This window comes from Corapipo altera, unplaced genomic scaffold (assembly GCF_003945725.1).
Source record: "Corapipo altera isolate COAL_440 unplaced genomic scaffold, ASM394572v1 2, whole genome shotgun sequence".
Lineage (NCBI taxonomy): Eukaryota > Metazoa > Chordata > Aves > Passeriformes > Pipridae > Corapipo > Corapipo altera.
Genome location: NW_020884890.1, coordinates 5913844 through 6040446, shown reverse-complemented (window position 1 = coordinate 6040446; position 126603 = coordinate 5913844). Strand labels below are relative to the sequence as shown.

The window sequence follows — 126603 nt, the reverse complement described above, 5'->3', positions numbered from 1 at the left end:
CCCTTTCCCTTTCCCTTTCCCTTTCCCTTTCCCTTTCCCTTTCCCCTCAGCTGCCATGTTTGTCTTTATGACACGGGCCCAGACATATATATGTCATGTAAAAAAGAAAAATTACCATTGCAATGTCTGTGCTTTTACCACTACAGCATCTTTGACATCAAAGTCCTGTTCAAAATACTAGTACAGAAAAGCAACGGGGTTTTCTAAGTGCAGAATTATTTTGATTGTTTAAAAATAGGCTTCTATCTTTAGAAAGAATATTGAATTTTCTCTTTTATAGCTTAATGATTCGTTGTTATGACAGACTTAATCAATCTGATGAGTCCATGTTCACTGTTCTGGCAAATATGATCAGCCCTGGAGTGTTTTCTTACTCCCCAAAGGCACATTGTTTCTGTGTTTATTTCATTCTGATGTTTTATCTGGAAACCATATTTCTTTTTCTTGAAGAAAAGTGTACCGAGACATGCATTGAAAGCCATGTGTTTAATTTACTGAATATGAAATGATCTTTTTATTTAGGAAGTGAAAGGAGAAGGTTATAGAACAAAAAGGCTAGCTAGGTAATGGGTGAAGAAGTTACACAGAGAAAAGGGAAAAGATTGATCTCATAAAATTCACAGGGCACATTTAAAGACAGTTTGTAGTAATAAGAAGGACTGTTAGAGATTCTAAGACAAGCCCAATGTCTCACTTCTAAAAATGATCTACACAATGTGCATTTGTTTGAGTTCTAGTTTCCATAACTCATTTCTTGCTTCTGAATCTTTCATTTTGTGTTCTTTAATGTCACTTGTCTGCCAGATTATTCTAGGACCTTTGAAGTGCAGAAAGATGGTTTATTTTCAGGCTTTACTCCCATGCAGAGTTCCAGCATGCACTGCAAGTCTTTGGGGGAGGGATTTGTCTCCTAAAATTATGGAGATTTTACTGAGTACTATGAAATAATGAATTATAAAGAAAACAGAGATATTCTAGGCTAAAAAAATAAAAAGTAATATTTGTGTATCTTATATGTGACGTAGAGTCTTCTAAAGAGGATCATTATTTAACAAGCACTGCTTTTTTTTTTTAAATGTCAGTACCTGATTCTGTGAAGACAGAAATATGTGCATGGAGCAGCAGAACTGACCATTTCCACTCCTCAGGGAGTGCAGGTCAGAGCCTGTGGTGTGGAGTGGTGTGTACCTTTCCTACTGCAGGAAAGGCAAGGAAAACTTTATGCTGTGCAGTAATAACTCCTTCTTCAAACCAATGGCATTAGTACGTTGCTAAACCCTGCTGATTCCTTGGACGTTGTGCAGAAGGGCCCTTCTTAATCAGATCAGTTGCAGGAATGACCTGGCACACCCAGATTATTGACATAAGGTGTCCCATGTAACACATGAATACTTAGTGTGTCAGGGTGATTTAGACTGGAATCCCTATTTAGATGGTGTTAACACCACACATTTCATAACAGTCCAATGCCAGGCAGGAAATAATGACTTGCTCTCTAAAGGATAATTTGTAATAAGCAATGTTGTCCTTACAACTCCTATGATGTGAGGTTCATCTCTGAATCTTCAGTTTAAATGACACACCCAAGGTCAGCCATTATCTCTCTCTATTCTTACTACCATAGTCTGATAGGAATGGTTTTATTATCCATGCATAGAGCATTCATGTCCATGACAGCTCTTTAATGCCAGATAAGACTTTTGGTACTCTCTTTCTTTTGCAGTACAAGTGGTTGTTACCCTTAGCAGAAGGCTCTTAATAAGTGAATTAACAATAGTTAAGGTTAAAATAAAATTGTCATATATTTTAAGTGACGTCAATTATTTTCCATTTATAAGAAATTTCCATTATCTAAGAAATCTTAGATCTTACCAAACTACAGCAGTTCTTAAATTCTGATAATCATGCAGCTAAAATGTCATCCTTTTGACATTCTACTCAGTAGAAATCCTAATAGAGTACTAAGATAGACTACTATCCCTTCTACTCACTCAGGGGAGACTTACAATGATAGTATGACTTTCAACCAATGGAAAAATGAAAAATAAAAATTTATTTTAATTGCATCTGATGGAAAGGTATTGTTGGACAGGTGTCTTCCTCTATTATTCCCATGGTTTTTAGTTTGATTACACTTGGATGCTAATAAATATTTAGTTCCATTTCTAGTTTGGGGCTGTTTTCTGTGAAATCTCTCAAAATCAGCAGTGGCTTTTTCTGTCTCCCTGATGATTCTGAAGTTCTGTCAGTCAAAACCCTACACAAAATTCACAGCTTCCTCTGGTTTCAGCTGAATCTCACTGCCTGTGCCTCAGATAACCAAGTAGCAAATTTCCCTGGGTGTCACAGCAGTACTAAAATTTATCCATGTCAGTATTATACAACTTCCTTATAGTCTCTGTGACTTACTCACTTTGCATTTCAATAGTTAAAGACAAGGCTTCATGTCCTTCGAGTCGCAGTGTTCAGAGACATGACAGATATAACTAAGCTCTTTAAGTGGCTCTCTAATTTCAGGGTAGGTTGCATGACATTGACAGTGTAATTTAAAACTACAACTCTGAGCTTTTTCATCTTTTTCTTTTCCTAGCACACATTTCCATAACCTACTTGTATCATATAAAAGGGAAGAAAAAAGTAATTTCCTATGGCTTTTTTTTTTGACTGAAGATGTACCTCACCAATTGCATCAACCTCCCTTCTGCCCCACACAATAATGTAAATAGGTAGATTTGTCAACACGTGTAATGTGGAGTTTTTTGTACTTTCCTGTGATGTGTCTGATGGCTGGAGTCAGAGACAGCATTTCTGTCTCGATGAAATGGGTCTAATCCAGTACAGGTAGATACAGGCCTGGTTTTGGCCTAGTCATTTCACATCCAAGGGCTTAGTTTCCCCATCAGTAAGATAATGTACTGGTCTCCTTTTAATGTGATACCAGATTTATAGAGGTGAAGTGCTGCTAAAGAACATTTTATTATGAAGTCCTGCATCCTTGGAGCTTAGATTAAGGGGAAGGCATTTGCCTCATGCTCATTTGTTCTTTCTGAAATATCTGCTTTGTATATATTTTTAAAAGATGGTACGGAGTTTGAGGTTCAAGGAAATGCTTCCTGCACTTGAGAGCAGCTGCCTCACTTTGTTGACCCTTTACAGCCTCAAGCTATCTCAGCTACAGCAGAGCTTCTGGCATGACTCATCCTGGAATTGCAGCTTCCAAGAATATGCATCAGGGGAGCAGAATTGGAAGGTAAGTAGGTTTTTCTACTTCTGATTCCATTTCTGGCTGAGATTGAATATCCCATGTGTCGTAGATTCTGTATCTCTTCAGCTGAAGACTCTTCTGAAAAGTTTCTTGGCACCCAGAAAACCAGGGTTTTCAGCTGGTCTCCAGCTGAGAGGTGCCCAGTGGGTGGGTACCAGTTGGGCTTGAAAATTCAGGCACTGGGTGCCCTACATGCCTTGCTTTAGCTGTGGGGCTTATAAAGCTGGAGGTACAGCCTTCTAGTTTAGTCCTAAAACTGCCATTTTTCATCTGTGGTCAGAACCCAAAGGTCAAATTTTCTGCTATGGAAAAGCTCCTTTTTAGTAAACAAAAAATAGAGCAAATTCTTTTTAAAGTATTCTTACTTTTCTTAATACAAATGTGGATGAAGGAAAACATCTAAAAATATATCAGATGAAATCTACATGGTTGGAAGAATCTGAAGCTTTGTTATTAGTGAATGATTGCTGTGAGGAGTCCTACTCTTTCATCTTAAATTTTTAAAGATAGCCAATGTCCACAGATGCAATTTGTTTAAACTATACTTGTAGCATAGACATGATGAAAAAATCATTATTACAAAAGCAAATTATTTGATAGTAAATTGAAATTAGGAAGAAATGGGATTTCTCCTCCTTCAAATAACCTGATTTTAATGTTAATGAAACCTTGACAAAAAAAAAAAAAAAGAAAAAAATCTCCAGGAAGGGTAAAAACTGAGAAAAACTATCAAGTTTTACAGAAAAGAACTGCTTTAAAGTGGCTAAAAGAGCCTAAGGCATTGCACAAGCACTGATGAGATTGCTGTTTCCAAGAAGTTTTATTCTGGTCACACACAGACATAGCTTTTCTGAGGAAGGCACATAAGAACTGACAAAGTAGTCACATGTTGTAGACAGTCTGCATAAGACACACATGGTTTAGTGTGTTAAAATTAGAGGGGTTGGCTGATGCTTCCAAGAGGTGACTTGCCTGAAGACAGCGTGTCTTTGTTTTCACGGCAGTCTAACCGAGAGATGCAGCTTATCGGTCTTCTCCCATGTTTCTCTCCCGTGTGGCCTTTAGTGGAGCCCAGTTATGTAGCTTTTTCAGACATGTGTCCCTGTGCTGTATGAAATACCCTACACATGTTGACTGCCAGGGAGTCTGAGAAGCAGACACCTTTCACAAGCAGGTTGACCTTCACCTGGCTGAACAGTGTTATCTCAGATTTTGTTCAGAGTCTCCAGTTGTGCAAATTGTTGTTGATGTTAGGTGTGCCAGGATGTTTGTGTTCATCAATGATTCCCTTCAGGTATTTCAGCTTGCATTGTCTTGTATGTGCAATGAAAATCCCAGAATCATAGAGTATGTTGAGTTGGAAGGGGCTCACAAGGATCATAAAGTCCAACTCCTGGCCCTGCACAGGACCATCCCCCAGAGTCACACCACGTGCCCAAGAGTATCATCCAAACACTTCTTGAACTCTGTTAGGCTTGGTGCTGTGACCAATAATCCTTTCTTCTTACTGTAAGGGTTTAGGTCAATAATTTCTTCAAAATTCTCCTGATATCTATTTCTTCTTTGAGGGAGAGGACAGACACATGTTAATGTAACAAAGAATCCACACAGTGTCAGCAGCCTGGAGAGCAGAATGGGACCTTGGCTCTTTGTCTTTGCTCTGATGCTTTCTCAGGCTGCACACAGTATCCACATTTCTTTGCCTTTAAAAATATCTCTGATTGGTGTCCAAGAAACCCATACACTTCTTTGGAGAGATAAACTATCAAATATATCACACTTCAGCTGATTCTTACTCGAGAAGTAAGTAAGGGGTGTGTGTACAAGAATATTTCCAAAGACATTTTTAATTACTATTGTCCTCTGCAGACCCTAATTCCTTACTCTGTGCAGTAGCTGGCATTCCCCACCATCAGCCAACTATAATAAATTCCTTCACACACACAAACTTCATTGTTCTTGAAGTCTTGTTTTTCTTGCTCTTAAACACACTTCAGTCATGACTGATGTGGTTTAGTTCATATGACACAGCCCTCTGAGCACTGTTGACCACAAACTGAGGGAACATTGATTGCCAAGTATTAGGCTCCATGTATTTTCCAAATTCTTCCCATTGTTTACTGATGATGCAAAGGAAGCATTCTGTCTCAGTTCTGTAACCACTGCAGAACAGCAATAAAGACTACAGGTAGAAGAGCAAATGGTATGAGGTACAGAAACTGTGTGAGCCTCAGCTGGACAAGAAGAGTAAGAAATATGGCTATAGTTGGCCAGGATTTGTTTTTTAATGCCAGTGGTACAGCAAACTGTGCATACCTGGGGAGAAACCAAGAATGACACAGTCCTCCATCCTCTTGTTTTGGCACATGCAATTAGAGGGCAGGATACAGATCACAGAAATTAGATATTGTTCATATTAGAATTTCATGTGGAAATAAAAGTCATAAAAATAACATATATAAATAGGATTGAACACCATATGAATAGGTAAAATCAAGGACTCACCCATGAGTGTAAATATTGAAAACAGAACTAAGCAAAAGACTGATATACTCTGAGAGATTTCTCCACTGAGAAATATAACTGCATCTGCCAGCACTTCAGATTTTCTTCTTCCATCACTTTAAAAGTATAATGATGTTGTTATTACAAAAGAGAAATGCTCAGCATGCCTTCTTGTGGCTTCAGTTGAATATTTGCAATAAGGAAAAACCATACCTGTGTTCACATTGGATTCCGTCTCACATCCATCGAAGTCAGTAGAAATGTACAGTTGTTCAGGTATCTAGTATCTTAAATTTATTCTCTATATTATTTTCTTTAATGATGTTTATCTTTTTGTTGACTATCTTCTTCCACTCAGGAAACACTACAAGTCCTCTTGACTAATCACAGCATTAAAAAAATCAACTGTAAGAAACAGTTTCAAAGGAGCAGCTGATCAAATGCTCTTTAAATGATTTCCAAAGTTAATTTATACCTTTTGTCTAGTCCTGTCTCTAGACAATTTGTGTACAAGATGTAGGACTGCTCGAGGAAGACAGGGTCTGAAAGAGAATTGTACTGAAAAGCTACAAAGGCTGAAAACCTAACCTATAAGATCATGGTAAGAGATAACGGAAGATTGAAACAGAAAATTGTCCCACAGATGTTCAACAATGTCTACTGCAAGGTACTTCCACTAAAGCACTGGGTGATATCTCTGCCAGATGAAGGATGCTGGCCTAGCTGGATTTTGGGCATAGTTCTAGCAGACAGTATCAGTCTGGTGTGTCCCACCAGGACTCCTTTCATGGCCACAAAAATAGGCATTTGCTAAACAACTTCTCAGTAGTGGAGAAGAGACATTAGTATTTGCTTTTTACATCAGTCTTGATCTGCCTGTAACTTTTTCAGTTTTCAAAATGATATAAAAAATAAGCAAACTCCAGAAGAAACACTATTAGTTGTAGTTTTACTACATACAATATTTTATTATAATTGTTATCTATGAAGTTTTGATGCATTGTGAAATGATTTCATGAAGTGCCAACCTCCCACACAGGGACAAAATCTGTGAATGATTCTGTATTAGGTGTTTATATATATATATAGATATGTGTATGTATATATATATGTGTGTGTGTGTGAATAAGGATATGCAAATATATGTAGATATTCATGTGTTAAAAGCAGTTACAATTTTCAGTTTCAGCTCTGTGTGGGAAGCAGTTTCCTTCCATGGAGAGGAGCAGACACACATCTTGACCAGAGAGGAGAACTATATGACTAGTACTTGGCAGGAAATGCCAGGAGTCCACACTGCTACCTGCTCAGTGCCTGGAAGCACTCGGGTGCTTCAGAGGACAACGTGGGCTTAGCAGCCTGCAGAGCCCATCTGCCCTGAGAGGACAAAGTTGGGATGCTGCTAAGGAAGTCTGTAGGTTATCCTGCACAGGACAGCAGGAAAGCACAGTGACTCATACACTCTGCAGCTGCTTGGGTTTGCCCAGTCTGTAGCCAAGGAATGGGGAAAGAGAGCTGAGAGTACTGGGAGTGAGGTGATAGGAAAGGATGATGAATTTGGGATTGGATGCAGCACAGAGGATGTGTGAGGGGGGCTGTGAAGTCACACGCTGGGCCGCACTGTACATTTCCTACTGTTCACAGAAAGCTCCACTGACTGGCTTCCCACAGAACTTGCTTTTCATGTGTGCCACTACTGATGCACTGCAGTGTGTTCTACCACTCATGTGGCTAAGTAGAACTCACCCCCACATGTCAATCCATGTCAACAAATCACCAAGGCATCAGTAGTCATGCTCCAGCACACCAAACCCTCCCCAGAATCCATGGTAAATCCAGACCTCTTGTGCTTGAGTCTTGAAAAGCAGCATATTCAAGCTAAAATTGCTTCTGATAAGGCAATGACCTTGGAGACAACCTAATCTAAAAAAAAAGAAAACAAAGAAAACAAAAATTGAGCAAGAAAACAGGCTTAGGGAAAAGTTCGTTGTGTGTCCAGGAACAGTATGACATCCAGGGCACTTCTGAAGTTTTATAATATGTATCTGGCTGTTGAAGTACAGCAGATGGAAAGGGTTCTGTGGACTACAAAGTGAAATTTGGGCTGCTATTCCCAAATTAGGTTGAAGGAGAATTTCCTACAGACCAGGCAGCCCAAAATGTTAGAGGGATTTCTTGCCAAATTTCCCTCTTCCCACTCATTCTATACCTTACCATTTCTCTCCCAGCAATCAGCAGATGAGGAAGCAAGATCCATGATGCATTATTTTCTCTCAAAGGCCTGGAGAAATCATTCTTTCCTCTGTTCAGGGTTAACAAACCAACACTGTGTTTTCCTGTTCCACTGTGGACTAAAATAATGCCAGCATCACGATTGATGATGCTTTGCCTACAGTCCCCTGTTTCAACATAATCTGAAAGGATACAACCATTTTTTGTTACCATAAACTGAAAGAGAAAACAAATGCACTGGTGTGATGGGGGAAATTCTGGGATCATGTTAAAGCAGAGATGGAAAAGCAAAAAAGGAGCTAAGAATTGAAACCTCTATTATGGTATAAAATAAATAAGTTTTCAATTTTCTTCCAATGACCAGACATGAAAGGGATACAGCCCTGTAGGTCAGGGCCATTCTCTTAGTGAGGGATAAACGCTCACCTTCACATGCTGCCAGTTCACGGGTTCAGAACATTTCAGGCTGAAGGAGGTGCATGAGGTGCTGCTGATGGACATTCTGAGGGGCTTCCTTGGTCAGCTGGGGTTTTCTGAACTGCAGGAATCCCTGCCAGATCAGCACTCCAGAACTTGCTGCAATAGAGAAAAATCTAGAATAAAAGGTCAGTTAGATGTTACAGTGACCTTGCCATTCATAAATGGAAGGAAAGACTCTAGAAACAGAGACTTGTCCAGCACGTGCAGCAGTTTAGCCCAGTGTAGCAGGGAGGATGCTGAAACTGAAACCAGTACACCACTGAAAGCTCAACAAGAACAATATTTATTACAAAAAAGTAGCCAATAAAATGAAAACCCAAGAGAGAAGAGGGAGGAGGAAAATAAGCCCTCAGTACGACTCCCCCACTCAGGTGTTGCTTACAAAGTTATCTTACTGACCCCAGAATGCCTGGAATTACCCATAGCAGAAGCTGCATCCTCGGAATGTCAGCAGGCTCCCAAGATGGTGGGTGTCCCCACAAAAGGCAATGTTGTCCTTTTATGTGAAGTTTGAGTTCCACTCCCAGCACGAGCTCTCTGCTTTTTATACAATTAACTGGAGATGTCTACCTCGACAGGCGTGGCCAGCACCGCCCAGCTAGAGGCCTTCAGTCCCTCCCTCTGTTTTGCAAGTGGCATCTCTTCTGTGTATGTGTGGGTACTCTGGAATTTCCCCGTGCCTGCGTTCTACACCTCGGGGGCTCTTTCCTAAATGAGTCTGGGGGCTTACTTCATCCTCCTCTTCCTCTTCACTTTCACCTTCAAATGCCCTTGGAGGGCCGTCAACCAATAGTGAGGTACCAATTAATTTCAGTTTATACAAGATGCTTGCTTCAAGGATGAAGTTCTCGTTTATCAGTGCTTGTTTTTTTATAACTTGTCAGGAAAAGAAGTGGCTGGGCCAAACACAGATCAAAGTATCAGCATCTAATTAAGCATGGATACACCCAGGCTTGGTGCAGTTCAGGTGGGGAAGCCTAGTCCTGCCTCCCCTCCCCTCTGTAACACAGTACACTACCAGTCATCTCATTCTCCACCCTCATTTCAATAATATGGTGAAATGCAAATACTTATTCTTTTCTTGAATTCTTGTGCTGTTCTGCTTTCTGCCTTCCTGCAAAGGACCAGAATAGCTGCATGAATCCTGCACTGAGTATTCAATTTTTTCTCCTCGTGAAGGGTTTGTGGAACCCAGCAGGCCTCTGTGCTACGGCCAGTATTAGCCACACTTCACTACAAATGGTTTTACAGGAAGGACCATCTGGTGGTCAGCTGCCCAAATGCGTATTTGTTGCCTCCTGCACCTGTTCAGTGTGTTGTTCAGCCTCTCCCTGACAGGTGCTCTCCCATCAGAGTTCTTCCTGAGCAAGGGGACGAGAGGATGCAGCACATCTCCCATAACAGCAGCAGGTACAAACAGCTCTTTGAGATTTCTGTTCTTAAGGAGGAATAAATCCCAGCTTATCTTCAAAACTGAAATGACGCAAAGGACCAGAAGGATAATACCTGGCTCAGAGATCAAACTCGCAGTATTACAAGCAACTGCATCAGTACTCAGGTGAGCCTGCAATGTACCTGCCAGTCAGACCTGTACTAGTTTAGGATGCGATTTCACTGTGCAAACTAAACCATCCACTTGCATTAAAAACTTATTTTGGGACTGCTCTGACAGACTGGAATGTCCTGACTGGACAGACTGGACCACAGCCATGTGCTCTGAAAGTAAAGTAACCTTTACCAAGAAGACCCTGAAATGAGTTTGGGTTTATATGTAAAACTTTCAGGAAGACTGGTGCTACTTCTTAGAGGCATCTCTTACTCCCTCTACATCCTTGACTTCCCAAAAGAGCTACATTTTAATAGAATAATAAACTTGAATTTGAGAATCAAATGCAACTGGAGAAGTTCTAGTTCATGGAACTTGACTGTTATTAAGATCTTCAAATACAAAACCCCCAGCTTATCAGAAGATTACCTTCAGAGAAAGAAAGGAGAGGGAGAAACACCTGCAATTTTTGATTAATTTTGTGAACTATCCTGTTAATTACTACTCCAGCGGAACTAAGGGTACGTATCAAAAAACGGCTTTAAGGATGGCAAAAATTAAAAGTAGAATTAAATAATATGCTACTTAATAATAAAAGAGCTGTAGCTGTCCTTATCAGGCCAAAAAAATGACACACCAAAAGCAGGGAGAATGAAGCAATATGCCCACCAGACCAAAGAGCTATATGTCATTATACTGCAGTCCTGTCTCAAGAAAATCATCTGGGAAAAAAAATATGTCTGAAGATCGTACATACTTGCAAGTGAAAGCCCTGGGGTAAAAAAAATAGGCTAAAAGCAGGATATTCCCTAAGCTAAGCAATATTTGCTCATCTCTCTTCTAAGAGATGATGAAATTTTCCCCAGCTTTCATATGGCAACTGGAAACACACTATCCTTTGTTCTTTAACCTCTCACGAGGAAGTCACACACACTAAAGGTTTGCTGAGCAAACATATGATCCTTTTTCCTAGTCTGCCAGTTTTATTTTGATATTGGCTCCCTCTCAGCAGCACATCAGAACAGGACTGCTTAATTGTCAGGTTGATGCACTTCATCTTTTCCTTATCAGGGAAAAAGAACCCCAAAATTTGTAGGTTTGAGATATTTCCTGTCACCCAGATGTAAATGCATTCAGTGTTACCCTCCTGGCTATACCATGCTTTAGGCATTTGTTTAGGAGGTGGATAGGCAGAAGGAATTTAAAGTCTTAGCTTCAGCCTTCTTCCTCTTATTTTAAGGCAAGCAAACTCCCTTTTACAAGGTGTCGAAGAGCCGGCCCTGGACACTCCCTTCTCTGCAAGCAGTGCTCAGGATGGGCACAGGCAGCAAAAGCGCTGGAGGTCCTGTTGCCTCACTGCAACCCTCCTCCCTCTGAGAAGGAAGACAGTAATTCACACCTCGCCTAGGACAGCTATTCAGGCAGCCTTTAAAGCCAATGGAGAGGATGCACTTAACCCCCCTCCATTCACCATCTGTAAGGACAAATTCATCTCCCCTACTAAGACAAACTACTTTTTAGAAGCATCTCACTCCATTGCAACTAATTACGAAGAAAACACAGATGGTTACATAAGTCACTTAAGTTTGAAACAGTTGATTACAACAGAGTTCCAGCCCTAAGCAATAGTTCAATATCTGGCTTCTAGAACTAACCTGACCACTACTTCACATCATAGCTCACCTGATTTTGTCAGTCTAACATTTGAGAATTAGAACTGTGTTTTGATTGGCAGGTATATCAACTTTAATATAAATTAATGTGTTAAGTAAGAACTTTAAAGAGCTTCTTTAAATACTCTCATCCTAAAAATGGCAACATTAAAATACGTTATTTTTTTACAGGTCCAAGACTATAGCTGACTGAGAGACTTAATGCTGGGAAAATGCATGTCAAAGACCCTGCTGCTGTAAGCTTTAGGTGACACTTCTGATGTTGAGGGGGAAAAAAAATCCATTCTCACAGAAAAAAAATGCAGAGCGATACTAAATATTTCTGAAGAAAATACATATGTTCAAAGTAATTCATCAGCTTGGTTTCCAAAGGATGGGAGGCCAATTTCTGCACTCCCCCAGCACTTTAGAAGTCAGTAACTCCAACCTGTTCTGAAAAGGTGTCAAGGAGAGTAGAGTTCTCAAGGTAATAAAGTTCTTGCAAGCTCTGTGGAAATCAGTGGTTGGGAAAGAGGTCCAAGTAATTCCTCTCAGAGGGAAAAGACGGGCAGAAAGATGCCCTTCTCTTTCCCAGCAGAGATAATGTCAATCAACTGTGGAATATGGAGAAAGATGTTTGATCTGCAGGAGATGTAAGACATTGAGAGGGAAGAGCACTTCGTTAGTTCCACTCCTTACAGCATTCATTTTAAATAGAGCTCTTTTCTCAGGATCGGCCATTTTGTAACTATGATTCAATTTCCACTGTGCCACCCTTTCTGCAACAAAAGTGCTCGGGAAGATTAAACGTGACTACCTCCCCGACCACCAGTTACTGAGATTAAGAGGGAGCACAGCCATACCCACATTAGAACGTAGCCAACACAAAACACCAGCTAAGATAAGTTATTTCATATTGCATATTACAAAAGCATGAAAGCAACCACAAATGTGTATGGTTTTAATGACCATTGGCACATAGAAACACAAATCATTTCCTTATGCTTTGATATGCTTGATGCCATGTTACTGAGTGATGAACAATTACAAACCCATGGAATGCCCAAAATGAACTGCTCTTATAAATGAATGTGCTCTTTTCCTGACATTTCAGAACAGCATGGTGTGCTGCTTTTTCAATAACAATACCAAAGTAAGGGCCATAAAAAGGCAAGTAATGTAACTGTAAAATGTAACTGTCACTACAGGTCGCTCGAATTTGTGATCATTTATTGCAGTCAACTGGAAAAGCAGTAAAGTTTTATAACAGCATTCTACAGTCCCTTATAGACATCTGCTACCATCAAGGGTAAACAGATCTTGCATTTTAACTTAGTAAAATCAGCACTGAAATATAAACTTACCAAACAAGGCAATATATAGCAAGTATTTTCTTTAACTGTTTGGTGCAACTTCATGCATTTTGTAATAAAGTAATTACAGAGCAATTTCTTCAAACAATAAAGGCTTCATAATTTTAATAATGTACAAAATGTATCTATGCAAAGTAGCAGCAACAAGTTTAAAAGAAAATTCAGTGCAGAAACACAACATACAGGTTTTAAGTAAAGAAAACCAAATGGAACAGCAAGCATCCTCCAGTACTGCAAGAATTTGCTTACACAGGCAGAACAATTTTCCTTTGTCTCCCAGAAAGTTAACAGAGAATGGATACAACTCCTGCTGCTTTTCACTGTTTATACTAACAAAAAGAACTATAAAAATAGATTCAATCCGTATTTATGATAAAAACATACCTGTGGCTAATCTAACAGCTAATGCCACAAGCCATTGCCTCACCCTAATGCTGTATCTCAGTGAATTTCTAATAGTAATCATCTGGGAAGAGCACTGAAAAAGTGCTGAAGCGCTGCTTTCCTAACTGCAGGCACTGCAAGAAAACAAAACAGAAATGATAACTTACACCCTATGATAACATTGTATCACTTGTTACATTCAAACCATGACTGGTTTTGACAGGTACCACAAGTGATTTTGCAGCACCACAAAATTTTGAGTTTAATTATTACTGGAGCCCAGGGCTCCTCTTTTTGTGGTCTGGTTGCCAGATCACACAAAAGGGCCCTTAACATTCACTCTTTGGCTCTTACATGTTATTTTGCCCAAATGTTCAGTTTCTTATCTCTTATTGACATATTCTGCAAGCAAAGACTGAAGTGATATTCTCTATTTCCCCAGCTCCAATTCTTTGACAGCTATTTACAATATGGGTTAACAAGAGCCTTTTTACTTTAGGAAAAACTCCTTCAATGAAAGGGCTATCAAGCACTGGAACAGGCTGCCCAGGGAAGTGCTCAAGTCATCCCTGGAGGTATTTCAAAGATGTGTAGATGGGGCACTCAGGAACACAGTTTAGTGGGGTTTTTTTTCCAACATAAATGATTCTCTGATTCTGTAAAAGAAAGCAAAATAGCTGCCTTTATGAGGCACTCTATCTTGTTGGTACAGACACTGCTCTCAGAATTATCTTCCAAATCCAGGTGTTCCATGGATGGTGGCAGTGAGTACCCAGTACCTTTACTTGCATGAAGGAAGACAAGCAGGGGCCTGGACAGCACTCAGATCAGCCCTTACTCATAAAGCTGAGAGAGACTAAAGATAACCAACTGAAACATAAAGAAAAGGACAGAAAAGTAAGACCAGTTCCTTGTATGCTCAATCAAAAAGATGTAATTGTACATCCAGGGAGGAGTGACGCTGGTCTATGCTGAAGGAAGCAACTGATTTGAAAATTAGGAATGCCAAGAAGTAGAAGTACGTAAACATTCATGGAATGTGTGCTGGAAAGGGTAAAACCTGGTATGAGAAGATAATGAAGTCATGCAACAATCCATGGAGAAGAAGATTCAGAATTCAAAAATAAAATCACTGCAGTAGTGTTACTGCCTATTTGCAAATTAAGATGTTAAGCCTCTTAATAATGATGCAGAAAAGGCAGAAGCTTCCAATTAAAATTTCTACTTCCCAGCTGAAAAGGTGTATTGTGTGAGGAACTCTTTTCCAACCCAAGATCAACCGAAAAGGCAAAGCATTACTAGAAATAACTAAGTTAATAAACAGCATATATTTAGTTTAAAGATAGCTGACCCAGGATATCTTTACGTAACTGGAAATGCCAATAGATTTTGGGAAGATCTAACTCTCACACTACAGAAGGGAAACTAGAATGAATTAGATATAAATACAGACCAATTTTCCAGTATCCAAACTATGCTGCAGAATTTAAAGGTTCAAAATGTAATTACCACCAATCAACATACTTAATGAGAAACAGCTTTAGTACTTTTGCAGGACGTCATCACAGTGAGACAAACATCCGAACTCATACTTAGGGTGATCCTATGTCCATAACGTACACACCAGGTACACAAACTGGCAAAGTTCAACAAGAAGCTCCCCCACTGGCTGCCAGTCAAGTGAGTTTTAGGGAGGCTGCAGAGATTTGCGATAGGACCAACATGCTTTGATGCTCTAATAAAACCATGCAAACACAAAGCTGGGCAAAGCCCACACAGAGCCAGAGTAATGCAAAACCCACACCATTCTCTGCATCTGTGACTAGAGAAGATCCATTTGTTTAGGCTATCAAAAAGTACTTGCACAGAAATAGAGCACATGTTCACACATTTCAATAATGACAGCTTATTCTGATTGAGTACCCATACAAGCGGTAGATCTGCACTCTACTACAACATTTATAACTAGGCAAATTCTTGAATGAAGAACTGAGCTCAGTCTGACTGAAAGATATTTAGTGTGATGCTAGATAACTTAGTTTTAAGACCTGCAATATTAGATCATCTAATGGAATTAGGCCCCTTTGACCATAAGGTGTCAGAAAGTCATGTTATATTTTCCCCAAGCAGCCTGTTTGCAAATGGGCATCTCCACTTACAAAGGAAAAGATAATGCAAATAGCATGGAAGTAGCCAGGTTATAAAGAACAGTGTTCTAGAACTGCATATAGAGCACCCCTGTACTACTTGCCATCATGAGCTGACACCGGGAATTAAGCCTCCATTTCGACTGTGCTGGTTACAGTCCTCAGTCTGAGACAAGACCATCCCCTCTCAACACACAGGAAAAAACGCCCAATGCATTGTAACAGGGACAGAGGGGATGGTTCTTGAGTAAAGGGGCTATTACCAGTGAACCACTGTGTGCAACCAATGACCTACTGATCTCCTCAGAGATGGCTCTGTTTTGATGAATGGTTCATGAGATGCAAAGCTCTTTCAACACTTTTACAACACTACATAAATGTTTACATTTATACAGAAGTCCAAGCCCTTCTAAACCCAAGTAAGATCCTGAATACCAATTTCACATCACTATACCTGCATTTATACTTGCACAGTGTAAATATCATTAAAGATCACACAGACATTGAGAAGTAACAGCTCCATAATCTGAGTTGCAGCATAGTGTTTATTTACATTATATCACTCAGAAAATTCCACCACAAGCATGACAGAATCAAGAAGCTTCACAACAAATCCAGCTGAGATTTTTTTCTGTACATCATATTTTTCAACAACAAGAAATATTTTATTAGCAATAAGGACACATTTAAATATTAAAAATCTATACAACGTCCTTTTCTCTCCCAGTCTCCAAAACGTGTAGGTTCAGGGCCTCTAGGTCCACCCCTCTCTTTTGTAGTAGGATTGATTCCATCAGGGAATTCTACAATAACAAGGAAAGTTCATTAAAATTCCTATAATGTTGACAAATACAAAGATGTCACCAATTATGACGTTTGCCTCTTACTTTCATTTTCAAATACAAAATCAATTCTCTTTCATTTTTAAAGGCAACCTTGAGTTAAGCATTTCCCAGTCCTACAAAAGTAATTTCATTTTTTTTGACTACAGTCAGCAATATGTATGATCATATTCAGTTATGGAAATAAAAAAGCAACTCAATGTCCAGAGGCATTAAAGCAACACAATTTCTCATGAATTCACGATCAGAACTCGTATCATTCAGGCATACTGTACATAGGTTCAGTACATCTAAAACCTCAGGTCACCTTCTGTTTGTTTAGGTCTCTAATTTTAAGCATTTGTTTTAAATTTCACTTGAATTTTAGTCAAGATTCTATTATTCTTGTATTTAAACTTGTCTTTCCTGGATGCTGGTATGTTTTTCAAGAAATGGCATTTTGATATCCATCAACATCAGGCTAGAAATTGAACCTTTTTTACCTTCTAAAACTTAACTTAAGCTCACTAAGTCACTGTGATGTCCTCTCAGGAGAGGGAGACTCTTTGTAAGTGGGGTACAAAGGGACTTTCATCTCTCTCTGGTAAGCAACATGCTAAGTTTACACATGACCAGTGCTTCTTCATAGAATGGGTTGGAAAGGGACATTTAAGATCACCTAGTTCCAACTCCCCTGCCATGGACAGGGATGCCACCCACTAGGTCATGTTGCTCAGGGCCTTATCCAGCCTGGTGTTGAACGCTTCCAAGTATAGCTCACGCACAACTTCTCTGGGCAACCTGCTGTGCTTCACCACTCTCTGAGTAAAGAATTTCTTCCTAACATGTAATCTAAACTTGCCCTCTTTCAGTTTAAAATCCCTTATCCTGTCACTATCTGCTTGTATGAAGAGTTCCTCTCCCTCTGTGTTATAAGCCCCCTTCAGGTACTGGAAGGCCACAATGAGGTCTCCCCAAAAGCCTTCTCTTCTCCATGCTGAACAACCCCAACTCTCTCAGCCTGCCTTCACAGAAGAAGTGCTCCAGCCCTCTCATCATCTTTGTGTCCCTCCTCTGGACCCACACAATCAGCTCCATGTCCTTCTTATGCTGAGGACCTCAGAGCTGTATGCAGCACTCCAGGTGGGGTCTCACAAGGCCAAAGCAGAGGGGGAGAACCACCTCCTTTGACCTGCTGGCCGTGCTGTTTCTGATGCAGCCCAGGATGTGGGCTGCCCATTCCAGCTTTTCATCCATCAGAACCCCCCATCCTGCTACAAAAGAAAAGTACTCTGCTAGCTTACGCCACTTTCTCAAACACCACAGAGCTTTCTGCTCACACGACTCAGTGCTCCCTTACTCAGGGCTGTCTCTTAAGAATATTTAACTCAGGCCACCAATCCACGAAGTACTTGTTGGCACAGCACCATCCCAGGCTGAGTGTTTTCTCATCCTGCACTAGACTGCAGGGCTCCATGAAGCTCACTGTACCCCACATGTCCCTTGCCATGCTGATTTTCCAGAGCCTCCCACATATATGAGTAGCTTGGGACTCCCTCAGTCATACCCCTAACTCAGCCCCAGTGGACAACGCAAGTAATGAGAAGCAGGGTGGAAAATCAGAAAAGACAACAGAAATCCCGAAGAGCAGAGAAAAAGAACAGTGATGGAGGGAGACTCATGGAACTAGAGGCTACACAGGATGACATACTGGGACACCTGTTTAAAAACTGATGCACATCAGGATAGGAAATGTCAGTATTGGAGCACCTCTAGCAGTACAAGGAGCACAAATGCATGTAAATTTATTTTGTAGATGTCATCATCCCAATACTCAAGTACTACTGATGTGCTGACAGTGGATACAGATGCTCAAAAGATTTCTCCATGAGAGCTACACAGCAGTAGGAATTCAAACAGGCAGCTTAAACTCTTAGTTTTTTCCTAATAACACAATAGGCAATTTGCAAACTATTGCCAGTGTTACATGTAAAAAATACACAGGTACAATTCAATTTAAAGGTAAAAGAGACCTTGAGTCTTGCTCTAAACCTAGAACACCTAAGCAAAAAGCAAAAGATACTGATTACACCTTTGTTTTAAATGAAGCAGTGATGGCTTTTATTTTCTGGGGAAAAAAAGACAAGAATTAAATAGCTGCTTACATAGTAACTCCACCTCTGAGTCAGTTCTCAAGTGAGTCACAATCTGAAACTGAGTGCAACCCTTTTGGAGATGATTCCATACTACAATAATGATGATACTATAATACAATAATATAACTGCAAACTTGCAGAGAAATTTATGAAACAAGAAGCACAAGTAGCTTTTCACCATGATGCAGCTTCCCCAAGTGCTGTGGAGGCCTCAGGAATCTGGGAAATACACCCTCGAATCTGAGATCTCTTTTTAGTACATCTGCACAAAAACTGCCCCTATTCTGTGCCATTTTACCCTGCATGGAGAAAGGGTAATTCTGTGGCAGAGTATCTGAGCATTTTGGATATGAAATTAAAGATCTGAAGGTGGAAAAATAAGAACAGTTTCTTAAACGAATGTCAGACATGATTCATCTTTATGCTGCTACCGTTCAACTCTGCTGGCCTTATGGAAACAAACAAGGGGCACATCCTCAGGGACTGAACTGTGGATGGCACTGGCTCACTCAGATATTGAATATGGAGTCCCAGACAGACGCGACAGCTACACTGCTTTTTAATTTTCTGGAAGCGTGTGGCAATGTGCTCGTGAAACAGTGTCACATTCAGCTCTGGAAAATGATGTTATTTATCCAAGCAGACTACATCCCAAGAATTGAAGCAATTACCAGCTCTGTACAGAAGGGCCCTTTAATGCGTTTGAAGCATTTACCGAAGGAATGTCTACAGCAGAAGGAAATTCTGCTTCCAACAGGCACTCTGCTGCCTTCCTTTTGGAGATTATGAATCAGTCTGTATTTCTTTTCCCCAGGATGTCAGTGCTTTCAGACCTGGCTTTCTGTTTACATATAAAGGCACAATATGCTGTCAATATAGAAGAATGAGAAGATATTTCATCAACCTGTTCATGTCTAATTCAAGAAGATTTATGTTGGGCAGAAGAAACTTGTGTTTAATCTGTTGCAAATAGTTGCAAGTTATTTTTTGCATTGTTATCTTTTTAAGTTCTTGCATAAGAAATATTTTTTTAAAAAAATAAAAATAGTGAAAAACAAATCCCCCACGGAGTACTGTGTCCAGCTCTGGGGCCTTCAACACAAGGAAGATGTGGACCTGTTGGAACCAGTCCAGAAAAGGCCACTAAGATGATCACAGGGCTGGAACACCTCTCCTGTGCAGACAGGCTGAGAGAGCTGGAGTTGTTCAGCCTGGGGAAGAGGCAGCTTTGGGGAGACTTTAATGCAGCCTTTCAGTACCTACAGGGGTCCTATAAAAAACAGCTGGAGAGTGACTTTTTACAAGGACAGGTAGTGAGAGGACAAGGGGGAATGGCTTTAAAATGAGAGAGGGCAGGTTTAGATATTATGTAGAATTTTTTTACTGTGAGGCTGGTGAGGCACTGGAACAGGTTGTGCAGAGAGGCTGGGGATGCTCCATCTCTGGAAGCATTCAAGGCCAGGTTGACTGGGGCTCTGAGCAATCTGGTCTAGCGAAAGGTGTCCCTGCCCATGACAAGGGCTTGGAACTTGACGATCTTTAAGGTCCCTTCCAACCCAAACCATTCTGTGATTCTTTAGTCATTTTGTCATCTGGATACTGGTACATTAAAAATCTTGTTCTAGAGACCTCAAAATAGATAAACATGGGTTATCACTACTGCTGAAGAGTAGCAGAACATCACACTACAGTGAATTAGATAAAGCATGACCAGCGCTTTTGATCAAGGGAAGATGACTAATTAAAAAGAAGGGAGAAAGAGATTCTGTTGTTCTTCCATCTGACAAAAAAGTGCATGCTCCTAGTGAGCTCAGCAGTGGTGCATCTGTGCCTCAATCTTGTCAGGTTCTCTACAGGCAGCCCCACTGAGGTCACTGGAATGCAACACAAATAGCACTTTGTTAGGTCTTCCCAGACCCCACCGAGCAGCTTAGTAAACTCAGTATCTGTTGTTGCTTTTCAAAACACTGTCTGCAAGACTAACAGAAAGTTGGGCCACGAAATGCAGCATGAATAAGAAATATTTTGTGGACTAAGAAATAGAATAGGCTTTTTGAATAATAAAAAGTAGCCGGTGCCCTCGAGAGTTTACTGCCACTATTTACAGCTGTACTATGACAGACCAATACCAACCACATTTCTCAGAATCATGTGATGGTTTTTGGTGGAAGGCACCTTTTGCAGGCACTTGGCCCCAACCCTGCTTAAGGCAGGTCTATTAGGTCAGGGCAGCCAGGCAAATTTGAATATCTCCAAGAGGAGAGGAATCACAGGTTCCCTGGGTGACTTGTTACAATGTTTGACCACCTTTGCTCCGAAGACTTTTTCTCTCATACTCCATTTCCTGCAACTCGTTACTCTCTCCCATTGTTCTGTTTTTTTGCAGAACCGTTAAGGTTAGAAAGTGTTTCTGAGGAGTGCTGAATTCCAGTCATCTTCTTCAACTGACATCAGTACAGCATCTCACAGTCTTGCCTTTAAAACAGCTTTCAATTTTGTAAAACATGACTGTGGTAGTCTGGTCTAGGCCTTCCTTGGTGACCAGTTTGTAACCAAGGAAGTGCCCAGATTTACCCAGTATTCCCTACAATTTTTAGGTAAGCCAGGCTATAAGAAGAAAGGAGGAGAGGCCTTCGCCCCTCTTTCCTTCTGGTGGCTTCAGAGGTGTGGGTTTCCCTGCTGTTGAGTCTGTTGTGTTGGGGAGTGAGGCCTGGTAAGGCCTTGCCAACCTTGGGAGGCAGGGGTTGCCGGTGGTCGTTCCAGTGCGACTCTCTGTTGTCCCAAGGAGAGTAGTAAGATAGTCTTTTGCTAATTCTTTTAGTTGCTAGATCTTGGGCTATTGATTGTGTATATTTTATTTTGGTTTTGTTCCTTTTTTTCCTTCCCTCTCCCCCTTCCCTTTCCCTTCTGAAATTGTATATATATTTCAATTGTCTATAACTGTACTATAAGTGTAAATATATTTATATATATAGCTTTAGCTGTCTCTCTCTCATTACAGTTCTCTTGTTTTTTTTTTTTCTTTTCCCTTGGTTCAGGAGGCGGAGAGAGTTTTTGTGGTGAGGTTTAGAGACCTGGCAGGGAGCCAGCTTCAAACCATATCAATGACTTACTTTCCAGGGGTTCCCTCTCTATACTGGATTCTTCCGGTTCATCAAATCGGCCTACTGGTAACTTCGGTTTCTTAAGTGGCTGCTTAGCAGGTTCAGACCTTCCTTCTGGCTTAGAGCTGGAGCTGCTCCACAAGTTGTAAAGAAGTGATGGCTCTATCAAGCAAATGGAACATGTATCATAAATGTGACAGTTTAACACCAAGTAACTCTATGACTGTTCAAAGCACCTCTGAAAAAACCCTACTTCAGAAACTAGGGAGTGGAGGACAGGAAAACAAACCCTAAAATTTATTTAACATTCAACTCATGAAGACCTAAGAAATCAGCAGAGATAATTATTTTTGGTCCTAGAAACATATGTAGGCAAAACTGTGTTAGTTGCATAACTTAGTTCACATAAACAGTGTATTTTAAACTGCTTGAACTTACCTTCGCTGTTACCTTCTTGTATTTTAGACTCTAAATAGTAATTATGCTACCACAGACCAGTACATTCTGCTTTCTGGGAAAAGTCTTAACCTCCCCCAAGAAACCTGCTGATTTCCACGTCTTGGCTCATTTCCAGCAGCTTTTTAGTCAGAAAAGGCTTCTGCTTTCTCAAAGGCAAGTAAAATAAACGTCGTTCCCTTAGTAACAGGTTTTCCAGAATGTCGGCAGAGGATAGTTGGGCTTCCCTTAGGATGGTAAAATAATTCAGCTGGTAGTCAAAAGCAGGACAAACTTTGAGCACATTAAAGTTCAATTATATAACTGCATGCAAATGCTGTAATTAGAAGCATTAACTTTTTTCCCTTAAGTCCTACTCACATTTTGGTTAAAAAGCCAAGTGTCCACAGTGACCATAAGCTATCCTCTAAAAATATTTTGGTTATGGACAGGTACCTAAAGCAACTCTGACTTAAGAAGGAACATTCAAACAGAAATCCTCCCTGTACCAGCTGGGTGCAAAGTACCTGAAAGAAATATTATTCCATCTTGCTGAGGAGATTTAATCAGGAAACCTTCTCAAGTAGCATGAATTTGACTCACCTAAATATACACCAACCAACAACCCACCTGTATTCCCAGAATCAGCATATTCATTCACTCATTTTAAAATACCACGGTTTTAACATTAGACCCTAGAGCCACATAAACTGTATTATGTCCACCAACTGCTGCCAATGCCCCAAAGGAGTATTTTTTTTTTTTTTAGTTTAAGAATGACATAACAAACTATCAACAGTAAAGTATCTAATCTGTTGCAAACACTGGATCTTTCTACTCCTGTCATTCTTCAGCAAGCTGAAAAAGCAGCTTGCTAGAAAATTAAATTATAGCTGGTATTCTAGTCCAAATTCAAACAAAAGTCAGATTAAGATACGGATATGAAATCAATTATCTCAATCACCAGACAAGAGGCAAAATCAATTTTCCTATTTGCAATACTTGATATTCTTGACCAAAATACACTCTTCTTGACAGAGAAGCAACAAAAGTTCAACATTAAATACCTCTGAAAAAGATGGGATGAACTATCATCAGTTGATACCACATTCTTTGATCTTTGATTCCCTCATCTCTTACAGGCTGTCACAAAGCCCTCCCATTTATTAAGTATATATACGAGTTACACAATGATATAGCTGAATTTGAAAATTCCAAGTCTTTAAAGCTGCTGCACTGCCAGCGTCTTTTGAAGTGGTCTACAGACCATGATTTATCATAACAAAGCCATCCATGCAGTGGAAGCTGGGCACACATCAGGATGCTCAGGACATTAGAGCATCAGTCAAATCTTGCCATGAACCCAACAGACCACAAATACCTAACAACGTTTTTTCCCCAGTTCTTCCATTAACATATAGTGTAGTGATTTGTTTCAGAAGTATTGTATCAACAGCATCACAGAACCTCAGCTTTTGCTACAGAGGGAAGCAGCCCGACCAGCAGCTCCACAAACAGCCCAAGCTGAGGCCTGTGGGACAGGCTCTGTTATCCAGGCTGCCTTATTTCTCTACAAACAAACCACATGAACCTCCTCAGGTGAAGGGCACGAACCAGTAACTTCCAAGGCCACAGTAAGTTCCCTCCAGCTATTCTACAAACATTAACCCACTGTTTAACATTTCACTACCGTTAAAAAGTTCGGAGCAACGACAGGGCAAGAAAACCTGCGTAATAACAGATATACCCGATAGCAGGCTTGCGATACAGGGGAGAATATTAATTAATTAATATCCGGGGGGTGAGGTAGGAAGACAGCAGACGAGCTGTGGGGAAATGGAAGGAGCGGGGAAAGCTGTGGGACCTCACAGAGACCCTCTGAGACCTCCCGGGCTGACGAGGCGGGGGTGTCACAGCCCCCCCCCCGCCGCCATCTTGGGCGCCCTCCAGCCCCCCCAGCGCCGGCAGCTCCGGGCGGTGCCCGTCCTCTCCCCCTCACGCGCCTCTCCCTGCGGGAGGAAGGGCTGAGGGAGCCGAGGAGCCCCTTCGCGGCACGGCCGGGCCCCTCCCGCCCTCCGCCCGCCTCTTACTCGCTGCGCTGGGCGCTCCGCGCAGCAGCCGCAGAGCCATGGCCGGGCCGGGAGCGGGGCGGGCCGGGGAGGCAGCGCGGGCGCGCAGGCGCCGAAGGCGGCGGCTCCAGGCGGGAAGTGCGGCTCCCGTGAGGGCGGAGGGTCCGGGCAGCGGAGCCACACCGGCCTCACCACCCACCCCGCTCCCGGGCTTCGATAAACGGAGGCGAACGGCGCCTGGGAAGGCACGACCCCGAAGGCAGCAGCTCCGGACTCATGAAGGTGCTCGGGAAATCAGCTGTAACTCCTCTCTCTCCGCCCTCCCCCGCAAACCTTTGGCATCCTCTCTCTCCTCTGCAGTGAAAGAGTTTTAGCGCTGAAAGGACCCATTTCCCCTGTTCCCTCCCAACCCCCATGTGTAGTACAGTCCTGCTAGTTTTGGTTTTGTTTCGTTTTAATAATAAAAACACCTTGCTGAAAAAGGCAGCCTAAGACGTGAAGGAACTTTGGCTGATTCCATAGTGACATATGGACTCAGTGTTCGTCCTTACAAATTAAAGGCCGTATAACTTCAAGGTTACAAAAATTATTTAAATATTAAATGCTTTATTAACTCAAATAATAAACTTTATCTCCCTCTGTCCAGTATACCAGCTGATGCATTTTCTGCACTCAAACAGGCATTATTCACTCTTCCAGCAAGAAAGTAGCAAGAAATTGAGCCACCAACCCCTGCTGGACCAGAGGACTTTGGATGGCACCTTTTCAGTTTTCCAGTTTAACCAGGGAAGGTGCTTTTAACACTGTATTTCAGTATAACCCTAACCCTGGGACAAGTAACACCCGTGCTCATGGAGTGGAGCTCCAGTTAATTAGCCACATTTAATGATATGAATAGGCAACAATGAATATTGCTTTTTGTCACTGTTCAAACTTCTCCAGGTAACCTTGTTCTTCCATAAAACAGAATTTGAACCCCTCTGTCCACAGGTACTAAACTGCAGAAAATAACCTGGAGATCTGAGTCTAAAATAGTATTTTGTGTTCACATCTGAAGAGTTTAAGAAAGTAAATCTCCTTGGTAATGTAAAAACAGCAATGCTCCCTTGAGTTTATTGCACTACATCTGGCAATGACTATACACTGGAAGTGATTAAATATAACTGACTGCTTTATGAGTGACATTTTCTCAATCAGCTTTTTATAACATGATTAATTAGACTTTAGAGACTGAAAATAATGAGAAATCCTTTCCTTTATTCTAACAGCAAGATGCTGGGCCTCTAGATGAGAGAGAATAAAGATGAATGCAGAAAAAAATGCTCTTCTGCCCAAAAGGAACAAGAAAAAAACCCCAAAAGATCTCTTTGAAGTTCAAGAACTTATAATTTAGGTGTTCAATACGGAAAAAACTCATACCAGGCTGTCTGCAGATACCAAGTAAAAGTAAGCTCTGCTCCTAAACAGCTTAACACAATCCATGGAAAATCATACACACATCCATCGTATGCACATGCATACATGTGCAATTTCAAATGGTAAGGATGAAATAGCAATGAAAGATTAATGAGTTACTGTTTATCCACCCAAAAATAAGTTGAGGTCTTCAAAACATTTTTTTTCTTAGTCTTCATATATTGTATTGCTGTAAAAACGCAAAATTCACTTTTAACACCTGAATTATGCATTTCTAGATCCTGTGGTTGAGGAGGTAATAAATCTGAACATTGGAAAAAACAAATGTAGCATATGCCACAGGAATATTCTACTTTGTGATTGAGTTCAATGTTGTTGTGTTTTTTTTGTTCCTCTGTTTACTGATCATTTATCTCTTGCACTGCAGTTTGCCTCTCAAGGACGACACAAACAATGCTGTATTTTGTTTTGCTTTTCTAAAAAGTGGGAAGTAAAAGATGTATAGGTAGCACAAGCCCTGCAGCAGGTCAGTTCAGATGAGCCAAATGTAATGGCCATGGTGCTATCTGGAATCCACCACAACCAGCACTGCCCCAGGCAGCAAGTGTTCTGATACTGCCTATATGCCCACTCTTCCTCTCAGACCCCATCAAGAAGCTTGATTATCTGAACACCACACCTGGTCAGGGCTGGGCAAATAAAACTGGCTTGGAATCAAGGGGTTTTGTGGTTACAGAGTAAGTTTTCTGTGAATGTGAAATCTCTTGGGTATGCTGTAAAGCCTGGTGATTTCCTTTATAACATAAGCTCTTTTTCCAAAGTAGTAGCAATTGCTAGATCTACAGGGCCAGAAAGATTAATTTTGATGGAAGATTCAAACACAAACAAAGGAAGTAATTTATATATACTACATGCAAACTGAAGTTCAGACACTATCTAATTTTATGTAGTGACCTCCTAATAATATCACAGAGAGCTCTGTGAAATAACAGTAGCAGCCTACTGCCTTCATGGAACAAGAGACTGGCAGTTTTCTAAAGCGATGTCAACCTCAATTCTTACCTCTCATTCTGTAAGCAGAATAATTCTTCAAGGAGCTGTAGGATACCTGCATAAAGGTGAGGTCACTATCACTACGGGAAGATGAAGCCCTGATTCAAAGAGAAGAGTGATGAGATGGAGCACTTTATAGCTGCTACTGCATCAGATGACACAATTAGGTATATATGAGTCTGTATTTCTGTCAAGGAAAGGGAAGGCAGAAATATGCAGGAGTAGGGGGAACATGCCACACAACACATGCACAGTTGTCCAGAACATCCAAGACTGCATGTGTTGCTCAGAGACCAAGTGTACCAAACAGTCTGTAAGTGCAAATATGAACTTCATATGCTTCGAGGACGTGCTGGGCTGCCAGACCACATATGGACTGCACTGGGCAATACAAGTGAGGGGAGAAAAAATGAATTTAATGTTCTCTTAATTTGCCCTGTTCCTTGATAAACTTATATGCGAATATCATATGATTTCCTGCACCCTCTGTTCTCCTCAAAGAACAAACCTAATTCAAGCTTCCTTAAGTGGATGGGATCTACTATTAAAGAAAAAAAAAAGACTATTTCTGCCAGGATATTTCTGCTTTGCTGATCACAAAAGCATGCTTTATATTTTCAGATTTCCAGTGACAGAAAGGAAAATAGACATTTTTCAACACTGACAGAACCATCTAAATACTTGTGTACTAAGAGCAGTTTAACCTCCTCATTGTAAATCAAGGAATATTTTGTAGCTTTAGCGCCCTTAAATGGATACTCAAAGTTTAGCCACTAGCCAACTACTATAATACTCTTAAATAAAAGACAGTTGAGATACCAGAACATAATTTAAACATTTAGAACTAGTAGTACCATTATAATACAAAATTATTAATAAAAATAGACATTTTTATAGTGAGAATGTATTTAAGACATCTTTGTGTCAGAAGGAGTTGCCTAACACAACTCTAATAAAATACTCTTTACAGCGTGTACATTGCTGAACTGTAGATACTCATTTGAGCATCCTGTATGCTACAGGCAAAAAACCCCCCCATATATTACAAAGACTATTATACAACAAACCATATCAAATGCAAAATCACTTCATTATAAACTATTATTGCTATATTCATTTCAAAAGTACAAAATTATTAATTATATACAAAAAAGCCTCCCCAGAATTTTGGTAATTAGCATAACATTTCAGTTTCTTTAATTGCTTCCATTAGAGTAATTTGTTCATTTTATTAACACCAGATGCAATAACACAATGCTAAAAATAAACATGCATTTTACAACAAATTTATGTTTTTCAAAAAATGTTCATTACAATTAGTGTACAATTAGTGAATGCACATGTAACTCTTTTCCCCCAACCTGTAGTGAATTATTGTCTGAAACAGAGAAAAGAGAAGGAAGGAGAAACCAAACAATGCTATTCAGCACCAGTAGAAAGTCAATAGACCTTTAACATTCCTGTATATCAAAAAACATTTTATCTGTGTCACCAAACAGGTAAAGTTTACAATATTGTCCCATTTGACGATGTACTGATTTATATTTACAATACTTTGTAGTCAATAAAATGTTTTGACAATATTTAAAAATTGCTTAAATTCATAAAAGTATTGCAGAAACTTATAATGTTTACTTATTTTAATTACATACAAGGAAGTCCATGTAAAATTGTCCATGTTCATCTGAAGAACTGACAGAGCAGGGAGCCATTTTAATAGTTTGCAAAACACCAATTATTTGAAGGCAGCTATCGCTGAACATTCAAAAATCCTCAGTTGCCATTTGCTTCTGAAAACGAAAGTTCCAGTAATAAAATTTGTGTATGTAAACTAACATGTTTCTGAGATCAGTAGAAAATGTATTCCCACAGGCATAATATATTTAACAATGAAGATAATGATTTTGTAGAAAACTGTTAAGCTGTAGCGAGACTCGCAGTATTGTCATTTTCAAATATCCAGTATTTTAGCAGCTCATTGTGTTTCCAGTTAAACTTCCTACAGTGCTAAAATACGACAACTGAACACGTAAGACCTTATTAGAATTTTAAAATCCAATTTATTTTTGGCATCTAAAGCCTCTGGTAAAATGTAGCCAAGTAACATTGACTTCTGTAGTCTGAGAGCCAATAACAAACCAACCAAAGTACACACTGTGCTTTAATCTCCAAATAATTAGGTACCCAAAATTAAGAAAAAGTAATAGAAAAGTAAAAAGAACAAAATAAAAAAATATTGCACAGCCACATTACCTAGAAAGTAAAGTTGATGTTAAAAAGCCCTAAGTGTGGATGATATAAATTATCTTCCATATAAAAAGTATAAATATCTCTTAAAATACAGCTTAGGCTATACTTTAACACCACACATTATTTGAATTCATCTGTTAATGAGGTAATAACCAAGTCTCTTACAATGCTCTTCTTACTGAAAATATTTTAGGGCAGCAACAAGAAAGAATTTTTCTAAAAATATTTCTGAATCAAGAACAGCAATGTGTGCAGCTCTCCCTATGAGAGAATCTGCTGTATTGGGTAATGCATTAATTACATTATAACGAATCAAATTACATTCCTTATTTTGAAGAACTGGCAGAAGCAGGTTCTGGATCATTTCAGCATAAATTGGTCCTGCAGAGGAAAAAAAAAGTTGTACTGTGTGAATCACCGGAAGCACTAACAATTCTTTGACCTTGAACTCAAAAAGAACACATTCCATAGTAAGAGAGGTAATGAAATGTGCTATGCTGTGGAATTGGAATTATTGGAAAAACAATTTTAAGCTATGCATTTCAGTATTTGTACATTTACAGTGAGAAAGTGTAATAAATACCGATGAGCACAATGTAAAAGTTATTTATTTGCCAATATATAATGTTAGAATACAATTGTGCTAGGATGTCTCAACAGTAAATATAACTGCTGACCCTCACTGAAAATGGGAAAACTACCTTTTCTTTTCGTATTACTACTAAGCCTCAAGTAACTACAGGCCAGGGCTTGACACTACAACTTAATATCCTCAAAAATCAAAGCTTTTTTTCCTCCCTGTTCCTGGAGGGAGGCTGTGTCCATCTCACCTAACTTTAAGCAAAGTCTGTAAGCTAGAAATTTATTCAGTCTGATCTCCTTCTGCATGTACTAGAACAGGACAGATCCAGAAAGCAATTCAGCTCCGACATGGATTTTCTTTCTCCATTACTACAAAGTAAGTCCAGAGTGTCTAAACACAGAATAGAGGTGCCTCAGTTAACCACCCAAAATTAAATGGGATGAGACTGATAACTGTGAGGTTTTAACCTGAGTGGTTTGTTTCTTTTGCAGGATATTTATTACCTGATTGTTTATCTTTTAAAGCTGTTTTACACATCTCAATGCGAGCGGAGTGATAAGGAACATAACGATCCTGCAGAGATCCTACTAACACAATGTTTTTGAAGTAATGAAGACCTACAAGAAAAGACAAAAACATTTCTATTACAGTTAATCCCTTGACAATTATGACAGAATAATTAAGCATTTTACAACAAAATTTGGTACAATTTCATTACAAGATCTTGCCAAAAAAGGCAGAAAAATCTATTACAATAGGTAGAGCTACAAAATAACAAGATGTTGGGTACCAGCCTTTCCTCTGTACATATTTAATACACGTGGGCATGACCCAATTGTAATGTTTCCCATCTAAATCAAGTATGGTTCAAACACCCATCTTGCTTCTTAGGAATACAGTGGTTGGTTTCTGGGTGATAGAAGGGAGTTAAGCCTTCACATGGCTTAAAGAAACCTAATGATGGGATAGTGCCTTGCCTTCATTGATGTTTCAGTCAACAGCTGCATCAGAATTCATGCCTAGCAACTACACATACACAATACAGCCCACATAGTGCAGGTGCCTCTATTAGGCACTGTCTCACTGTAAGGTTTAACCAGCTCGAGCACAGGTGCAGGGTCAACCCAACACAACCCCCCCCGATACAATGAAACCTTTATAACTAAACTCAGACTTCCTACTTCTTGGACAAACATGCTAATAGTAAGATGATGCAAAGGTAGGAACCCCCAGTAATGACACAGTTACAGTCCTTAAGACATTTAATTGTTATGTTTTCTCTAAAAAGGTTCAGCAGATTTCGGGTGCTGCCCATCTGCTTTAGGCCAAATACAATGGAGCACTTTAGGAAAATAGGTTGCCTTAGCCTTAGAACAGCCCCTTCTGAATATCATAGCCACCTACAGTTAAATACAAAGGTTGTTTCCTAGTTTTCAATATTTTTTAACACTCCATGTGATGAAGACTACATCTCCAAATCAAGTGAGTTACAGAAACAATGCTAAAGAACTTTAGTATGTCAAAGAGTAGATGTATCTTCCTAGATTTCACAGAAAATGGGGAAAAAAGTAATTTGTAAGTATATAAAAACATAGACAAGATGTATCCAAACTAGATCCTGGTTCCAGTTCTCTTCAAACAGGAAAAAAACAACGCTGCCGCAAAAGATCAGCCAAATCACTGGAGTTTTTTATTTGACATCTGATGAAAAATAACTGCAGCAATTCTTATACGAAGATGCAGATGCCAGTTCCAAAACTTTGCACTGAGCTGAAAAGAATGAATTCGGAATAAATAGACCAAGGATAGGAACTGTCTGCAGGCTAATCTGCAATAGTTTTGCAAATTCCTTGGGAGGCTACTTATCTTGTATTGAGGTTTTTTTTTTATATGCGCTTTATCTAGTGAAATATCCATTAGCATTCATGTAAAATGTACAAGGAAGACTCAATGACCTTTCAAGGTCCCTTCCAGCCCAAACTATTCTGTGACTCGAAGTGAACTGCCTAGATCTTTCAATAAATCCGAAGAAGGAAGAGATATCCTGGGGAATGTCTAGAGGAACATCAGTCTATGTCTATCAACGTTTAAATATACTCTCTTTATCCTCACATGCGATGTAACACATGCAAAAAAACCCCCAACAAAACACAGATAAGAAAGGCAGATACAGAAACAGGTAATCCTAAATGTATGTATATTTACTTGACTCATCACACGGTGACTCACAGACAGATAGACAGATATAAAAAACCCCTTATCTGTCTCTCAGTATAGTGACTGCACTCAGAACTTTTGCTCATTAGCCAGGAAGAAAATTTTCAAACTAATAGTCCACACCTCTGCAACAAAAATGGTTTACTGTTTATTTAACTTGAAGAATATAGGATTAAAGCCAAAGTAACTCTTAAATAAACTGAAACAGGAGCTTGTTGGAAACAATTTTTTTTTTTTTTTAGGTTTCCTATTCACATTTATACAAAGTGGCCATTAAAAGATAGGAAGTATTAACAAAGCTTACCTGCTTTTTTACTAAGTTTATATAAGAATGTCTGTCGTGGATCCGAATGGTCTCGACATGTTAACTGCAACAAAGAACCAGACTTCTTCCATTTCTGCATAAACCACAGTCCTGCATTGTTAGGTACAACATGAGTACAGATCCACAATAAAACATGAAAACTATTAAACATGAGTACAATTTGTAAAATCCATAATTTAGGCTCTCAGATGTAAATTCTACTTTTCATAAGCATTCTCAAGCCCAGAAACCATTTAATTTTTTTCATTATTCTTTCCTGTTTATTTATATAATGAAACATGAAGGCCTTTATTTCCACTAATGTACATGCCTGCCTATAAAGATGAACTACACTTGCAAAAAGTGAAAATCCTTACTAATGTTAGCCATAAGGCAATATACACATTCTATTTCAATAATCTTAGAATATTAGAACATTTTAATGTTAAAATACGTAGCACTAAACAACAGCCATTACTTCTCAGATTTCTAAACTGAACTCATTACATATAGCTTGAAAAAAGGAAGCAGAATTTTCTCTGAGGAATACAATAATATAGTATTTTCTATGGTGCTGTATTCTCTATTAGTCAATGACCCAGGTGGCTAACTGGCTTTTCAGAAAATCTACCTCTCTCTCCATGCAAAAGCAAAGCAGGCAACCAAGCCCTTACTGCCTCAAGAATGCCTTTATGCATTGATTCAACTCTCAGAGAAACAGTTATCTTTTAAATAGAAATTTCATGGAATAGAATCATAGAATTGTTAGGTTGTAAGGGACTTCAAAGATCAGCTAGCCATGGGCAGGGAAGCCACTTACTAGACCAGGTAGGCTGCTCAGGGCCCCATCCAACCTGGCCCCGAACACTGAACATCCATGACTTCTCTGGGCAACCTTTTCCAGTAAATTTATTGGTAGTTATTAATGTATACATGCAGTATAGTTATTTAGAGTTCAGTAACCATTACTTATTATTATCTCGGTGTTTTCCACAATCTTAAAAAGAGCCTAAAATGTAAAGGAAGGCTACTACATGACTATTACATTACATTTTGGACATCCTTCAACTACAAAAGAGATAAAATTCTCCAGAAATCTTTATTTTTTCAGTGAATATATTCTGGATTATACTTTGATAGCTTTAACCTGAGCTGACTGAAAGTCAGTTGCCAGTGACTATATAAACGAGCAAACGGCCCCACCTTTGTATCCTAGAAAACAACAATTTTTAAAAGCAAAGTAATGCTAACACTTCTGGGTGATTTGGGTGAGATTCAGTTATAGACTAGAGTACTTCAGAGACACTGTCCACAGACACACTAGGATTCAATGCTCAGTAGCTGCCCATAGGGAATTATACTGTAGATGTCTTAATCCTGAAGTGAACCTCTCTGGTAGTTAGGGGTAGAAACCATTTCAACCAAACTAAAAAAGCTCTCGTTCTCCCTCCTTCTATAAACTCAAACAGTAACTCCAGGTAGCCACCAATGCCTGTCCACTTCTCTTAAGCTCAACACAAGTTAATTTTTTCCTCCTCATTTTTACTTGTAACAAAATAATAACCAATAAATAAACAGGCACTAAACCAAGCAACGCTTTCTAGAGTGTTTTTAAAGAGTTTAACGAGCATGTTTCTATTCAGTGAAAAAGGTGTTACTTGTTTTGGGGCTGGGCTCTCCGAGGTAGATGTTTTCATACAAAAATTTCATGCTACCCGAAAGCATTTTATAACATTTATTTCAAAAGTCATCAGTTTCTACAAGTTCTAGAACTATATTTAATCTTTAGAAAAAGAGATATTCATAAGGTACAAACACATCTGCAGAAACACACTGCAGGTTGTAAGGCATTTTTCAGAGAGAAAAGACACTAGTAATTCAAAATCACTTCTATGTATCTTACCTACTTGTTTGGCAAATTAAATATATTAAAATTCAGTTCATAATAAATCAAGCTCAACAGATTAAAGCTGGAGTTTATTTATGGTGTAAAAGAAAACCTGAACCAAACATACTGGAAAATGCTTAGGTCAACCATCTCTTGCATGGTTGACACATTCTTCTGTTGATACTTTCTTTCTTCTTATGACAGTGAAACGTGCACTTTATCACAGTAATGCAGAAATGGGCACTTCACACAAAATTGCTAAATGTATTTCAAAGACATATTTTCCCCTAAAGTTATACTACTGAAAATAATACTTCACCTGTATTAACAAGAGCACTGCTGTTGTAGAGGGTACCAAGATGTGGTCCAGACAGAGACAGGAAGGTATGAAGTTTGTTGAGGTAATACTTAAATCGAGGTCTTGTAAGCACTGAACGGATTATTAAATTACCCAGTGAGTGTCCAATAAAGCTGTTTAAAAATAAAAAACAGTGTAACACAGATATTTATGGCAATCTTTTTTTTTCTTTTAGACTGAGAAAAAGAAAACTGGTGTCATGAAATGCTGAAAGAGCATAGGAAAAAAATAATGAAAATCTGCCATTCGGAACCTGTATTTTAGGTCACAAGAAAGCACAGCTTGTCCATATCGCTCAAGCTGCACAAACCCATAACAAACATGTTCTGAGCTCCTCCAGAATTACTTTATACAGCATTTTTGAAAACCTAGCAGAAGCAAACTATCCTTCCACCAGCATTTCCCACCCAAACCCAAGATTATTTCTGGGTTCATTTCTCTTAGCACCAAGTATTCAGAAAATATTTTATGAGCTGGGCATGACTGAACAAACCACTCCTTTGGCATGTAATGGCATTCAGTATGATAAATGTAGGAGCATTACTGAAACAATCTAGTGGAGACAGATTCCAGAAGTACTCCTATAAGGGAGAACCCCATTATTTAATTGAACCTCATTATTTAAAAGTAGAAGCAACATCTTAGATCTTCTCAGCAGCTGGACCAAAAGAAGTGATTATCAGCTTGAGTGAGCAATTGAAGAATATGGATATTTTGCCAGGAGAATATTACTTTTGGTTGTTTCCCTGGTTAAGCAATGTAAGGGAAAGATAGAATGGGACTCTTTAGCTTCATGTATCTAAGAATAAATATTACTTAATCTGAGGTGCCTACTATCATATCCACAAGTCTATATAAAGCATTTCTTCAAAAGGGACACTACAAATAAAGCAATTCTAGTTATCATGCTTACAGATCTCTGCTGAGATAAGGACCACACCACACTAGGCAGAGACTTAAAGAGTATATGCTAGAGACCAGACTCACAAAATCAGAAGGAAAATGTGCCTTCCTGTGTCACAGATGTAATCTCGGGACATGTAGAAAACAGAAAACCATCCATATAGTAGAACTGGATCACATATGTGCCACAACATTATACCTGTAAGATCATCCTTCCTGTTTGCTCTGTATCATTACATTAATCAACAAAAATAGCTAAAACAAAGCTTCCTGTAATATCTGTAAAAAATACAGTGCTAAAAGACTACTTGACTGTTTGAATGCTTCCCAAGCAAGAATCACTGACTTGGAAAATTCCAATTTAAAGGTAAATGAAAAATTTCAAACATTTGGTTATAGAATGGCAGAACCACCCCTGAACTCCTAAACTCTGAAATAATTACGCATTTCAATGACAGAACAGACTTTTTGTTCATCACCAATACACAGCTTAACCATATGAGTATATTCTTCCCATTTGCTTTTACTACTAGATTTTCAAAATTGTTTCAATATGAGAAATTCTTAGCCTCAGCTTGCTATGTTTGCCTAATTCTGAAATGAAAGATTATGTATTCTCTGTGGTGTCAGCACAACAGCAGTGCATTTGCAAAACAAAACACTGAGCTGTTTTCTTGAATACTAAAATTTAAAACTTTTCTCAGAGTACATCATAAAGTCCACACAAGAGCAACAAACCCACAGATTTAAAAACAAATGCCACAGAAATTGAGTTTATCCTGAAGATGATCTGCATGACATAACTGCTCCTAAATAAAAGAGAGTGTTTTCTAAAGAAGATCTGAACATTAGCAGAGATGTTCTCTTGACAGTTCTATAACAGTTCAGACAGTATTTACTGAAGGTCATAAAGGGATAAGAAACTCTTATATTGTATCATAACAAATGGCAATTTCTGGGAAAAAAAGCAGCAATCCATCAATCAATCCTATCATCCTCAAGAATATGGGCATCCCTAAACCAAAACTTCAGAAACATGAAAGATCCACTTGTGGAAAAAAGAGTGCTCACAATTAGCTAATGTGAACGTACCTCAAAGATTAAACATCTGTACTTAATTTGAATTAAGACTTTAAATAACAAAGGTTACAGTAATATGTTGTGCTCAAATTCAGATGTTTAGGTGAACATGTAATACATTGATATTGTTTTCTAATAAAGAAAGGTTTAAGAATTTGCTCAAATCAAAAAGGAAAGGAAAAGGAAAACCCTTCAAAAAGCACCTTGAAAGTGTAGGACAAAAATGTAATCCATCCTACTCATGGGATGCTCTGCAAAAGCAATGCATTTCTGAACACCAGGTGGCAATATTACCATCTTCTGAATATATGATACCATTAACACACTGAAGTTTACAGAATTACAGGTTTTATATGGTAGACACAAGTCTACCAATTCAGATCATTCTAGAAAATTAGACACAGCAAAACCTCATTATTCTGTGCTAACAAACAAAAATCCTGTCCAACTATAAAAATTCATGGAAGAAAGAAAAATCAATCAAAACCCATAATCAATAATGTGCTGAAATAATGAACAGATATTTTAATATATACCTAGCATTAAAAAATTGCCTTCTTTTTTAGCGAACCAATGTTACTCAGGAAAGAGGATGGTAAGCTGAATAATCCACCCAAGGTCAAAGTCCAATACAGGTCATCAGAAATTCATGTAAGACCTGATAGGAGCAAAATGGTTTCTGAAACTACATTGTAAGACCATGTGGTTTATTTTCTAGCTATGTGATTTTCTGGGAGGGCTTCTGTCCTCACAGACACTCAAAACTTGAATGGTCTAAGTGAGCAATCTGACACGCTTCGAAGTTGCATTAACTTTGAAGGTGGCATTGGTATGAGCAGGTAACTGGTCCCAGTGACCTCCAGACGTCCCCTCAACCTAAAGATTCCTGTGATTCTTTACCAAACAGTTCTTTTATAAGACAAATTGTAGTTGGCATGAATCAAGCTTCCAGTTCATACTTGCTATATGATTGTAGTGAGCACAAAGATTTTATTCAGAGAGGAACACGTGTTAGATAGTGAAGTGCTGCAATAACTGGTATTAGTTCTGGCCGTACCAAAAGTGTTTATTGAAGCTGACATTAGAATATGTCTCTGTGTTAAAATGGTACAGGGAGTGTGTTCTCTTTTCCCAGTACAAGAATGTAGCACAGGAAATGGGATTTTGCCATTACTTGATGGCACAAGACTTCGCATCTACCTGACAGTGCAGAATCTCAGAATGTCCCTAGACTTGTCTTGACTTGAGCTGATTTCATTTTATCTGACAACAATCATCTGGCAGTGAAGTAACAAGTCAGGTCTACAGCTGCTTTAGTTTCACTACAGTTTCTATTAATAACAAGTAGTTATTCTGTGCAGCTTGAACTGTATCACCAGAATAAAGTGTAGTGTGGCAGAGTGCAGACACAGGTACCATATGGCAGAGGTCCCCAACGGTCTATTAATGGTCACTGCAGAAGCACAATCTTTGTAACTCAGGAGAGAAAGCCAGTGTTAGGGGTAACAGAGAATGGGAATAAAAAAAGAGTAAATGAGAAACAAAAGAAAAAGCATATGGGCAAACTGGAAATACAGAAGCATGAAAACAAATCCATCCAGACCCAAGGCCAAGGAAGCCGAAACTCCCACTGTGAACATCATTCTCCTTACACCGAAGCTCCAGGATGCTGACATCCCACTATTTAAGCAAGACAGAATCCACCAATCTTAGGATGTCAGCTTTTTTTGCCATACAAAATCATCACAGATCTGGAAACTGATGTCTGATTTGACTGCGCTACTGAGCAGCACTCATAGGGAGAACACTTCCTTTAGGAGACCGAGATTTTATGAGGAGAAACCAGCATCATTCAGGAGAGCATGTGTAACTACCACAAAGTCTGCTTTCTGCAGTGGCATAACCAGAATGAGAGAGGAAAGCATCGGCTACTTGAACAGAGGATTTCTTAATGGTACTTTTCTGGGCTTTCTAGGTCATCCCTTCAAGGAACTGCATAGAAGCACAAGTCTTTCTGCCAACACTCTCATGTAGCTACCAGGGAAGAGCTGCAGGATTTCCTGACAGATTTAACTTTCTCATAAGAAAAGCTAAACTTGAGAAATGAAAACTGCTTTAGCCGGGCCCAAGACAAGTATATACCTTGAAAAGGAAACTAAAATAAAAATTCATAATTTCATTTTCTTTCAAGTGACAAGTAACAAATAAAAGTGAAAAAAATATTTACAACCTGAAAGTCTTACGAGAGAAGTAAACCAAAAGCAAACAAGGGTTCAGTTCTCAGGTATGAACAAGGAGAAGGTAACTGGGTGGGTTTGCTCACTACAGCCTTCAGACCACGCCACGGGAGAGAAGGCACTGGTGTGTGCTGGTGGCTTACAGAACTATCCTGTACCAAGGGTGCTAGTGTGTAGTCTGTGTAACACAAGTATGATCAGAGTGCTTTGTTAAGTTTTAGATAACAGTTTAGACAAAGTTAACCATGTCAAATCTTGCCTATTTTAAGGCAGAAACATTTGTTTAAACAGTGAGATTATGTTCAAGTACGTCAGATGTTTTCTCCAGCTGAGTAAGGCCTACCAAACACATCTTGTAGCAAATGCATGTGACTAGCAAGTCAAAATACCTTCCAGATGCGTTATTTGAGGGTGTCTAAACAAATGGACGAAGTCAGGCTTGAATTAGCTCCTTTCATCTATCGATGAACTAATTCCAGCAACACAGCTGAGTTAAAAAGGTAGTCTGCCCAAATATGCACCCTATTTTGAGTAAATAAATGGACATTCCCTGGAAGTAAATGAAAAAGAAAATAGGAGTGCATAGACTGTGGTGAGTCTTCTAATAAGATGTAAAACATGCTCTTTAGCAGATGAAATAATCAGAAAACATAAAAAATGATGAAATATATTTTCGTGCAGCTGCCCTTAAATGTCACAAGACGAAATTACTCTGTAAGAATGACAAGAAAAACAGTCTGCTATGTCATACTTGGTGAAGAGATTATAAAATCAGAAGGAAGCTGGCATAATGCTATTACAGTTTCCTTCAACTTTCTCAAAATATTATCTGTTTCTCTGCAAAACCCTATCATGCAGGATCTGTGGAAACACAGGACAGCAATTCCTTAAATGTAATGCTTAACTCTGACCTAAAACTACCAACAGGACTAGGTGAGCTTACAACATTGTTCAGTCTTCTTTCAGCTCAGAATTCCCTCTCTCTCCACTGTCCTCCTTTTCCCCTACTCCTCCCCCATCCCAATTTTTTTTTCCCCAACTCTCTTATGGCCTGCTCCTGAGCATCACAGTTCAGAACAACCCAGGGCTCTAGTTTTAAGTTTATTTCTATAAATAGTATAGAACAGATATTACCTGATTTTTGAAAGAGTTAGATTATAAATTTGTATATACTGTATAATTTCATCTAAAAGACGATCTGTCATGGAATCAAAATCAGCAAAGGTATCATTCTGTAAAATAAAAGAAATAAAAAATAATAACTGTATTTTCTAATGCAGCAATATACATTCTGCATTCAGTCTGAATTCTTATACCCCAGTGTTTTAATCAACAGCACACAAATAAAAACATCCATATTAACTCTGAATACAAACTCTACAGCTAGTTATAACTTTTTCAAGTCGTCTTCTTTTAACATGATAGTGATACACATTTTACTGTAAGACTATCCAAACAAATCTTAACATTAACTCACAGCCAGCCTGACTTCTAAGCCTTCCTCTACACGTAAGATTATCTGTAGTGAGACAGAAGACCAAGCTGTGTATTCAGAACTAAATCACACTGCCCATGAAATAGAAGTGAGACAATTATGGTAACAGCAGAAAGAGTCTACATTAGCACTGTTTATTCAAAATGAAAAAATAAACAAAGTCCTTATAGCCTTAACCCCCATTCATAGCTGATTCTCCACAATGATTAGCAGTAAGAAATTAAAAGATATAGGCAAAGGCTGCCTAAAACTTTTCAACAGAGTTCCAAAGGATCTGTACTAAAATCTTTTGTGTTCAACATATTGGTAAATGATCTGGGAAAGGGAAGAAGGAGGTGAGATGTCAGTTTGTAAACAAAACCAAATATCTAGAATAATCAAATCCAGAACCAACCAGAATTTCAGAAGAATCTTATTGTACTGGATACCTGGGTGATAAAATGGTGAGGAATACAAACCAATGTTACACAGGGAAAACCAGCCCTAACTGTATGTGCAAACAATAATCTGTGTTGCATATAATCAGCTACATTAGGAAAGCAAGGAAAGAAATATCAGTATAGCATTTTGTCAGTCCATAGTGCACAACCATCTTAAATGCCCTTTCTAGTTCTGATCATCCAATTTTAAATGACAAGACCTTTCAAGCAGGCAGGGAAGGATATCATGGATAAACAGAAACCGTTTCACATCTGATCCTAAGAAATACTGAATGGGCTAAGTCCCTTCAGTTGCCTCCTGAGTGAGAAATTATACTTGTTTATAAAATACTTGATTACTGAAGCAGAGAATGAGGAATGATTATTGAGTATTTTTTCCAAAACAAGTTGTAGGGGAAATTATTTCAATTTCCTTTTTTGCAACTGAATTACTAATGTATGTGAACCACAGAATTAATCTCAACTGTATGCTGTGGAAACTGGAAGTAAAAACATTCAAAAAGAGTCAGCTAACATTAAGGAGAAAAGTCTGTCAGTAGTTACTAGGCTCAATGGTCTCAGTGGAGCTCACAAATCAGAAAGTCTCACAACTGCTGACTGACAAAACCTATAGGGCTAGTGAAGAGAAAGCATGGCTTGGCACATGTCACAAAGCATCCCAGGAGCTGCCGCCAGAAAAATGTTACTGCACTGATTGAACCTTTTGTTTGAGCCATTGAAGAGACTTTGTTCTAATTCATTCCTGAAGTACATCTAATACAATATAACACACACACACACAAACAAAAAGTAAAAACTGGTCTTCTGTGATTTGTCAAGTTTACTTCACCTGAAAATAATAAAATTCCCAAAAAGTTAACACAAGAGGCAGTTTGATATTGGTTCAGTGTTATGATGTGGATCTCGCACTTCACTGACAAAAGAACAAGACAGGTACTTTTTTATTTATCAGATCCTCTGAAATAACACATCTCCCTGCTTACTACACCAGTTTTCACTATCTTTACCATTAATACTGAGTACATTTTACCCACAATCCAAATAGTTTACACTGAGAACTCAAGAAACACAGTACACACAACAAAACAGCAGCAACCCTTAAATATTTACGTTCAATAACATACCAGGTTTTGTAATTACTCTGAGGTAAGCCACAGATCAAATCATGGATTCCATGAATACAATCAAAATACATAAAATGTGGTACACTGTAACACAATAGTGCCATGTCTGAAGGTGTATGCTGTTTATCGCTTTACAAAAATTCTTTTTTAGTAGGCAAATACCTGATTCCTTTCAGACATAAGAAAATCGATTCTTCCTCCAGGCAGGCCTAGCTCAATGTAAGTCTTCACTAATCTCAGATCTGCACTGTTACCTTAAAAGAAAAAACAATCAAAAGTTAGATCCTCCAAAGTTAACTTGCAATAAAAGCACCCAGAATACTGGAACGAATCTATGGTACAAATTTATATTTAAACACAGCTAATTATATTCTCAGCCCTAATTAAAAGTCATTAAGACTTCACAGGATAAACCGCAATGTCAAATTAAGTGACTAAATGGTCTATAAAAATGCCATTCAATGCAAACACTCTTAAAAAAGCAAGGATGTAGGAAGTCATGTTTGATTTTGTCTTAGCATCCAACAGATATGTAGCACTGTGAACATTCTTGGAAATTTAATTAATTTTGATAAAAGCCAATTAAAGGACCCAAAGCTAGCCTAAAGAATTCAATGAAGGAGCATTTTCATAGAATAAAAAGGCAGACTGGACTGTCAGCAGATAAAGATACTTTTAGACTGGTACCCAAGACAATAAATGATAGTTTAACTAGCATCCTGAAGATTTTTCTACATCAATAATCATGGATGCTTTTGAAGAAAGAGTACCTTTTCTGCATTAAATAGAAAACAAGTTTTTTATTTAAATATGTCACTTATTGTTATCATTTACCTTGGCTGAATGCCCAGTGTCCACCGAGACCCTGCCCAACTCCCCCCCCTCCAGAGGGAAAAGGAGGAAGGAAGAGGGGGAAAGAAAAGAACTTGCAAAACCAAGACTGCTGAGAAGGCAGTTTTATATTTATACAGAGAAGAGAAAGAGAACTATTAGCACTATGCACACAGGGAAGACTGACAATAAAGACTACTTCCCCACAAAAGGTGTTTTCCTCCTCCAAAAAACAGCTGTCTATACCGCGCAACTGTCCCGGAAGAGAAGGAAGGAGTTGGTTCCTTCTCGTCTCTTTATGTCTGTGCTGATGTAACATGGTATGGAATTCCTTATTGGTGAAATATATATTAGGTGACCTATCCTAATTCTGTTTCCCTCCCAGGAGGGTTACAAACCCACTACACTTATAGGAAATTCTATGAACTCACCATTTCAAAGGAAAATTCCAACTATATGGACTTTTTTAAGGCTTCAAAGATTTTTTTTTTTCAACAACAGGCTTTTTGGTCAAATTAACTTTTGTTCCAATTCTAGGCTCACAACAGCCCTTGAATATCTATGCTAGTAAGAAGGAATACTTCTGAGTCCTTTTTTAAAAGTGCTTAGCAAAGGCTGCATTCTGCCCAAAGGAGAAAAACTATGCTGCTATTTTATTCTTTTAAACTTAGGAATTTGAAAAATGAAAAAGGTGCCTCTGCAGTGTCAGTCCAGTCCAATACTCTATTCTACTGCCCTCTTGTGTTTCATTACATTGTTAATTTAAGCATCATCTCAAAAACTCATAAATACATTGATGGCAGAAATACCTTAACTAGAGGGGATACTATTTCTTAACATGCATGTACACTTTGAACTAAAAGCAGGTGAATATATTCAAGCTATTTGAACTTTCCAACCCTTTCAATTAGCAAGAGATTTTCTCATTTCTACCTCAATAGAGTCTCTGTCCTTGGAAATATTCAAAAACCCAACTGGGCTGGGTCCTGGGCAACCTGTTGTAGGTGACCCTGCTTTGAGCAGGCAGTTGGACTAGACAACCTACAGAGATCCCTTTCAGCATCAACCACTCTGTGATTCAGTGACCTAATCTTTCAAAACCCTATAGACACTTGACTGCATTTTACTATTGTACTATTCTATTTCCTAACAAGATATGCTTATTTCATTTTCCTTGACAACTGACAATTCTAAACAAAACAGTTTTGTCAGTAACTCCACTCTACTACCACAACATGGATAAACGCCTTTATGACATAAAAGATGCACTTAATGTGAACTACGGCATAAAATAGTTTTATATGCACGGAAGTTTTATTAAAGACAAATGTTGCAGAGAATTCTTAATTTAAAAGATTTTATGGAACACACTGTCAAATATAGCAGTTCAATGTCAGATTCCCATTTCCCTCCAGTGAACCTATTTCAGAAGGGTTCAGTTCAGAGTTTGAATGACACAAGCTAAACCTCACTGGTAATATGAACTACTATCTCATTCAGTATCACATTTCCCAGCATACCATCTAGGCCATGGACACAGACTATAAGATGTATTCCTTCTTCTGAACAATCATCCTCTTCCATGCTGAAATAAGGTACCGAGGAAGCCAGTTTGAAAACATCACTATACATAAATCCAGGAAGTTTAAGTTGCCTCAATTCTTCTTTGGCCTGTAGGAAACTGGAACAAAACCATATTTACGATAAAATAACTTTTACTATTGCTAGACAAATGTGGGGTCTTCTATGAAACTGTCTTCTACTGCCTTTTTGCTATGTATTCTATGTAATTGATACAATGGAAAATGTATTTATCAAATTACTACCTTCAGAAAACAAGCTATTTCCTCAAAACATTTTTTATTGCAGATTCCGGCAGCCCCTTTTCCTCTGCAACAGAAATTGTATCTCAAGCTCTACTCTCTTCTCTCCTTTGAACATCTCTGCAAACTCTGAAGTATTTCTGAAACCACTGAAGACTCAGGATTAGTTCTGGTCGTGACCAAGCAACAGTTTTGTTTACATGCAGTAACAAAATTACAGGAATTATAATCAATCAGAAGTCAAGGTAAAGATTTCCACTGGCTTTTGATAATTCTTGCCAAACCTATTTCCTAGGTAAACAGAGATCTGGAGTCAGTTCTGTAATCACTGACCATAAGGTCCCTCTGGTAGGCTGAATAGCTGATACTTGCTTCAGAAGCAGCCAGATCCAGATTTCTGATCTTTTACATATTATATGAAGGAAAAAACTAGAAGGTTTTTAACAGCTGAGCTCCCCATGTGCTGGGAGCTCCTTGTGTTCCTCCCTTTCTTCCCTTTCTCTTCGTATTTTGTGTATGACCTTCCTACCTAATTAATTGTGTATCGGTTTCCTGCAGCCCTTCAAGCTTTATGCTTTCCTATGCTTCTTTCCCTCCTTAATCCTTCTGTTCTGCACCATCCCTCACAGTGTCACGCTGTATCCTATCCTCTTTTGGCTGCTGTTTCTCTCCCATTCTGCTTTCTGTCCTCTGTTTTCCCAGCTTTATCTTTAGCTCATTCCTCATTAATTGGCAGGCACAGGCCTTAATGAAATCAGCCTAAACAGAAACCACTGCTGGTAGCTGGTCTTAACACTCTGCAGCAGAAGTTGCCTGAGTTCATAAGGCACATTTTCTGAACTGAATACACCAAGGCTGGTTCTCTATAGAGCAGATCATGCCTTCTGGATTCACAGTTATCTCATGCTCCAGAAGACACTGCTTTTTCCAAGGCCAAGTCCTTGATTTTATTCTGAATTCACTCTGATTGTTACGGAACAACCTGAGTAGTCTCTGCTTTTCATCTCTCCCAGTCCACACCAGTACACACTCTCCACTATTTCAGAAGCTACTTTTCCACTTTGAACCTGTTTTCCTTGACCACTGACTGCACTACCCTTCCTCCTGTTCTCAGCTGCTTTTCACAAACTATCTGGTCTTTTCTGCCTCCAAAGCATTCTCCTTGTTTCTACCTGTCTTCTAAATTTTCTCTTCTCTGATAGCAACATTTTACTTCCATTACAACACATTAAGCTGCTGCTTCTCATGTTCAGTTAGCAGGTGGGGGTTATCAGGGAAACTCCTATGTTTACAGCAAGAGGATCCCTGGGATCTCTGATGTTCCTCTAAATTTGGCTTTCCTGGTATCTGAACTGCAGTGTAACTGTGATCGCAAAGGCGTTACATTTTTGATATCTGAAGTTAAGATGTAAAAATAAAGCCATCACCATGGTTTGCACTGCACATGCTTCACTTAACTAATCAGATGGACAACCAGTTACAGAATGTTTTTGGTTTTGTTTTTAACGGAAAAGCATATTTTCCCAAGCTTGCTATTTTAACACTTTCCATTTCATTAAACACTATTTTTATGCTCAGTATCCATTACAACATCACTTTTCAGCTGAATTATTTTTTTTTAAAGTAACATACTAGAGAAACAAAAAAATTCGTATTCTGCTTGAAGTTTGCCAAAGCACATGAAATTACAAGATAACTGACAGAAGGAATTCAGTGCTAGCACACTGTTAAGTGAACATCTAAAACAAGCTGTTACCATGCAGAACCCAAGGCACAGTCCTGGGGACACCCTACAGCCCAACCATGCTTTTCCCCCCCTTCTATACTATACTAACTTAATTTCTATAAGTAAAAAACTTTGTTTTAAAACAATCACTTACGCTAAGACTTGAGGTTTTGGGGAGCTTTCATACCAGGAAACAGCTGATGCCGAGCTGTAGGATGTGCTGCCTGGCTGTTGTGTAATCGCATCAGATTTATTCTTTGAAGAACAGATAACATTGCAAGGAGAGTCTCTCAGAGAAGATGGAAAAGACAGACAACCAGGAGTACAGACAGGAGGCACAGTCATTACATCTTGTAGGTGTCCACTATCAATCCTTTCAGATCTCAGAGCTCTCTCTTCTGCTAAGCCATGATCCTGGTCAGCACTGGAAGCTCCATCTAATATACTATAGTCTGTTTCTTCATAATACCCATTTTCAATCATTTCTTGATCCTCCTCTTCTTCCTCGTCTTGTTGGGAAGAACAAATAATTTGTTTTTCATATGCCTCCTTTTGAGGGCTAACAGAATTACTGTTGTCCACAGGCCAAATATCTGAAATATCTGTGCTGCTTCGAGAGCCAAAATAGTTTTCGACAAGCCCTTGTTTTACCATGTCAGCACTACCGGTTGGAGAAGGATTATCTGTACCAGTTTCACTTTTAGCTATTGACAGTTCTTCAGTTGTCTCCTTTAGTTCTAAAGGCTTGTTATGTTTTCCTTCATTTGTTTTTTCAGCCTCATACACTGCATTTACAGATGAAGAACCTGAAACAATAGATGGCTCAGCCATACAAGTAATTTCCAAATGCAACTTAACTGCTTCTTCTGTAGCATTAGGATGCCTTTCAAGGTCCTGAGAATCCCTGCAGGTTGTGCCAGGGTCTGCCTGTGGGCTATAACTTTTCACATCAGTAGTTTTTTCAGATGAGGACACGTCTAACTGTAATCTATCTTTTGTTCCTGAGAGTGAGGAATGTATAGACAGAGTTTTGTTATCCAAGTGCCCTGAAAATACAACACACTGTTGATCTGATGTTTTACCGTCATCACATTTTGTCAAGTCAATTGCTCCTAGATCCAATACCGTTCTGCTGTCACTTAGCTGGCATTCAGGTACAACAGATATCTTTGAATTCTCATCAGGTGACAGCTCATCATCATCTGAAGGCAGTGAATTTATGGACGTCAGGGATGACTGTATTTCACTTACAGCACTCGTACTCTCAGTGCAATGGCTTTCTACTGCATATTTTACAGCACAGTCCGCTTTTAGTAAAGGCTGAGGAAATATTCTCTCATCATTGTATGTGCTTTGCCCTTGAATATTTTCAAAAACATGATCAGGGTTGGGGTGAGTTGCAAAAGAACTCGGTTCACTTTCTACACCTGAATCTGAAAACCTAGAAGAGGCACATGTCACACTAACATCTGGTAATTTAGTCATGTCTCCACTTGCAGAAAGTTGACTTTCTTTCGTAGAAAGAGTAGGCGGATTATTTTTCATTTTTGTTAAGATGTCACTGGTATGATGACAGTTTCTCTCATGAGCATCTTCCTTTTCATGGACTGGCTCCTGTTCTCCTGAATTAAATTTATTTCCAGATTCTGAAGGATGAAAACTGAGTGTCTGCAAATTCTCTCCGTGCACTCCGCTTTGCGGAAACTCAGCCCATGATCCAATGTGAACCACTACTTTCCCCCCTTCATAAGGATTCTTATTACTTGGTTTGACCTCAATTGTCCTGACTCCTGAGGAAGCTGGCTGACCTCCATGACAACCTTCAAGTGCACCTCTCTGCTGTAAAGCACTATCTGCTTGAGTAGTTCCAGAACCTGTCTGAGAGATAGTCAGTCTATCAAAAATAGCCTCATTTTCACAGTGCACAGGACTACTTGGACCTGGTTGGTCACCTTCAATCTTGGCAGCCTTTTCCTCAGTTCCAGATGGTAAAAATGGAAGTTCTCTTTGATTTATCTGCCTGGTGCAGGTCTTTGTATCACAAGGAAATTCACCTAATGTAGGGTCCAGCCCTTCGTTAGCATTGTATGAAGGCTTGCCTTCCGAGCTTCTAGAGGCATCTTCCAGTGCTACACTTTTCAAACATTTGTAGCCTACTAAGACAACAGAGTCCTTTGAGTTCTGTTTTATGACTTTTTTTGTGTTCTCAGGTTTCATTGTTTTCATGAGCTTAGTAACCTTAACTTTGGATTTATTTGCATCTTCATTTTTCCCTTTCAAAGCTTTTGTTAGCATCTTTTCAGTTTCTGAATGCCAAAAGACGGAGGCACCGGCAGGTCTTATTTTCAGTTCTGGGCTAGTAAAACCAGCAACAAAACCTTCTTCAGCTTCAAATTTATCCAGTTTATTGGACTCTGCCCTTGGAAGACTCTGAACTACCAACCAGGGTACATCCAGATCTTTCACCAAAAAAGTGTGTGGGAGGGGGAAACAAAGAGAGAAAAGGATTGTTTATCAATATTATGCAGATAACTGATGCTATAAAACACTAGCAATTATAGAATGTTACACATCCTCAAAACTCAAGCTAAAAAACCATATCCAAGCAAATAAACCACTCCTTTAAAGCCAGTAAGAAATTTAAAGAAAAATACTCAGGTTTTACATAATTTTTGCTTATTTCTTCAAGAAGGAAACTACTGTGAGGCGTGTTTACCTTCAGTAATTGAATCTAAATATCGATCTTCAAAGATAATAGGCAAAGAGTTCATATCCCCATCTAGTTCACTGCATTCAATAGGGAGAGGTGGAAGAGAACTGCAGAAGGAAGTATTTTTGATAGCTGCACACATCTGTAGATGACTTTGAGCACTGAAAAAAAGGAAACAGTCTTCCATGAAAAAAACCAGAACTCTTTTATTTTTACACTGACAGAAATTAGCAACAGCTTAATTCACTTTAATAGAAACTTTTCTACTAATTAGCTATTAATAACATTAATATTTAATAACTTCTTATATAACTTTCATTACTTTAAATCTGTAGTGAGAACGTAAGTTTCTCTTCAATTTATGTATTTTTGCAAGACAAATTCTACTCAACAAAAGCTACAGGATAACAGTTCTACATCTATATACTGTGCACTTCCAAAGGCTACTCACTGTAGTTCTTGATAGGCAAGAGCAGCTTGCCTAGGATGCTCAAAACAAAAGAATGCTTCTGCAAATCTGCGCACCTGCAAGATCCAAATGAAGTTAGAGCTTATTTTACATTACATATAATTTAAAAAAATCCACCAGCATTCCTGCACATCAATGTTATTCATTTGTATGTATAATATAGACAGTTCCCCTTTTTTTTTTGAAGTGTTCAATCTGTGTGGGAGGGAAGACGATGCCACAGACAAGACTAAAGACTGAAACAAGAATTTTAATTTGTGCACTGGACAACTTGGAAATACGTTAGATTTAACTGCCTGCTGAAAACTTGATTGCCAATCAATCATCCAAATCAGGCTCACCTGAAACAAAAACACACAAAAATATTGTGAGATATTCCAATGAGAAGAAATGAAATGACTGTTCGATGGACACTTCTGAATGAACCTGAGGATTACCTTCAGAAGTAGAAACCTATTAGGTATTCTGCAGTCTCAAAATACAGAGAAGTGTTGCAGACTTTCCACAAATAGTCTCTAGCCCACAGTAAACTACTGGGCAAAAAAATCTTTTGTTGGTAAATATTTCGTCCGCAAGTGATGAAGACAGTAACAGAATGTATGTTAATTATAAGCACTGTATTCAAGACTTAATTGGCTGAGGTCAATAAACAATACAATATTTAAAGAGTACTACTAATAACATAGGGGAGCATATTTTTTTACCATCCAATATGTAGTGTTAAAATAGCGTGTGAATTGTACAGCAACTTACTACAAATAAAACCACAATCAGTGTACTAAAAATGCAGTATCTAGAAATCCCAAAGTTAAGGTTTTGCAAAATGAGACTTCTCACATTTCCAGTATTTTATATAAATACTAATTCATTCTATATGCATTTTATTTTTGCAACTGCCCAATCACCTGCATCAAAAAAAAGCAAATCAAAGAGAATGCGCTATGCAGTGGTTGTTGGCAACTGCTTGTGCATTAATATCAACTTGTTTGTATCAATTAAAACAAAATTTCTGTCCCACTTAGAGAATCACATGTTAGTCTACTGAAAAAATAATTTATTTACCAACCACTTCCTGGCCTCCTATCCCTTTATATCTTCAATATACTCTGTGTTTTCCTCTTTAAGTTACGGAATTTCCCAGACTGTGGGAGTTTTCAGTGTATATGGCGAAGCATCAGATCTAGTTTAATTCTCTCAGCACTTTTACTCAGAACTGTGGCCAGCATCTGCATCCACCCTGAGCACAAACATGGCACTAGGAAAATCTTGTGCATTAACTGGCAAACATCAGGCATTCAGGACCACATCAACTTTGGTCAGAGACAAGCACTTGCAGGGGAGTTCATTTTCCCTCCTGATACACCATCCAGCATACTTTCAGAAAGTACTGTTTGCATGAAGTTTATGTTCTGAAGCTTCCACACCTTCCTTTTTTTGTTTTCTTAACAGAAGAAAATCTGAGGAAAAAAATTGCTCCAAGGTGCTTAAGAAAAAACCCAACCCCAAACCACAAACATTAAACCCCCAATCTCCGACCTGCTCTAGAAGCTGAAAAGTCCTCTCCCAACCTCCCAGAATTTATTTAGCTGTATTACATGAAATTAAACTCAGTCATAACATCACCTCTAAATAGTCATGGAAAATGTTTTGAAGTAAAAAGAAAACACTAAATTCGATACTTCCTTGTAAATGCAACTTCCACTCTCAGCAGTGACAAGGAACTCAATCTGCTTTTCTTCAGAATTTGTTGTTAGGAGTTTACGTGTACACATGTGGGATCAGAACTGGTGTTCCTAAGTATTCCACTGCGTTTTCCCAGCTAGCTTTTCTAAATAGACATTTACATTGCAAATACATGATTTTGTCAGAGCTAATCCTCAATCCTTCCCCTAGAAAGGGAGAAGACATACAATAGACTTAATAGATAATTTTTCAGCATAAATCCTAAATTTTAGAATAATTGATCATGAAGGGTGGACGTTATTATTCTAAACTAAGCAATTTAAAAATGAATTTAAGATCCTAATCAGTCAGGTAATAGTTACAGGAACGTTGCCAAATTAGTAGATTTCTGTGGTATATGTCATGAAAAGAGCACACAGCTGTTTCCCAGGAAGCAAGCAAGGTAGTTTTGAGTTTAGATGTGAGCACTTCACCACATAAAGTAACCGGAGCTATATGGAGACCAAATTTTTAGAATTCTGCCATTCTTTCAAACAGAGAAGTAAGGCTTTTTTTCAATAAATCCCAGTAATTCCAGTGCTTTTGAAGAAAATCTGACTGCCAGCTCCAGACAGCTTTGAGAAGAATAGCACCAGTATAAAACTAGTTGAAAGCAGGCTCAAAAGGTCTGCATAAGTCTATATTAAAGAAAGAAAAAAACCTCATTTAACAGGAGTTTATTATGTTTGATCAGTGCTTAACTTATTGAAGGACTGAGGCATTTGCTATGATGCTGTTAAATAGGCTCTGCAGAACCAGAATGACTCCCAGCTGGTGCCACTGACACAAGTGCTACCGGCTTTTGCTGACTCCACAATGACTTTGCAGGAGGGAATTATATCTGCTACTCCTAATCCCTACAGACTCGCTAAAAGTATGTTTTTTAAGGTCCTTCCAATGTAAACAGAAGACTTTTATATAAAAACTGCTGTGGAATATACACTGTGTCTCTGCACATTTATTACTAGTCAGAAATCTTAGTTTTTCTCCTATTTTAGGACTAGTGAAACTGAAAGAAATAATTCTGGAAGAGTACATTTAGACCTACCAGAAGATGTCACTAGGGAACAGAGATGAACCAGTTTAGTGTTCAAACATTTGGTAATATAAAGTAACATACTCTGGGCAGTTTTTTCAATAAAACACAGTTGTAAACCTTATCAGCATGATAATGTAGTTGACAGTTACAGTATACCTGAAGTGTTCCTGACTTTTTAATGTAGGAACATTTCAAATACTATTCCAAGTATTTGAAAATAGTTAAATATCAAAACATTTAAGTAAACATGAGTAAAATTATTAAAATAATAATTTAAATACTTAAACAACACTTCAGCAGAAATACATGTTTTATAAGCATGTACACAAAGAGGGTGAAAGCCATTTGACCAAATACAGGTGGCAGGTATTTCCACGCGGTATTTTAACATACCACCACAAAATAACAAAAAATACCACAAATAACACAAAACCAATCAGATTAATCACTCTCTAAAAGGGTTCATTCGTGTTAGATTAAAAATAAAAACCTTCCCAGGGAGAAATTTCCTGTGGAAGTACAGTCTGGAAATATTGCAAGAAGAAAAGATAAAATAAAATGAGATTTAGCATCCAGTAGCAAACACATCAGAGTATCTGTTTCCAAAATAAAAAAGGTTTAATCAGAGGAACAGAGTTTTGTATACAACAAAACTTTATTACCAAAAGGACAGATAAGACTCTTAAGATGAGAAGTATTAGGTCATCTTTAGCCTGGAGAAAAGGTTCAGAGGAGACCTTATCGCTCTCTGCAACTACCTGAAAGAAGGGTGTAGCAAACTGGGAGTCAGTTTCTTCTGCCATCAAAGGACAAGAGCAAATGGCCTTAAGTTGCACCAGGGGAGGTTTAGACTGGATAATAGGAAAATTTTTTTCACAGAAGGGGTCGTAAAGCATTGGAACACAGTGGTGGAGTCACCATCCCTGGAAGTGTTCAAAAAACATGTGGATGTGGCACTTGGCAACATGGTGAACATGGTGGTGCTGGGTTGACAGTTGGACTTGATGACCTTAATCATATTTTCCAACTTTAAAAATTCTATGATTCTAAATATGAACATAGAATCTCTCAAGAGAAGAACTAGTAGGTCATCTTTCCAATCTCAACTAAATTCAATACCCATAAAACCTGCATCATTTGGTACGTGCAGATAAGGGCTCTAGTGAAACATGATCATTGTACATTTCCCAAAGTAAGGTTATACAAACTCCCAGAATATAAATTCTCAGGAGAATCATAAGGTATCCATAAAAGTATAGTGACAGATAACAAAAGAAGTGAGTGTAACAGCAACTCAAAAGGACAATGGGTCATGCAACCATTTCATAGGTCATGAAATCAAATTATAATTTTTTTTTTTTTTTAAAAAAGGGAGGAAGGGAACTCGTATTCAAATTTTTTGCAAACTGGAAAGCATCACAGAAATACTTTTAATATGTGCAATATCCCAGTTCACACAGTATAATTAAATACTTTGATTTATACTCCCTACAATAATTGCAGTAAAATTCAATAATTAAGGTATTTATGAGTTAGGGAAGATGACTTACATCACAGATTTTAAAAAGAACCATATATAAGAAGCTGAATACATAATCATTAGCAGTATCTTTTCTGGAGCAGTAAAAATTAAAATATTAATTCTTCCTTTTGTTTTATTAATTATAAACTCCTACAAACAGTACTATATAAGCAGCCTAATGCAAGTGCAGATTAAGTGAAACAGTTTTCTTGTTTCATACCTTCCACCAGTTAATCTGAAGGATTTCAGAATTTATAGGAAAGGTACAGAAAGGTATGTAAGATGCACAGACAGTAAAACGATCACTTTCCTACGGGTAGCACGTCTAACAAATAAGCCTTGCATTTTTTCTGAAAGGTTCCATTTATTCTCCAGAATAGGCCACTTCCACAACCATGACTCTCTCATTAAACAATGTGATTTATCAAGTAAGAGTAATGCTTTAGTTCATACTTGAATATATTTCACTATGGGAACCAGCACTGCAGCGGTTTTGTGTGCAGAGAGCCCACAGCAACTGTGCGCACACACACAGACACACACACACACACACACAGAGACCAACTGTGTGCACATGTACTCACTCTAGATGGTTTTATATATATAGACATGTACTGACATGCCAGACCATGCACATCTCTTCTTTTCTAAAATCCAACTTAACAGACTTTTCAAAGCTTGTGAATGTTATAAATTCTTAGTTCAGAAGGAAATGCATTTTGTTTTATGATGCAAGCAGGCAGCCTAAAGGCAGCAGAGAAGTAAAATGCAGGGTGGGCACTAGGCGTGGCTCCCACAGAAAAATACAACAGTTTGTACAAACGTAATTTATTCTACAGAATGCAATTTGCCTTCTGAACTGCATTTCTTATTCAAGAGAACAGTGAATTAGTTGGTTCATAAACATAAACATATTTTAGGTATTATATTCTAAGACTATTATAATTATACACAAGGTAACAAATGCAATACAACAGCTCCCTTTATGATTCCAACCAACTTTTACAACTATAACTAGAAAAATTATAATCTAGAGTCTCATTTTGATACACATTTCTATAACAATGTGTCTATGAACATGCCTAAGTCAATACTTACTCTTAACGTGTGATGCTCTTGTGCTAGTAAAGCTGTGACCTCCTCTTGTAAGGTAATGACCTCCAGAAATTGCCCCCAGAGAGCCATCAGAAGTGAGCAAAGCTGAGCAAGATTCATATTTATAAGTTCTGCCAGTTCATCAGGATTTTCCATTTTCTGAAGTCAGAAAAAAATAGTTACATGATTCACTGATAAAACCATAATGTACAGACAAGACTTAAGAAAAAAGAAGCGTCCTTTATCTTAGTGAGAATTTTCATTTAAAACCAACTTCCAAATGAGAACTGTTTTGACTAAGTAACAGAACTGAATCAATTCATGTTACAACAATAACAGATTATTTTATGTTGTATTAAATATTATCCAGTTGCCTTTTAGAATTAGGACTCCTGACCATAAATTAAAGCAACAATTCCACTTATGGCAAAGATAACTGAGTTCAACTGCTGTATTTTCTAACATGCAGTTTTCTAACATACAGTGTGCCTGAAAGGAACAGGAATCAGGAAACCAAAAATCAATACTTGCTATGTTCGTCCAACTTTTTTACCAAAGTAAAAATTTAATAAAGACATCTCCATTTTAGAACAGTCACAACTCACAATAACCTTTGTAAGATGCTATATACCTATGTACACTTTAAGCATAGTCAGGAAGCAGTGTTACAGCACAGGCTTCCTAGAACCAGAGCACACCAAGACAAATTCAGTGTGAAACAAGTTTTTCTTTCTTAACAATGTACTGTAATCCTGTGACACAGTCCCACACCAGTCAATTGTACACTGCTAGGCTTATGTTCCCTGCCATTTTAGAAAAAAATACAGTTTTTCAGAAATTCATTGCAGGCACATAAGGCACTGAGGCAAAGGATTTAAAAAGAAAAGATAGTAAAGACCCAACTCTAGCAATATTAAAAAGCAAGTAGAAAAAAGGACTGAAAATATTAAAATACCAACTTAACAAGTGAGAGTGGAAATAAAAGAACAGAAAAGAGATAACAGAAAAAACATAAACATACTTTAGCAAGCTAAGGGAGAAATTAAAGAATTCAGGGAAGCTATGTAAATGTAAAAAATATTTTAATACATAGAGTAAGGTTATTAGTTGCTCATAGAGAGATAAAGCACTGGCTTTGTGTCCAATATACAAATTACATCCTTTTAAAGGTAGTATTACATTTTCTTGCAGTTATTCTACTGCTACTGTAACAAAAGGTAAGCCCACTGTTCTTCCAAAGCCGGACAGATGGCCCACTCAGCAGCAAAGCAGGGATAATCTTTTGAAAAAGTTTTAAAACCTGTTATTTAAACTTCGTTGTGACAAGGAAATTAGCTATTCAACTGGGGCTAGTTCTGACTATGGAAAGAGTTGGGGAGACAAATCTAAGTAATCTGAAGTACAGTGTATCCTTGAGAATGTTGAGAAAACAGGAAAAGGAGACAATAACAGAACAAGTCCTTCCGGATGAGGGGATCATTTGCATAATCTGCTTTTGTACAACCTACTACTACTGCTTGATCTTGTAACACTGTTATCTGATACCATCAAATCCAAAGAATTCAAATTCTAAATGCAGGAAGTTCAAAATGTGATTTTCTTACAAGTAATCCACCTTTCTATAACCTACATTTGCATGATAAGCAGAAGTTACCATGACTACTACTGACACACTAAGTCAGTTAAGTTTTTGTGTCAGTTGAGCAGTTTCTCTTTGGGGGAAGGATTTAAATAAGTGTTTGCTGTTATCTCTGAAACAGTTTATTCCCAAGCATATGAAATCACCACCCTCTACTCTTCTAGTTATTTCACATACTTAATACATTAAAAAACTGTACCTTTACTTCCTCACACAATTCTGTCAGACGAACTTCTACATCTATGTTTTCTGGAAAGATGAGAGGACACATCTATGAATAACACACTTTCCAAGTTGCAAAGTGAAACCAATTATATCACCAAACAATTTTAAAACATTAAAAAGAACCCATCAAATAAAACTTGAAGTCATAGTAAGTGCCACAGTCAAGTAAACTGTAAACTCCCACTAAAACATTTTCATAGCAGTTTCTGAGACTGAGGACAGAACACAATTAATAAAAAGAGTTTGCAATTATCAAGATCACTTATCATGATACGCTGTCAAGGATACCAATTTTCCATTCAAAAATTAAATTTGAAAATAGTGTAATTTAGATGATACACTTTGCAGATTATTCATTTAGAGCTGCTCAGCTATTCAGCACCAACATCATCATTCACAACCATGGTAATACAATTCCTCTCCTACCAGATTTTCCAGAGAAACCTTATTCTAATATCATTATTCTACAGGTATATTATTTATCTGATTTGCAAGCTACATGAATAAAAATAAAATTCCTTAATTCTCTGAGGAATCATATTTTAGTCAAATAAAACTGTTCTTTAACTGATCTTTCTCTCAATATCCCAATGTTAAGAGCAAATTTGTCTTCCACAGTATGGCAGCTTAAACTGCATCTGAACCTTGAATGACTCATTTATGAAGAAAACAGATTTATTCCTTCATGCACATGTTTTTCCTTGTTTATCATTCCTGTTGACTTAAGGGAATCTGATAAATTAAAAAATAATTTTGTACTAAGTTTAATTTCCTTCTACATCTGAGGTACCAGTAACAAGTGAATAATTTATAAACCCCAAAATGGTCTGTAACAAGTATTTCTTTTTCATTTTTGAAACACAATATTAAGGAAAAATACTACAGTTTTTCTTGAAAACACACGCCAACAAAACATTCCTTGAAACCCACAATAATAAGCTTAGGATATAGATAATCAACACAGGTTTACAGAGCAGCAACGATGTGTTTACTCAACTTATCTCTGAATTATACAACCTAGATTTGTAAGTATACATGGATTTTCAAGTAATTGCATCCAACATACTTAGTTTTAAACTTAATGCCACACAAATTAACTCATACAACTCAAAGTTCTGAGAAAATACGCAAATTGAAGGAATGCATGAAGTTCTCAGAAACAAATTTACAAAAGCTGTCAAAAGAAACTACACATACCGGTATTTGCTAAAGAGCACTTGATGACAATTATTCTGAAAATATGTGAAAACAGTTTAAAATATGATACTACTTTTGGTGTGGCCAAATTTTGTCATTAGTGAAAAATTAAATGGTTTATTTATTACACAATACTGATTATTTATCTTGTTTGTCACACTTCAATTGAGAATAGGCTTGTTGAACAAGATTTAAAACTCTGAAATCTAAAATCATTACAGAAAACCCCAAACTACAATGCTATATTAAGAAAAAAAAAAAGGAACTGTGATAAGACAAAAGAAACTCAAGCACTAAAATGTAATGTTCACCCAGCAACCATCTGATGAAATTTTGCTGACTCTGCTAAAAAATAGTTTTGTTTTCTTTTTACAACAAAACCAAAATGCAGCTGAAGATGATTAAGCTGGTGACCTCCTATGAGACTGAAATGCCATTATATCCTTTTCCCATCAGAAACTTCCTTGTGCTTAAACACCCTGTCATATTTTGTTCAGCATCAGGCCAACACTGACACTCTCCAAAGGGAGAACTGGCCATGTAGATATGGATAAATGCACCCTAAGCTCTGATAATGTCTTCTGTAGTGTTTGGAAGAATCAAATCTTGAGATACTAGAAGCAACGTGAAAGATTTCTCAGAAAGAAAACGTATTAGTCTTTAATTATCTAAAAAAAAAAAAAATAATAAAAGACTGTGTTGAATTAAATGAAACTACAATTTTTAGCAATTTTTTTTAATGTTGATGACTGACTGAACTCTTCAGTCATTTTTGTTTAGTAAAGAAGAATAATGCTAAACCAAAGAACAGCAATAATGTCTCATTTTATTATCTATATTCAACCTAGAAGTAAGTAGCTCAATTCTGCAGACTTCAGAGTTTATCATATGTTCAAAATGGCTGAATAGTAAAATAGTGTTCCTGTCTACAAAAGAATGTAATATTTTATATCATTATTAATAATATAATATTTTATAGTATCAATAAAAATCTGAGGGTTTATATCACCTGCTTTGAAAACATACCTAGGTAGGCGTCTCTCTGGGTTCGTGGATATTTTCTTCTGAGAAGGCGTTCATAAAGGACCTGCATGCTGGCCTTGGCTAGTTACAGGGATTGCACACACATGACTAGTTACTACACTCTGGTTTTCATCTGTGATTTATTATTTGCCTTAAAGTTAGTAAAAGAGCTTATTGCTAGCCTAGCAATTAGTGCAGTTAGACCAGTACATGAAAATATACCATTTTAGTGTAGTTTCTAGAGTGTCGTTTGTGATACACATTAAGGTAGCATTTTTTTATTTCCTGAAACAAGTAATACTTAAATGCTCAATTACACTTATCAAGTCCAACAGTTGTCTGCACATGCTTCTGCAAAATCACTCTCTTGTGTTAAAATTATACGACAGAGCAGCAGCAAAGCAAATAGAAGAAACAAAATTAGAGAGATAATAATTTAATCTAAAACAAAAAAGTGATGATTCTGGAGTTTAAACAGGACTAGATATTCTCTTCTGCAATGCCCATTTAAACTTCACAGATAAAATATTCACTATAAAATAGTTAATTTAAAAATTAAAAAAAATTGCAAATGACAGTTGTGTACTTTGTGAGGTTCAGTGAGCTTCAATTTCTTTACAGACATTTCAGAAATACAGCTTTTTTTTTATTGTTGATAGATTTTAGAAAAATTAGTGTTAATGGTAGGCATTAGTTAGTTTTCATGAGCAAAAAGTAAGAATTAGTATTTACATTATTAGTACTTTTTATTACATCAATTGTCCCAATCAGTATATATATAAAATAACTGAAATAAATGAAAAAGATATTTACGAATACAAAAAACCAAAGTAATTCTAGAAGAGACATAATAAAAATAAAAAAATCAAACCCACAGGAAACAAACTCTCAGCACAACACATACAATGAATGTTAAATGTAAGCTGTAATATTCTCTTCAGATATTTATTTTGAGTATTTCTGTTCAAACTTTCATTCCCAAAGGTAAGCTAAATTGAAAGATACAACCCAAGTATGCAACTCGGTGGCCGGCTTTTTTCTATTATTTATATATATTGTGAAGGAATGTTTTAGGGGAATTGAAGGTCCTGAATGAAACACTTAAGCATCAAGATTTAGTCTAAGCCTATCCTTACAATAACAATCATGCCATCAGACTCTATTGGGCTGATGGAGTGTGTCCAGGAGGGCAGTGGAGGTGGTGAAGGGAGCACAAGTTCTATGAGGAGCGGCCGAGGAAGCTGAGGTTCTTTAGCAGGGAGAAAAGGAGGCTCAGGGGAGCTCTCTGCATTACCTGAAAGGAGGTTGTAGCCAGGTGGGGCTCAGCCTCTTCTCCCAGGAAACTAGTGACAAATCAAAAGGAAATGGTCTCAAGCTGCACCAGGGGAGCTTTAGATTGCATATTATGAAAAATTTCTTCACTGAAAGGGTGATCAGGCATCGGAACAAACTGCCCAGGGAAGTGGTGGAGTCACCATCCCTCAAGGTGTTCAAAAGGCATGTGGATGTGGCACCTGGGGATATGGTTTAGTGGTGAACATGGTGGTGCTGGGTTAATGCTTGGACTCCATGATCTTTAGAGGTCTTTTCCAACCTAAACGATCCTATGGTTTTATGATTTCGAAAAAAACACATTTGGACCTTAAAAGGAAAACTAAGAGCTGAGTTATTCCTTCAATAAGGTGTTTCCCTCCATATTAAGATAACTGACACAGACGTTTTCTGCAGTGTGTTACAGTACTTTTACTTCCATAAAGGAAAAGCCTCAGTTTCTAGTATTTTTCTACAGATTTCTGATATACTCCATCAAAAAAATTTCTTCCCCTAAAAACAGTTTTGTATTTTGTAATCACAAGTGAAACATTTGTTTGAATCATTAATTGACCATATACATTTTTAAAATAGCTTTCATATCTCAATTGCTAACCTTACTGTTTCACTATGCTTAGTTTTGACAATGGTAAAGTTAAACAATACAAAAATCAATGAATGCCGTCTACATGTAAATTCCAAAAGTCAGAACATGACTAAAAAAGGTATATGCTTGCTGAGAAAAAAGTCTAAATCATTCTTTCCAATGTCAGTGTACTTTCCTTTTTTACTTGCACTGCTCTTCTACTTCACAAATTGAGGCTTGGCTCTCTAATGTATCTGCATTCTACAGAAATGTAATGTACATGTGCGTTTCCATACATTTCATTTAATGCTTTTGCAGTTATTTTCATCAAATGTGGTTAACTAGAAGTCTTCGTGGTACCTGAATCTGTTTAAAAAGTTACAATATAAACTGAGCCAGCAGCAATTTTTTCTTGTAGGTCTTTTTTCAGATAAGTTTCCATTAAAATATTCTTCTCAAATCAAAAGCTTACAGAGTTACAAATTTTTGTACAAATATGAAAAGTTTCCATATAACAAACAAAGAAGTGCAGTGTGCTACTTGGATTAAGAGCTTCTCTGACTTTCTCACCACTAAACACAGTGATTTGAAATAACTGCACAAATCAAGACCAACAAGAAAAGATAAAACTTGCATAGACTTAGGCTCTTATCTCCTTATTTTACTAGTAAGGTGACAGCACTTCTTTCTACTTTATTTTTTCTTCAAGCAAAAATATTTTAGATATACCAGATGTATGAGATCAGTGACAGTTTAGTCTACAAGAGTGTATTCTTAATGAACATTGACAAGAAAGTGATGCATTTTATTAAACTGAACATACCCAGTTCAATTCGGTGAGAAGAGGGGAGCTCCTTTGTTATCATAATGAAATAGCTGTGTAACCCTTTGAAAGCAAGCAGTAAACTGGCACAAAGTGTATAGTGGAAATTATAAGCATGGCTGAGGAAAGATTCTGAAATAACAAAGCTGCAACCCTAAAATAAAGAAAAACGGCACACATTAATTTTGTACAATAAATGAAGTGTTACGAGAACGACTAAAAAAGATAAACAATTGCCTCTTTTCACAAACTTGTCACTTTTGTGATTTTCAATGGATTGCAAGACATTAAAAAAGAAGTTTAAACACTTAATATTGTAAGCTTTCCACCTGTATGTTCCTGAAGCATGGAACACAGCCTTTTGGAACAATTTTTCTTATTTCCCTTATCACATGGCATCCCAACGTAACTCCAACGAAATTCATTCTTTATCAAGTAATATTCCTGCAGAAAAGATAATATTCTCACCTCCCAACAGAATACAAATAAAGTCTTAAACTGATATATTCTTACGTCTGCTGATAACTGTTTTGTGTAGTTATTGCCAAAGACCACACTTTCAAGAGAAGGAATCACAGAGTCCCTGTTTTGTGCTGGTGCATTCCTGTTCAACCATGTATTCTTCACTGGGCGAGGAAAACTGCAAAAAGCACAAATGAATTGATAATTTGAACATACTACGCGTCACCAAGCTATCGCAGCTAAAACAAATCCTTGATTTTTCTTGAAAAGTAGTAGAAACAAGGACCCTCAGTAAGATCCTGTAAGTTCCTAGCATGGTGGTCTGCCCTTACAGAACCATTCACAATGACCCAGATACCTCAATTAAGTCTCTGATGCTGTGCCAGGGGAGCAGTGCTTCTAAAGTAGTTCTCTTCAAAACAGGTCTCCAACTAGTTGGAGAAATTTAACAAATTATTACTCTCACCTGTTCTGTGGCCATCTCTCACCATGAAGGTCAGCAGACTAGGCCAGGAGATTGTGGAACCTCTTCCTCATTATTTCTAAGGCAAATCTCAATTAATTTAAACAATATTCCTGAAAGTTTAAGCCAGAGAGAGAAATTCTGAACTATAACAGGTAAGAAGTGTTCATTTTCTGCCAACTTTGCTGTGGGGACTTTACCTCTTAAAAATGAAGCAGTAGCAAGAAGTTGAAAAGCTGTCACACAAACTGCCATTGCTGTTTTCCTAAGGGATGCCTGACCTCTGCCTACTGAGGAGGAGATCCCATCCTGAACCCCTGGGAGAACAGAGCAAACTGCAACAGTAGCCTTGTGAGAAAAAGAACTAGAAAAAATGAATGAAAAATAAATGAATGCAGAAAGTGAGGACTATTAAGTAACGGGCAGAAATAAGCAATGACAGGTTAATAAAAAAGAGTAGATTGCACAGGCCTCCAGGGCTGTAATCAAGTAAAATTAGCTCCTCTCTTTCAATGGAAGTGTTAATACTGGTTGTTCACAGAGAAAGTGAACCTGGATGCTACTCTGAAGAACAAAACACTCAAAAAGTAAACCCCCTATAGGAAAGGAAGAGGTGTCAATAATGTAAGCATGATCCAAACAGAGGAGCAAAACTGTCACCCATGAAAGTCCAAAGAATGAAGAGGAGTGATGCCTGCAATTTTCAGGTTTTTCAGAAAGAGGTGCTCCATAAAAGTGAGTCAGATGTGGATACTGCAACTATCAAGTATTTGCTATGTGCTAAATATGGGGGAGCTTGGCAGAAATAAAATTTGAAAGTTTCTTCCTCTCCCCATCCCAAGTTGATTTAAGGGACACTGCGAATCCTTAAAATAATTTTGTGGACACCAGCAACAATCTACTCTAAAGATAATGGAAGCAGCATAGAAGTTGCTGTTTTGTTCCAATATCTCTTTACACAAGTTGTATCAAGTTGAGGTTTGAAATTAATTCGCATTATTGTATCATCACTTGAAAAGCGAAAAACAGAGGAAAAATATGCAGGAAAACCCTCAGATTAACTACAGCTTTTTAAAAGGTCAGCAGGGACAAATTCGTTTCTAACTGTAAATTAGTAAGAAAACCTATTTTTCAATTTCTGACAATGAGGTTAAGTTCAGCCCTACAGCTATGGGATACATACAGGTTTAACGCCTCAATTTCAGATGCAGTACAGTGTGGCAATGCACACTTTACATACATGATGCTACTTTAAGTGCATTAAAAAGTGTATTTAAGTGCATTTATCAGATGAAGTTTCCAACAACAATTCCCACCTCCTCAGTACTTGTTTCTATCCCATGTAATACTGCACTATCCCTTCAGACGTGTCAGCTCATCTACTATATATAACCATGCCTAAAACACATCATCAAAACAACTCAAACCACTTGGAGGGGGGAAAAAAGAACAAAAAAGCACATAAGCCAGTTGAATCCTCCACACCAGCACAGCCCCACTGCACAGAACAGCTGTCTAACATACACAGAGATATAACTCTGATGACGTAAAGACAGGCACAAGCAGTCAATACCTTAAGCTAAAGGTCTGGGCATTTACAGCACAGACTGAACTTGAATATGAACAAACTTAGGGGCAGTATCATTGTATATCTGAAGATAATGAAAGAAGGAAAAGATAGATATGCCAAAGAAAAAGCTGTTTAAAGACCACTTCATATGTGTGACTGTGTCTGACTGTACAGCCCTTTTGCACACTTACTTTTGACAGAGAGAAGTAAACAGATTGCAAAGGGTGACACAAGTAAATGATATAAAAAAGGCTCCAGTAAAAATGAGGCAAAATCTTTTTTAAAGAGAAAAGTAAATTCTCCAGTTCCATTTACTTTAAGAAAATAGTAAATGCATCATTTGCAGACATCACCGCCATTCAAGCAGTAACTGAAAACTGTGCAGATAAGATAGCTAACAGAAGGTGCCCTATTTGTATTAATGGCAGCTATTTCAGTCACTAACTAGAGTGAGCAGCAGATCTCCCTGATTAGGAAAATTCATAAATATTTATACATACAAATATACATGTATAAATACAGATATTTATACATTCCTCCACTTCTCCGGTCTTGGGTATTATCTCTCTTCTACATTACATGCTCTTATTTCTAACAAAAAAAAAACACCCAAATTTTTTTCAGGTAACTTTGAAAACAAGAAGTTTCTTGTCCCTCTGGGTCCAGTATTCTAAAATCACCATACAGAAAACAATATTGGCCATAGATTTAATTCCTTCTTAATTATTCTGTTTCTATAGCATTTCCATTTGAACACTCAATAATGTATTTGCATTTTATTAATGAGAGATTACCTTATCAATGGCTGATGCAGAGCAACCAAAGAAGCATGGACTATAACCGATATGACAGAAAGGTGGAAGTAATCAAACATAACGTTGACGTAATGATGAAGGCCCTGGTGTAAGTTAAAGTGCAACTTTAAAGTTCGGCTACTAATTGGCTGTAGTGTGCTCAGGTCATCTGGTCTAAAAAGAAATTAAGAAACATACAATTAGAACAACTATACTTAAAATGCAAGTTATTAATAACTGACACAGTTGGCAATTTAGCATAGGTCTATACTTTGGAATGCAAAGGCATCTCCCCCAAGAAAACAAATTTATCAGAATGAGACAAACCAGTTATGAAATCTATAAAGACTTGAGCAGTGGATTTGTTTTTAACCATCATTTATGTCTAATATGAACACACTACACCTATAAATAATACAGATTTAATCAGTTCAAAAAGTTAACATATATTGTCGCTTTAATAAAAACTTCTATATTTAAACTTACGAATAGTCTGTATCCGTGAAGTGTAGATCTAATGTTAGTAGAAAATTCATTTCATTAAGTGACTCCTCAATCTACAAAGAAATTGTAGAAGCATGAAATCTTTCAGGTCCCTTATTTGTACCAATTCAAATTGTACATAATGAAGACTGAATTATCTGAATATAGTAAAGTTGAATGGCAGATTACCTTCCTCTCATCCAACAGCATTTTTATTTTGAAAATCATCACATCGTTCACAGAAACTTCCTCATTTTTGTAAAGAATCTGAAATGTTTTACTGCAAACTATATTGTCATGGACTGAAGCAGGAAAGGCAAGATCTGTACCTGGAGAGAGGAAACAAGTATTAACAGAACTGGAAAACTCAGAGCCGCAAGTAGGTGGAACTATCATTTCCATCAGTTTCATGACCACTACTAAAACTGTAACACTAATAATACCAGCAGTTTTCAGTCAGCAACTGCTGGAGTTTGAAGGAGTACATTTTGTTTCAAAGAAACACTGTATAAATATTTTTAATTAAATTTGCATTTAATATAAGTTCTGAACTGAAGAATTTTTTCTTTGTTATGAATCGAAGTAAGACATTCTAGGCATTAAAAATTCTAATAAAAGTCTTGAAATCTGTCTTGTTTCATCCAGCATTCATGTTGATTTGCAGGGTTTAACCACACTGAGGACTCTTAATTACCTACAGATGAGACAAAGAGGTTAAATGACATATACCACTCCACTGAATTAATCAACAACACAGAAAGAATCATGCCTTGCAGAATATACCATCTAAGGAGTCCTTCTGCTGTGCCTTTTGCAACCAGACATGTCTATCTCGTATTGGCCTTTTCAGCCACCAACGCGCTTGCAACAAACATGGGTAGAGCCCTCCCCAAATCTTCGTACACGAAGCCCAGTCACGACACTGACACTGAATTAATCAAGAACAGAGATGGCTCATTCTTGCCTTCCATATCTTTGCATCCTACTCTGGCCAGACCAGTTCCAAGTTTATCAACTGAACCTTGTATTTCTCATGCAATATGACACTTATGCTTTCAATCCAGAGGCTACTCATCAAAAAGAGTTCAGAAAACTGTGATGAATAATTGGGGAATCTTTTGCCAAAAAAAAATTATGTTAAACGACTTGCAGAAGAAATGAGAATGAGAATATTTTAAAATAGTTACTGAGGAAGTATTTATCATAATAACAAGGGGTTTTCACACAGGAAGTATTGTGATGGGTACTATCCTCTGAAGAAAAATATATAAAAGAAGATGTAACTTTGAAGAACAAAATTAACAAAAATACTGATACTTTCTTATCACTCCTCTTACAAAAAAGCTCAGTAACATCAACCTCTACCAGAACACAAAGTCTTAGAAACTGTGTAAATGGGGATGAATAACATTTTTAAAATTCTTTCAATTCTTCTTAATAAATTATTTCAACGGAGTCCACAGGGGGAAAAAAATCTGCAGTTTGCACTCTACAGATCTGGGGGCCCTGACAGAATATCACTACCCTTGGCAAACATTCCCACTCTATAATCTTAGTAACATCTTAGTTCAACTTCCTTTCAGAAACTAGAAACAAGTACTAATACTGGGTTTTGCTGAAGTGCTTCCGTACATATCTTTGGTTTAGGTGTCCTGGACAAAATGCTTACAAAGGCTGAATCACTACAGTGTAATTCCCCTATGTATAATGCCACTTTCAGCTTATGTCCACCTGTGTCATCTGTTACAGGTAAAGGGCAGAGCAGGTATGGTTTCACATGGCACATAATCTGATATAACTGCACAGCATCAGCAAAAGGGATCCTGCTCCTGTTTGATACAAAAGAAGAGCTGGAGACAAACGGCCAAGGTCCCACTTCCTGTGCACCATCCAGCCCCGAGTTACAGCCCTCAGTTCTGCTGACTCCAGTGTAATGTGAATCCACACCCTCAAAAGAGAGAGGGGAACTACAGAGGAAAACCTGATGTCAGGAACAGGCTGAGCCACTTCCACAAGGGGAGCAAGGTCTCACAAACATGAGGTCAATAAGGCAGAACTACTATTTTTTAAATTAACGGTGCACTGACTTGACTGGTCAAGACTCTTTCTAAGCTTCTAACCACACAAAAAGCCTTTTCCTCAATGAAGGGGAAAAAATAGCGGGGAATTAATTTACTCTTGCATCATGAAAACAGACGAATCTCATTCCTTCCTAACCTGTTTTTGTTGTCCCCCCCAACTTTTTTTCCTCTGAAAACCAGCCACAAATTTTTGAGAGAAGGAGGAATTCAGAATACCCTAAAATCTGAAACAACCTCATACAGGCTAGACATACATAGGTCTTTCTTATAACTTTCTGGAGCATGACATCTTCCTTCAAATGACAAGAATAACAAGAGACCTTCACAAGGCTAGAGCTAAAGCAAGTGAGTCGCCCTATGATATATGTAATGACAGTCATGCTGGGCAGCAAGCAATTCCAGTGAACTAGCTGATGCGGGAAATTTAAATAAACTGTTTTCCATTTCTATTAACAAAGGACCTCACTAAGAGCTGGAAAGGGCTGGGCAAGGGATGGAAGGAGATGCAAAGGAACAGAAAGAAGAGGAAAAACTAAGACATTATATTTGACTTGGGGAAATAAAAGGAGGAGAGAGGTCAAACTGTCTGCGGGAGAGGGGAAAACACAAAGGTAAGGAAACTGAGGTGACTTGTGCAGAGGCTAGGGAGAGCTAGAAGTAGGCAAAAAGACTTGAACTGGAGTGGGAAAACCATGACACATCAAAGTGATAGGATTTAGAATAGGTAAGTATGAGAAAGAGAGAAGAGATAGAAAAGTATAGGAAGAAGTACCTGATCATCATTCTCAAGAGTGGGAGTAGTGGCCTCCTGACCAGTCTCCTCTATGGTCAACATGCAACACTTCCACACAGGTCAACACTCTAAGTGCTACTCCACACATACCCTAATAGCAGCTATTTTATGCACGTAACAGCAGTCTCAGGAACTAGTATCAGCTACTCCTCCACCTTCAGCAGGAGAGCTGCAAGTCTGATCTACAGCATCCAGCTCTGCTAAAATAAGCGAGCAGCTGAAGTGAACGGAAAGCAGGGATCCTCAGCAAGAAGGAGCACTGTCATGTCCACAAGGCCAAATTAACGCCGTTTCATTGACCAGCTTGTACCCTTTCTTTTGCTTTGTTGTGGGACAAACATTATCAGTAACTACCTGAAAAAAAACACCTGAGAGACTGATCTAAAAAGGGCTCCAAGTTTTTGGGTTTGAAGGGGTTTGGTTTTTTGTAAAATGGCTGCTGGTCAGCTGAATGAGCTCCCCTGTTGAGCACCCCGACCGAAACAGACACCTGTGTCACAGCACACACAGCACTATGAAGGCAAGAAAAAGCAGCCAAGGGAAAACAAGGGCAGAATTTTTTTCTTCGACAGCACTGCTGATCTAAACTCACACCAAACTGTAGTCTTATCCCTTATGCCTAGTAACAGGAGACAGAAAAGCTAACACATATGTCACAACTAATAACAAGTTTGAAACTTTCTGAAAAAACAAACTAACACCATTCTAAAATATACCTTGAAATAGAAGATTTTTTTTCCCAGCAATATAAAACATATTAATAAGTGTCACTATTCAAACAATATTTTTTAGTAAAGGATATCTACCAGAGCCAAATTCTCCAAACTACATTAAACCTTGCCTTTGAAGTGGAGCAATCTTGGTTCATAAGAATTACTTATTTACCTCACAAAAATCCAAGAAATATTCAGGAATCTTGACCAAAATTCTGTATCTACACTGTTGCTCTACTCAGTTACTTTCAAAATAGCCTCAAAAATTCAGGTTTCAGTAATATCACATCGCATTTTCTCATACTACAGCAGGTTTTTCTCCCTTGCAATTCCAATAATTCCACTCAACATTTGAAAATTTGATCAATTTTTTGCTTTTCACATTTTTACAGCATGGTGAGGTGTGGGCTACACAGAATTAGGAGAGCACTAACAGCTTTCCCTGGGTTCAGTTTGCCTGGACAAAGAAACCAAAAATGAATGTCAGGTTAAAAAAGCAAAAAGATGAGGGAGTGGGTAATTCTGTTCAGGAGGTTAAATAAATTTTCAACTTTATTACCAGGCAACAATAGAACAAGATTGAAAGCTGGATCCTTTCAAAGTGTTCTTTTCAGGAAAAAAATGGGCTTACCAATCTGGATAAGAGCCTGTATCTGAAGTTCTCCACTACTTTGAGGTATCTACTTAAATGAGATCTGCCCTTGGTCATCTTATCCCGGAACATGGAGAAGATTGAGCAGATCAGTGGAAAAAAACTGAAGACACTAATATAAAGGAATCATCATGTTTTGCTACCAGCAAAGACAATCAACAGAGGAAAAACAGTTACATGAATTCTGTAACTAACTGTCAAGTCTCACTGCTAAGAACAAGGTATATTTTTATTGTGTTAGTAACAAAATTAAAAGCACTTACATATTAGTTACAACAATATAAGACAAAAAGAGTGATCCTTAATTAGCAAGGCAAGATAATTACCTCATTTACTATAAGTTTTACATTTCTTAAAAGTTTTGGCACTTACCAGTTCCATGTAACAAACTAGCTTCTAATTTGTGTGGAATTCTTGGAGGAATTTTCATAGATGCACGAATCTGGTAAAAGCTAAAGCAAAAGACAGTGATTTGCAACACAGTACAACTCATTTATCATATACAGATACATTGACAGAGGTAGGAATGGAGAGTGGGAAAGAGAAACACATCAAGGAAGTTTTCCAAGTCTAAAACACTCCTACTTTGACTCTTTATCCTGTTATGTTTTTTTCTTAATCATTAACCAGAGCGATAGCCAAAAACACGAATAAAAAGAAGTCCCAACACAGCACCAGCCTTTCCACACCCCGCAGAGTTGGAGTAAATATTTGTAGAGATACATGGTAAACTGCACTGGTGTGAATGAAAAATCAGGAGTGTCAGCTACGCTACAACCGTATGGGAAGGATCTACCGTGTAGCACATCTACAGGACTGCTACAATCAGTTCTGACACTGAAGGAGCTATTTGTGAAACTGCAGCTTGTAAGACTCCCCCTCCAGGATCCCCAGAAAGCACACCACTTATCAGACACTCTCTACATTGTTTGTGGCCACCAGCTATTAAAAAGTGTAAATAAAGGGTCATATTAGGCAAAATGTGACAGCACCTTTAAGCTATCAAAGGCAGGAACTGCAGGCTTCTTGCCTAAAATTAAAAAAACCCCAACACAATAGTGTTGGGTCTCTGCTCTATCTCTAAACAGTCTTTCATCTTATTAAGCTCTATACTGTTTACAACTTTTATTTTCATGTATGAAATCTGTAACGGTCACCAGACTGATTTTACGGAAGCCTCTACATAACAAGCAACCACAAATACACTTAGACGACACATTCTGACCATCTCATCCCATTTCAGATAACTTATTTTTGTTTGCAGGAGTTAGCTTCAGCTCCTCAATGAGCTGATGTGATCTACACACAGCTCCAGAAACACTAACACCACCAAAAGGGAGGGAGCAAGAACATTCACAAGCAGAGAGGGGAAGACAAAGGTGCCTTTTTTGTAGGAGCCAAAACCCAGCTGTCAGCAGAAAGGAGCTTGGTGGGTCTATGCAGTAAACCTTGGGCAACAGGGACTGAGAGAAATCCTGTAACCTGAGGGACTGGACCTTCCTCACAAGACCTGTAGATGTGCAACCATGTGGTTAGCCTGGCTCCTGCAGCAAAATAAGGAAGGACTTTGAGATTATGTTACTGAACCATGTTTAAACCCCTTTATCCTCTTCCCCCCATGTAATCCTGGCTGAGGGAAATATTAATCAATTGGGTAACTGTAGTAAAAACTTGTGTAATTCCCTTATTATCATAACCTGTCCTCCTCATTAACATGTCCAGGCCCCAAGACTGTTAAATTGCACTCGTGTGTTCAATAAATTATTCCAGTTTCTTCCCCCATATCTGGAATAGTCTAGTTTCATAGACCCTTACACTTTTTAGGTAGAACCATGGTCCTAAATGCCCACAGGTAGACATTTACCCTTTGTATTCTGTTCACAGAGTACAGCCAATCAAAGTCATGGTTTCATCATCCCCACTATCCAAATCCAAACCAATCTACTGTGGTTTTCCAATTTTGGATTCTGACACTTCAACTAAAGTTGACCATCTGGGACTTCACTAGTAACTGATGTGACTGTGTACTAGGCCTAATAATCAATCAGTGAAAAATTTTTAATTTAATCCTTTCACAAAATTTAAAAGTCAACTTTAATCTGATTAGAACTATATCAAAGAATGCTTTATAGTGAACCAGTAACATTGCTAGACATAAGAGATGAAGTGATTCCTACCTTTTACAAAAAGACTAAAACATAACCTACTGCAAACTACCAGCTATATACTTTGGTTTTGGAAACAGGTCAAACATGATTCCATACACACTCCTTAAGTGATTAGGAAATTAATAACAGGAAATTAATAATAAGATAGGAATAATAGGACATTAATTCATTTTGTATTAGGTTAAAGAAATAAAAACTAACATTAAGCATTCACTGTAATCTCCAACAGTGTAAGGAATTAAGCAGGTAAGAGTCCCCACTCATCATTAACCCAGGAGGATGCAATGTAGTGCACTGATGTACTCCTTTTCTCTGGATCAGATGTGACTTCCATCATTCAATTAGTTACTCATTTCACCTCTACTGAAGAAATGTGATACAATGTAATGTACAATAGCCTCAACGAGGAGATACTTTCCACCAGCTTCACAATGTCATTTCTGGATCTGCAGTAAACATTCACCAAGAGCCTGATGCCCTACCACTACAAGCTGCATCTTCCCATGATCCAAATGACGAGCCCATCATGATAAAGCATACTGCTTGTTACTTCAGGCAGTAAGGAAAGAATGCAAAACTGTTCATATGGTTTACATGACATATTATGTCTCAGTATGTTTTCTATCAAACATTACACCTCAGTAAGTTCAGAGACATGTCAGAGACATGCCACATATTTTAGCTCATCTCACCCTAACCTACCAAACCGAGTCATTCTATTAGACTTTAAAATATCCAAAATCTGCATCATTCTCAGTTGATGTTTAGAAGCACGTGACAGCTCTACAGAGCATAAATTTAACTAAGGCTTAACAACTTAATCAACTGTGGATAAGTTAATGAATTAGAACTGTAACAAGGTAAAATGAAAGGCAAAGGTAAACAAAAACTGAGCATCAAACAGAAAAAAGGTGCAATGTGATATTCCCATTACTTAATGCAATAAGACTCATTTGCCCTAAAGATACTATTAAGTGACTGTTTACAATTTGTGCCTCAAAGTGAGCAATCAATACAGTTGTTTGTGCTTAAAATGTTATTTGTGAAATCAAAAGGCTATTAGAACATCCTTCTTTTCCCAATTATTATTTGCTTGTGATTAATCAAAAGCAGACCATCCTATCCTTTTTCTTTAGTAAACCCCTTACCTGCCCAATATTTTTATTTGGTTTAATGAGGAGATGAAGGTGTATTGTTTGCTTGTTTCAGACAGGTGGCATAGACTTTCAGTAGATTTATACTTTAGGCAGTTTATAGCATACAACATTCACCTGTTAATCTGAGTAATAAAATCCTGTAGGAGTTCAGCTCAGGGCAAATATGTAAACATTAACTCAAATCTTGTGCCTAGATATATGAAACAATTACTTAACTGTATCAAGATATTTAAATAAGAAAAACAGCCTCCTACACAGTATTTACCCAAACTATTCACCGTCACTCATTTTTAAATGCCATATATATTAAGGATCTATCTGCCAATGAAGAGCTATTATACTATTATCCTGAAACAGAGTACTTAACTCAAGAAGTAATTATATTTGCAATACACAAGGAAATACTTTTTAAAGTTATGATATACATTCTTCATTTCACAGAAAATTTTAAAAGTAATGTCGAAGAAATGCATCAAGCCTCATTATTTTTTTCCCTAAGCCCTGCCTTCCTCATCTTCTTTCCATCTTTTGTTCAACCCACTAGTCAATTTGTGCCGTAATGTTTCCATTTCTATTAAAAAACAAAACAAAACCAAGTCACTTTCAACTATTTCTCAGCTGTACCATAAACACTGTTTAGTTCTCATACAGACAACTGATTCAGAAACCGGATCTATTGTATCTGCTTGGGCCTCAACATAACATTCAGTATCAAGGACTTGTGAATCACCTACCACATTCAACTGTCCCAAATATCCTTAAAATACTCCATAAATAATATCCGAACACAATCCGAATTCATTGTCTCATGTATCAGCTCTCCATTACCTTATGTAACAAGAGAACGAAGGTATCCTGTGTAGTGGAAAATTCCAGATGATAACAATGCTACAGATCACACAACTGATGGTACAGCAAATGTGGCCAAATTGATGAAGTAACTTCAGTCTACCAATGCTTTCAAGACCCAGTCCAGCATCTTCCAAGAGGTGGCACATGCAGACCTACTCATGTAGTTGCAGGCTTAGTACTAGAACTTTTCCAGTCAGGGTCCATCAGTCTGTCTATACTAAAATGCCTTCCTGAAGCCCACTGGAACAGAGAACCCAATACAAACCTTTTGGAACGTGGCCTGTGCTCAAGCAAATTCAGTGAGATTCACATGCCCAGTCTCAGTACACACTTTCTCTAACACCAACCTGTAAGCCCCAGGAACACGGCAGAGGAATAATCAAACTGACCCGCACCAATCTGGTTCCTTGCCAAGTCCTGACTCTGACAGCAACCTGGAAAAATGCTTTAGTGATAACAGACAGGGGCTACAGGTTCATTTCAAGGTTTATTTAAAACTGTTCTCCAGAAAAAGGAAACAGTTCAAGCTTTGCAGTCAGCATTAAGATTCCAGAAAAGTGCTGGACTTCTTAAAGCTTAGACTAGTAGTGATTTTTCTGGGATGATTTTTGGAGAATAATTAGAAAAAATCTATTACAACTTCTCCCTTAATCTCTGTTTTGACTGCATCATACGAGAAAAACGTCATTTTCAGATTATTAAGGGTTGACATTTTTCAGATAACAAAGAAGTCAGAAATATTTTGACGATTTTTTAAAGCCACTCTCCCTGTTTTGAAGAAAAGAATAAATGGTATTCAGAAAGGCGGTATACTGTAAGAACACACATTAATCACTCGTAACAAAAGCAACATCCATCACACCTTTTGCTCTAATCTGCTCCATTAGCTCAAGCAGGATAACTGCATATTTCACGAAATGGAGAATAAAACAACAGAAATACCACCGAGAACTGTACTTTACAGTATGATGGAAAAATGCTCTAAAAATGAATCATAAAAAAGAGCTTGATATGCATTAGTTGCTAAATTACCCTGATAGATTATGCTGTGTTGTTTAGAATCACCACCTGATAATTCAGCAAGATACAGTTGGATGATCTTGGATGATACAACCAGGGTTTGGCACTTGAAAAGCCTGAACTAAAATGGCAGCTTAACCTGAGTTACTGCACTACAGGAAACACATCTGGGATGAACAGCAGACTGACAGTTCAATGAAGGTCTGACACCACACAAAGAACAGATTGGGAATGAATCTTTAGAACCATTTTGTCAAGACAATAAGCAGGTTGCCACTGCTTGACGTTATGTTGCTGATGTTATTTGAAGGACAGGCTCCACAGGGAGACTGAGTAAACTGAGACCTGAAACAGTCTTAAGGATACTTAAGCATTGGAACAGGTTGTCTAGATAAGCTGTGAAATCTCCACTCATGGAAGCTTTCAAGACCTGAGGGGATAGAGCTCCAGGCAACATGGATCAAGTGTCGACCCTCCTTTCAGCATGAGTGTGGACTATATGATATAACTACTATCCCTGCCACCCTGAATCAGTCTACGACCCCAGAGGTTAAAGGAAACCTAAAAAACAGGGTTCAGCAATTTACAACATGACGACTGAAAGGCAAAACAGCAAAAAGTCCATATGGTTGGGAACTGGTATACAAAACAAGTTGCAGACACATCTGTGAACAGAGCATATTCCAGCTTTCCTGAGTCTACACAGGCAAAATACTTCTCAACAGCTGATTTACTTACTTCTCTGAAAGGCAGCATCTTTTACTTCCTAACAAATTTCCAATGCCATAGATTTAGGAAAAAATAATAAAAAAAGGACAATCTACAACACCACCTCTGAAAATCTGCCAACCCCTCCTTCTCTAAATGCTTACAGCGCTTACCTTTACTTAGCTTGACCACAGACATGAGCTCTAGGATGAATACCAGATCTCTTGCTCTGCTTGTACTGATTAAAAGATTTGTCCTGAAACAGCCCCACATCCATCCCCCAAAAGGTACCTTTGCTTTTGCTTCATAGTGTGGGAGAGAGTCTAAGTATTTCAGATGTCTACTGAGACAACACATCAAGCAAAGCCGAAGTCAGCAGTGGAAAGCTTCTAAATATCCAGGTAATTTCTGTCAAGCACAGTGTATGCAGTCTTTCTTCAGTAAATATACGTGTATACCTGCTCATGACCATTAATGTCATTTGGTCCTTAATGTAATCACTGGCAAATACATAATCACGATATTAAAAGGTTCAAACACATCTGGAGCTTAGTGTCCTTACTACAGACCTTGTAGGAAAAGGTCTTCTAAAAAAGTAGTTAGAATTACTCCTCTCCTGTAGGCATCCTTACTGTCCCTTTTGTATGAAGGATTAAATCTTTTTCATCAAGTTGCATTAAAACCTTGAAAAATTAAGATCTGACATGTGCCAGAAAATACTTTCCCACACAGGAAAATTGACTTTTTTTTTTTCCCACTGAGATCATCATTCAGGTAGGCATAAGTAACTATTTTTCACCAGTTTTGTGGAAAATGATAATTTATAATCTGACCAGGAAATAGGTTTAGTTTATCAATAACCGGAATGTATCTTGCTACTGACAAAAAAGGAAACATAGGAAGTAATGGTGATTTGACTTTTTAATGCTTCCACATTGAACCACAGGAAGTAATGTGTGCAAATGCAGTCATAAAGGACAACCATTATTTTAAAAAAACTCATGCATTAAAAAAGCATATGAGCATTTACGGCATTAGCTCCACAAGCAATTACTTGAAAAACAACTTACTTTTCCAGCTAAAGAACATTCAAAGGGAAGTGTGAGTTCTGAAAAGGCTTCATAAAACAATTCATTGTTGAGGTAAAACTTTTTTGCAGTTCCTCTCACCAGGAAGAGGAAAGGCAGAAGCATGTATGGCAGAGTCTGACCTTTCCTCTTCCCTAAATCCCAGTGCATCCACTGCACACTTAAATGCTCTCAGTTACATTAACAAGAACGAGCACTGAACACTGTGGACTGCAAAACTCACATGCACATTGGGTCACCTGCAGGGTAGATTCTAAGTTTATGAGTTCACCAAACGGAGGAACAGCTGTGATTTCGCATATGCAAAACCTCGGGAGAGGTCTTGGTATCTACTGAATGCAGGGCCCTATTGAAAACACACCCTCTGCTGCAGACCACCACTAAGACTTCTTTTTCCAAGGCGATGTGTGTTTCAGGCAAGTACGATTCTTTTGGTGCATGAGGAAACAAAGCAGGAGATGTAGCGCTGCTTTGCAAATATGGAATGTGACACTGAAATGAGGAACTGCAAGGAAAACAGACACAGGAGTGAGTCTCCAGAGGAACAGGCAGGTCTGGGGGCAGCAATTCCATGGAGGTAGCATCAGACTGACCCCGGCAGAGCTGTGTCTTCCACAGATCACACCTCCTTCCACAGAAGCAAACCTAGACTAACAGAAACTCCTGCTGCGGTGAGACCTTGAGTCAGCAAAATACTGAAAGGCTCTAACAATGAGAGAAAACATTCCTTTACTTCTGTTCAACACCCCTCTGTCCTACAAGCTAAGGCCCTTGCTACTACAGAGACACTACATTACTAATTCTTTAATGGATTTATAAAAATCCATCTTAAAAGCAGTAAAGACATTTAGCTTCTCACACAGTCACAAGCGGGTACCGATAAATGACAGCATACTTTTCTAGGCAATCTGCGTACCCTTGTAATGTTTAAAGCATTTCACATGATCGTGAAACACAAAGACTTTATCTTAAACATTACCACAAATTTGCCAGATGTTTTTTGTAACCTCATAAGCATTCTGCAAAAACGCAATCCAGCAAAGGCACACAAAGAAAGGGCAGAGAGGAAAATCAGAAACGGAGTAAAATAAGGTGCCAGGGAACAGAAACAAGAGAATATAAATCAACACAGAATAAAGCACAGGCAGTGAAATGCTGATTCTCAAAGTGCCAAATTAAAAAGAATTGGTTAACTTGTTCCTTAATTCCTCTCCCCCCAAAGAGACACGCAAAGTCATCTCTAAAAATTTAATCCTACCAAACACAGTCGGGGCCCACAGAATACTGAATGGACACCAAAGTAGATAGAGGGCTTATACAGACAGGGAATTATTTAATACAAGTATAGAATACACAAAAATATTCTTATCTTGCAATCACTTTGTAGTAAGTACTTCTAATGTGGACCAATATGAGATTACACTCTGCTGTAATTGTGGGATTTATCTAGGAAACTCTAATTCATATACTTGAGCAGCAGGAAAATTATCATGCCCAAAAGACTATGTTTAAAATCTTTTATCCATCTTATCTATGAAAAATTCAGGTATTTCTCAGCTGACTAAGATGTTTTTATTAAGCTGAATAATACAATGGGCAAACTTACAGGAAATAGATAAAAGGTTCCCATTTACTTGAAAGCAAGTTTCCTTGAAAGTGAATTACTTTTTTGAAGTACCTCATTACTTCTGACAACTAAAGGTATATATAAACAAAACAGTTATTAGATCAAAAGTTTGATGAGTTATTTGGGAGACTAATACTTCAACTAAGTCACAACATCTTGTTATGAAACAGGATTAAGTACATAAAACAGGAGAGAGGGAAAAGTAAATGCAGCTGGGGATTTTGCCTTATTACTACAAAAGCCTTTTTTCCACATTCTTACCACAAGGCACACACTGAGGCAGAATTCCTGCAATCATTGAACATATATTTAAACATTTGAAAAGGGAATAGTCTCAAACAAGTATTGCTTTTTTAAAGAGGCACAGAAACATGCAATACTAGATGAGTTCTTATTTAATCAAATAAATCCTATATTAGTCTATGTTTATAATTTTAGTTCCTCTTTTATTTTCTGTTGTCACTGAAGGGAACAGGAAAGAAATCATACTAAATTTTCTTGCATCTTTAAAGTACAACACGTTCATAAAGCTCATCTTCCGGAAAAATGATTTCCCATTTTCTCTTATAAAAACTTTTCAACTCTACTTATTTAGCTTGGAAAGCATTTTTATTTGACTTTTTGATTCAGCATACTAGCATCACAAATGTGTTTAACCACTGTGTGGCTTGGAACTTTTTAGTTTTTTGCGGAAAAAGGTATGGGATGTTAGGTTTTCCTGGTATCCAGAGTTACAATTTTACAAACCGTCACCCCTTGCAAACAGGCATCGGTTTTTAGTGAGACACATCATAATATTTTAATTTTGAAATCAAGGTTTAGCAAATACAACAGATGGGAGACCAGAAGACAACTCATTTTCTGGCATTTACTGGTCTTTCAAATTTTATGAGTTTTGCAGCTGTGCAATTCTGCTCCTCTCATCTGTCGGTAAACAAGTATACAAGCCTTACAATTCACTTCGTGTCTTATTTTAATTAAGGGCAATCTCTGTTTTAATAGCAAATACATCGTACATTTAACCAGAGCTGAAAATTCAGGTTCCACCAAGAAAACTGTTGCAAAAAATCATGACAAAAGAACCCACGTGAACTGTTGTGTCTTACACAAGATGCATCAAATAAAGGTTGTCACTCTTATCCCTTACCAGCATCTCTGTCTTTTCCCCTGCAGAAAGCTGTGTCATTCCTGGAAGTGACATTAGCTCCTCTAGTTCAATCTTTTAAACCGAAACACTATAGTTTCAAATATAACATACTGCTCTGTGATGTTATTAGGACACTAAGAAAGAAAAGTAATCTCTCAGAAGCATCTATCTTTTTTCCTTCAAGCAAGGCACATTTTCATGATTCATCTGAGGCAGCTTAAGCCAACACTGCAAGTAGAAGTGTTTTGTAGACCAAAACCTCTTTTACATGTTTTTGCCTCTCCTCAAATAAGTTTTGATGTTCCACCAACTGCATGGTAAAACAAACCAATATGCTCATCCATCTGAAAACAGAAAAAAAGAACCCAGTAGGGGCTATTAAAGAGGGCAGGATCACACAGGGGAGAAAGCGTTCCCTTCAGTGGCAGGACGTGCGCTTAGGTCAGGTTGAGTGGTGGGGCTCCATGCTCAGAAACATGAAACTGTACTGTCACTTCCTGTAAATTATTTTTTTCCTCAACTTCAAGAGTTTCAACTTCAAAAAGATTGAGAAGCAGATCTGCTGACTGTGCACTATATTTATGCATTCATTATTAAAATAATTCTTAAGAAATAATCTGAGGGAATATTACCAGAACAATGTCACAAGCAAGCAATGAAGAGTTACCAGCATAAATCAAGATCTGTTTCTCTAAATTAAGATGATCCTAAAAGTTCATAAATGTCAAAGAGTAAAGTGAGCATTCAAGGCTAGAAGGCAAAACCTCCACTTCTTACCCCTTCGGAAAAATGGAAAAAGTTGTTGTTATTGATTAGACTTTTATTTTTGCCGCAATAGAGCTACCTCCTACAGCAAAAATATCTTTGATCTCCTAAAACCTACTCTATCTAGTACAGGACAGTAAATATACCCTTAGAAGAACAAAGTTAAAAATCCAAACTCACAAAAGTTATACTTCTGAGGCCAGTTTAAATAAATGAAACAAATTACATGGGCACAAACAGACTAAGTAGCCAAATCCCTTCTTCTCATGTCAGGTTCCATGAGCTGGATACCCTGAAGACACACAGTGCACACTGAACCTGTTCAACAAGCTAAAAAAAATTAAACAAGCAAGCAACAACAAAAAAAAATTGTTTTTCAAAGTCTACATTTTTTCAAAGGCTTTTGTTTTGAGAAAACTGCAGAAAACCTTAGATGGTATCCAAAATATTTTGAAATAAATGGTATGTAGGAATGTATTCAGGAAAGGTAGGAAACAAATTGCTGAAGGGAAGGTATGCAAATATACTATGAGATGAAAACTGAGAACAATATGATCGGGAAAAGAGAAAAACTCCAATGAAGCAGCACTAACCACAGTAATATGACTGAAGCGCAGAGACTATCATCAAGGTGATTGTATGATTTACTGTCTACGTACACTGAGGAGACTCAAACTTTCCATAGGCCTGGGTATCTAAATCCTTTTTTTCCCCTTATGAGGCTGACCTCCCACAATTGCTCCCTGTAAGATGGGATCTGCAAAATACACTGAAGAAGAATCCTAGTTTGCGCTTGGGATTTGGAAGCTGAGGGTTTCTGCTGCTCTGGATGACTGCAGACTCACCTTTCTATCATTTCCTCCTTCTCCCTTGGAGAGCTGACCTACGGAAATGGAACTGGCATTCTGGGGGTGATTAGGGCCCTTTGTCCAGCACGTACAGAGCTGGATCTCTCTGCCTTCTGCAGTTATCTGCGTTCTTCTCTTCATCGCTCATGTAAGCTGGCATCTGGGAAATCATATCCTTCCTCATAGTAAGGAAATGTCAAGAGTAATGTATTGAACATTAGACTTTACTTTTATAATATAAGAAAAGTTTTGTAAGAAATCAAGTTTAAAGAGTTCTGTTTCCCTCTCTTCCTCTGTCCTGTCCTCCCAGGCACTCACTCTTGCCCCTCAGCTACAATACATTTGACACTTTCCTCAATCACAGCAATGCACTATTCGCAGAACAGGTCCAGTCCAGCAGCTCCCTTTACAGCAGGCTGCTCCAGAAGCCCAGCCAGCACAACACACAGGGCAGTGCACCACAGTGGGATGAAGCTGCCAGCAGCAAGGGAAGCGGAAACTCTGCAAACTGGCATTCACCAAGCAAGCTCTGTATCTCTACAAGAGGACTTAGGGAAATTAGAATTGACATACCTGACGTCTGTCATAACTCTGTATCCTACGGGCATGGATGCCAACTAAGATGAATGCACAAGTTCAAACAGAGGTTTTGTTTCAAAACATACTAATCTCTGGGCTGCTGTCACTCAGCAGATCATACTGACATAACAGCCTCTCCCGTTTCAGAGATGTCTTCCTAATACGGAGGCTGGAACTTTTATGGACATTTCTCTCAGGATGCAGTCCAGGATTACAGTTAAATCAACCCAAGAGTTAGTTGGCAACAGAAGCAGGGATCCCATTCCTCCTGTGTATTTTATACTCCTTCTATATCTCCACTGACAGAATATCTGATGCTGATGTGAGCCAGGGAGATGGAAAAAATATAAACCAGAATACAATTCTGGTTCTGCCAGTTTTTTTCTGCCAGTTTTTTTCTGCTGCCTTACCATTTTGAGCTGACCAACCGCAAGGTAAAAGAGCATTACTGCAGGCACACTGGAAGCACCACAAGCAGGATCACCCTGTTCAGGCAGCTGTTATCCAACAGTTCACCCCCACCTATAACACCTACTCCTCCTTTGGCCCGGTGTTCCTGCCAGCTTTAACCGACTCTATAACTGCTGCCAAAAGCAAGCCTGTCTTACTGACCACGGAACTGCCTGACTGCAAGAGCAAACAAAGCAGACAACCATGCATATCACACCTTTTGGCAAACACATGCAGTTGTACTGGCTCAAGCCAACTATAAATGCATAGATGAGAATGCTGTTTCACAACAGAGAGCCCATCAGTGGGCTCTCTTACCCTCTCTCCCTCCACCAAAATCAGTGCTCAGGCACAAGTGAAAAATACATCTTTTTTTTTTTTTTCATCCCAGTCTCACAATCACCTCTGATAGCCTCAAAACTACTTCTTGCATTAAAAACATATAATAATAAAAAATGATTAGCAGAAGAGGTCTTGATCACTTAATATAAGGTATCTGTCACCTTCCTGGAGAAAAAAGACACATTTTTAAAGCAATTTAGAAGTCTTCAAATCAACAACTGAAGTTATTTAAGGATAAGCGTCAATATGATGGTCAAGTCTGGAGGGCCTCTCAGTCTCTGGAGGTTTTTTAACCTTCTGCCATGGCAACATAAGTCAGAATCCGAGAAAGGGAGAACAAGGTGTGTGGGGGGGCGAAATAAGGTTAAAATAACATTAAAAAATCTGATTAGTTACTTTATATGGGGTACAGTAATTGGCAGGAGATGTAAGACATCAAAGAGGAAGATATTTTGTAGCAAGCACCTGATGAAACAGAGACAACAAGTCTGAGTTTGGTGGTGGGACTGAGCCTGGTTCCATATTTTGATAAAGCCATATGCTCTCTGCAGCATATGATGATCCAGTCAAGTGCTGTTTGTGATCACAGACAGAGGTGTATACATAAAGGTATTGTTAGGCTGCATGTGCAGCAAAAGACACAAAAAGACACCGTATCAGAAACCTCTGTCATGTCGTGAGGCAGTCAAGACTTTAAAATACAGGATGAGCATCTTACTCTCTCCCTTCCCTCAGATAGCTATGGATGGTAAACTAACTTAAAGACCAAATCCAATCAAATTTCTTCTGTAACTGTCGTGTATTAACCAAGCACACATAAACAGGACAAAACATCCAGGAATGACAGATTTTTCACAGCAACAGTCTGAACTGTAAGCCTATGCACAAGCTATGTGCTTCTGCACAAAAGAGCTAACACATGAAAGTGGCTCAAAAGTAGGAGTTTTAGTGACAAAAAATATATTCAATGCACAGTTAAAACTCTTACTGTTGTCACATGCTATTCCAGAATACTGAATTCACTAAAACTCACATTTAGAAAGAGAAGGCTCATAGTCAAGAAATCATAATTGTGATGCCTTCAACTAGCACCTACGCCCATTCTACCTTCATACTATACAAAGAAGCTAGTTGTATTGTTATACAGAATTAAAAAATGTGCCTTCTCCAGACAAAATCCTTTTATACTCAATACTGTCTTACACTGTCATTTACTCCCTCACTAAACCTAACTCACTGATCATGTTTCTGCTGACAGTCTTCATGGCAAGGCATGCTCATATACAATTTTTGTGCAGTGTAAAATGGCACCTGGTCTTACACAGACAAGAGCCCTCTTTCTTCAACTGCATAAAGAAAGAATTACACAGACCTCCTCCAAATACAATCCTGAAAGGAGGATAAATGATGTAAGGCATCATTTACTCAGTTACATATAACTTTGCTGTCCCATGAAAGAGTTGTACCTATCACAGCACTGCCAGGTCCAGAAAGATGGTAAGATGGCATAAGTAGGCATCTGAGCTCTTTCTCTTTTGTTCTTAGAAAATGAAATTTGCCAGATAGAATGCCTGGAGGGAATGGGATGCTATCAGACAGCTTTAATTCTGAGTTGAATGTTTTCAATTGCAAAATAATAATTTCAATTGCAAAATTTATTATGCTTAAAAATTCCAAAAGTACTAAATGAGTGTAAGAGTAAAATGTTAACAAAATTTAAGCGATTTGAAATTTGTACCCCATATCTGACAAGTCTAGAATATGCAATGAGTATCCATCAGTATTTCAAAAAATTGAAGAAATATTTTTTTAATATAGGGGAGATGCAGAAAAAAAGACACCTCCAGGACAACTACAACTACCAACTGTTAACTATACCTCCATCGATAACAACTGAAGAAATAAGCACCTGAACAGTCATCTTTACACATGGGAATATGTAGCTCAAAGAGGCAGATTCAGAATCTCATTCAGTTTCTTAAACTGGAGGTTAGTCTTCTAGGAATTAACATGGGGTATGGAGGGAGGAGGATTCTTTAGGCTTCAAAGTAGAAGCCCAATTTACAGTGGTTCTAGGTGACCCCTAGATAAACCTCCCTGGGTGGCTACAAGTCTCCTAATACTAGCGTAGTACTCAGATATCTGAAGAAGACAAGTTGTACAACCTCCCTGTGTCTTCAGTTTCACTCATTAGTGTACTTCAAAAACATTAATTTCTCAGCTAACTCAAAGCAAACAGTACTCAGTTTTCCACTTACCTTTCCAACTCCTATTTTCAACAAATACAAGGTTTTTTACTTTAAAAAATAAGATTCAGTCTTTTAAATGGTTACTCCTCCTTAGGACCAGACCATGTCATTGGTCTCTCAGACATTCTGCATCAGAAGGGCTAATGGATACATGATGATACTAACTTTCAACTTCTAAAGCAATGTCAATTTAAAGGATTTCTCAACTACTCATTCCCAGTCTTACCCATTCTTGCCTAAAAGCAAGCTAGCCCTTTGTATGTGTATCCACTACTGAACTAGAATCCAAAACTGATCCATTTTAACAACAACAACAAAAAAACAAGATCAAAAGTATTTGTGTTATTTTTCCTAGACAAACTATTCCGTTGAGTTTACAGAGCCTACAAATCTTAAACACGTATTATTGCTATTTGTATTAGTGTAAAACCATAAGCTGAAGAACAGAGCTCATCTTACAACTGTTAGACAAATCTGACAGCTTTCTTCTCCCTTTGTAAAGACTGCATTACATTAAGCAAAGATCACAGTACAATACTTCAAAAGATAAGCTATCATGTCAGAAGGCAATTCACAACACTTATTTCCAGAAAGGTATGTCATACAAAAAAATGTAGTTCGAAAGTATGACTGAGTTGTATGAATTAAAAAGAAAATCAAACAGTTGAGCCTGGATGTTCTTTGTCCATCCAGAGTTTGTTATTTCATCATATGCTAGCAACATAAACCATTAGCAAGGGCTACTTCTTTATTTAAGGACAAAATCTTTTCATTCCTGATAAAGCCAGGAGAAAGAAAAGTGGTCCTACTAGAAGTGAGTTTCGAATTTTAATTTCCTGCTAAAAATTATAAAACTAATGTAGAAACTCATTGGATCCAGAAAAAAACACAACTTTTCATATACTGCATTATTTCTCATGAAATTACTGTGTCATCATAATACGATTCATTAGATGCCATACTCTGATTCACTGTATTTTCTTTTATGCTACATTAACGCAATCACATGCACAGAAGCACAAAATGTTAATGCTGCACACAGAAAAACATAAGTCTCTGGAACAGAAGAATATCATTAGGCTAAATTTTCAGTACTCTATGAAGCTTAAATTCTTTTGACTTTCAATAGGACTTAGGTTCACAAGCAACTTATGCTACTGCAATCTTACCAATAACCTAATTTCAGATATGATACATATCCAAAACTGTATTTTACGTTAGAATATGTTGAAGTCTCCCCCGTGGAAGGTATTTAATATTAACCTTCCATTACTCAGGATTTAAAAGCAAAAACACTTCTAAAAAGTGTGGTAAACTTACATTAAAAATGTAAACTCCTGATCTGGGGTTTTATAAGAATCTTTAGCCCCCCAAAAAGTCAAATAATAGATAATTAACATGCACTGAGAAGTAAATCTGTAGTAAAGAGCTACTGTTAACACTTTATTTTACTTCCTCTCTTCATAATCTACTCGAATTAACAACAAATTCACACTTAGCCAAAATAACCATTAGGAAGTTCTTTTTCTGAAACCCACAATGAAACAGCAGGTATTGAACCTTCCAAGGAAAAATGCTACCAAAAAAAAAAAAAAAAAGACAAAACACATAGAAACTATTAAAAGTTTTCTAAATACAGCTTTGTCCAGTTGTGTGCACACATGTATTACTGACAAAGTGACAAAAGATTAGTGACAAAGTAAGAATTTAACACTGGGATTGTAAGAATGCACAGAGATAGGGAAAATGCAGATTAAAGTTGTTTTCAAAGCAGATCTTGCAGCAATGTGTGCACTATGCTAAACTACAAACTACTAGCTAAGTTTCTTTAGCTCATTATATTTGCCATTTCACAGGTAAAAAAGCAATACACAGCTCTAGAGAAATGAAAACCTCAACTTCTCACAGTTATCAGGAAACTTCTCTCACTATCCACAGGAAAGGTGTAACTGTTCAAAGTTAGCCATCAGGATCCATCATCCGGTGGTGGAACACAGGAACTTCAACTGAGCACTACAAAGTACTGTGGTAGTTTCAATAACCAGTTCTTTGGAATCAGAAACGCTCAGCACATTTATATCTCAGTTCAGAGTGCTGACACATACAAAACATGTATGTAAATGAAGAGGGTTAAGTGTCCACAGGAGAAACCTGAGTGACAACTTGTTCTTACAGCAACAATATCTTTGAAGTACATAGATTTAAACTGAAAGAAGAGTAGGGTTAGATCACAGAATCACAGAATATGCTGAGTTGGAAGGGACCCACAAGGACCCAGCCCTTAGCCCTGCACAGGACCATCCCCAAGATCACACCATGTGCATGGGAGTGTCATCCAAACGCTTCTTGAACTCTGTCAGGCTTGGTGCTATGCCCACTTCCCTGGGGAGCCTGTTCCAGTGCCCAACCACCCTCTGGGTGAAGAACCTCTTTCTAATAGCCAACCTAAACCTCCTCGGACACAACTTCAGGCCATTCCCTCGGGTCCTGTCACTGGTCACCACAGAGAAGAAATCAGTGCCTGTGTCTCCTCTTCCCTTCATGAGGAAGTTGTAGACTGCAATGAAGTCTCCCCTCAGTCTCCTCTTCTCCAGGTTGAACACAACAAGTGACCTCAGTCACTCCTCATATGGCTTCCCCTCAAGGCCCTTCACCATCTTCGTTGCCCTCCTCTGGACACTCTCTAAGAGCTTAATATCTTTCTTACATTGTGGTGCCCAAACTGCACACAGTATTCAAGGTGAGGCTGCACCAGTGCAGAGCAGAGCAGGACAATCTCCTCCCTCAACTGGCTGGCAATGCTTTGCCTGATGCCCCCCAGGACATGGTTGGCCCTCCTGGCTGCCAGGGCAGTGCTGACTCAGATTCAACTTGCCGTTGACCAGGACCCCCAGGTCCCTTTCCCTGGCACTGCTTTTCAGATCCTCATTCCCCAGCCTGTATGAACATCCAGGGTTGCCCCATCTCAGGTGCAGAATCCGGCCCTTCCCCTTGTTGAACTTCCTATGGTTGGTGATTGCCCAGTCCTCAAATTTGTCAAGGTCTCTCTTGCAGGGCCTCCCTGCCTTCAAGAGATTCAACAGCTCCTCTCAATTTCGTGTCATCTGCAAACTTGCTTACTATCCCTTCCAGTCCTGAGTCCAAGTAATTTATGAAATATTAGGAAGAAATTCTTTTACCTCAGAGGGTAGCAAGGCACTGGCACAGATTGCCCATAGGAGTTGTGATGCCCCTTCCCTGGGAGTGTTCAAGGCCAGGTTGGATGGGGCCCTCAGCAACCTAGTAAAAGGTGTCCCTGCCCATAACAGGGGTGTTGGAACTAAATGATCTTTAAGGTCCCTTCCAACCCAAACCATCCTATGATTCTATGAAAAACTTGCTGAGACTACCAAGTCAGTATCAATCCACAAGACGTACCACTGGTCATCAGCTCGAAGTTGCACTTGGCACCACTGACCACAACTCTTTGAGCCCAATCATCCAACCAGTTTTCCATTAAACTCATTCTCCTCTTGTACAGTCAAGCTATGTTATGTTTCCTTTGTATTTATAAAAGGTCAGTACTACAGAGCCCAAACCTTAATGGAGTTTTTATGAGCTAAGACGACAAAATAGCCTGAAGCCTCACTATCTCAAACCATCATTCTCAAAGGTCCCAAAAAATTACATTTCTTTTATTCATTTTGTCACACAATACTCACATATCAATCACTATTTGGGCAAATATTCCTATCATTACATCCCACTAGTTCAAAATAAAAATTGTGTGAAGCCTTATTTGATTGTAACAACAGATAAAAATAAACCAATGGAACTACCTGGAGCAAGTTGGGTTTTAAGCAAGCGACACAGAGTTATAAGAAAACACAATGAAATAGCTGTATTAGATAAGGATGCTACTTAACTATTATTACCACATACTTTTTCAACTTACAGCTACAGTGCCACCTTCAGAAGTTAACCACCAGAATACAGGGACACACTAGAACCATGACATAGGGACAACCTTTCCTGAACTAGGTAAGAAGGAGGGAGCCATGCATCCAGACAAGTAGTGTTACTAGAATTAAGTGTCTGTACTATTTCCCCTCCTTGGAATAATAACAATTACCTAAAAGTAAAGCAAATAGGTTACTTAGGAGAATAATATGGTTATAACCCTTCAGATAAATCTGATCTTGAGTTAAATACTATGAGAAATTTTGGTTCAGTCTGCACTACTAATTGGGTTAGATTAGCAGAGTGGTTTTGAAGCACTTTCCCCAATGACTCTGGTTTGCTGTAAGCTGGTTCAGCTCCCTGAGAGCTTTCCACTCAGAGAACCTGGATGACTCCTGAAGGAAGTTAAACTACTCTAATCTACCTGTCACAAAATGCACCTCAAGCCCTGGGGGGACAAAGAGGTCTGAACCAACTACTGATATGCACAGCTTCAAAATACACTCATGACACAAAACATCTGGTCCAGAGAACGAGATGAAAATCTACTCTGAAGTAACCTTGGGACCACACAGATATAGGGACATCAACACTGCTTCTAGTCATTCATTCCTTAAGTACCAAATTTAATTGTTAAGTGTAAAAACAGTCATAAGTGCTTCTGGCAACTGTAGTGTCACTGCAGATACAGATCCAAGAAAATATGACATAGTTGGCAGATTTCTTCAAACAGTTATAAAAGTAGGAAGAGAGAAAAATGGGTTTTATTGGATACTGGGGTATGTGGACCCTACAGGGAAGGTAGTAGAGAATGTGCCATGAATTCCAATGACCAAACTCGGTCAGTTCATACTTAATAAAAGGGACGAAAGACTAACATCTAAAAATAGTTCAGGGTGAACTTTCAGACTGACAGATTAATTCAAAGCACATGACAAAGCTGTTAAGAAAAACCAAAACTGATCAGACAGAAACTTAGGCTGGAAATTATGACGTCTCCAATAATCAAACAAGTGAGAATATGCATTCACTCACCAAGAGAACAGTGTGGATAAAAATCTACCAAGTTTTAAGAAGGAGCTTGATGAACTCAATGTGATTAATTACAATAGCCGACATTTTATCCCATATAATTCAGAAGGTCATGATGGTTCTAACACATCAGACATGCTAGGCTCAGTAGGCTTGAATGAACACAATCCAAAACAAACACAGAATACAATCAATTCTGTACTTGATTTTTGGTGAGAGAAACACAGCGGCAGCTCAAAAATAGGAAGCCAATAATGAAACTAAAGATTTCCTTTTCTGCTCATTCAATCTATTTCCCAGAGTTCCTCCAGCAGTGAAAGTATTACATCCTGTCTCAAACAAATACAACGACACTTCCCTAGAAAAATACTAGAATTTACCCAAATTGAATTTATTGCAATACTCGCATTTCTTGGTCTTTCAAATTATTCTGGAAACTCTCTCTTCTTCCTGACATTAATTTCTAAGGGAACATGCCCAGAGTTAAAGATTCAGCTTGAACCAGAGAGGCAGTATCTCCTCATGTCACGTTTCTCATTATGTCAGCATTCCACCCTCCAAACTTGCCCTGTGAATTTACTGCTTTTTCAAGAGTAAGCTAAAAAGAAACATGCCAAGTAAAGCACTGGTAATTATATTGCTGTGCTTTGCTTCTCAGTTACCTTACTGAGGAATCATTTGAATTGTAAGGTTAAGACAATCAAAACACTTTCTTCTGTTCAGGTTCTCTATTGGAGTGTAAACATGCTGCCATGTTCTACCCCCTCCTTCCCCACTAATTCAAGAGATTAAAAAAGGCTACAGTTCAACAGACAGTGCTTTTCTGCTGAAGTAATTAGAATATTCTCAGAATATTCCCAGACCTCTTAGGCCTTCCTTAATCCTCCTCTTCCAATGAACAGTGAAATTACGATTTTTCCTAAAAAGGGGACATAGATGTTTTTTGCATATACTTTGACTGCAAATAGTAGCAAGCATAATGGGTCATAACTTCTGTCAGTACCAGTTGTATGTCAAATTTAGAGAAAAATTAGCTTTAATAAAATACAGATGAGAACTAACAGTTAAATGGCAAAGATGGAGGCTAGCTAGCCAAGACATGATTCATAACTATTTTATGCCTCTTTCTCCTAAGCTCCTTTCCAATGCTACCTTTTTTTATATCACTCTTGCTGAAAATCTCCATCTCAGAGGGCTAATACAAGGTGAAAGAACTACGTGCATCCCAAAGCAATAAAATTATCCTGTTAACTTTCATCAACTCATCACGTCAGAAAAAAAAAGAAAAAAATCAAAACCCCAACAAAAACAATACCCTGCCACACACACACACACCTTGAATTATGACAAGACTAAAAACAAGCCTGTATTTTCCTATTACTAAAATGTTCCTAAGGAAAATTATTCTACAATGTTTTGGAAAAAGGAGCTATCATAAATCAACACTGATATATACTGTCCCCTCTCCGTAAGCACTGACACAGCCTCAATTAAACTTATCTAACATAAACATCGTAAGAACTAACAAGTATTTTTACTGTAGTCTGTTGGAAGATTGACAGAAAGGCAATGTACCACAACAGGAGATGACCAAAACCTCTAATAACTTGAAAATAAGCTACAAAGCATTATTTCCTGCACAGCCATGGGAAACAAGGACCTTGGAAAGTAATCTGGGACAGTCAGGTAATATTAAATGAAAGGAATGTGAAAAAGACTTCTACTGAGTCCAGGTGGAGTCAGAAAAGAGTCTAATGAGGCAGGATGGAGTCCTGTGTAACTGTGGAGGCACAGCATAGTACGAAGAGAGAAGTAGGTGAAGTTCTCCAGTCCCAAACTGATAAATGAGTAAGTTAATTGGGGCAATAACATTTTTAAAAGATTCAAGAGAAACATCTATCATATTTCAAACAAAAGGGATTACAGAAATTAAGATACAAAAGGGTAAAAGCCTGGATAAGAATATAATATACTCTCCATATCTACAGGTTTCCCCTCTTCTCCAATTAGACAAACATACCGTATTACAACTAAAGTTTTAAGCCAGATTACTTGAGTACTTACTTTCAATTCCTAGAAAGAATACGACTTCCCAAACATGAGAGACTGGACTGCTAATGGTTAATGACTTAAAACAATTGTGGAAGCTTCAGTGTGCCAAAGCTGGGTGAGATGGTGCCTTTTGTCATGGTAATTGTTGCCCCTTACCCAACTCTGCTCAGTTGTCTAACTTCCCCTTCCTTGGGGAAGGTCTGATGGAGCATAACTGGCTCAACTGCACTGATATGAGAGGCAGCTGCCATGTCTTCGAAGGGGTCATAAACCATCAAAGATCCCCAAAGCACTCCCAGAATCATTTTCTGAGGCCTTTCACCAGAGGACTGAAAACTGCCCCCACCCAGGGGAGGTACTAGGCATTCCCATCTGGCCTGAACATATATTAATCCATCAGATTTTGTTTTTCATGGGCTTCTTCCCCCATGCCCAACAGAACAAGATAGATCAAGACTTCAAATAACCACTTAGGCCAATGGACAACTAAACCACAACAATAAAGTCTATGGGTGGTGATACATTCTTACTATTATCCTTTCTTTCTTTTCACTTACATATTTTCTTAAGTGCTGTCATATTGCCATATTACTGTAGATAATAACAACATTAGGCCACATACCTGCTTTCAATTGCAACCAAATTATTCTAAAATAAATCCTTCATGTATATATATACAAACACCAGTCATACAGTGTCTTTCACTCCAATTTACCCCAAGGGATCTACTGGCAAGAACACGACTTACTTGTGCCTTCGGGGGGGTGGGTCGTAACACCAATAAGGAATAAAAAAAACTTCAAATCACTATAAAAACAGTAACACATGAAGCAACACTTCATGACAGAGTACCCATTAAGGTCTTTCCAACATCAGCCATGCACTGCAGTAAAGTTTGAAAGAACGCACTACCTACCCTCTTTGAAACAAATCAACATTGAAGAATTTGTGGAGCTCCACGGAGAATTCTACCATAGCCTGAACTTCACTCATGTTTATAAGGATGAAGAAGTTAAAACTTGTCAGCACCTCAGTTACTGAAAACAAACAGAAAACACTATTTAGAACACAAGCTGGAGATAATGTCTATTGGATCCTACAAAGGACAATGCTTATATACAATTTTGCACACCCTTCTTAAACATGCAGACCCTGAGGTAAACAATAATATAGGTTGTACCAAATCCAGTCCAGAGTAACTTCTATCTTTGTTGTGAAGGAATTAAATGTTATCACAGAACCATCACAACACATTGTCAGAATAATACAATTCTGGCATCTACTGATACCTGCAGGTCTGCTCTGGTACTTGGCTGAATAGGGAAAAATACTGAAAACAAGGAGATAAGAGAGGATAGGCTGCTTCCAGCCCTTGTTGATGCAGAATGACCATGCAGGTAGCAGTGCCTCAGTGCTGGCATTAACACAGGGAGAGCTGAATAACAGCATAGCCAAACAGTAAAGAGAAAGTGTCCGACCAGGTCATGTAGGGTTTTGGATGGAGAGATTCTAGAGGGAAGGTAGGAATTAAGGAGGGAAACATGCCTATTTATAGTCAATTTTTTCTTAGGAGTAAGGTGTTAATAATACTCACTGTCATCTTCACAGACTGGCAAGTTCCTGCTAATTTACAACTGCCTGCTGATACCTAAATTAAAATCCTTAGACTTTACCAAGTTCTGTTGATTTTCCTTCAACAATATCAACTAGATTAATAAAACAGACTACACTTTCTGTGAACACCTGCCTTTAAACTTAACAGTTCCTGAAACTACTGTCTGTTTTGAGGACTAAGTTAACGAAAAAAACTAGATTAGACTATCTTTTATGCATATTAGCACATTTTTGCTGGGTTTAATGCAGAAGCAGTAAACATTGAAAAAACTTACCTGTCTGGAGCCTGAATGGATTATGGGGGGTTTTGTTTCTAAAATTTTCAACATGCATTTGGGTGTTTGTGAAGTAGCAAGCAGTACTATTGAGACTGAAACAGAATAGCTGGCAAAAAATGTCATTACCACAGCACCTGAAAGCAAGTTACCTTTAGGGGCAACCTCTAGCCTACCAGCTAAGTTATCTTAGCATATGACTTAAGGTAAGATTTACCTCTCTGTACTCACTCTAGAGGAGCTGGAAGGCTTCAGCCCCCACAGCACAGGTCTAGATTTTTAACTATAAACAAGAGGCTAATTCTGACCTTGGTCTAAGAGCCAATACAGGGACCCTGCAAGGACTTTACAAAAACACAGAAACAGTATGTTACTGAAGTAACAGTGGACAGGGGAAAACGAATTTTGCTGCTGAAGCTGTTAGGACAACATGAAGAACTCGGATCAAGGGCCCCTACTACAGCATCTAGATCATGCTGTTAACCCGGCTTGCCTACAAATCCTGTCATCATTCAAATTTCAATCCGAAAGTCAAGAGATTAACTGAATGATGTCACAGTTTTGCTACAGACTGCAGTGTTAGGACTGGCACTGATAACCTACAGGGCTTTGTAGCAATTCCCTCTTCCACTGCTTTGTCTATAGAACTGAGTAGGGATGTCATCAGTGGTCTTAAAAGCTATAATCAAGATGTTCTGCACTCTAATTCTCTGGGGTTGCCATACCACGTTATCACATGGGCACCACCTACCAAAGTGCAAGTATATGTTCTGTAAATGGAACCTGAGCTGCTGCACAGCAGAGCTCCAGACCCTGGGCTGTTGAGCAACAAATCCTGTGGGCTGTGCATGAAACTGTCCAATATCTCAAAAAGGAACCCACTTTAAAACACTCAGGAAAAAGCGAAAGGACTTAAAGTAAGGATGCCATGGGGCAGTCTCATCCAGTTTGCATTTTAATGAAACTACATTCTAGTGTGAAGAAGACATCACATGGCTCTGACTTCCTGGCACAATGAGTGGTGCTACATCCCTGAACAGTTTGCCTCCACTGAGAAAAGGGAAGACTGTTCCTGCAAGAGTTGTCCCTCCAGACTCCAGCAGGAAAACTCAAAACAATCCAGAACTAGTCCAATTAGACAAGTTCAAAGGTCCATTTTATGAACGAGTTAATTAAACAAAAAAAGCTAAGAGAGCTATATCTTGCATAACTGCCAAAAGGGTTGTCCAGTGAACTTGTGGTATTCCTACTGTGTCTAATACAGCTCTAGCTGGGGCCACTCCCTCCCTCCTCTATCAAGCTTACTTAGCACCCCCAACCAGCCCACTAAAAAAATCACCTGGGCTGGCAATTTTTCCCTGCAGACCAAGAACAAGGTCCAGCAAACACAGGATTGCATGACACATCACCATATATTTTAATCCACTAACACAGCCCTTGCTATCAACAGTATCCGGAAAAGCAGCATCCGTGCCACATTCCAGGATCAACTGCAAAACCAGTAAGAAATGTGAGGCCCAGTTCACAGAACAGCACACCCAGCAAGCACTGCTGCAGGTAACTGGGGCTGCAGTCTGTCACCTGACTACTGAGAATGGCTTTTTCATTGTAGAGCATCAGCTTGTTCCACGTGTACCTTAAACTGGGAGAAGCCCTAGGCTGACACAAACCACAGACTTTTCTGCAAGTTGTTCATATCAGTGCGAAAGAAAACAGTGTTCTGTGAACTATATAATAGAAAATGTTATGCAGTGATTAAATATTTTAAAAGAGAAACTCAACTTGGACAAAGTCTTAAATTTTGTACGCTAATCATACAAAAAAAATCAGCCAATAAAAAACTCATATAGAAGTATGTATTTATATAGATTCCTTTCAAATTTACAGCTAAAATTTCAGAAACTTTAATTACATCAAAATTCCACAACTCATTTTAATACTTAAAGAGTTTATTGTGGTATTTCAAAGTGCATCATTAGCATTCAGAAACTAAGCTATTAAACTGCACATTTGTTCTGTCTGCCTGTAAGAAGCAAAAGAATCCTTCAGTAGGAGCACTCCACATATGACAAAGAGAGTTTAATGCAGCACATAAAGCCATTTCAGAAGGTCTGATAATACATGAGAACACCCTAATACACAGAACAGAAGGTTTCTAAACTTTTGGTAGCTACTTAACATTTATAATCAAAACATTTCACTATTCAAAAGTATCTACAGAACTGAGAGTAAACATCTCCAATAGTTAAAATATCAGTTAAAGCCACTTGATCCTAAGTTGAGGGCCAAACCTTTCTTTCACACTTCTGGGGGTTTATTTATTTTCCCAAGCTGAAAAATTTCCTACATATTGTGGCCAGTCCATGCTCTCCCCACATTCGCTCACCACTTCTTTAGTTATCCAAGCTAATCTTTCCTGAGGCCACAATACAAAATAGATCACAGGATATCAGATTTTAAAGGTCCATCTGAAGGAAAAAATGTTTCCTGAGTCTATATTTTTTCTAAATTGAGCATATTAGTGCTACTTTACAGCAGCCACATCGGAGCATTTGAGAATGCACTAAAGAGACAGAATCCTCCTAAACCAGCTTTGTTTTCAGAGAAATGCTTCTGTAACGCTGCCATTAATCTAGTTACTTGTATTGGGAAATGCAACACAACACTAAGAAACAAAAGTGCAAAAAGATGTTCAAAGAATGTCTTACCTGCACTGGTAAATACTCCATTTTAGTATGTTAATCAACCAGTCTTCCAGTTCTTCACTACTGCTGTTGGAAACATATTGCTCCAACTAAAAAACAAACAAGCAAACAAATGTTTTACTAACAGCTGTATCTCTAGAACTTTTCAGTACTCATGTTATTTGTTCCCTTTTCTCGCATCCTAAGAACAACCTTTATCATGACCTCTCCAACAGTCATACATGTACTGCCTATGAGCATTCTCCAATCTGCCCTTGGGCCCTGCACTGTAATTTTCAGCTCTTTGCAAGTGTAGTAGTCTGATAACTATTTTTACAAAATAAAGTAAAAAAACAGAACCTCTCATGAAGCCAGTGCTCTGGCAAAGCTGACACTGCCATGTCTAGTCAAACTATCCCTGTCTTCACCTAGGAATTCTAAAATTCAGCTCCCAGAGGACTCTGGTACCTCCCCAGCCACCCCACAGTCTCCCCAATCTTCAGAAAGGCTCTAAGCTCACCAGCAGCAATACAGCAATGAAGAGGTAGGAAGATATTCTGGCCTGAGTCATCAAATACAGCTCATGCCCCCACGCAGTCTTACATAGCTACCAGGGAGGAGACAACTTATAGAAAAAGGTCTGATGAGATTCTCCTGGTAAATCTTATGTCCCTTCTCCACAGGAAACAAAATTCAGGGGACAAGGAGGAGAGCCTTAAGACCAAAAACTCACTTTCTTAGAGCAAACATTAAAGGTCAGTCAACACCACAACTGTCCCTGTCCTGATCAAGCACTACCTTAAAACTGTTTATTTAAAAAAACACAATAAAAAATCCAAAATCTCACTTTTATCTGATGACCTTTAGATTCCAAACACATAGAAAAGAGAATTCTTAGCTCTCCCTTCCTAGAGGAACTTTGCATCCTTTCTGTATGTACGTTTCAAAGAAATACAAACACAAAATCTATCACAGCTTGTGCAGGCAAGCTGTGAAACTTAACTGGTTTTGTCTCAGCTTCAGAGCAAAGAAAACAGAGAAAGCAGAGCATAAAAAAATACATTATCTGGAATTTTCTAAAATAGAATTCACTTGTGCATGTCATGTGTGGTATTCTATCTTTGATACCATAAATTACCAATAATGACAGAGTAAAATCCTGATACTATAAGACTGCATAGAAATGGCACCAACATTTATTCTATCTGTTTAACAATGCATTACAGCCTATGTCATACCAGTTCCCTTTTAAAGAGGACTAAGTTCCTTTTTAAGAGAGAGAGAAAGAGAACACACAATCTTTTCCAGCCTTAGATTTAGTATTTTATATCCAGTGGAAATCAAAAGCAAAACTACAGAATCTGCACATGAAAATAAAGCAAAGCGTTCACTTTCCTTGTCTTCTTTTAGCTGCTCATTTAACATTCTTCAAGTAATATTTTTCCTCTAAGTTACCGTAGGAGCTTTGTACACCTCCATCCCTGACCTTTTTTTACCCGTCTTCTTCCCCTTTATGCTCAGAGACCCAGCACCTGCCAACAGAAATTCAGTCACCATTTATCTCCGTGCTGATGACTCACAGCTTTGTCCCCCCACCTGAGAACTGCCTTCAATTCCAATTTTAGCTGTTTCTTGGACACTGTTTGCAGCTGAAACTTAGTGTGGCGAAAACAAAGTTCTTGACCTGACCAGCAAGGCTATTCCTAATGCCCACTTTCTGAGTGTGCATACTAGCACAATCTGACTGTAAACCTAGACAATATTTTTCATTTAGTTTTCTCTAGGTGCTCATAGACTTTGGCAAGACTATGCAGAAGACCTGCCAACTTTTTCTGCATGTGATTAGAAATATGTCCCATCTATCCATACAGCCAAAACTCACCCAAGCTAATATCCTCTTTTATTTTAATTACTGTGAGGCTGAAAAAGCATAATTCACTGCATGTACTAGTTCAGCATGGTGCTGCAAAGAACCAGCCTGTTATTTTGATCATTTCAGCTCCCTCTCTACATCCCCTGCAGAGAGAGCCTGGACTACTGCATCAAGCATAACTCCTCCTGTCCTTTGAAATCCTTTCGCAGCTGTGCAGCACATGGTATCACAGTATTCTGGTTGAGACTAGAGCTTCCCAGCACTACAAATAAACCTTGCTTTTCCATAATTAAAAAGGTGAGGGGGTAGAAAAGAACTGGTAATTGAATTTTGAATTGCATAATCATCATGTTGTAAAACAAGGAAACAAACAAACAAACAAACAAATCCCTCAAGTGGAAATATCTAAGAGACCTTATTCAATTCATTACCCAATTTTAAAAAGACAACAAGACCATCACTAGAAAAATACTTCAGAACAGACTGCTTTTTATCAGGATTTATTGATTTACTTTTTTGAAAGCTTCACAGGTATAAATAATTATGTGAAGTAAATAACCACATGTAATTTGAACAGTGACCTAATTTCATGGGTTCAGGGCAAAAACTCAACTATTAAAGTCTTCATCATGCCTGGTTCTCTAAGCCTAAACTACTTCCCAATCAACCACGAGGTTTGATTCTAACAAAGCTAATGCAAGATATCTATGGCACTTAAATGGGCTATACAAACAACAAACTTAATCAGGCATTAAAATTCAATTTTTCATACTTTTTGCTTTAAATTTAGCACCAATATCTCGTCCTCTATGCAGCACACTGATAAAAACAACACACTCACTACTTTGAGCTGACAACTTGATTATTCCCACTGAGCACAGAAGTCATTAAGATGTTGCATTTATTTCTTTTTTTCTCCCCTATTAATAGATCATACCCATGATACAATAATTCATCTTGAACATTTATTAGGCTTATTCCCTTCAATGTTAACATTGGGCTTTGTCTGTCTGACAAATGACATGTTATTTCTAAGCTTCCTCATTAAAAAGTTTAACATGAAAAGTTCTGTGAGCAGTACAGTTAAAAGCTCACTGTCTTATCAACGTGTCCTCCCCCCTCCACCACAATCCCTGCTGCAAAACAGACCCAATGTTTGCAGATTTCTGAATTTTTCCTCCCAGTACAGGCACTAACTTCAGTGTCTTCTCTCTTCAGCCAACAATTTACACTGAACATAAACTGCATCATCTCTGAGATCCCTTCTCCCCTTTCACACTAGGTAGAACTGAGCAATGGTTTCAATAGTAATTTGCAAAGAAAATGGAAACAGAACATAAGCAAACCAAACTGTTTTATTTGCCTTTTACAAAGACTTACACTTAAAACAAAATTCACATTTCAAAAGTTATGATTAAAAGACAATGAAATAACTGGCACAAATGTGACTGCTTTTGGGTCAGAAACAGCTAAAATGGAGCATTTTGACGAAAAGCAGTAGCAGTTCAGGATATGTGCTACCACATTATGCCAGCCGCTTTGTCCCACTTTGGTCCCATGCACTGGCTGAGTGAGAAAAATGAACCAAATACTACCACACACTCATACTAAGAACCAAGGAGAGTAGACAATGTAAATCAGCAGTAAAGCTGAGCTACCTCAAAAATAGTGAAGAAAATAACTACATCTAACTACAGCAGAAGTAATGTATCTAGAAATACATCTGCAAATGTAGAAATAAATCTGTAAATTAATTCCTTGTTTCACTTATCATCTTCCATCAATGAACTCACAACCTATCTTTTCCTAACAATCCACTCAAAGAGCAATATAGGGGAAAAAGCAAAATGAAGCGCTTACTCTAAATAATCAAATAAAAGTCTTTTGGAACTTTATATAAAAAGCATATAAGGATCTTACAGTAAATTTAAAAAAACCCAAACAAATGATAAATTGCAGGCTGCAGTATTTTCACTTAAAAAACAAAACTCCATAGCTTAATACATTCACCTTCTCATAATCTCAAAAATTTATGAAGGATGCACCAGGTAAGAATTAATAAAGTAGGAGAGGGAAGCTTACTAAACTAATTTGATTCTGCCCAACTGAATACGTTCTTCATGAAACATTAAGGGTCTGTCTAAGTGTACATAAAATATACTTCATTTTCTTATTTATACAAAGGAAGAAAGCTCCCTCTCTTTGAATCCCATGTCCTAAGCAATGTTATTAAATGAAAAATAATTTTATATGGGTGAATGAATGTGGCATTAAAATGTCTGCAATGATTGTTAATGTCATTACTCTGCCATATTTTATGAATCAAAAGAGTCTCCAAAAGAAAGTTGCGATTTCTGTCTCACCCCAAGCAAACCTACCGTCAAAAAAATAAAGCTTTTATTTCAAGAGAAATGAAAAATAAATCTAACTGTATATGATCAGTAAATTATTTTTAATAGGTAATAATTCTGTATTATTGTCCTTTGTATACAAAACATCACAATTTACAGAGTTGAGTCATTGTTCCGATACCTGCTGTTAGGTCATGCTTTGACAAGACAGTAAATACAGTTTAGATTTGATGGGTTGATTTTGTATTGGAAGGCTTTATGCCAAATAGTTACTGTATTTCCTCCCACAGTAGGCATTAAGTCAGCACAAATGATATATTGCACACTCTTATTAACTTAAGAAATGTGATAGCTTGGCTGCCTGATCACAGTTACATTAGGGGATAATCTGATAATAAATCTGATCCAGGATCAGTGGTCACAAAACCATTTCCTTGGTATATCCTACAGTAATAGCATCTGTGGTGATAGGCTGGATGGGTCAACACAGAAAAACAGTGACTGCCAGGATTTTCTTACAAATGTAAGTTCTTTCAGAAATATGCAGGAGTACTCTATCAAACGCTATTTTATTTTTCAACATCTAATGTTAATAACCCACTAAAAAGTCAGCTGATTTGGGGCTGGCTACTACATCTTTAAAAATATAATCCTTGATGTAATTTTTTTTCATGGAATCACAGTATCATTACAGTTAGAAAAGACCTCTACGATCATCAAATCCAAACCCTTAACCTAACACTGTCATCTTCACCACTGAACTATGTCCTCAAGTGCCAATTCTACACATTTTTTTTAATAATTCCAGGGACTGTGGTACCACCACTGCCCTAGGCAGCTTGTTCCAATGCCTGACCACATTTCAGTGAAGAAATTTTTCCTGTCTAAACATTACTTGGCACAATATGAGGCCATTTCCTCTCACTCTGTCACTTGTTACTACATGGGAGAAGAAACCAACCCCCATCTGGCTACAACCTCCCTTCAGGTAGTTGTAGAGAGTGACAGAGTCTCCCTTGAGTCTCCTATTCTCCAGGTTAAACAACCACAGCTCCCTCAGCTGCTCCTTAATAAGACTTGGTCTCCAGACCCTTCACCAGCTTGTTGTGCTTCTCTGGTCACACTCCAGCACCTCAATGTCTTTCTTGTAGCGAGGGCCCAAAACTGAACACAGTATTTATTTGAGATGTGGCTTCACCAGTGCTGAGTACAGGTGGATGATCACTGGCCTGGTCCCGCTGGCCACACTATTTCCAATTTCCGTGTAGCCTGGCTTCCAGTTTCCTACCACTTTAACAAAATTAATTGAGGTAAGCATTACAGCACATAAATCTAAGTTAAAAGTTTGATTCTTTAATTTTTCAATGCAAAAAACACCCCAAACCTAAAAACTCTAGAAATATAACACTGTTTTTAGTTTCTTATATCTGTCCTGTCTTTATTCAATACCCATCAGAGAAAAGTCAGATTTTTATTTTGTTCTTTCTTTGTTGATGATTTTCTGACCATAAGTCTTCTAAGACCCTCTCTGCAACTCTTCTGTTACACAAAACATGTATTAATTTTATAGTCAAATCCATATTATTCTAGTATGAAGTGCAATTTAGTTATGGTTGAATGATACAACTGTAAAGTTGAAGGACAATTAGTTAGACTACCACTGCAAGCAATGACCTAATGATGTCATAGAAAAGTATTTCAGAATGTGCATTAAAGCTTTTCAAAAACATATTGTAGCAAACAAACACCAACATGTCAATTTGGCCAAAGATTTTAAGCTCTCTCGATGCTTGCTTATCTTAATACTGACCAGGTAAGGAAGAGCCATATATTTCTCTCTGTAACCCCAGATAGCATCTCCAGCAACTTACGTGCTGTTCACCTCCAAATCTAAGAGCATTAAGTCGAAACATATCTAAACTTTGAAGTTTACATGATTATTACTCCAACAAGTCAAGCACAAGATTTTAATGCTCTATCCTCGATGTCCCCCACTCTCTTTTCTACTACTGAAGGCTGAAGCAAAACAGATTTGACCCAACAGCAAAAAAAAACCCCAACAACCAAACCAAACAAGTAACACACACTCCCCCCTCCAAGAAAAAAAACACAATAAAATTAAATCACTCCCTTCTTTCCTTTAGCTGTTTTAGAAGAGAAGGGAATAAACACAGTACATACAGTGCTTTTTTTATTGACAAATACTCAGGAAAAGAAGTTTCTGAAGAAACAAATGTCAAGTAAAGACAACATTGATCAAAGATAATTGTGATGGTAGCTTGAACAAACTGAGCAGAGCTCAGCATACAAGGAAGACTGGATGTCAGTAAGCACCACGAGAAAAATAGCACATTGCATATCACGAGCAGTAAAGTCTTTTAAGTTATTTCTCTCCATTACCCTTGCAGACTTGCTTGCACGTATGCCACAAACAGCCAATTCTGCAATTGTACTGGCAGTCATGGGGGGCAAAAAGCCCAGCAGCACTAAAAAAAACCTTTACAGCTATTTTGGAGGTTACTTTGTAAATTTTGTGAGGTTGCTGTTTTGGTTTTTTTAATAATTTAAACAGCAACATTTCACTGATTTAAATACAGCTCCACAAACAGCTGCACTGATCTACCTGAAAGAGTACACCTACATTAACATCTAACCCTGAAGAAGCGAGGAAGGGCAAATCAAGAATTTAAGCCAACTTTGCCTGTGAAACTAAATGAAATCTTCCACACCAGCAACAGCTTCAGAAGTTTCTATCCCAGGTGCTCATTCACATCTTCATAGCAGCAGTATATCGCCCCCACAACACTGCCAACACAGTGCTTGTGGGACAGCATTTTAAAATTAATTAGTTACTGTTTTAGAATAATCTATTTTTGCAGGGCTTGATCAGATCACTTCCTTATCCGGTTTCAAAGCACAGCTCCACAAATAGCTGTGCCATTGCAGCACGGGGAAGGGAATCAAGCGGTAGCACAGCACAGCAGTTCCCTGGCCAGTTGTACCCTTATCCTGCCTTCCTCCATAAGCCACAGCCTTGGCACAGCAAAGCAAAGAGTGGCAAGGTGAGAGAAACTGCCCCTTCTCACAGCCATTCCCGAGTAAGTATTTTTATCCTCCATTCTTTCCTTCTATTCACCTCAAAAGCTGAACAGCAATCCCTTCCCGCCCCACTTCCTCCATGGAAGGACACAAGCCTAGAGCCCCAGCGACAGCCCAGTCTAACCTCTACCCTGTTCCATAGGGCACGTCCTGCTCCCTACTCACAGGCCTGGCTTCCCAGGGAGGAAACCTCTCACCTGGGAACCCTGCCTGGCAATCCAGACCATTTCTTTCATGAAGGAGGCACCGAAGGATGGAAAGCAGAGCAGCTTTCAGCAGCTTTGTCCCAACAGGCCCAGAAACACTCTCTGCCTGCAGTTATCAACTGACAGCTGGCATTGAGAGACAGGAACAATTTTTGCTGAAGAAGGGCTCTTCCACTCCCTGTCACGGAGGAGAAAGAGAGACAGGGCCACCTTAATTACCACAGCCTGCTCTACCTGAGCTCCACAGGCCGTAACCCTCTCTCATGGCACTGGCATTGCTGCCTCCTCACTACAGTGCCAGAATACCTTGCGCTTAAAGAGTCCCTATTAAAAGACAAATATACCAGCCTTACCAAATCCAAATTCAAGTTTTGCCTTTGTTTATTTTGCAGCTTGAAGGCTTCATGCCACTCTCACCTTCTGCTCCCTGTGTGGCATTTCACTAACAGAACAACGCTGATGTGTGAGAAGCTGCTAAAAACACTGACACAAACCTAAAACGGCACAGTTCTGTTTCCAAAATAACATACTGGAAACAAAACAAATCTAATGATCTCCTTCAGTAACTTCAATGGGTAGATTTGAAGGGTTACATCAAAACAAATCAGCAAACTGATTTCTGAATTAGCTTGTACTATCACCAATGCTATTTAAACAATTTTTGACAATGTTTTACATGGAACAGTTTTCGTTCACTCCTCTTCTCCTACCATTTACTTGTCATGTTTAGTCAGAAATTCTTGTACTAACATTTTGCAACCATTAAATCCCTTATATGCTGCTTTCATATTTGCTAAAAGTAGAATAAGCAAAACCACGTATTAAATACAGTATAACACATCCAGGGGAAAAAGGGCCACCAACCAGGAACCAAAGTCATCAGAGGCTTTCCCCACCCTGCCGACAGCATGGTTGATTGGTTTTCAAATAGCTCATTGTTCCTTCCTGTCCTACCTGAGAAGGACAAACTGACAGCTCACCATACCGACTCGCCATGAAAATTCATCTTTTTAGCTAAACACCAACAGCTTTTACACATTTGAATCAAAAGGCAGGTAACTCATCTGTTAGAGCTTCTAGTCACCAACCCAAATTCAGCCCAAACATCTGTAGCATTAGCTGGCATTCAATCCAATTTCAGAGACATACAATGCACTTTCCATAGAAGAGGCTGTCTCTTAAGAATATGCAAAGTAAGATTAACAGCAGGTAAAACCCTATGGCTCAGAGCTTCTGCCTCAGCAACAGCTTTCGTTAGAAAGGGCTTTCATTACAAAAAGAAGTCCAGCACAACAGAATGGCTGCAAACTTGGAGATCTAAGTCTTGACTTCCAAATTTAGATCTAGTATTGACCTCACCCTTACAAGGTTTTTTCCTCTAAGCTATTTTACACGTAAAGCAGTGAAACACGTTTTCTACTATGCCTCACTGCCTCAGTACTTCAAGTATCCTCAGTACCTTCACACAATTTGGTCTGATTTTTTCATCAAGGTGAGGGACTGAAGGTCAGAGGTGCATGAAATCATAGGCCCCTAGAATTAACTGATAGCTGGTATAACGCCATGAGTTTACCCCAAAAATTCAGAAAATCTTTAAAAATATATATGTGCATTTACAGAAAGCTAGATGGGCCACACATAAATAGGCAGGCAAGCAATTTTAATTTAGTTTAAAAGCACTAGATACACAAATACTACTACCTCTACTACTAAAACCCAGTAGCATTAATTACACGTTTTTTTACATGGAAATACACAATCATTATGCAGAAAAATCAGCAAGTGATAACTGAACTGACAGCCTAGGAAGCAAGTACAGCTTCTTCTGCAGAAGCGCAAATATTACTACATTTCTGTTGTAAATTTCAATAGAAAGAAGACAAAAGATATACTGCAAGCCATTCTGATATGAAAATTTAAAGGGAAACTTCATTTATTTAGAAAATCATCTAAAGCATAAAGAGAATTCAGTTTATTTTATGGCTAGAAAGCACTACAAACTTATCTCTCTTGACATCCTTTATGCAACAGGTAACCAGTGATTTATGGCATGATCAGTAACAGGGATTAATTCATGAGGTCACAGCACGTGAACAAGGTTGTGATTATAGTGGGCAGACTTACATCTGGAAAACAAACAAGTTTATTATTTCAGAAGTCAAGAGTAAGGCTTCCTGCACAACTAACTGACGAATGCTGTAGATTTCTTCTTAATTCTAAGAATGTGAGGGTGTGCTGTGCACAGGTTTGTGATTTATTTTATAAACGAGATTCAAAAAACCATATTCACACATACGTATAAATATAATACCTCTAATTACATAGTATTAGAGGTAACAATTTTTTAACTTTTCATTTGAAAATTAAAAATAGCAAAATATGAATGTATTCCTTTTTTCTGAGACAAGATATGCAATTCAGAAATGTGGACATGTTTTATTTATTTTTAGTAAGAAATATTGGTGAGATTTTGTATCTTGTTTCCAACAAAACTGCTCGCACAATATAAAGCCCAAGATTTTTTGCAATGATAATGTTCCCAATTCCAAAATATCTACGGAAAATCCACTCAGAAAAAAAATAGTACTGAAACCATATAGCAAAAAATAGAATTGATGTCATTTCAATTTGCTTTAGCGTTTTCAACTTTTGTTCTTCTTGTAAGTTGAGCTCTGCAAGGTTTGATTCTGTTCCTTACTTCTCTGCCTCTTCTTTCCAAGAATAGTGCTGTCCTGCTTGAAGTAAACACAATTTGCTCACCTGACTTCTTCCTGACCCCAAACCATGGCAAACTTATTTCCTCCCTTTCAGTTTTTTTTTCATGTATACTCTTTGTTGTATATCCTTGTTACCACAAAGGTTCCATGAATTGTTCTTCAAGGAAGACAGTTTGTACAACAGACTTCTACAAATATCAGCAACACTACATTACCAACATACCAACCACCTTTGCTAGAAATGAATGCATAAATACTTTTAACCGCTATGTTAATACTTCTGAATTGTCTATACACAATACTTAATGAGATGTATCCCATTAATGAATGTGTTCAAAAGGTGCTTAGTAAAATGCTAGAGAAGGCCAAAATCAGCAGATGGATAATGAACATAAAATCACGTGTCTTGCCACAGAGAAAACACGTGGTGCATTAACGTCAGCAGAACGTAAGGATACTTTGTTTTGCCAACCTGTGGCAGAAAAATATAGAAGTAGCTTTTATTCAGAAGCATAGTCTGATTGTAGCAAGCTCACAAGGACCAAAAAAGTGGCTATTGAGTGGATTTGACCAGTTAAACTCAGTCTCTCATTCCTCATTTAAAGCAGCAGGATTGCGACTTACAGAGTCACAGGACAGAATCATCAAAATGGGAAGAGAATTATAAGATCACTAAGTTCAAACATCAAGCCAGCACTACCATTGTAACCGCTAAACCATATAACTAGGATATAGGAACTTGAAAGTTCCTATAGGATCCTATATACTACATATAAAGTAATTGAAGGCTGCTACACAGTTTTCAGTAACCAAAAAAATCGCATTTTTCAAACTTTTTCATTAGGAGGGAAAACAAAGGCAAGATTAAATAATTCATAATTCAAGAAACTCTAAGTTATGCTCATAGTTAACCAAAAGCATTTATGTGTTGTTACTTGACCCAGAAATACTTATTTTGGCTACAAGCTCTCTGAGCCAATGGCCTGTCAGAAGCACCTGATATACAACAGCAGGCTGGCAAAACAAATATCCATCAGGAACAACTGCTGGTCAACACACAGGTGCTACTCATCTATCCTGTTATGAAAGCAATTAAAGCTCTAGTGAGACTATATTTTTCATACAGAGGAAAAGGGGACACACAAAGCATAGGATGAAACATTTAGCAAGCAAGCATGAGAAGTACTGGCCTTTATCAATAACAACTTCAAACACTGAAACAAGGTCAACAGTAAAAAAAATTCACAACCGTTGATTATAATTCTCACACTGAGATCCATCTTTGGTACAAGCTGAACTTTCACAGATGTTCAGGACAGCACCCAGGCCAGGAAAGAGACACCAGTACTCTTAGCATCACATTAATAAATATTTAGGTATCTGCCTCCTAGGTTGGTATAGACAGGTAGGTTCTCTTCAAAGAAAAAAAATGTACAAGAGTCAGAGTTCAGACAGGGCTCCCATATCTTCACCTACAGTAGTTCAAAACCTTGCCATTCACAATAATCTGCCTCACCCCTCTGCCAGGGCTTACTTTCCTATGCACCTTCCCAACCAGACCGTGGCATTCATATTTCAATCTAATCACTTCCAGCAAGAGAAGCTCGCACCAAACCACCAGACTGTAAGCCAGTGAGCATGAGATACTGATGCTGTCATCCTGTCAGAGAGTGTTTATGTCTGAAAACCACAACCAAGTCCACCAGAACGTGTCAGAGTCTTTCTCAGCAGAGAACTGATTAGCGAGGTCAACAGGGAATGCTAGAGAGAGCAATGGATCTCAGTTTTCATGTCTCTCCCTGCTTGGGAACTGTATTCACTAATTCTTCTATGTGAGAAAAAAATGCCAGAGACAATCCTGGAACTGAGCTCTGACATCCAGGTACTTCCAAGTGAAATGTTAAAACCACAAAACTGGAATGTCTGGTAATACTGTCATATCCATCATCAGGGCTTCAGAAGAGACGGAAGGGGTCTTCTGAAATCCAAACTGAGCCCAAGGTGTTATTTTTGCAGTTTTGCTGAACTCAAAACAGAAGTAAATTCTATCGCAATGGAATTAAATTGAATCAACAAATGTGCTGGGTTGTCTGGCACATTTTCAAAACCACAGTTTTGAAGACGGATTTCGGCTGCTGTGTGCAGCCGATTACTATATTACTGATTCATGCCAAACCTTACCCAGGCCAGTAGTACTGACCATAATCTGAAGTGAAGATAACAAATCAATTTTATTAATACAGTGTTAATTTAAGAACAAAAATAGTATTTTCACATATTATACCAGTCAACTCTTAACCAGCTTTGTAGGATCGTATTTCACATAAGGGACACTGAAACCCCTCCAAATAATGAGCTTGAATTCATATTCTCTGACCAGTTACTGAAGGAAAGCTGAAGAATGGACTTATGCTACCTACAGGAGGAAAAATGAGAGGTGGGAAAAGGGAAGCAAGTTGGTCCATCCAAGGAAAATGCAGACTAAGATTTATAGCTGTGCTCTGACATACCAAATGCAGGTATTCAGACTGTGGCTACTGGCACAGTCATATGGAAGAAACAGAGCAAGATGACAATTCTGTGCTTCATTCATTTAAAGTATTTGCAAAGATACAGCCAGAGCCTGGATTATTGTTCACTTCCTACAAAACAGTATTTTCAGTTCTAATGGGCAATGAATTGTTGAATGAAATAATAAAAACTATGCTGAAATACATAATTTGCTCCTCCAAAAATCCAAAACTTTTTCATTGTAAAAAAGCTGTAATGTTCCAGCAAAGTAGAGCTTTACTGAACCAGGTTGGGGCTGTGCCATTTATCCCTTAGCACAGGCCCAAGCAGTTTTATCTTCACAATCAAAATGCTAAGTAGGAACTACTTAATGGATGAAAATGTAATACATTCCCTTCCAGAGTAATAGATGCAGTAGCATTCACTACTTGTTATTGGTCCAGCAAACTAAAAAGTGGTGCCTGTGGATTTTAGCTCAGGCTTTGCCTATGTATAAGACAACATTAAGCTAATAGAATTAATCACTTAAAAAACAAAGCAAATCCCAGTAACACAAAATAGACATTTATGCCCATTTACATGATAAATGTAAGATCTCAAACAGTAGCTCGTTACCTTTCAGTCAGCAAAATCCACTGCAAGCAGGAGAAAGGGGAAGTGGGCTTAAACACTTCAGCAAATACCTCTTCAGTTATAACATCAACATGACTGTAAATCCCCCAATTACAATTTTTTAAGATCTGTTATGCTATGCAGCTGCTCTTCCAAATGGTATGTTTAACACATACTCATCAAATAAAGCTTTCAAATAAGTTCTGCTGGAAATTTTGCTTAAAATAATACAAGAAGGAAAGATTATTTCCACCAGAGCGCTTACTGATCACGCAAATCCTGCTGTTAGCACTCTAGTCGTTAACTAAGCCCTGACGAGATCCCACGGGCGGTAACAGGGGTTACGAGCATCTGCTGAAGGCAGGGCCCGGCTGGACCGCAGCGCCCTGCCCGCACCCTGCCCCGCACCGCCCGCGTTCCGCAGGACACGGGCCGTGCCCGCTCGGACCGGGCGGGCGAGAGCCGCCAGTGCCGCCCTTGGCGCACCAGGAAATAGTTATTCCTGACAGTTACTCCTAACGCTCGGTCAGCAACTTTCCACACCGCACGCAAAAAGCGATATTAAAAAACAAACAAATATATATATATATATATATATAAATAAATATATAACGCCCCCCTCCCTTCGTTTCAAACCCTGTGAGAATCCGGTATTTCTCAGGAAGGGAAGGAGGGGAAAGGCAGCACCGCCTCCGGCTGTCCCAGTACCGCGCCCGGCACTCGGGCACTTCGCGGCGGGGACGAGCTGGACATTTTTTCTGACCTATTTTCGGCGTCTCCTCGGAGCGATAAACAATCAAAAGCGGTGGCGAAACGCTGCCCAGGCAGGAACTTCCCCAGCCACGAGCCGCTCCCGGGGGCAACAAGCAGCCCCCGGCAAGGGCTCGGGGGGACCGTCCTCTGCCCCGCGGTGGAGGGGGGGCGAGCCCGCCGAGCCGAACGCCACTTAGCCAGGCTGGGGGGAGGCTCCCGAGGTTTTCCTGCCGGGGTGCGGGGAGGGGGGGTCAGCCCGACACAAACAAGTCCCCGGCCCGCCATGCCGGCGAGCATGCCGCCTGTTCCAGTCCTGCGGTAGGGGTCGGGACACGGTCCTGCCGCTCTGCCCCACCGCCCCCGCGCCCCCCTCGCCGCTCCCCCGCACCGACCTGGGACACAAAGGAGCGGCTGCCGATCGCCCGCGCTCCCGGCGGAGTCCAGGCCGCGGCAGCACCGGGATGGCGTAGCGCAGGCATCCGACGCCAGCGCCTGCTGCTCCCGCGGCGGCCCGAGCCGCCCGCGCCCGCGCTGCGCTGGGCGGGGAGGGCAGAGAAGGAGGGGGGGCCCTGCGAGCCGGGCGCCGCTTCCTGCGCTCCGGCGCCGAGGGGCGGCGGGTGGTGGAGCCGCCGCCGGGGGGCCGCGCTCGCGGCTAAGCAGAGGCCGGCGGCAGCGGCCGCATCCTCGGCTCCTCCGCCGGGCTTTCCGCGCCGCCTCCCTCCGGCTCCGAGAAGTCGCCCGTGCGGCTCCTGCGGCGGCCGCTCCTGGCAGCCGGAGCCGCGGCCCGTGCTCGTGCTCCCCCTGCCGCCCCGCCGGGCCGGGCTCCTCTCGCGGCTCCGCGGGCCGGGCTGGGGCGGCCCAGAGAGGCCGGGAGAGCCCCGGGGGTGGGAGGAACTGACCCACTCGGGCTTGCCCCGCGGTGCTTTCCTCCCGCGGCCGCTCCCCGAGAGTCCCCTTCGTGGCGCACGCTGGCAGGCGGGGGAGGCCTCCCTTCCTGCAGCGGCCGCCAGCGCTGCCTGCCCGGCACCCGCGTCCCGGCCTGGGCGCGGAGCCGCGGGGCCGTGCAGGGAGCAGCCCGCCGGGGAAAGGCTCCCCAGCGTGATGGGGCAGCGGAGGGACAGGCTGAGCCGTGGGGCACCTGCCAGGCTGCAGGACTGGAGATAATGAGCCCTCATGGGGAAAAAGTTCTCATTCCTGCAGTAAGACCTTTTAGCAGTACGTGGTACCAAAACTGAAGTAAATTGGCTGTAAGCTGTACTAATAAAACTGATGATCTTAACACTAAGGAGAAGGGGTGCTGGGTAACTACAGTCTCATTAACAACTGTGACATGTAGCTTGAAAATTCGTTCGTTCACAGAACTAACAAGCAAAATGATCCTGTGTCTGAAGAAAAATCTTATTCTTCCTCTTCTATCTATTTGCCTTCATCGAAAAAAATAAATCTTGAATGTGAAGAAAACTTGTGTAAAGATAGTTTTTCAGACTCCCAGTGTGGGCTTCCCATCTCAAAGCCAAACCTAACTCCATAGCTGTTTTGCAGAGAGGAATTACAAAGCAGAGAATTGGCTTTTAGTTGAGGGGGTCTCAGGCCAGTCAGTGCAGAAATTTTATCTGGTAGTCTTTGAATAGAATTCTTTCAATAATTTTGTCACCAGCTGATTTAGCATCCAGACATGCAGGCAGAAAATTGAGTGTTAAAGTAGTGAGCCCGATTGATGCTGGGTTGGGAAAAACAACAGAGGGATGAGAAGCTGATGGCCGTGGAGTACCAAAACCAGCTTTCTGATACATCCTTGTGAATTCTCAGCATCTGTTTGTTTCTGTAAAATCTGTTTGTACTGATCACTTCTGGCAGAAGCTTACTGCAGGCTGAACTCACAGTTATTTAGAAATTTAATTTTCGTGACAGAGATGTCAGTTCATGGGAGATTAATGATTTAAATGAAACTTGCAGCTGATTTATCAGGGCCATGTGAGTGTCTCAAGGCTTTTTAAAAAGGCAGTTTTGAAAGCATCAGTGGCTGCTATTTGGCTTTTTTACCCTTGGTTATTTTGGGATAGGCTTGAGTAACTGCTTCGTGGTCCTGCAGAGTCAGATCTGACAACAGAAAAAACACTGGAGCGGTTTGTGTGTGGCTGACAAAAGGACCCACCAGGCCTAAACACAACACACCTCAAACCTATGTCAGAAATGCAGCAGCTTTGTACTAAAAGATGCTCAGCACCAGTGCCTGTGGGTCTCATTAGTGACAGATTTTGTTGATGTTCGGGTTGCTGAATAGTCCAGAAGCCAGCCTGACAGTTTGGATGGGCTTTATATATTTGTACAGATAAATACTTGTTTGGCTCGTAATTTTTGTTACTTTATCTCTCTTTAACCTTGACTGGACTTTTGCTAGTAGGAGAATTTGTCTTGAAGGCTTCTTTCCTGTTAAATGGAGGAAGCCTTTCTTGGCAACAGTCTTGTCGCCTGATATGAGCAGAAAACTGGCAGCTTGTTCCCATAAATGGCAGAGCTCCCATTAGAGAAATTGAATTTCTTCCTTCACCAAAATCCACTTGTGAAGATGTATCATCAATCAGCCCAGCTGCCAACCATGCCCTTCTTTTGCATGTAGCAGTGAGTACGGGGGTGGGGTCCACTGACACCTACTGCACACTGCTCATGGCTTTCTGGTGCCTCCCCGTTTGTTCATGTAAAGAGGGATGGTGTGACAGCCCTTCTGAATGAAGGAACCTTGGGGAACAGCAGCTTCTTCAGTCTCTGTGCAAAGCTGCCCTGGTTTCCAGATTTTTAAAGTTTGGGTGCTGTACATAAAACAACTGCCACAAAAAGGGTACCCTGTTTAAAACTGGATGCACTGATAAGCATTACTTATTAGAGATACCTATCATGAATTATGGATTATCCTCACTAATAACTAACATATGGATGCCTGGAAGTAATTAATTGCTTAGATATGATGTAAGAGACCATAGAAACCCACTTCTGCAATTCAAGTTCTGCTGAAGCTCTTTTCCATGTGAAAAGAAATTAAATCCTTAGCTCATGTTGCTGAACTGAGCATTTTTACTAGTCCAGGATTTTGTTAAAAAATATGGATATGTCTGCATGACTCAATACAGCACTAATACTGGCCCTCTAGCAAGCACCAAACTCATACAGACTAGGAAACAAAAGCTGTGTAGCCACCAGTACCTGAACTGAGAAGCAGGACTGGGAACCCAGATGTAAAGCCCCATGAAAGCAATAGTACTGCTTCCAGTTTCAGAGCAGCCCAAACCAGTGGTAACCTGGGGCTCTTTCTGCACTGCTCCTGTGTGTAGTATAGCAAGCATAGTGTGCGAGAAGAATAATGTATTAAAGAGCCAGTGAAGTAGAGTGGAGCCATATAAGTCTTGGAAAATTGGGTGAAGGTTAATCTTGGTTCCTGGGAGAAGAATACACAATGGATATTCTGACAAGGAAGCTTGGTAAGAGTATGCACAAGTGGTTGGTCTATCAGGAGGCCATTCAAGAAGAGTGTGTGTAAATAAACAGTTTTTCTGCAAAATCTGTAAAGGTAGACAAAAATAAAAGGTTGACTCCCAGAAAAATTACAAGAGAAGGAAAAATTAGACATAGAATAGGATGATAAAGATTGCCAGGTTTGGAGTAACATTATATCACACGGATGGTTCATGAATTACTGTGTCCAGGGTTTAAAATTGAGTTTAAAGTATAAGTGGAAGAATGATTTCGGTCAGAAAAGCAGCTGTTGGTTGTGCTTGTTTGCTGTCAAAATATGAAAAAATGCTGAATGAACGTTCAACTGATTGCTCAATGAAAATAAAATTCTAGACAACTGCCAGATTTGGCTCTGTGCCCCAATGAATATCCAGATATAGGATACACAGCACTAAGCATGTTCATTTTTGGATAACAGATTTGTGTGAAACATCCTCTGCAATGGCTTTAATCATAAGAAAACATAGAAACTAATTACATTTTGAGAACATTTTGATAACTGTGTGTTGAAAACAGTGAATGAAAAGATGCCTCTGTGTACAGCAAGGGATTGCAAAGTTCTCATTAGAATATATAATTACAAAATCATAATTAAACTAGTATGCTACTAAAGTAGAAAGTGTTACAATTGCAATGTTATTTTTTTACTTTAAATAATACGATCAATACAATATGAAGTAGCTTTTAAACTTTATTACATAATAAATGGATGCAATATTTGAAGGATTCAGAACAGATTGGTTAAAAGCTACTTTTAAACAATTGTGATTGTTTCCTACTATGACAAATAATGGTAGTTTTTTTGTCATTTGGGGATTGCACAGCAAAAGGCGTGAAGAATCATGAATCACATACAGAGAACAAACTAGTGATATAGAAATGTAGCAATGGAATTTAAAGGGTCAGCCTCCACTCGTCAGCAGAGGCTCTCTAAAGGCTGCTCAAAATGGGGAACTCAGTGCTGTTGCTACCTTCAGCTTGCATGGTGTTAGGTTGATGCAAAATTAAGGAACTGCATTTTTTAACATGCAGCATGCTAACAGTAATTTAGGGAACCCTTCAGATCACTGCTGTAGTCCATGGTTTCATAGATAGCAACAGGAATTTGGGTTTAGATACCCTAACTTTAAATAAGGGACCTTCAGGAAGTGTCAAAGTGGCTAGAGACAGGATTAAATGAACAGACACGAGTTAGGTGTTGAAAGTGTGCAAGTAAAGATTGGAACAAGTAAAAAATTAATGCAAGGAGATCAATTATTGAGAAGTTGAAGTTATAGAGGGAGAGGAAATGATCCAAATGTGGAAGTACACTCAAAAGGGAAAGGGGAAGCAGATAAGCCAGTAGAAGTTTGCAATGTAAGGCTTGCAGAAAAAAATAAAATGTTTAAAATACAACATGGTAATTACCCTTCAAAAACAGAAGAAACAAGGATATGGAAAAGACGGTCCATAAGATATTAGAACAAAGCACTTATAGCCAGTTAGAAATGCTGGGAAAGACAGATTCTACAAGGAAAACTGCATTTGGTTTTGCTTTTCTTTACAAGTGTAATAAGAAAGAACTGCAAGAGTCGAGGGCACAGCATATGTTACATAGTGCTTATCAAATAAAAGACAATGAGGGAAGGAGATGTAAAAAAGTAATTCAGAGTCTCTTAGCTAGGCCTTAAGAAAGTAATTTACTTGAAGATTTGTTTAAAAACTCTAGGGCCAAGAGAGGCTACAGAAGATAATTTTTCATTAACTGTCATTGCTGTTTAGCAAGTTACGATGTATCAAAGCTAAATATCTCCATGCAGTAACACTTAATAATCATATCAACATTAACAATGTCAATTCTTCCCCTTTTGGGGAAGGCAGCAATAGGAACTAAATACACCTTCCCCAGTGCAACAACAGTACTTTCTCAGCAAGTTCTCCTAGACAGTGATGAAAGCGTAAGTACCCTGTTTGCAGGGCGTGGGTACTCTCTTCCGTGGGGTCTCTGAAAATAGTTTTCTCCAGGTTTTTCCGTCACCTCATGGGAGTGATGGGGCCTTGTGTCTCTACCTCCAGCTATACCCATATTGGAACTGCTCCCTCCATCTCTGTGACACCCAGGGCCTGGTCCTGATAACACTCAGCCATGCAGGAAGCACTCTCAGCTGTGGTCAGGTCATATGTCAAGTGATTTCTGCCTTGGAGCCTGCTGACTTGGCTGTTGGAAGGATATTCCATGGTCTAGAGGGTCCAACCTTAATTTCCTTTTACTCAAATCACATTTTAACTTTATTTTATATTGCACTTAGCAGTAACAGTTTTCTTATTACACTCTGTTTTTAGTACCATACACCATATAATTATAACATTGTTAAGGTTGGGAAAGGCTTCTGAAAGCATCAGGTCCAACCATTAACCGTGTTCACTACTAAACCATGTCCCCAAGTGCCACATCTAAATATCTTTTGAACACTGGTTCCACCACTTTTCTGGGCAGCCTGCTTCCCTGGATAGCACCACAGACTGATGTTCCCACCAGAAATCTCTGTGTATCACATTGAGCTTCCCGAGTTTAGGACTACCAGCTTTTCCTATGAGTTAAATTCACTCAGTTACTGATGGTTTCTGAATTTATTTCAATATTCTGTAGAATTAATGTAGAGGAAAACACATATTCAAAGTATAATCTGGCTGGTGCCAGATGGAGAGAAACCACTCTATGTACTGATGCGTCAGTCTGAGTATCCAAGTGAAATACGAACTCCAGGATATTTTGGAGTATTTTCTCTCTCATTTTATTTGCTTGCATTTTTCTGAGGTCACTTATAGTTGATTTGTGCCAGTCATATGCCTAGTTTCTCTGGAGCCATGCTTGCTTTCTGCTGATTGTTTTCCACAATTTGGCTATAATTTCTAAAATTAATTATTGCATTGTTTGATTTTGCTTCTGGAATATGATGAAAATTTTAAGACCAAACCTAAAAACAACAGTTAAAACATTCAACTAGATGCTTTACCCCAGCTTTCTATGTTGGTATTTATCATTGTCTTTTGTGTAAAGTATCTTTCCCAATCTTCCGTTTGATTTTGTAGTATAGATTTACTGTTGTTCTTTTTTAAATGAAAGTATATACTTCTGAGAGCTAAGGAGCCCAGTGATACAATAAATCCATATGGATTTATTCTACAGCATGGGAATGATGATTGAAATGAGCTCTCAGCTCTCATAATAAGCTTGAAAAGAGGGGAGAGAGAGAGAAGTGTGGTGTAACAAGACTGAAGAACAGAGAAGAAAAACCTTTTGGGATTCAACCATGTTTTTACTCAGTCCTTTGCTCTTTTGTGTTTGTCAAGGACATAAACAGTCATGTATGCCTTGAGGCCAGAGCTTAAAGAACATGAGTCCTGTACTCATTTGTTTGTTATAGGACTAGTCCAAGAGATCCCCACCATGGATTGTAATCACGAAGAAAAGGAAAAAAAAAAGAAAAAGACTTTGTTGAGATTTGAAGGTGAAGTAAAGCATAGGCCTTAGTTAATTATTTGATTTCCTGAAAATGCATCTCTGTTAGTGAAAATGTTTTAAGAGCTTTGCGTACCTTTTTTGGTGTCTGTCTTCTTTCAGTCATCGGTGAAGTTTCTAAAGCATGGGAGTAGAAAAATAGTTTGTATATAATATCAAATCTATGATATTGTTGGTTTTAAAATGTGTTAATAGGGGGTTTTATTATAAAGACCTATGGGTTGTTTTTTATTTAAATTGTCACATTTTCTATTTAGTTAGAATATGAATTCAGTAAGATATCCTGATGGTCTGTCATTGATTTTTTGCAAAGCTTCTACCAACTGTTAAAAAAATGCATCCTTGCAGAATTTAAGTCATATTGCACAATTTCAGGACTGTCAGGTGATTTGTTTAAATATACCGTAGCTATACCTATATTTTGGAATAAAATAATAGTGTCTTGAGACACAAACTGTTGCTAAATAGAAACTTCTGAAATGATGAGATTTTAAGATCCTAATAGCCATGAAAGGTATGAAAATGGAAATACACGGGTGAAATGCCATCCTGAAACAACAAAGTCCAAAAAGACATCCTATTTTTCTAATATCAGACAATAATTTGAACAGGCTCAGTGGAAATAAAGAGCTTTTTCAATAAAATATTGTCTTTTTCAGTGTTAATATATGAGAAATAATTTTCTGAAGTTCACTGGCCTTTGTATAGCATTAAATGTCATACCAAGGTGAAAAGAAAGTTGCTTCTGAGGGCATATACTTTCATTATTAATACAGATGGTCTGCTTCCAAATTTCTCTAACTGTTGAAGTCATCTCATTTCCACTGTGAATCTGAAAGTGGTTTAGGTTTCAATTGCCCTGGAGAAAAGAGTATAAGTTTTGTGAAAAAAGATGATGGTGGGTTGGAGTAGGCTATCTTGTCTTTCCAACAGAAGAACATTTATTCACTTTTCTCTACAGCTACCTCACATATGAGCTCGTTCAGGCATCTGCTAAGGTGGAAATCTGTAAGACTCATTTCATAAAGAAGGATGAGCAAAAAGGTCACAAATTCTGCTCACAACCAAAAGTCATACAAATACTGCCACTTAAAAATACAGAAAAAAGATGCTTTTCAGGTTATTATTCAAATTTATGCTGCTATATTACTTCAACCAGTTCTGACACAAAAATAATTTTGCAACTAACTAATAAAATGAAGGAAAGGTCCTTGTAATTTACCATGTCTGCTACAAAATATTTTTTTCTTATTATTTTAAGTCTCATGTTGTCTGGGATTTGAAATGCCGCATTGCTGCTCTTGGACTTATAAAAATAGGTTGGAAAACATGAGCCCCAAATGCTGAGAAAGCTGCAAAGCAGATGAAACTTATCCATGATTTTGATCTTTTGGATGATTGAAGTGGTACTGTGGAAAAAAATAATATATTTTTTCAGGTAAACAAAAGAATTCTAGTAAAGTTTATGGCTTTTACTACTGTCTGGTCAAGATAATTGTTTTTCTGCCTGTTTGTGGTTGCCCAGACATTGGATCTAAGCATCTCTCTATATTTTCATCATATCGGGTGGAGCTGAAATGGGCAATACCTTGGCTCTCCCTATCCCACTCCCTAACCAGAACAACAGAGACAGAAGCAGGTGTGTCTGTCTTTACTGCTTGTACAAATCCAAAGCAAGCTGCCATTAACGTCTCAGAGAATATGTAGAAGGAGATAAATGAACCAGAAGGGAGAAACAAAACATGTTTTCAATTCTTCAAAATGCAACATTGAATTGTCCAGTATTAGGTCTACAAACTTAGGGGCTTAACATGGTGTCAAGATAACTAGAGATGGCTGCAAGAATTGGGTGAAGAGAATGCAAAGTATTAGAAGATCAATGGTTACACAGATACAGCTAGACTACTTACCAATGTGTGGTGCAGAGAACTGTGACCTAGTACTGATGGGACTAATTTGCTGGGGTGTGCTCCAAGTTAACACAAATGTGTCACCCTCAGAACTTCTGCCAATAGATACAATCTTTAGACGCCCAAGACAGCTTCAGCAACTTGGACAGTGCTGTGAGCAATGAGCTTCATTTAATGAAGGGTATGTATTGAAAATTGGAATGTCTGCTAAGATAGGCCCCAATCTCTCATTCCATGCAGCCCCCCATAAAGGCTTATTGTATCACTCTTGGTTCAAATTAGCTTTTCCTAATTTGGACGAGGAAGAATGTAAGTGAGCTTGAGGGACAAAGGGAAGGGAAGAGAGGGGAGAGGAGGGGAGGGGAGAGTGATAATCACTATGGGGCATGATAGGTTTGCCTATATTTCATTTGTTCAAAGCATGTGAAATTTGCGGATGGGTTTTGTCGTACAGTCCCTTGCTTATGCAGCAGTGCTCAAAGGATGTTTTTCCTATGCTTCCGTCCAGCTACGCTCAGCTTTTATTCCTTGTTCATGCTATTATTTTGCTTAGAGTGGTGATGGGAAAAACCTTCCTGCAACCTGACTGCAGACAGTTGCTTGAATGCAACAGTAACTTTTAACAGCATTAATGCAAAAATAGAAAGCCTCATGGAAATACCCCAGAAAAACATGACTTAGTGTAATAATCCTTAGACACATTTTCAGACTTGAAATATTAAGACATTATCCCTCAACTGCTGTTCTTACTTGTCCTGTTCCTGGAAATTAATAAATTATAGATCTTGGGCCATTAAAAATCCCAACACATTTCTGTGTTTCTTTGATACAGAAAGTGTCCTAATATCACTGCAACTTGATATCTAGTTATATGACAAGAGATGGGGAGGTTTGGCCTACACAGGTGTGTTGCTTCCTTTCTTCAGGAAGATCTTTTCTCCACGCCTATATCTGAACAGCACTATATCTATGAAGTTGCAGCATACTGAAAAGAATTTAAAACCCTTACTGCTCTTCTTGTTGAGATTTAGACCCTGTCATTACATTAATTTAGATTTTTTGAAATTTACAGATAATTAATAAAAAACTTTCCAGTTGCTTTCCTGAGGAAAACGATTATGTTACAAAGTGTCACAGTATGCAGAAATTTACTGTCGCAGGGATTCAGCTAGCACAATCGATTCTTTTTTTAGCTAAAAGTCATTACTTCTCACTTATGTCTGTGTACTGCAAGCAGGGAATTACATTATACCTTACAAAACTGTATTTTCCCCTCTCAGGTTCATGTGCAACAGAATCAATTCCTTCAATGTTAGTGATGTTCTTCAAAGAATAACGTAAAACCAGGATGTCACAAAGTTATACACGTGTCCATAATTTTTCATCACAGTCAGACAGCTATTTCACCCAAATTGAATGCCTGCAAAAATGCTGAATTTAAATACAAGGCAAGTGCACCAGTGAACTATAGTCTCATTGACTGAGTTTCAACATGTTACGGATAAGACTGGGAATTTAAATACATACAAGTGTTCCTTATTGTCTTTGCTGAGACAGACAATGCACCTTTGACAGCCTTAAGTATTTGGTGGCTGCAAAGCTGTTTCTTTGTATGCAAAGATACTGTGAAGAAGAGAATATGTCCAGTATCCAAACAAGAAAGCAAACAGTCCCATTTTGTTGTCAGTTGGCCAGGATCACATTCCAGCATGGTACTCTGAGCACCATTATGCTGCCACTTGTCCTGTTGGCACATGGCAGGACAAGGCGTCTGCAATCAAGGCAGCAGATGGTTCTTTAGGTTGCCTAAAATCAGGGCTGTCATGGACACATCGTTTGTGACACTGCTAAGAGAGAACGAAATACTGGCATAAACATGATAACAGATCTCTTGGTACTGAAGGCATCCTTATATTCCATGAATCCCTTCACACAGAATAGTAGCCCCCAAGTTTCTGGAGGTTTTTTCTATTAATGTGCTTGCTTGTTTCATATCTGGGATACATATGCATTCAGTGCATAATCCATCCATTTAAACCCAGTTAAAGACAACTGTTTGGGGAATATTTCAAGTTTTGACTATGCTGATGAACAGCACAGCATGAGCTGCCTTGAAAACATCTGTGACTGCTGGGCCAACGGTTGAATTGCCAGCACTCAATTCATGGCCAATTCACTTCATTCTGTTTTGCCAGGCTCCAGAGTGAAAACAACACATTTCTGAGCAGTGGTGGCACAATGGTTAAACCCTCCAAAAGTTTCAGCATTGCAGAAATTTTAGGCCCCCACTGCTGCTTGGATCCTATTTTCACTGTGATATTTCCAAAAGAAAGGAGGGAAAGGGAGAAGAATACAGGCCTTTGGTGTACCTTGCCTGCCATGTCAGCTTGAGTTGTTCTGGGAAATATTTCCAAGTCTTAGACTGTTTCATATTTTAATGCTTGCTATACATTGGCTGAGAGCATTCCACAGAGCGAGGCAATGAGTGATGATACCAAGGGTTAGAGAACGTGCACTCCCTTAGCAGAATTGCTTGTTACAGCCAAATTCAGATACAGAGTGCTGATATTGATCACTGCACTTACATGAATGATGTGATCGTTCTGCAGTGGATCAGGCCTCTATTCCTTTAAATGATCTGCAATTAGTATTAAATGACTCTTAGCATGCATTTTCAGTTAAACTCCAAGGGGGAGGCCAATTATCAGAACCTCACTCAGATACAGCACAAGAATGTCCTCTAAGCAAGGAAGGAGAGAGAGGGAATGGGAGAAGATTTTCAGTTACTTCCTCTTCAAAGCTGGTGCTCCCTCTAGCCCTACTGTGTAAGGTCCTCTTCACTTTGGAGTGAGGTAATCAAGAACACAAGGTTTATAAATCAAAGGAGAGCACAGACCCAAATATATGTGACCAGCAGTCATTTGGGGAGCAGAGATTTTCTTCTGTAAGGTGTTTCCTTTATCCTGTCTCTGTTTCCTGCTCAATTAATCTTTTGGTATCTGCTTCTTGTAAGTGAATCGAATGCTATGGTTTCTTCCATGTCTATGAAAAATTTACCTGATATATCCTATACCTCTCATCCTCTTTATTGGCCATTATATATGGAAAAGGTTAGGAAGGAAACAGAAAACCCTTGTTTTCCTCATGAAATACATGTTCTTTAAATTACCGGTACTAACCTTTAAAAAATCCAGATGTTTTAACAAAATAAACTATTGTCTGCTATATTAACCTTTTTCCCTAGGTTTTGAACCTTCAGGAATCACTGCTTCCAGCTTACATCTGTAGCGCCAAAGCCACAAAAATTATGTACTGCATGTAGAAGGTGGAATTGTCATGACAATCACCATGTAAGACATGAAAAAAGCAAATCACCATGTAAGACATGAAAAAAGATCAGAAAAGGTACCAGGAAAGGTGAGTATGAAAATGGCAGTAGTACCAGCTAAAACTGGCATTTCCCTTAGAAGAACCAAGTTAATGAAATACATACACAAATACCAGTTACTTAATTCTTCACCTCTGATACTATATAGTCATGTGTAAATGTGCATGCATACCTACATCATGCAGCAAGGGTTTCAGTGGCCTTTTACAAAAATTGGCCTTTGAACTGTAGAAGGCTCAAGGTTTAATGCTCAGTGGAGAAAGGAAAGAAGACCATGCTGCAGGTAACATGATGTAATGTGCATATAGTCCCATGAAGGTATGAATGAGGTCACATCTCACTGAGGTTCCCTGGTGCCACTCCTGCTGTTTGGCGTTCACTGGACAAAGTGAGGCACAGAAGAACTGTGGTAGGTGGGGGCTGTAATCTAGTGATGGAAATGTGGCTCCCACCCTGGCTCCCGTCCCCATGAGGGCCCCTCTCAGGAGCAGCGGGGTGTTCCTGCAGGGTCTGTCAGAGCAGGGCCTGGCAGCCAGAGCTGTCCCACTGCCCCAGACAGGAGCAGGACAGCTGGGGGGCACCGGGGCAGCCCTGGGCATTGGGCACCTCCCTGGGCTGTCATAAGGTCTTGGACCATGAGTAGCAGGGGGGCACCCCAGGGGGCTGGGCAGAGACAGTGAGGCCCCTTAGTGCCCTGACATGAGCCATTTGGGTGTATGTGCTCAGCCCCAGTATTGGCAGCCCCCAGGGAGGTGGGACTGAGGCAGTGTTGCCTCTGCTGGGCTACCCATTTGACAGCTCCTAATGATAAACCCAAACTTTTGGGAACAATAAGCTTTTTCATTATAAATTATGTTTTTCTTGCACGCTTAAGATCCAGAAGTCGTATTGGCCATAGGAGTTGTGGATGCCCCATCCCTGAAAGTGTTCAAGGCCAGGTTGGATGGGGCTTTGAGCAACCTGGATAGGGGAAGATGTCCCTGCCCACAGCAGAGGGGTTGGAACTAGACAATATTTAAGGTCCTTCCAAACCAAACCATTCTATGATTCTACAGTTCTCTATTTTATTGGATGTTATTTCCTGGTTTTATAGTTGGTTTTTAATACATGATAAAGCTCTTCTGAATGTTTTCTATTATTACTTACAGAAGGCTACGTTAAACTCTTATATAAAACAGGGATTACAGGGATTACTGTATCCACTACATTTCTCTTCTCACTTTTTATGGGTTATTTTAATTATTGTGTTTTGTTTTCTTATGGATCATGAACACAGTGTATTTTTTTAATTACTTCTGCTATGGAGCTTGGTCTCCATTAACAGGAAAAGTTTATTTTATGAATACAAAAAGTACATAGATTTTCAGGTAATAAAATATGTTTTAAAATTCCCAAACTTCACAGTACCAGCAACAAATTTTACCCATGTTGGATAAGTTTAATCTACGTTCTCTCAAAATAGCTTTGTTGCATTAAGTACAGATGAAAAAAGCAGAGCAATAAATTCAATGATGTCTATCATCGGTCTATTCTATGTCCTCCTGTATTTGTCTAAGTAAAACATTGGGCCTAATTTTCCGACACACATGGTCTTGGTAGAAGGTAAATGGCAGTAGGAGGAAGCAGTGCAGAATTTTCTAGCTTATGTACAGCACCTTTGAGACCACATCCAAGTAGCAAGTTTGACATTTGAGCTCAGACAAACACAGTAATCAATTCTGGGACCTAGCAGCATCCATTCTAATTTTTCATTTTAGTTACTTCATTGGTTTTTTGAGGGGGGTTGTGGATTGTTTTTCTTTTTTTTCCCCCCTTTTGAACAAGAGCTTCTGCATTATAATTTTGAAAGCAGCAACTGGAAACATGACTCTACTCATTTTCTTATCTTATTTGGGGTCTGACTACGTTTAAACTATTGACAGTGTTCAAATACGCTGCAACAGTGCAGCACCAACCTCTCACTGAGAGGGGTGAATGTGGGATCAGCACTTCAGAGCAAGAGAATCAGCACGTCCTTTGTCTGTATGACAGTCTACACATCCATAATGTTCAGCATAACAACAGGAAATATTTAAATTGCAATAATTTACTATGATGTGTTGAATCTTACTGGAAAATAGCTCATTAGTTGTGCACCTCTCAGACTGTGAGGTGCTGTAGTGAGGAGCTCAGCACTGGCAATCAGGTGTGAGGCATTCTCCACCTTGGACTTGGATGTCATGCATCACCGTGAAACCTGAAGATACTTTATCTAGTGAGATCTTGTGTGAAGTGAGGCATGACTTAAAGAGTTGGAAGATGCTCAATTAATTACTTGAGACAATTTATTAATTTTTATAATTTGCTACATAAAATATTAGAAGTAGTATTTTTAAGGACATGAGTGCAATATTTCTCCTGTATCATGTCCATCCGTGCAGGAACAGTGACAGGAAAAATAGTGTTACAATCACTTTTTTCCCCCCTCTAATTACCCAAGAAATAGAAACTAATTGCTAATATTAGCCAGTAAATAGTGAAATTAATAGAATACAGTCTGTTTGTAATCTGATAGGGAATTATTTTGAAAAATTGTCTGTCCAGGTCCAATGATAACTACTGACAGTCAGTACAAAATTATTATTAATAAAATACAAAAGTATTATTATGGAATCATAGAATGCTTTGGGTTGGAAGGGACATTAAAGATAATCTAGTTCCAAACCCCCTGCTGTGGGCAGAAACACTTTCCACTAGACCAGGTTACTCAAAGCCCCATCCAACCTGGCCTTGAACACTTTCAGGGATGGGGCATCCTCAGCTTCTCTGGGCAACCAGTTCCAATGCCCCACCACTCTCACAGTAAAGAATTTCTTCCCAATATCTAACCTAAATCTACCCTCTTTCAGTTTAAAACCATTCCCCTTTGTCCTACCACTACAAACCCTTGTGAAAAGTCCCTCTCCAGATCTTTTGTAGGCCCCTTTTAGGTACTGGAAGGCTGCTATAAGGTCTCCCGGAGCCCTGTCTTCTCCGGACTGATTATCATGATGAAGATAATACCCCAAACAAAGTATTTGTTGCAACCAAATCCAGCATTGAAATTTTATCTGTGCTGTCAGCAGGCCTGCAGCCCAGTTTCTCCATTTGCTGAACAAGCCTAGACAGGTCAAAGCAGATGAAACTAATTTGAATCCAGCATGGTTAGGCATCCAGTACAGAACAACTCAGAGCGTGTTAGGATTTGTGCTCTGTGTTGTATATTGGGACTCTGCTCCCACCTAACTCTTACACAATGTTGTCAGGGTTTGTATGATCAAAGCATTTTATGTCTGGATGGGAACATCATCACTGAAAGATGTGATTTACCCAGGGTATGACCTACCCACACTGAACCCTGAAGACTATATAAAAGCTTAGCTGCGGGTACATATCCTTTCCAAAACCTCTCTGTGTAAGATGTTGCTATGCTCAGCAGCAATAGCTCACATGAGGACTTCTCAATTCATTTCATCTGCAGTGACATGTATTAGCTTAAGTAATGTTTTATCAGTACTGCATTATTTTATTAGTCCAGAGAATGCAGTGACTTAAACTGTTAGCCTAACTATTCAAACAGTCATTGCTGAACTGGAACTTCTGAGAGAAATGTGAGGGGACTCTTGGCAGCTGGGCAGCAGTGGGAGCAAGTGCAGAGGGCAGGCACAGGGCAGATTAATCCAAAAAGGGCATCATCTGCATCCATAACCACTAAGAGTTTAAAAACCCCAGCTGATCTGGTCTGACACAGTTGAATGTAAATGTAGTTTTACACAGTAAATAATTAATTCCATATGCTTCCTATTTCATGTTCTTTTCTTTGCCTTAGCTAAATCATGTGTCACTTTAAAAAGCAAACAAAGTAAAGCTAAATGTCAGAAGAGTTTATTTCCAGATGAATGATACAATTATTAACAAGCAAGTAATCAAGCCCTCAGATAATATGCAATTCAGAGCATACCTTTGACATTTTGACTAGAAGTATAGAAAGTGCAATTAAATCAATGCACTTCCCTAGTAGAGTTCTTGCTTCAAAATTCTGGATGGCTAAGGTTAACTCATAATGATTTAATTCACAATTTTTTAAATTATACTTGGTCACTACTGTCTGTTTCTGCAGAAAATCAGTAATGCTCTTTGGTGAAACTGGCTATTTATCACAAAGATTGTCCTATCTTATTAAAAAAATTTCATGGAAATTTGTATGTATTATAAATTTCAGATGCAAAAATGATATAAAGGTATCCTAGAGATAATACAGAGAGCCATTTTACATAAGTCTAGATGT

At 38.7% G+C, this 126603-nt stretch overlaps 2 protein-coding genes across 7 annotated transcripts; both read right to left on the bottom strand.

Moving 5' to 3' along the window:
* Positions 1-16087: 16087 nt before the first annotated feature.
* Positions 16088-24292, bottom strand: SDHAF4 (succinate dehydrogenase complex assembly factor 4). The gene is made up of 3 exons (XM_027645122.1): positions 24191-24292; positions 21675-21827; positions 16088-16387 (listed from the first exon to the last, which is right to left on the bottom strand). The coding sequence occupies exons 1-3, from the start codon at positions 24228-24230 to the stop codon at positions 16278-16280; spliced, it is 303 nt and encodes a 100-aa protein (XP_027500923.1). The 5' UTR covers positions 24231-24292; the 3' UTR covers positions 16088-16277.
* Positions 24293-27809: 3517 nt separating this feature from the next.
* On the bottom strand, positions 27810-110692 carry FAM135A (family with sequence similarity 135 member A). Of its 6 annotated transcripts, none has more exons than XM_027645117.1 (23): positions 110380-110692; positions 108411-108527; positions 95890-95975; positions 92209-92329; positions 69642-69721; positions 65220-65359; positions 65034-65104; positions 64548-64721; positions 61772-61898; positions 61259-61412; positions 58542-58619; positions 56293-56342; positions 54458-54613; positions 49059-49132; positions 48614-48768; positions 46052-48356; positions 43869-44029; positions 41680-41771; positions 39593-39690; positions 34200-34351; positions 31993-32103; positions 29975-30088; positions 27810-29269 (listed from the first exon to the last, which is right to left on the bottom strand). In XM_027645117.1, the coding sequence occupies exons 4-23, from the start codon at positions 92283-92285 to the stop codon at positions 29064-29066; spliced, it is 4575 nt and encodes a 1524-aa protein (XP_027500918.1). In that variant the 5' UTR covers positions 92286-92329; positions 95890-95975; positions 108411-108527; positions 110380-110692; the 3' UTR covers positions 27810-29063. The 6 variants fall into 6 exon arrangements, 5 of the variants coding, with proteins under 5 accessions (XP_027500918.1, XP_027500919.1, XP_027500917.1 ...); XM_027645118.1 differs by lacking the exon at positions 110380-110692 and adding an exon at positions 109500-109637; XM_027645116.1 differs by lacking the exon at positions 108411-108527.
* Positions 110693-126603: the final 15911 nt, after the last annotated feature.

Coding starts and splice junctions, on each gene's coding strand:
- SDHAF4 (XM_027645122.1), bottom strand. CDS start 24,230: ATGGCTCTGCGGCTGCTGCGCGGAGCGCCCAGCGCAGCGA. Junction 21,828..24,190: donor CGGAGCGCCCAGCGCAGCGA/GTAAGAGGCGGG, acceptor TTTGCTTGATAG/AGCCATCACTTCTTTACAAC. Junction 16,388..21,674: donor AGAGAGGGAACCCCTGGAAA/GTAAGTCATTGA, acceptor TTGTTATTGTAG/AATTCCCTGATGGAATCAAT.
- FAM135A (XM_027645117.1), bottom strand. CDS start 92,285: ATGAGTGAAGTTCAGGCTATGGTAGAATTCTCCGTGGAGCTCCACAAA. Junction 61,413..61,771: donor CAAAACAGTTATCAGCAGAC/GTAAGAATATAT, acceptor TCTTTATTTTAG/GGTTGCAGCTTTGTTATTTC. Junction 41,772..43,868: donor CTGTGTCCATGGCCTAGATG/GTATGCTGGGAA, acceptor TTTTCTTTTAAG/GTAACAGTGCAGATCTGAGA.